Raw genomic sequence first — 114519 nt, forward strand, 5'->3', positions numbered from 1 at the left:
CAGTGTGGCACAGTGCATTCTGTTAGTTTTTTCTGTTTTTCTACCTCATGAGCAAAAGCTAATGCTCTTTTCCTCTGCTGTCTCTGGTCATGACAAACAAATGTCAAAAGTATTTGTGTCTTTCTTTTGCATAGACAGCCTAGTTTTGCGACAAGATCATCTTTCCAGCAGTAAAATACTCCTTTAAAGGTTAAGAATGCAGTTCTTGAAAAAGATTATTTTAGAACTGCAATGAAATACAGACGCTTGAGGTTGGTAACTGGACTGAACTATCAACCAAACGCATCAGTATTTGACAACCTTGGAATGAGACTCAACAATCAACCATCTTTCTCCACAATACTCCACCTATAAAGCTGAAAAATGAATGCACTTGATAATGCACCTCATGTTCTACAGCACCTCAAGTCCTAAGGCATGGCCTGTAGCTGCTAATCATGACACGTAAAGAGATAAATCCGTTCTCTGACTGCAGACAAACAAGCCAGCGTTTAAACTGAAATTTAAATAAACATTTAAGGATCAGAGGGACATATATTCATTATACATCCCTCTTTAACCTCAGCTTAACACAGGTAAGCCTCTGCAGAATATATCCACAACATGAAGAGTGTCAGTAGTCCTGCATAACCAGGCTCCTGCTTTGTGTTTCGGCACAATCGGAGTAAAAAATGAACGAATGTTGGCATGAATAAAGATGATGGTACGACATAATGTGTGAGGCAGATTGTTCATGAAATGATATCGAGGCACACATGATAGGAATTGTAATGTTCCTGTCAAGGCCTAGTCTGCCTTTTAGATTGCATATACTTGTCAGTCCTGTTCTTATTTTGCAAACACCATTTGTGGCTGACAAGCAGACTAGAGGCCACCCATGTTCGTATCAAAAAATATACCCTTGCACATCAAAACCCATCTCTCCTCGGGATAAACCCACACGACTGTCATTCCCACTGGGAGGAATCCTGACGAGGAGCCGCAACACCGACTGGTCGGACATGATAACCCAGCATGTGATCTCACCATTACAGCCATTACAGGGCCACCAACAGAGACACATGTAAACTCATTCTTTGTTTTTTTTTCTCCAAGTTCACACCTTTTCTCTAGTGTGAGGTACAAACACACTGCCACTTTTTACTCTTTACACAGGGTTTATAAATTGTTCCTAACGCCTTTAAATAATTTATTGTTTTATATAAAAAATTTAAGCCATTAATAAGCCATAAGCAGGCTTATTTTCACAGCCTTTTTACCAAAGCAAATTAAAATACTTTCCACAAGGCATAAAAGGCCTTAAGAGAAGACATCAATGCAACACAAGTTGACATAACATGACACATGAATAAGCTGTGAAACAATGCCTTAAATCTGGTGTTAATCCTCCTCATCTTTTCACTTTCTGATCAATAAAGGGTCACATGTTTTACAAGTTTTATGAGCTTTCAGCAGAGGTACAATTATGAATGTTAATAAGTTATTAATTGTTGTTATCAGTCTAGTCTGCAGGCGTAAATGTTAATAAGATGGCAATAAATGGATAGTCTGCAACCCGTTTTCTGGACGCTAATGGTTCTGATAACTTATTTTATCCACTCCTTACTATGAGCAATGAGGTACTACCTGCACATACAAAGTAATGTCTGCAGTTATGTTGACTTCATATGAGTGATTTCAGTGCACTGATCAGGAATTAGCAATGTTTTAATCTGTCAGATGACAGTTGAGAGGCTAGTTTGGTCACTGTCAGTAGCATTTGAGTGTTAAACTCTTACTAAGTAATCTGCAAAAATGTTTTGTTTGTTATTTTTACTTTGAACTTTATCTAACACCAAGCCTTTCTTTCACTGGCTCTAAGGTAAAGTACAGTCTTGTACAACTTACGCTTATCAGTAATATCTGTAGATTTTGCATAATTTATGTCACTTATAACAGCACTCTACTCAGTGCCAGAAACAAGTCCTGCAGCAGCTAACAGAATTTTTTTGATCATGCAGGTTGTTAACATGCCAGCACTTTTGCTAAATTAGCTACCAAATCATCATACCTGTAAAAACTACAGACTTTCACCTACTATACTTGCAACCAATTGCCAGAAGAAATGTTGGCATTTCTACATTTCTGCAAACCATGGATATGTTACATTTGTACATTATAATGTAGGAGATGAAACCAAACCTATCAGCAACACTGTGATTAATGTTTGGTTTGGTTTTGGTGCAAAATGCACTGGGTTATGTTTAGGAAAAGATAATTTTTTCACTTAAAATACTCGCTGAAAAACATCCATGTTTCATGGTTAACAAAACCACTAGAAACGTAGTGAATATTCACTAAAAAAAAAGTTTTTGTTGTGTTTTGGTCTCAGTCAGTCTGCTGCTGTCTACAGCTTGGCAGCCGTTTAGATGCCGCCCCCTCCACCATGTCCTTCTCCTCCCAAGGACAAAGTCAGCTCATATTCTGCATCACCCTTAGAAACTTTGGCATAATATGTATCAAATGTACAAACGTAACATATCTGAAACATACAGTACCAACATTCACCTAATTTAACAACTTTGATTGTCTGATCACGCTTTCTTTTTTCCCCCTCATTGAACGCAATTTTAGTAATGTAGCAGAATTCTAAGATCTCGGAAGTTAGTTTTATGAAAGTACAAAACTATCACAACCAATGCCATGAAGCCATGGAAATAAAACCCAAGTTGTAGCAGACCAAAAATTTCCTCTAAACTTAGTCACTTTCAAGTCAGTGATGTATTACCAAATATCCCAAAATTTCAAACTTTTTATTTTCTTGTAACAGATTTAAGACAGAAATTGCCACAGATTTATAAACCATTAATGAAGCTTTGGTTACAACCGGAGACTCAAAGGTGTCTTGTTAGAAAGTGGTACCCAAAATAACACAAAATATCATTTTTAAATTACATATTTTTAGAAAACTTCACACAAGGCTGCTCTGTTCGCTTTTGTCATTGAACAGATGCCAATACTATGAATGAATGTGCCAAAACATCAATTATGTAAAGGGAGCAGCTCACTCTCTGTATGAAGCATTGTCTTGTGTCTTTCTATCATCATAAGCCAGGCAAATATAACCTTTCCTGTCTGAAGGAGAAACCAATCCACAGCTGACTCGAAAACTTGAAAGAAGAATGGGGCTCCGCTCCAAGATCCCCATACATCCGCTCCTCTGTCCTCATTCTTGCCCTCAATTCCCAAAGCAATCTCAAGTCAGCGGTTCTATTAAAACAATACTGCCTCATGCAAATTGCTACTGTCAAGCCCCCTGGTTTTATTTCTTGTCTTACCACTGCACTCCCTCGCGTTAATGGAGATTGTGCCAGGCAGACTGCGTAGCATCAGGTAGGATCAATGGTATCAATAGAACAATCTGACAATGATTGCCTGCACTCTTAGGCTAAAAAAGAGCAATATGTGACAGTGAATGGATGAGCACTTCATTGAAAGCTGCTGCCAACAAACCAGGTAATTACAAACAAGGGCAACAAATCTAACCTGCACCTGTACGGCTTCCAGATTGCACAACTTTTTGGTACAGCAACATAATTATCCTAATTGGCAGGTGGCAGCCTGTGCTATTGTTACGTTTCAGTGGCAATGTTAATGATTGCCGTACACAGCATGTTAGCTGCTACTTATCCCCGAACACGGCGCGGAAATCAAGAAAAAAAAAATCCTTCCTCTTAACATAAGATTTATCTTGTCTGTTTCATTAGCAACCATTTAATTAAATACCTGATTTACATGCTGGGCACTTGGGCGCTGCTCAACTTCTCTCCACATACATTAGTCATAAGGTGTTGCAGTGTGAGCAGGGGCACTTGCAGAGTACCCTGCTGAGTTCATTAGGACTGTCGTCTGCTCCGTGGAATATTATTTTTTTTTCTTCAACTCAGACGATTGACTCGGCTGAGGTCGGCACTCTTTTAGTAATGAGGCCATTGCTGTAGGTCTGTGGGTGTATCTCAGTCGGCCATTCGTCCATGGGCGTAATTTATGGGGGGGATGGGTGGGTTGCAACCCACCCAATAATTTAAACCAGCCACCACAACCCCCCCAATATCATATCATAATTATTTAAAATGAATGTTAGGTATTATAAACACGACAATGTGGTCGATTTTCTCAATGGCAGTAAAAGAAAAAAAAGACTGGTCTGCGCCCCCCCTCCCGCGCTGAGATTTGGTTTCGCCCACCACAGACCTGAGTGTCCCTTTAACGTTATGTTTCGGAAGCATTCGCGGTGGTATGAAGAGAGCTGAGGGGAGGCTCGCTCAACTTCGTCGGTCGCTTTGACAAGAAAGTTTAAATAAAAAAGTCTCCAGAGAGTTTGGACAGTCATCTGATTTTACCAGAAAGTTGGCAACACTCATATAGTGGTCTGGAAATCTCACGATCTAGTGTGTTTGAGGCGAGCCGACAGCGGCGTGTTCTTCATACATGTTAAACAAACTCCATAATTTCTCTATACCCGTCGATAACTTCTCCATCTCTCCCTCCCCTCAGGTTAAGAGTCTGGGTGTCATCCTCGACAGTACCCTCTCCTTCGCCTCCCATGTCAATAATATCACTCGGTCTGCCTTCTTCCATCTTCGTAACATCAACCGGCTTCATCCTTCTCTTACTCCTCACTCAACTGCTGTTCTTGTTCACAGTCTGGTCACCTCCCGTTTAGATAATTGCAACTCTCTTCTCTTTGGCCTTCCACATAAAACCCTCCATAAACTACAACTGGTCCAAAACTCAGCTGCCCGTATCATTACACGCACCCCTTTAATCCATCACATCACACCTATTCTACAACAGCTACATTGGCTCCCCATCACATACCGCATCAACTACAAAATACTCCTCCTTACCTTCAAAGCTGTCCACAACCTTGCCCCACCATATCTCTCTGACCTCCTCCACATTGCTACACCGACCCGCACCCTCAGATCTTCTTCCTCCATCCATCTCATCATCCCCCCCGCCCATCTTGTTACCATGGGGAGCAGAGCATTCAGCCACTCTGCTCCCCAGCTCTGGAACTCACTCCCACCTGACCTCCATAACTCAGACTCACTACCACATTTCAAATCCAAACTCAGAATCCATCTGTTTAAACTGGCTTACTCCCTCTGATCACAATTGCATTGTCTAATTTTATATTGTATTTCTATATTTTATTTTGTCTCTTTAATATTGTGTCTGCTTTTATGTTGATGATGTAAGGTGACCTTGAGTGTCAAGAAAGGCGCCTATAAATAAGATGCATTATTATTATTATTTAAATATATAGAGGGGAGGCGGCGAGTTGCTGCGCGGTGTTGTGAAAGCTAACGAGTTTTCTAGGAGAATAAGTTCAAATGGAAAAGTCGATGAGAAAAGAGAAGGCAAATTAAAAAAAATAAAATAAAATATGAGCTAACATGAGGTTCAGTGGCAATGCTGAAATTAACCAGCTGATTAGCAACAACTTTCGTTTCGATTGTGCCGCCTTCCTCTCATTTAAATGAATGATGGTGAGGCGGCGAGGTACCGTGCAGCGGTGTGAAAGCTAACGCATTTTTCAGAAGAAGGAGTTCAAATGGAAAAATCCACGTGAAAAGAGAACGGAAAAAATAATTTTAAAAAACATACAATATATACTATAATAGGATACCATAATAATGCCGAAATTAACCAGGTGATTAGAAACAGTTTCCACTTCCCTTGTGCCGCCTTCCTCTTATTTAAATATATACAGGGGAGGCGGCGAGTTGCCTCGCGGTGTCGTGAAAGCTAACGAATTTCCCCAAAGAACCAGTTTAAATGAGAAAAGAGAAAAATAAAAAAATAAAATATGACCTAACATAACGTGCCGTGGTAATGCCGAAATTGACCAGCTGTAATCTAGTGGTTGTTAAGTCTTGACCACCTTGTCAGTAGCTAAAATAAGCACAGACGGTGTGCTATCGCCCTACATCATTATGTGTAGTTTATTTCATAGCTGCTGGCTGCAGCGCTCTTGCTGGGCCAATTTCAAAAATTTAAGTGTCCTACAAAATTATGGAAAGGACTCTACAGAAAAATGAAATAATTTTGTTTACCTCTCTTTATCCAGCCTGTTTGTTACTGTGTTGCTGCGACAACTCAAATCACACAACTTCAGCATGAGACTTCTCCTTCAGCAAGATGTGGTTAGACACAATAAAAACAGAACAGCTCTAATAAATGTTAAAGACAACGAGTTATTTCTTTGTCAAAGATTTGTAATAATAATCTGAACCTGTCAGTGGCAAAAACAAGCACTTTGAGTCGACGTACATTGAGAGTACGCCATTGCCCTTGTTATCGTTACATGGCAGTCTACTTTGCGGCTGCTACTAGACCAGTTTCAAAAATCTCTGTTCCTTGTCACTTAGACACAAAAAACATGAGAAAATAGGGGCCAGGTTGAAAAAAACACAAGTTTCCCCTGAAACATTTTCAAGATGGGTTTGGTGACGCAGTTAAAGTTCCATTTTGAACCTGAAATTAGTTGCACTCGTTGTATAACAGTCAAACACAGCAGCCAAACACCACTAGCAGGCAAACATTGGCCTCCTTTACATCTACTATATGAGTCAAAGCGAAGCAGGATACAGCTTGGCAACTTCAGTACAAGAAGGAACTTCTGAGCCTCTAAACAAATAAGCTTTCTGTTCCACTGTCAGTCATTATGTTAATTCGCTAATGCAGATTAAAAAGTAATTGTTAACAATGTGTACACAGAATAATCTGCCTTGGCTGACTGCTGTGGAACAGATAAGAATAGGCTGTAGAGATGTCCAGTGTAGGGCATTATATGCTTCATTACACACTTTTGTTCCTGGCGTGTTAATTTAAAAAGATTCAGCAGGAGCAGAACCAACTGTAACCTTATCTCCCCCTTTCATTTTCCTCCACTCAGCCGAATTTCACCTTGTGTACAGTAATGAGGTGTTAATTTAACCTATGGCTTGCTCCTGGAACTTGGAAGATTTGTCATAATTAGAGGCCGACCAGAAACTTTGCACCGAATATTCACAGTAGCTGCATGTTTACAAGCCGAGACGTCAGTAGTCATTTTACAACTCAGGTTCCAAGTTAGTATAAAATAAAACTGAGGGATAAGAACAAAATCTACCCTTTACTTGACGGTGTAATAGTAGTGAGGCCTGACAAAACCCACAAAAAAAAAAACAAAACTGAAAAATAATCCAATGTTGTGGAATTGTGCAACTCTCACTGCTAAAAAATGTAATTTATGATTATTAGTATTATATGCCAATTAAGTTTGTCAAAAGTATTCATGCTTATTCAAAACCATGTTTTGGTTATACTGTAAATTAGTTTCCAATTGGTGGGTTCCAGTCCAAAAGTGGGTTGTAAGTCCATTCTGAATGGACCGCATGTGAAAAAAATCCCAAAACATTTTGTTCTGGATTTCTGGCAAAGGGGTTTTATTTTGTTTATTTAAGTTCTGTTTCCAGCTGTTCAGTGACTATTTTAACATGCTGTACCTTTGCAGTGTTTTTATGTCACTGATAGTAATAATATGCACTTTGTGGTTGCAGGGGTGTATAAGTAACTGCACTTTATTCTTAATTCTTTATACTTAATATGTTTTATTTCAATGTGCACTAGGCCTACATGCTGTTTCCATTTTGTGAAAATCGAATATTTTTCTAACGTGTGGACCTTGAGCTAATGACCAAGGACAAATTCTGGACCCTGTGGTGCAGAAATAAGTCCTAAAACACGAAAAGGAGTTGGTGTTTTAGCACTACCAGTTCCCCTTGTCTTGAATTCAGTGGAGTTTTTAACTGGGTTTTGGTTAGATGCCTGCAATAACGTAACACGAGCTTAAGAGACTTCCAAGTTTTATTTTACCACATAAAGTACGTTAGTAAATACCTCACTTGTGTACTTTGAAGCTTTTATCGGTCTTAAAAGATCTGGTTGCTAACAAGTGGCTCAATAAGTTTACAGGACGTCGTCATGCCGAACACAGCTTATATAGCCTTGTTGTGGCGGCGATGTTAAGTCATGCAATCGTGAGGTAGTTTGTTTTTAGCCTAATAGCTACTTACTTCTGGTGACTGCAAATAAATTCATCGACAATCAAAAAAATGGTGCTCATTTGTGAGGATTATGTTGCTGAACAAAACTTGCAAACCAAAGTTTTGTTTGCAAACAAGCATATTTTCTGTAATAATCCAAAATCTAATCGAAAAATCCCATTGACTTTTTATGCAAGGAACCACAGCAACACTAACTTCTGTGTCTGCCTACAAAAAAACCCTGTCATCTCTGCAGCATTTTGTCCAAAAACTCAAAGAAAGGCAGCAATTCTTCATATTTGACACCAACTAGCCCACAAATGACTAACAGTCCAGTCACACCTACAACCTACAACATCTTCTTCCTCCATTTCGGAGGGCGCTGCTCCTGTAGCAGCTGGCAGCAGCTGTCTGTCTCGTGTGTGCTGTACCTTTATGACGCTCTTCTACAGCTCCACGGTAGATTCAGCCATCACCTTCTCTATTATTACTTGGTTTGGAAGTATCTCTATAGGTGACAAGAAAAGGTTGCAACATATGGTTAAGTAAGATCTTTGGTTAAATATCTGATCTGTTTCATATCATCTGTGAGAGAGTTTTTTTTCTTAAACCTTTTTTTTAGGCTTTTTGTTGATGTAATGTAGCTGACTTTGTCATGGGGAGGTGGTGGGGAAGTTGGATGGCATGTCACTTGGATAGGACACTTGCCAAACTGCAGACCAATGTTCAAGACAAAAAACAACACCTGTTGTGTATTATTGACCCTTTGCAACATTTCCAACAGAATTTGTAGCATCAAACCTGGTGGTTTTAGCAGCAAATTGCGATGTTTCCCAATGAAATTTGTGGCACCGAACTTGATAGTTTTTTACTGGCAGGTCATTTGAGGCACCAAACGTGGGTGTTTCACGTCGAAACGTGATCTTTTCATAACCATAAGTGGCATTTGCACCAAATTCAACAAACAATTCAACATATCTGCTACAAAATACTGTACAAATGCGACGCATCTGTGGTTTGTTAAAACGTTCAATGCCACCATTTTTTCTGTAGACTGGGTTGGCTTTATACCTGGCTGCAAGACATATTTCTCCTCAAGGACAATAAAGTTGACTATCTTTTGGCAACCCTTTTCGGATCTTCCAACAGTATTTTTAGCATCAAACCTGGTGTTTTTAGCAGCACATTGCAATGATATTTGTGGCAACAAACTTAGGTGCTTTTTACCTACAGATGGATGTGTTTCCCAACTACATTTACGGCACCAAACATGGGCGATTTATGTCAAACATGATCTTTTCATAATCATAACCAAGTGTTTTTTGTGCTTTAATCAAACCCAACATAAAGTTTCAACGTGCCTGCTACAAAATATAAAGGTAACACATCTGTGGTTTGCAGAAATATTCAGTGCCAATACTTTTTTTGGCGATTAGCTTGGCTTTTTTACCTGGCTGCAAGAAAAATTTCTCCTCAAGGACAATAAAGTTGACTCTCTGGCTCTCAAATATCAGCACTGAAAAAACATCTTGCTGATGTTTAACAACATGAATTTGTTGTTTTCATTTCAACAGAATCCGCAAAAATGTAACCAATTATGCTTTTGATGGACTAATCCATTAGTCTGTTATTTCTGCTTGACCTTGATAGTGTTTTAACGGCATGACTAAAACCAAGTGAGATCATTTTACATGTAAACCAATAAAATGAAGGAGAGTGAGTTTTCTTTTTACTCTAAACATTAAGACATACGGTATGAAAGCATCTTCATCTTCCTCACCCAGTCACTGATTCTATATGTACCATATGTCACTGAAAAGCTTGTAAACATCACACCTACTCAACATGTGATACCTTTGGTATCCCCGTCTGTTCTCTTACACATGTCAAGCTACATCAAAAAAAAAAAAAAAAAAAGGTAGAAAACTGGAGGCTGTTGAGTTTGTTCAATAATTAGACATCTGCTTCTCAAACGTGCCACATTAAAGTACAGAAACAACACAGCAGGAAAATGATATGAGAAATATTTCTTATTTAGGTGGACAGCCAGTGAGATGAGTGATGGAATACGGCTTACAGCAGGAGTATAACAACAAAACAGACAACCGAGGTTACCATGGCATTCTTCCTTGGGTTGTCTCTACATTGTGTGGAGGAAGAAAAACATCCATAAAGCTTTTACACTGTGTACAATGAGCTCTTTAAGATACAATTAGGACACTATGTTTTATTCTCATTATGTGCAAGGTACAACTTTATGGCAGAAATTACAATATAAACACAGCATGTGCGCTTCGTAGTTGAAATAATCAGGGTTTACAGATACTGTCAGGCATATCCACCTCCAGAATCAGGCTGTTCATCTCAGTTTCAGGGCAGTGGGGTAAAAGGTCGACTGCCTTCTCGCACAATTTACAACATCTTCCTCTTCTCAAACTCCTACAGAGATGGACAAGAGAGGGAAAGAAGGAAGACACCACGTGAAATGAAGTGAGATAGAAGTGAATGATTTATTCATGCAAAATTCACAGTCTCTGTTTTGATCATGTGTATCAGATCTGCCATTGAGGCGGGGGAGAAACAGAGGCGGCTGGAGCTCTGGAAAGCCTGTTGTTCTGTTTTTTTTTTTTTTTTCCTGGAGAGTGCAAATCGCTGTCAGTAAGTTCCAGTTGTCAGCATTAAAACAGCTCACTTCCTGTGATTGATTGAGGCTGCACATCTGCAAAAAAAAAACCCTGATTTATGCGAGGTTACAGTGGCTATGTTTATCGGCACGGTCCGACCATGTGACTACAAATGAGAAAGCATTATGTTAGCCATTAAAAAGGATGTAGCTATTTACATATTCAATTTGGGGAATATCACACAAACCGCAGGGTGATAGAATATGTCGTTCCCCAAGAATTTTCCATTCCACAGGGGGAAAGTAACTTAATGCAAATGTCATTTATCAGGTCTGCAGAACACACAAGCACTCATGCACATGTTGGCCCATTCCTCTGCGGCTTGTGGATACCTGAAGGTCTACTGCCACCTAGAGGAGGAAATATTTTCATGTTTCTGGCTTGCTCGAGAGGCAACCTTGGCCTCTTTAACCTTAACTTTCTGGGAAGGACGAAACGAATGAGGAGGAATTTTGGGTGGAGGGGAGATTTTTGCTTTACAGATGAGGCGGCGTAAAAGAGGGAGTGGCACAGGGCTTTTTTAATTAAAGCTGTCGAGGAAATAAGAGGACAAAAAAAAGGAGTAATGGGATGGAAAGAGTGACGAGACAGAGGGAGGAGGAGGGTGTGTGTGACATAAGCAGACAGATGCTAAGCTGGTCCGAGGTAACAGACAGTAACTCAAGGGTACACGACAGGAATCACAGCACCAAGGTAAACGCAGAGCTGTTTGTGACAGAGAGGGGTAAAAAAAAAAACTTTTTGTCTAAGACTGACTCAGATGCCTGACAAGTCGAGTCAAGAGGAAGAGCGGTGGAAGTGAAATGAGGAAAGTAGAGGTTGCCACTCAAAAGGGACAGGTGAAAATATGTCTGGATAGAAACTGAGGAGAGCGAGGAAAAAACATGACGTGAAAGAAAAGTCAGACATTTACAAGCTGGCAGTGACAACAGCTTTAACACACCTGGGGCCAGATGTATGAGGGGCGCAGGCATCATAAATACACTCAGCCTTCACCTCTTTGAATTTATTGCACAAACAAAATCTTGAGATTAAATGCATTCGGCTCCTGTTTGCCTGCACACATCTCAACACATGTGCACACACGCTTCACTGTGAATATTGAGCAGGGTGGGATAATGCTATCTGCTGGTGCGATTAGGAGTTTCAAATATTTTGTAAACAAGTAAAAGGTCATAATTATTCTACCTCGCATATGAATTAAGTCCTTCTCAGATAAACTCGAGTTTTCAGATATCTTGTCCTTGCACCAGTGGCACTGAAAATTCCTTTGGTTATCAGTGCAAGTTCAGCATATGATATTTTTTCTCAACACAGTATTTGTCATTTTCATTGTTAAAGGCCCTGAAATCACATTTTCACGATCGATATCTTATGTCCTACATAAGTCAAATTTCTTTGCCGAAGTTAAATAGTTTTGGTTGTTTCACTTGAGAGATTTTTGTATTTGTGTTTTTGTCCTGGCTTCTCTCACTATTATAAGTGGGCAAGGTTTTAACAAGGTTCGTATAGACAAATCAAATTCAAGGACTTTCAAGTACCCTTTCAAGCACTTACTTTTATTTTAAAGGATGAAATTGTTTTCTTCACAACCATGTGTTGCAAGAGAATTGTGCAATTTGGTAAATGGAGCAAACATGCCACCAGGACCTGAAATTAGCCTATCCTTAATTCACTGGTTAAATTATGCAGGCATGTGGGTGGTGGAGGACAAAAAGCAGAAAAAGAGCTCCCTGTACCCAACAAACTCAAAAAATCTATTTAAGATCAACTATTAGCAGTCACACACACAGGTGCTTATTTCCTGTCAAATTACAGCAAAAAAAAAAAACCCCGGTGTGATTGTTCACTGGCGAATAAAACATCCTGGTGCCAAACATTAACTGTTTTTTACTGTTGTTTTGTGATCGGTGCTTGGAGCTGATACGGCATTTACGGCATTAGGAACTAATTACAAACGCAGTCGTTCTTGGCTTCTGTATTTAAAACATGTCTAATACCTTTCATGAAATGATTTTTCATTGTCTTCTCTTCTTTTATATTTAAGTACTTTTTTAAAAAACAAGTTAAACAAATGTCTGTTTTTCAAGGTATTCCAGGACTTAAATTTCAGAATGTCAAATTCAAGTGCTTCAAGCAGTTTAAGCGCCCTGTATGAACACTGCCTTAATTGAGTCAGTTTTAAAATAGATTTTCGAATTCTTTTATTGGCATTGAAATCACCCAGCACCTGAATACCTGTCGGACATACTCCTGACTTACGCTCCTCTGAGATCGCCATGGTCCCCTGACGCTGGCCTTTTGACTGTTTCCTGCCTGGGTGCGTACAAAGTACTATGGAGAGGCAGCATTTCGTGTGTATGGGTCTTGCCTCTGTCTGCCAGAAGAGCTGAGGGCATCACAATCAGAGTATACCTTCAAAAGGAAGCTTAAAACCTACCATTTTTGTCTTAATCTTGATTGAATTTTATTCTTTCAAAAATGTATGTTAATTTTCAATCGGCCCCCTATAATTCCAATATGAACTTCTCATAATATTGCTTTTCACCCACTGTATTACTGTTTATCATTGTATTTACTGTTATGTTGTATTTGAATTGCTGTGTTAAGAACCATTGTAATTTTGCATGATAGGCACTATATAAATGAAACTAAAGTTGAGTTGAAAAACATTTGTAAAGCTAGAAGAGAAAATGTGCAAAAGAAGAAATTTTGCATTGGCAGAGCTTATTGAAAATACAATGTTTCAGTTGTGGATTTTCATCAGACATCAAATTCGCACAATGAAACGACAATTTCATTATAATAGAAACATAGGCTGCAATAACCGATCAAAATGAGAGCTAAACCACAAACACCTGAGATTAATAACAGATAAAAGAAAACTCAAAATGAGAAACAACACAGTATATTTAAATATGCATAAAATAAGCAAACTTGTTATATTTGGTAAGATTATGTTTAACCTATTGAGCTCTGGCAGAAACAATTTGTAATTGTTTGCTAGCGTAGGTTGTTCTGTCACCGTTGTGTCAGTTTTCAGCTTTCCCTGTTTGAATGAGGAATACAGACCACTGCCGCCTGCTGAGTTATCTACTAACAGGCAGGCGCAGACTGACGTGCTAGTTGGCCATCAGCTGTGCTTTTTGCGTTGTGTTCAACTTTTGGGCCAAGACACAGGTGACATGAGGCAACTTTGGGCCTTTAACGTTATAAAGATATTTCTGGTTTACATATGAAACATAATCTGGTTTGACTGTTCTCACCCGAACACCTCGTTCTTGTCCTGGCACTTTACTCGTTAAAAAGTACTTATTTTGCATTTCCCTATGCCCAAAGTCCAGATGGAAACATATTTATAAAAACTTTGCACTTGCACTTTAATCTTTGTGCCTGTCTACCAGGTGTGCATTAGAAAGATTAAGGAAAAAAAAAACACGATCCGAGGTACAATTATTATTTTGTCAAAAGGCTAGAAGTGGAAATGCTAGAAATTAAACAAGGCAGTGATGGAAGCACAGGAAAGCTGCATCCTGTTTACGCTATTATAGGGTTGACAGAGTGCATGTAATTATTATTATGATCAATAGTGTGCGAGTGTGCTGATGCCATTTTGACAACAAAAACATCTTCAGCAGGGGTTTGTTCAATAGGATGACATACTTCTCAGGGGTAAGAGTCTTTTGAGTTTTCTGAAAACTCATCAAAATGTAACATCCGTCTTTTGGATTCTAAATGCATCAAACAGCCACTTGAAACACCAAAAGAAAATATGATGCGTGTATCCACTTCAGCAGATACAAGTTTCCACCACTTGTGTCTCAAGAAGTTGAGTGACAGCAGACATGCTCTCTGCCGCCCCGAGCAGCCGAGACCGCGGGGAGTCGTCATTGTTTCTGCCCACACCTGAAGCAATTATGCCTACTTGCTTCTATAACTTCGATTACCGCAGTCAATGAGATTAACAGAGATGTATGAACACAATGTGCGGCAAAATGAGCAACCACAACGCACGTTTTTCATCATTACACACAATGATTATGAATTAAACTTTGGGGGGAAAAAAAGCGTGTGTAAATCTATATCGGTGTGCAGTAGTGCCGGCAGTGGTAATGAAGGCATAAGATGATGAATGGGTGTAATACATGCTTTCACTTTTTATACATCTTGTTAACAAAGCTTCCCCAGAGATAAATTGAAATAAAAAGGCAGCGGTGCCAAGTCAGCCACTGTCAACACACGTTTATTAATTTCTGCCCTTCTTTACGGCATATTAAAAGTTCAATCTTAAACCCTGCGACTCTCAGAAAAAAAAATTAATTCTTCTTCCCTGTAAACTCTTTCACATTTGTAACTGCTCAGGGATGAAAGATGGTGCTTCAAAAAGACAAGAATAACAAGATACTTTGCTCTGAAGCCAAAAGAGAAGTATTATTACTGCATTATTACCATCGGATTATATTATGACAGCTCTGAGTAGGTCCCTTTTTCATCTGTATAATGGTAACGTAACATGAATACATTTTCTTTATAATAATTTGCATCAATTTCAGCAGTTCTGAGGAAAACAACAAAAGTTATATCAGGCTATTTGTAGGAATCTTTAACAATTTTCGGGCCAAGGACCCCTTCGCTGAAAGAGAGACGGAGCAGGGATCTCCAACTACATAAACATACACTGAATATGTATAAATTGCATCGCATATTAAAAAAGCCAGATGGAGAATGTCAGGCAGGATCATATCAGCCTCAGGCTGCAGTCCTGACCTGTATCTGCTTTTCAGGTAGGTGAGGGAGGAAAGCCCCACGGACACAAAGATGAGTTGTATCAAAAGGCAAAATATATTAGTATTATATCAATGTATATTTTCAGACATATTTTGATTTTTAAAATGAACAGAAAACAATAAAAAAATAATTTATCAAACAAGCATGTGGTGCCCAAACCTACAGTAACTCTGAGGACCCCCCTCAGGGACTCCCAGGGACTATAAGCGAGTGATAACTGTAACCAATCTTTTTTCTTTTTCTTTATGAACGTTATCTCTGGATTAATTTAATCGCTTACAGGGCACTGAGTGAACTCTACCTGGTAGCGCTGTGCGTACACCAAAGCGTTGTTTCTCTGAGGCCAGTGATATTTTTCTTATTCTTTGCAATGTGAGCAATATTTTTGTACACAATGCTGCAAACGCCAAACAGTGTGATGAGGCGCTGAGAGTTGGCCTTTTGGCATTTTTTTTTCTGGTCGCCAAGTTGATAAAATGCTGCACTGTTACGTTCTACCCAACCGCCAAATCAAAGCAAAGGAAGGGCGGATCAACCCCCACATCTTACATGTACAAAAGCTGATCATTAACAGTGAAGGAGAAATGAAGACTGCTGGCCAGTAAGAACAGCAGGTCCACACTTTCTCTGTACGAGCTGCAGCCCTTCCTTTATCGAGAGCAAGTAATCTACTTTTTGCCATCATTTTTACTTGTGCAACTATTCAGTATCATAGCAACCAGACACAACCACAGCATCATAGCTGAAAAAATGTGCTTTCTTGCGCTCCCTGATTGGTGTTTTTCAGAGAGGTGCCTGGCGTTTTCGGCCGATTAAAACAACACTTCCACGAACACATAGCCTTATGAAAATAACACCAACAATAAGACCTATTAGAATTTGGTGACCAAACGGTGTGAGCCCTATGAAATAGAAATATTCAACTATGATTCTGAGTTCAAGTGCAGTATCACTATTCATGATTTCTATTCTTTTGGCCTCCGTATACAGCAAAACCCGGCTGGAACAACAGACTCACCTTGAAAATAGTGCTGCCCAGCTGGGCAGGCGACATGCTGACAACAACTCCTGCTGACTGGAGGGCTGCAATCTTCTCTTTGGCTCCGCCCTTTCCACCAGCGATGATGGCGCCGGCGTGGCCCATCCTACGGCCGGGAGGAGCAGTTAGCCCCGCGATGAAGGACACCACGGGCTTTGAATTAGCACCCTGTACATAGGAGAGGGGAAGAAGAAAAAATATGAGCTTAAAATTGAGTTTTAAAAAAAGAGAGAATATGTCAAAGGGAAAGTGGGAGGATGTGAGTGCAATCGGCAGGGCAACAAAATGGCTGAGGAGGAAGGAAGGTAGCAGAGCAAGAGAGAGGGGTGTGTGTGAAAACAGAGAGAATTAGCTTTCTGCACCTGCATTTTATTCATTCATTAGAAATTAAACACCCCATGTCCTCCGATTACAGAGCCCCCGTGATAACAGGCTTGTCTAAGCAGCCATCTCTGTCTCAGCCTGCATTATTAAAACAAAGGGTCAATCAAGCCATTTAATTGCATGGGTTGGTGTATGACCAGATAGGGTCTCAGGCTCCTGCCATTTCATATCATCTCATTTCTGAGATGGTAATTAGTCATGCAGGCACTGATTAGCTCAGCGCCTGTCTATGCTGCTTGCTCACTGATGGATGTTACATTCAACTGTTAAGATCATTTCCAAGGTGAAGAGAGCTAATATTTCATCTTCAGCAATAACATCATAAGCAACGGGGACGGAGTGTGTGTGTGTGTGTGTGTGTGTGTGTGTGTGCAGCTAATATTTCATACTTAGGAATAACAACATAATTGTAGAGGATGGCTTTGTGCGCGCGCACACACACACACACACACACACACACACACACACACACACACACACACACACACACACACACACACACACACACACACACACACACACACACACACACACACACACACACACACACACACACACACACACACACACGGTCCTGTGCTTTCAACGGAGGCTCATCTGGCAGACTGCTTTCAGAGAGCAAACGTGGCGTGTTCGACAGCCAAAGCAATACAGCGAGGTCCTTCAAAGACACCCACTTCCACTGCAGTTTCAGCTCCAAAATTTCAGACCTTACACTGGCAGGGACGAGACGGCAATCGCTAATATGAACTGGAGATGACTTTAAATAATTGAGACTAGCAGGACGTACTGTGCGTCAGCCAGGGAACTGTTGAGGACCTTGGATGGAAATGTGCCGCAGCTAATGAGACATTAACACTTGCACATTTAAGGGGGAAATGAAGAGAGAAGGAATATCACTTTAAAAGCACTCTAAATATGTTACAAGCATCTGTTCTGTGCGTTGAAAAGTGTAAGCACAAAACAAATTAGCAGCGAAACCCCACTCGGTATTCAAAAGTCGAATCACGTTCTGAATAAACAAACCACCCTCGTGTGAATCAAGTCCTAAATCTACCTCAAACGAAAGGGGTTTAATTACTCTATTAATCCCTGCCTCCCTTGATACTAAGTACTAACAATGCATACAGGGAGGGGAGTTATGCTATCATTCACTTTGCCCATCTTTTGTCTTCCACTGTTTGCGGTTCAGATATATTACCTTAATTATGAGAGCAATAGGGTGGTTCCCCCACCTCTGTGTGCCAACATGACGGGAGGAGGGCTTTGTTTTATAATAACAAAACAGCATTGCTCCTAGGTGAGGAATTGTATTCAAGCTTAAAAAAGCCAAACGGAAATAATTACATGCTGCTGTAAACATGACAGGTAGGCATGAATGAAACTGGCACATGGAGCTAACCAACACTTTTCTAAACCTTCCTCCAGACTGCAACCTGCGCTCCTTCTCAGTGTTGTTTTCACAGAATTACAAGGGGTTTAGCTAAGCTCAGTGGAGACAGGCTGGGCTAAAAATCAAGAGGCTGAAATAGAGAAAAATTCAGTAAACCCCCACGGTGGCTTAGGTGCCAAATACTCCGACCTACTTGATATGCATGAAGCACATTGTAATATGGTTATTCTGTGTAAAACCTATTTCTGACTTCAGAAAGCCTGTGCAACTCTGGCGATGATAGGCAGACCTTTGATACAGGTGACTTTTAAGACCATATTATGTTGGCAGGTATCGCAGACACTGATGAAGACTGAACCCTGAAATATGCCCTGCATCATAAAATCTGACAGCAGAGTCTGGTGGGAAGTATGGGGTTGTTTTCTTGATTTTTACAGAATTAAGGCGTCGGCAGATAAACAGTCTGCAGTGACTCAACTGAGCACTGACGGATACAGAAATCAATATTCCTTCACCTTTTGGTATAATGCGTCATTCTCAAATAGGAGCTCAATACATTTAATGTTGTGTGACACAAATCAATCATGACACTGGACCTTCAATTTCACAGAGCAATCTGAACTTAATGTGCCCAGTGTGGAGGATTTTGTCAAGTTAATGTGAAATGCAGGGTCTTAAAAAACAACTATTTTTCATTTAACTTCTTACTATCAGTGATGGCATCCTGTTGTACATGAACACAATTTGTCTGTCAAAGTGTTGTGTATTTCACATGAGGCATTTCTGTCTTTCAGAGCTCTTCACTCCGGTTTGAAGTCGGCGGGGTTTCAGTTAGAAAAAAGTGAGGTCAAGTACTTTTGAGGACTCATCAGGATTCATGACATAGCCTGATGACCAGATTTAAATTGAATTTGTCTAGCACACAAAAAACATTTTGGTTTTTGCACTTATCCTGAAAAAAAAAACATATTCCTACTATTCCGCTTCCATGGCTAATAAATATCGATATTCCACTGATATTACTATTTACATGCAGTCGCGTATACTCCGATTAACATGCCCTAATATGACGTTTATGTCACTGTTCCATATGGACAGAGCTAAGACGCCAGATGAAGAAGGATTATGTTGAAGTTTTCGATCTTGCCCACAAAGCTCTGATTGGTCTGTTGTTCAGCTGACCAGCGAAAACAGCCTTCAACAGACACAACACCAGACCCATTCAAAAATCACTTGACAAATGAGAGGTCTTCAGAGGTCTGACACCAGTTATTTGCTGCTGATGAAGCAAATAAGATGCTTTTTTGAAAGTTAAACTCTATAAATGACATTTAAGATTGTTTGTTACATTCCCCTATAAGTGAAAGTCTGATGAGCTTCAGGCTCTGTTGGCCTCAAGTCTAGCTCCTCTTCCCCTCTCTAGTGCCACTGAATCTGGGGACCTGCACCCAGTCAGTCCGACTGGGGTATAAAAAGGCTGAGGAGCTGCTCTTCTAGTCCTTGTGCTGCCTGTCCTGTACATGTATTGGTGTGCTATCCTGTCAGAATTCAAACCATAGCTCTTCTTTTGTAGCCTCGTCAAATTGAGGTAGCAATACTGTTGTTTTTACTTGCTCTACGTGCTCTTACCTGTTTTCATCTTAACCTTTAAGTTTATTGCCAGGAAGCCCTGTATAGGGAGAGCTGCCAATTTTATTACAACCTTTTCCTTTTTCCCTGTGTTGTCAAGGAGTTAGGTTTAGGACTGTAGCTTTTTGTTTTTGGATAGCTTAGTCAGCTTACTTAGGGCCAGTTTGTTACTTTGGCTGGGGCTCTTCCTGATGCTTTCTGCGTGCTTCTGGCAATATAGGTTAAGATACACCACTTGACTCTTCATTTTCCTCAGTTGGATTTATGTTAGTCCCCTCTACCCTAGACCAACTTGAAGTCGTCACCTGATTTAATAAGGCAACAAAGACAGACTTCAGGGGCTTAAAACACCCAATCACATCATTCTTCAGCAATGTGTATATCAATAATGCAATACAAGGTGATGATATTGATTTAAACTACTTACGATTCAGAAATTTATCTTTCCCCATTCATCCTTTAAAAGCAGAGTAAAGTGCTCCATCATGCATGAGTATGCAACATGTTGAAAGATTTCTCTAGCCCATTCAAAGCAATAAATTCAAGTCAAAGGTAACATGCAGTTTATACAACAGATCAATGTGGCATCTCATAAAGAAGCTCCTGAATTGCTAAATATTCTCAACCATCAGAGAGTAGAAAAATCTATCATCAACCTCAGGTCTTCACTTTTTTGTAGTAGTTATTTATTCTGTCTGAGCTCACCTGCTGCTTCTTTCCAGCAACACTCTGCTTCACATTAATAAAAAAAATCACATACTGGAGCTGCCCTCTGTTAGTGTATTGGCACACAAATTTAAATGTATTTAAATCAAGTAAAGTTTGGGCCAAAGAAAAAAAGTGTCTCCAGCCTTTTTTTTGCTCTTCTCTTCTCTATTAAGGTCCAAGTGAACCATTTTATGTACCATGTTGTACACAGTTGACTTTCAACAGAAGATCTGCAGCTTACTCCCACGCTCCGCTGGGCTTTTTCATGCACGTGTTTCATTTGAACTGTCCCTCGCTGTCAACAGTCTGGGTGAGTGGGTGAGGGGTGTTTGTACTTTATTTGTTGAGAGAGAGAAGTTATTCTCCTGAGACGCCAGCGGGAGATTTGCATGCATTAGAGAAGCCGAGGGCAAATCAAATCCATTTCTCAGCTCAAGAGCACCCAAAGAGCGCGCACATGCACAGAAACAAACACGTGCACGCTGACAAAATTAAGAGATTAAAAGTCATCTGCAGGGAGCAAAATTCCAAGTACAGGCCTGCTGAAGTTCAAAATGACAATTACAAGTTCGCAGCCACTTGGCTACATAAGCCAATAATCAGCATACTGCTCTTTATTATATGTAGGCATTGGAAAGGTTTACTGCTCGTCAACATGGCAGATTTCTGAAACATGCCCTGTGAATCATACCTTCATCCCATCTGTCACTCTTTATCTTTATCACACGGACACAGAGAAGTAAGAGAGACAGCCTGAGGCTGTGATCAAAGAGAAAGGACACTTTGTTCCAGACATAATGATGATTTCCACTGTTCACTACAGCTGATGGATTCCAAAGGGCATGACTAAGAGTTAATTCAGGGAGGATAAGTTTTACATGAACAGATAAGATCTGCAAAGGTGAAGCCCTGTATTAGAGGATGGTACAAGGAGAGTGAGGTAAAATAATAGGTGTACAGTGTGTGATTTTCTTACAGAGTTGTGCTGTTTAAGGTACTCGGCTGCATTCTCCTCAGCATTGCCTCCGATTTCTCCAATAAGGATGATGCCCTCTGTCTTGGGATCCTGCAGGAACACCTCCAGACAATCTATGAAGTTTGTACCGTTGAATGGATCCCCGCCAATACCTTACAGGAGACAAAGCAAACAGTTCTTGTATACTGAAGACTCTGGGTGGATAATTCATGTGAATATTTGAGCATCACATGGCTGTTCAGACAGAGAGTGGAATAAGAAGCAGGTGGAACCGAGCTTTCTGTCAATACAGTCTGATAAAAAGCACTTTGTTCACAGGTCTTCACTGGGGCTGCCAGAATTTGCACTGCCTGAGATGGTTCATGTGAGCACAGTAAATGTTTCTTGTTAGGTTTAGCATGATGAGACATCTTTTGCAACATACATTACAGGGATAGTTTGGTTTTTTTGATTTGGGGCTGTGTGAGGTGTTTATCCAAAGTAAGTGTATTACATACAGTAGATGTCAGTTTGCACGACCTCAGTTTGGAGAAGCAGGCTGGATTACTGACTAAGAAGCTAAGCAATGTACTGCTATTTAAGGGTGACTGCAGCAAAACTGTTTTTAGCTACCTAAAAAAAAAGTCATCACACCTATGTACAGAGTATACACTTTAGGCTATGTTTAGAATACCCTGACTACTTTACATTGTCATTACCTTCAGTTCTCATTGGAAAATCTGTTCAGTCTGTTAACTGGATCTCTTGTCTATCAAATCCAGACAGCATTGAGTAAAACAGTGATTTAACATCACTAAATACAGGAGCTGCTGGTGTACCGCTGCCTCAATGGTTAAGTTAGTTTGTATTATTATGTAACTTTGTTGTTTTTGGTTTGACTCACCAAAATAACAGAATTACACAAACTAACTATCTTGTCAAGGCAGTGGTAGAAGAGCAAACTAAAATGACCTAAATTTTGTTAATAGAGTCTGGTTGCTGTGACAAAAACATAGATGGGGAAATTAAGCTTCCCCATCCAAAAGGGCTGCATTATGGAAATGTGAAGTAATGGCAATAATCTAATATAGTGCGCACTTAAACTGTTTTTTTTTTGAGACCTTGTTTAGGTGACTAAAAATGCTATGCTGCCTCTGTCAAAAGCAGTATACTGCTTAGCTTTAGTGACTGCACATCTGCCTGCTTCTCCAAACTAAGGGCGTGCAGACCGACATCTAATGTATGTATGTTACAAAGTTGTATGTTATACACTGGCTATGGATAAGTACCTCATCCAACCAAAATCTAAAAGATCCAAGCTATGCCTTTAAGTGACTTCAAGAAGAATTCTATTTAATTAATGTATTATCATTACTTTTAACATATTTTGCTACTGAGAGATGTATTTTCTTTGCTAAAGCACTCTAAACATCTTCAATAATAACCGAAGGAAAATATGTGTCTTTTAAGCTGCTAAATGCTCCCGTTGTTCATCAGCTAGCTGCTAATGGTGTGCATCTTGTGTTCGATGTGGAGCAGGTAGTGTGCAGTGAGCTTTAAGAGCTTTTTCATTTTATACCAGCTGCCTGCTGTGTATGGAAACAAAAGCGGCAAAGAAAACAGAGACACAAAATGACACAAAATGACCTCAATGTGACAAAAAGACTACTACAAAAGGGACACAAAGCCACAAAAAGATGCATTACAACTACAAAGAAATGCAAAACAAGGACACAAAAAGAGGCTACACACCTATAGAGCGTGTCTTGATTCTATGTGGGAGAGGTGAGGGGCCCTTTTGCATTTCTGTTCGCAGGGGCCTATTGTTTGATAATCTGCCCCTCATCCAAACTGTGCTGAGGGGAACTGCAGAGTGGGGTGATCATTCTCTGTAGGTTTGTCACTACAGGTGACCCCTTTGTTAATATAAAACTATAGCTATTTTAAATTGGGTGTCTAACGGAGCAACGTGCAGAAAGTGTAGATGAACAAAACTTTTTCTTTAAAATAATCGGAGCAGCATTTTTCAATTTTACTTCAAAGTCACTTTAAAAGTTTGTTTAATTTTTTATCAGTCCCCGTCCACCTTTACCTCTCATTGTAGTTTAATGACACCTTTCTTTTCATATCCTCAGAACATGACTCACTAAGCTCTTCCAAATCACAAGGGTCCAATAATCATTTGCAAAAATAATTTCCACAAAAAAATGATACAAGGATCTATAAAAGCTTGGACAAACCTCCCCAAGATAAATCCTCACAGACAAAGCGTCACCCAGATTTATATTCTGACCATTAAAAAACCTGGCAACACCAAGAAAAATGAATACTAATCAAAGAGAAGCACATTACCAGCAACAAGGATGACAGAGATGTTAAATATTGTATTAACTGTAATTTGCTGTAGCCCCTAGGTCACACTCAGACTTAAGGAGTCACAAGCAGAACTACCAATAAACCTCTTTAATGAACTCTGCAATATTTAATACTGTTGCAGCACTGGCTTTATGAAGTCTGGCTAGAGGACACTCCATAATTAAAATGTCTAAATAATAATGAAGCCAAGTTGTTTTTCAGTTAATTTCAGTGTCCACAAGCTTTTAATCAAAGATCTTCTGGTGGTAGAGAAGCTGGCCAAAGGAATCTGTTTTTGTAAAAAAGTCAATCTTTATATTCACAGTGTTGCCAGGAAGTAATATGTGTGCTGGGTATAATGGTATTAATGGTATCATTACAGTACGTCTAGATGATTTGATGGAATTAAATGCCTGATTGTCCCAGTATGGACAGCTGCATCAACAGCAGACATGAAATGAGCATTTAAATAATCATTTCTCTAAGAATGCAGCGTTTCCTACACGGCTGAAATATACTTATGGTGGTAGCCGGCAGAAAAGGCCAGCACAAAATGGTCCACTAAATATGGCAAACAAAAATACATGTGACCGTTCACACATTTATTTGATTTATTGAATATTTCTATTAATTTCAGAAATATCACATAATGCTCTTTTCCTGGCACATGTAGAGTTGATCTTTATCATGATTTTGTCTCTATCTGTCTCATTTTGTGTGTGTGTATAAAATATGTTAAATATGTTAAATAATTAGAATAATATTTCTTTTTAAAAATGTAATAATTAAAAAAACACAATAACTAGAAGCAGTAATACTAGGGTCCTCCGAGGTATTGCAGGGAGTTTTTTTCCCAGAGATTACAATATGTTTTAAAATAAATATTAACATAAAACCAATACAATATCAGCAAAGATACGTAGATCTGCCAATGTGTGTAAAAAAAAGAAAAAACAAAAAAATTTAATTTACTTTTCATAACATTTGATAGGCTGTTACCTACGAATCCTTGTCAAATTAATCCATGATGTATAAATATATGAATCTGCCAATAATTATTTGTATAGCTTAGTGCTGTATGCACTATTTAGAGTTATATTTATCCATAGCACTGTAGGCTGCTCTACACTTTATTGTACGCCCACTTTAATATGCAAATCATTTTTATATATGTAGCAGGGGGTCCCTGCTCCATCTCTCTTTCAGTTAAGAGGTCCTTGGCCTGAAAAACATTGAAGACCTGTTTACTAAGCTACGATATTTCTTATAAAAACAGAGGATGGGAAAATTTTGAAATTCCATCATATGGGCGGATAAGAAATTTGAGGCTCTGAGATTGCAAGTAAGTGTTGTGTGACCAACTCTGTTTCCCTTATGTGTTTTCCATGACCTATATCTGAACCAACCACGGCAGAGAGCTCTACCAGAATGATGATTTTAACTGGTTGTAAACACTTTTTGACAGGGAAACAGGCTTTGACAACACCGGTGCTTCAGGGCGCTACTGCCACAGCAACATTAAAGGAACAAACAGCAAACAGGTGTGGAAGGAGAAGAGTGAAAGGGAGAAACGTGTCGCAAAATATAGCCCCAGAAAAGTCTGTGTGTGGGAATTGGGTTGCAATGGTATGAGATTTTCATGGTTTAATAATTGTCTCATGGTAAAGAATTGTTATTATTATCAGTAACGATGACGAAGAAGGGGTCTTTTTGGTTGAACTAACGTTTTATTGTTATGATTGAAAACTGAAACCATTCTTTAATGTGTAGACAGTCTTTTGCTGTTTTTTGTCTCTTTCTTTTTTATGTTTATGTTTATGTTTACATTACCAGTCAATTGCCTAATCTTCACACCACGATATACCTTAAAACCAGTATACCTCTGCAACCCTGTGTGGTAAACACTGGAATGACAATGAGTAGCAACACAAGATTGATGAGTGAACTAATTAAGATAATTAGAAAATGGAAACGCTGTTCTTTATAAAATCCCAGTCTCAGGTTGGGCTATAAACTGCGTGTGTTGCAAATCAACTGGGAAATTAGTAAATAACAGAAACAAGGTGGTGAATTCAAATAGGGAGGAAAAGTAAAGTAAAAACAGGATGATAAGAGGATGGAAATTTCCACAACTGAACTTGTGAACTGCAGTAATTACTGTATTACCTGCAATTTATACAGAGCCTGGTATGCAACGACTCAGTTTTAAAAGATCGAGCTGCTTCAGGAAATCAATCTTCTCAAAAGAGATCATGAATTGAAAGACAAGAAGCAGCTAAAAAGCATGTATGAAATCAATGCTCTATGAATGCCTTTGCTTCTTGAGGATATTCATGGAATACTTTACAGCGAGGTCTATCAGTTTTGTACCTCTTTGTCTCATGTGATAATGTGATATAGAACCACAGGAGATGAAACGCACTTTAAGATTTTCAGGACAAAGAGATTTGAAAGTAGGCAGACAAAGCTTCCACTTGTGTCTGAGCCACTCGATCATCCGTTCAATCTCAATGGTGCCCTTCAAAGATGGCAGCAACTTCAATGCTCAGATCTGACAGGAATATTTTTTGCAATGATCAGAAAGTTGTTAAGTGCTTTTTCAATACGAAGTGTCTGAACCATTCACTGGAACGCATCAGTGGCTGATGGGTTTTAGTGCAAGGTGAAATTTAGCTCATTTACATTCGCTTTTTCTATGAACAACAGCCATTTACGACAGCCATTTTTTAGTACATTTGTGCTGTATGTAGAGTCCAAAATTAATAATTTTTCGACTCACCACCAAAAATAACAGTAGCAAGCTTCAGACCAAGTTTATTTCTACCAGCCAAAACATGTGTATTGAGTATGACTTTAATTACTTAAAAATGCTGCTGTAAAACAACTTGGAAATGATCACAGAGGTACTTGGGGAATCTGCCAATGTAAAAATTATTAAGATATTGTCATGATTTTAGCATGTTATTATGAAAAATGCTGTAGCTAAAAAAAAAAAAGAGATTTATATATGTGTTTTAACAAAGAAAACAACATACACAGTTTTTTACTATGTGACAGTTTTGGTACAAACATTTACCTGCCAGTGTGGCAAATAACCTTCAGAGATTTACTCGCAAAACAGAGAATCTACCTCATTTGGCACTTAGTTGGTTTTGGTTTTGGACCGGAGCTGTACGATATGAGGAAAATATGCGATGTGTGGCAACATGGTTGAATATCGTGATAATGGTATTACTTGCAATAAATAAACAGACATTAAAGTACTCAGTCCATACAGTCCAACATATGTTCATTAAAAAAACTGAATACTGAAAGCAACAAAAAAGGCAACAATAAAAAAAGAATAGTTACAATTTATAGTGCAAATTTTCTTCTGATACTCCAAACTACATACAAAAAGTCCCTGAGTGCAATATTTCAGTCTTTTATCGCTCAAGCTGACACTGCACTGATGATAAAAAAGAACAATGTATTGTGAAGCCCTATTGATCATTGTCTCTTCTCATGTCTTATAACTCAGGTCTTCAGTCTTACCAACATTCTCAATCAGGCTAGTATTAAATATGAGGACGTAATGTTGACTGTTGGTGTAAAGTGACCATCCCGTCTTCAAGCCAAATGTTACACATACTTAAAAAATAAAATCTCCCGTTAGTCTCTGATCAATTTCCTCAGCATTCTCTTCCAACACTCATAAAGTGATACACTGTATTGGGATTCATTTGTTCTTTAGTCTCAGCTAATTGCTTGTTTTAATATCGTCTGGATATAAAATTAAGAGCCGTGTTAAGAGTGTGAGCTAGATTTTAATTCAATATCACAGATCATTGGTCACCTACCAACACAGAGTGACTGGCCCAGGCCGACTTGTGTAGTTTGGTGCACAGCTTCGTATGTCAGGGTACCCGATCTAGACACAATGCCTGGGAAAAAAAAAAAAGGTAATTTTTTCGTGAAATCCCGGCTGAAAAACTGCTCCAATCAAGGGTGATAAAATAATATATAATGCAGCTGTCATCTTCTGTCCAACACTGACTGAATTGTTTCATCATGACAGTAAAAAGAGAAGAAATGGCAGCTCTGTAACAGCTGTTCTCTGTATGCTTTGGGAATGATGGCAGTCAATTTACTATAAAAACAGACTTCCTGTAAAGGTTCACTGGTCAACAGCAGCAAACACTGTTTATCAAGCTGTCAACAACAAAAGCTCAATCTAGGATTTAAGTACAGTGTTTAATGTTTGATTACGGAAAAAAAGGTGTTAGTATGACTTTTTTTCCTTTTTTGTTCCAATTACACTTCTGACATTTAAATATTGCACCTCCCTCAGGATTTCTGTTCATAGATACAAACATTTAAACTGATATTCAGCAAATATTCTTAAAATAATAATCTGCCCACAAAATGTCAACCTGTATATCAGTTACTCAATGCATGTTTCCTTGAATTTGCGAAGGAAACTTTTTTCTCACATAACTTCAGGGTGAAAGGAGAATCTAAAGGTGAACTGAAATAAATGTGGACCAAGATTAACAACAGCAAAACTTTATCAAAACACCTTCATATAAACTCTCGCACAACCTGTACAGTCGGCTATAATCCAAGTCGCACTTAGTCTCACACATGCATTTTCACTAAATCCTTAATATATAAAACTGAGATGAGTCAAGCGCTTTATACTCTCTTCAAAGCCAGACTCAAGAACCAAGGATTTTTTTTCGGTGGCAAAATGCAATGTGTTTGGCAAGAACTAAACATATAAGGAGTTTTTAAACGAATGTTATGATTAAGTTTTACCATTTTTAAATGTGAGCCCTGATTACTGTAATTTCTCTTTCGGATTCTTTGTTCACCGTGGAGCACGCAAGGAAAAAACAAAACTGTTTTCTTCACAAATTTAAGGTATCACACGGTGAGTAATTGATATACAAATGATTATTATGTGGGTGAAGTATTCCTTCAAATAAAATAACCCTTAGCACTTAAACAACTTATATTGCAATGTATTAACTAAATGCTCAAAGATCCAAACAAATCATTTAAACTGTTTGATTTTTAAAAAATTCATGTACAAATCAGATAATCTCACCAATTCTTCCTTTCTTGTGAATATGGCCTGGCATGATCCCAATCTTGCACTCTCCAGGCTGCAGAAAAGATAAATTTACAAATTTAATCACATTTAAAAAACATTTACATTGACATACACAGATATCAGTACGTTTTTTTAACTTTACTCCTTCTACTCTATATCACTGAAAATGCTGTATTACCAGTTCCCCAACTTTCAACTTAATTTTTTTCTTTACTCTAGAAAAGCTTTTCTCTGTGGAACACATTCATTAAATATTAAGCTTTTTTCCTACGCCATAAGCTCACTTTAACTAAACCAGAACAAATTCAATGAATATTCACTGCACAAATTCTCAGGAGTGAGGATAGCTACTTTAAGTTTACTTTGTCAAAATGCAAATTTTTACTTTGAAATCAATCAAAAAACTGGAATATTCAACCCAAATAACTGATATTACTTATTACTACCAAAAACACAAACAAAAATAAAACACAACAATAGTATAAGTAGTATAAGTGTGCTCCTTTAAAGTTGCCTTGCATTCAATGTTTAAAAACTAACAGAATATTAATGCATTAAATATGAATTATTACTGGATCCTTGAGAGGGAGACTGTTCTTTCAGCGCTCTGAGCCAAAAATAAATAAATAAAGCACATGCATTAGTATACTCTGTGTGTATGTGTGTGTGTGTGTGTCCTTACATTGATGACTCCTGGGCAGTTGGGGCCAATGAGGCGGGTGGCGCTCTGGCGCAGCAGCTTATGTTTGACTCTCACCATGTCCTGCTGTGGGATGCCCTCAGTGATGCACACCACCAAGGGGATCTCGGCGTCAATGGCCTCAATGATGGCAGCCGCCGCGAATGGTGGAGGCACATAAATCACAGTGGCGTCTGCCCCTGTGCCCTCCTTAGCCTGAGGCAAGGAATAAAGGTAATGGTGGAACACTAAAACTGAAAAGTTATGAAATAGTGCCACCTAATGTTTCTCTAAAATGCATCTATAAAACCTTCACAGGATATTGTCAGCAAATCTGTTAGATCCATATCACTGATTTCAGCTTCAATATATGTATGATATATTTTAAAAAAGGGACAACTAAGAAGGATAAAGAGTCATACATACCTCCTTGACTGAATTGAAGACAGGCAGGCCGAGGTGTGTCTTACCACCCTTTCCGGGGGAAACACCTCCAACTAACTGGGAGCCATAGTCGAGAGACTGCTGACTGTGAAACGTTCCCTGCAAGGAAAGAGGAGACAGTGTGTATACGAGTGTGTAATGAAGTGAGGTACAGCCACTTTCTGTAGCGTCAACCTTGAGATATCATTACAGACAGAGAGGAAGGTGGAAATATGCTGCCATCCAGGATTAATCACCTGTGCCGCTGAGTAAAAGGATGGATACAGGAGTGAGGCAGGGCTCTTCTAAGGGATTCAGCGACTGGTAAATATATTCGATGAGAGGAAATCGAAATGTTCTTGACAGATAAATAATGATGTAAGCTTAGTTTAATCTCCTCGTGGAATATTTGAAAAACAAATCAAAAGTGTCTCTGGATATTCTCCAACACTGACTCTAAAATATCTCCCAAGACAGATAGTTTACAAAAATACTTCACATACTGTCACTGTATAGGAAACCTGTCATGGCCACCAGAGCTGAAAGATTTCATTCCTGACATTCATGAGGTCCATTCATTCACTTCAACCCAAACAGACACACAATTCATAACTTTACATTTAAGACGTTTTTCTCGATTTTATCTAATCCACAAAAGATCCCCATAGAAAACATGCACAACTTATATTGCCATAATTAAACTGACATTAATAAAACAAATTCGAACATACATCTAATGCTGTACTTTTGAGGAGATATAGACCTTAAAACTGTGATGTGGTCGGAATCACAAATGAATCAACTACACAGCCTGACCATTACTGGATTACAATTTAAACTCGTGACAACACATTGAGTAGGGTCCTGATGGGTATGCAAATTGGTAGTAGTATTTGGTTTTGTTCAAAAATGCCAAATTGTAATTTTATGGCTTATTGTTGTTTTGAAAGCCATTAAACAAATGGCTAATGTAAACTAGCACTTTGGGCCAAACAGGGTTGTGGTACTATGACACTTAAAGGAATGACTTGAAAATGGGCTTTTGGGACAATTTTTTACCTCTATAATTGAAACCTGAAATCATTTCTTTAAATTAAAATGACTCAAATTAATATAATACTTTTTTTTCATAACCATGTACATGTTATGATAACTGTCACTTTTCATAACATTATGATTTTGATCAAGCTATATTGTAAATACACACAAATGAAACATCAATAAATGACATAAAATGAAAGAATACTGTTATTTTGTTGCCTCTTTTTCTCATGATAAATATTGTTAAACTGAGGAAACTATTCTCTTTCCTGCTATGTGACCCCGGAGGGGCTCAGTAAGATGCTTTTAAGCTTATTTTATACTAATAATAATAAAAAACACAAATATTTTGGCAATTCTGTTTTGCAATTTCTTGTAACTTCTAGCTTTGTATTTAACTTTATAGTGGAGTGTACTATGTTAACCTCTTTTATCTAACAAACACACCAGAGGGCAAATGAGTACCAACTCAGGCTATGCAGCCAATCTTTTTTTAAAACCCAAAGAAAACAAATCTGTCAGGCATATGGGGAAATAATATATTATTTAAAAAACAGATACAAAATATTTCAAATATTTTCATTTTAATGGAGAAGTGCAGCCATAAAAAACCCAAAAACAACAACATAAGACTCTAAGTTGAGCAAGAAATTGCATTATTGACCATATAAATTTGCAAAGTTTCTTCAAAATGTAACTTAAGGTTTGAATATTTAACATTAAGCTTCACTGACAAGCTGATAAAGAATATAACGGGGGTGAAATAAGATGAGTTTTCCACCTTTAAAACTACTTTAGGGGAAAAAGGTGGGAATTGGATGTTATGAGGTTAATATGCATAGGTGAAGAGAGGACACTGTTACTGGTAATCTCTGCCAACTGTTATTACTTGGCGTCGATCGGGTTCTGTGTTTGGTACAAATATCACCATCAGGCCTCATTTGAAAAGAAAACAAACAAGATAAAGCAGCAATTATACTAAAGGGAGTACATCACATTTTAGGAGGTAAAATCTTGTGACTGAATCTCAGTTGTGCTTTCCAAGAAAATTAGTGCATCAAGGCGGTGTAAATTGATTTTCTGCTGAACAAATCCCAGAAGTCGTAGTCTGTTAATTATTACTGAAGATGCAGAAACAATGTAGATAAAGAGGCAAAGGGTCATAACCACAAGTGCAAATAAATGACCTTCATACAGAAATTACAACCAGCCTATTAAGGGGAATTAGAAGCTATGAATCAGCATTTTCCCCCAAATTGGAAAATATTCCTTCACCTTCTGCTAACTTTGCTGTTTTTGCCAGTCATTATTATCGCAAATGTTGGGACAATAAATTTGAAAAATCACTTGCTTATCAAGCCAGAAAGACACGACAATGTGCACTCAATAGCACTTGCTTCATTTCTCATCCCTTTCTAATTACCCGGAGTGTTCACTGGAACTATATTTAACAACCTTTTATTATGTTGAAGAGAAAATGGGAGATGAAAAATGGAATGTGTGTAAGGACATAGGGAGGATATAAATCTGTAAAGTCCACATTTCTGGCTTGTTGAACACACTTGCCAAGATTTTTTTATTCCTCTTGACTCAACACAGTTCAAAGTGAATCATCTGAGCTTTTTCATGCTCTTGAAAAATAACTGGAAGGATCAACAATCTGCCAAATATGTTACTGAAACAATGACTAAGGGTGGTAACGGGGGAAAAAAATAATGTCAAAGTAAAATTCAATTTCCAAAGAAAAAAAAACAAGCTGAAACAAAAACAGTAAAAAATTTGTAAAAGAAACTACTCTCTCAACAATTATACTATACAACAGTGAAATACACTGAGTATCAACTGATGCAAGGACATCTTTCAGCATGGATAATGCTTCAAATTTCAAGAAAGTGAAAGAAAAAAAAATTCTGCTCTTCAAAACTCTTTAAATTGTAGGGCAATGCAGGAATTGCCCTTTCAGTTCCCTCATCTGAACGTAAATGGGTTTTTGAATGAACTGAATGAAAAGCGTAAGATATTTCCATGTTTTGCTCTATCGCAGGGAACGCATCAGTATTCCCTACTCACTTTTTAAGATGATGTTGAAAAAAGTTTGTATCTTTCACGTTTGTTTGCTACAAAGCTCAGTTGCTGCAATAATCCCAAATTGCATGAGCGATTGGTTGAAAGAGTCTAAGACGAAGATGAATCCTGAGTTGGTCAACAACAACAACTAAAAAACCCTGCAGCACTCTGTAGTTGATATTTATGTAATAATTGCAGTGTTATTCTATTTTTCTCTATTGCCATTCTACTAATGGTACTTATGGTATGAATAAAATCCATCACAAGTTTGTATGCCATAAGAGGGACAAAAAGTCCCACAGCAATTTGTTTCAGCTGTAAAAGAGTCCTGCCTGAGTTACACAGGTATTGACCAGGACATTTTGTTGCTATTCCTGATGCAGCAGATAAGTTAACCTTTTCTTAATTGAGAGTCTAATAATAAAGGGTTCTGTATGTTGTACCAATTTGAAAGACTGAGACAAATGTATGACTGTCGCATATATTAATAAAATAACTTTGACTTGAATGTCTTAAATTATAGAATTTAGTAAATGTGACGGGTACACCACAGTGGAAACTAACTATAAAGATATTAAGTGGTGACAGAAGTTATAAACTTTTATGATCTCTTCTCTCTGGTGATCTTAGTCAAACAGAATGGCTTTGACACAAAGAATAAGGTATTATGTGTTACTGTGTGTGTGTCTAGTAAGGAAAATCTGGGATTTCACAACAAAATTACAGTAACTCAATGTGATGTGGAGTAATAATAAAAAGTTGTGTTGTCAGTACAGACCTGCTTCCCTGTGAAACCTTGGCAGATGACCTTCGTGTTCTTGCTGATGTAGAGGTTTTGTCTTGTTCCTGTATAACAGTGTCTGACTGCGCTCTGCTGCACTGAATGGAGAAAGAGAAAGGAGTCTTTCTTAGCTGTGTTCTTAACATGCATATGAAACTTTTTTTGCATTAAAAAAATGTGGAAATGAAAAAGATTTCATTTAAAAATGGTGTGGAGGTGAGGAAAACTTCACAAAATCCATTTTTTCCAACAACAAAGCCTCCTTCTTTTCACTGAGAAAAAAAGAGTTACAATAACAAGTGTCTATTTACTTTTCTTCTGAGACTTTAAACTCAGAAATGTTTTGGCAATGATCTCTTTGCTCCTGCAATCACCTTTTATTGTTGCTGAGCAACAATTTCAGCCTTTATTCAAACCTGACAGAGGACTTTTACTGCACCTTAGTTTTCCAAGATGTGCTATGAATATTTTCATAATTAGAAATGGTTGCTTATGCTATGAAGTTTTTATGACATCAACTGAAGGAAATGTAGGATAATGCTGTCAATTTCAGGACTATGTTACCAGCACATCTCGTATACTATACTTTTATACTATAAGCTAAAATTGCATGTTAACTACAAGCATTTTAAACTATATTTTGGAAGTGGAATAACAGTGCTTCACTACACTTAATACAATTGATATTACATCAAATGATTTCATGCAGTTGTAGGGACAAAGCTCACAGACAGTTATCATCCAGCTCTGCAATATTTACATTATTTTAGCTCAACGTTTTGTCTTTCCAGCTCGCACATTTACTGCATGGTTCAGTTTAGTCCCACAGCTCTTATCATCTCTGTTTCCAGCAGCTACAGACAGTTGTTTTCAAATCTCAGGTTTGCACACACTGCAGTGAGGAGCGATTCAGGTCAAAGTGCAAGTGAAGAGGCTCTGTCAAGTTTTATTCTACTGTGAGGCAACTCATAAGACAAAGACCAAAGTTGCTCTTTAACAAAGTTACCCTGCATGTAAAAGTAGCAACATGTACACAATCAATACCAAACAATACACACCTTCACCTGGAGGTACTGCAGAAATAGTTAATATAGTTAGACAGATGTCTCAACTGAGCATTCAGTAGGGTTTCATAGGTGTTAAATCATAGCTGTTTCTCTATATGTCTTGAATTCTGTTTCTTTGCATATATGTTTTAATGTTTACATTCAAGTAAATACAGAAATCCTCCTAATATTCTCCTTTTAAACTCATGTTAGTACACAAATATATTAAGTTTAAAAACAAACAAATTAAAGTTTTATAGCATGGTGTACAAAGCTTTAATCACCATGTTAATTGCTTAAGTAAAAAAAAAATATATGTGTGTGTGTATGAACAAGATGACTGGATGAACTACTGTGAATCAACAAAAAGTAATGACATTTTTGAAAATAAATTAATGGTTTATGGAATTTATTAAGCAACAAGGTTACACATTTGCTGGCTGCTGCTGCTCAGATATCATCCAGAGTGCTGGGAAATTGAGGTGGCTTTTTATCACTAATTTCTGAAAACTGAGAAAATAACTTTTAATTGCAACCTTGGACTTCTTAAAGAAGACTTAATTCAGATTTTAATCAATAAACATAATAAATGACAGTGTGACCTCCATGCGCGCTACACTACAACTGACTGTGTCTCTTCAGTGGACTAGTGTGACAAACAGATGATCTGAAAGCTTAACCTAATTAATTCCATTTATCAGGTTAACAGGTTTCCCTCATAGGTTCAACACTGCACGAATGAGCATCATCAACCAAAAGATGCCTGCTTAACAAAATAAAAGATAAAGAAAGGCAAAAACAAACAACAAACAAAACACCTTAATAACTGACAGTGATCTCTGTGTGGGTTTGAGGCTTGTGTCTCGATTTTGCTCTCAAATATTTGACAGTTTTGCACATTTGAGTTTTACTGTGGGGAATAAAAACAGACTTTTGTGACTAGGTTAACCTTAATTAGCATTATTGACCCTCATTGAACTTTGGTTTGCTGTCAGAAACAACTTATCAATGACCCTGAGCAAAGTTCAGCTGCTCAGTGTCTCAGTGTCCTTGCAATGTGACAGCTACAAAACTACGGATATGTTTAAATCATTAAGCAAACTGAAGTCTTGCCAGTGAATTGTTTAAATAAATTGAAGTGTCAGATATGTAAAAATATTCAGAGGTGTAACACTGAGCGTGTAGACTGCAGACACACTGAATCGGACAGCTAATTTAGCTGCCTCCAATCACTGCTGGGTGACAAATAACATCAGCTGTTGTAAAAAGAACAATCTCATAACAGAAAGGAGACACTACATTGAGTCGAGAGGACATGCAAGGTCAAAGATCGATACTTGCTCTGGCCCGAGAGCAGGCAGGCAGGCAGGCAGGGGGTTAAAGTTAGAGTTCATCTTGGCGTTAGCGAAAAGCTGGCTAGTTAGCAGGTTGGCTAACTGTCAGTGAACTACAACAACATAAACGGCTAATGTGGCTAACTAGCCTGGGAGCTAACGGACAGCCAAACAAGGGGAGCTTAGAGCCTGCCAAGCTTAGCTAATGCACAGCAAAGAGCCTACGAGTGAACTTCTGTTGCAGAAACATTGCTGTCAAACACTTCAGGTGTTTCAAACAGGAATTTACTAAAAAATACTTACAAAGCAGCCTGGCAAACAACCTGCTGTGAGACATGTTCGGTCATTCACCAATGACACCGGAGGCTGAGGACCCGACACACGGATCTTAGCTGACTACATATATCCCCGTCAAATATTGTTGTTTAAACCAGCTTGAAAACATTTTCCATTTCTACTATAGAGTTCAGGATTTTCCTACTTATTTAAAATCATCCGCCGGTAGTTTCATTTATGAGCTGTGAATATAGTGCTTAAAACAGATACTGACATGAAAGAAGTTACAGGCAAAATAGTAGGCTGCTTAGATTCGCAATGTTTTCTGGGTAGAGTAGTTCTCTTCAGAGCTCTTGATAGAAGCCTTATCAGCCACCAGCACTGGAGGGCGCATCAACCAAATGGATAATTTTAGTCACCTTGGTTGCCCTTGGCTAAAAATTAAAAGTTTGTTTACTACATTTTCCAGTTTTCCCACACACTTAAAAAACTGCCCTGCTGAGTGAGTTTCTGTTTATTTTAAGATTATTTTGGGGGGGGGGGGGGCTGTGGAATTAATTACACCGAGATACCGTTGGTGGGTTCAAACAATAATCTAACTAGGTCATAGTTGTCATAAACTACATTTACACACACACACACACACACACACACACACATCCGTATATATATATATATATATATATATATATATATATACCTCATCTTGCTATTCAGTATTATAATAAATATCTTCCTGCAAATGTAATCATTTTTTCTCTATTTCAAGCAGTCATCAACTACATTTGTCCAAGCGCCAAAATTATTTATCTATCCTATCTATCTAAATTATCTATCTATCTATCTATCTATCTATCTATATATATATATATATATATATGTATGTATGTATATATATATATATGTGTGTGTGTGTGTGTGTGTGTGTGTGTGTGTGTGTGTGTGTGTGTGTATGTGTGTGTGTGTATATATATGTGTGTGTGTGTATATATATGTATATGTATATATGTATATATATATGTCTTTGTGATCTGTTTCACATAAAATAAAGCAACACATATATACAAATTAAAATTTAGCCAAACATCAAAACCACTACAAACACTGTAAATCACACCACCCAGTATAAAAAGTGGCCACACATGCCCTTTATTAAATATTTTTGCTCAAAATGAAGGTACAACATCTTTTACATTTCTGAACTTGTCAAAAATCCACCTCAGTGATCAAGGTTTATTTCTATTTTATTTTTTATTTATTGAAAAAAGTGATGACAGGAGCCACCAAGTTTTCAATAGGAAAATATACATTTGTGCCTCAGAGATATAATGAAACATTATACAAAGCTTATTGGATCCAATATGAAAAATTAGCTCCTTGAGTGTACAGTATGCGGGCGACATTAACAGTAGAGTCACTTCCTACATTGTCTCCTCTTGTGAGCAAGTTATGACTTGTGACGATTTTGACTTTTACAAGAGAACAGGATTGTCTAGAGTTTGCCAGGAATACAGCTGGTCATGTATGTTGTAGACTATCTAAAATGAAGTTACAATTATTATGTAGGAGTCACTGTAATCAGTGTATTTACTGTAAATGGGACCGAAAGGACCATTATTAGGTACTGGGGTTTTGCATTAGTAACTTGATTTTGATTTCGTTGCTCTCACCACAGGGAAATATTGTATTTTTTATTTTGCTAAATGAACTAACAGCGACTTATATGAACTACTTCTAGAAAACAATGCATTGCTGTATCATACAAGGCCTATATGGACCACCTACAACATTATATATATTACATGGTTAGGTATGTAGACCTCTCATTAACAGAGATTTCATACAGTGAAATGCACCAAGCTACATTGCTCCAACTAAAATTTCTTCAGTAAATTGACAGTAAAGATATGACATGTGACCTTGACTTTTAATAAGAGTCTTTTTCTATTCCTGTAAATCTGTGAAGAATCTCACAAGCTTGCTACACCATTTGTTAGAATTTAGTTTTTTTTATTTCGCTGAGGTCAAAAAAATTCATAGTTTCCCAGGTCCTGGTCCTTGAGCTAAGAGCTTGGCTGGTTACCAGCTTGTCATCTCCGCTCATCTGCCACCTATTTCCCAGAGTCTGGATAGTGGGTTTATGCTGATTTTCTGCTTTGCTGTCATTGGATTTCTAGTGTTTTTCAAAGATACAATTGTTGCTTTGCAGACTTTCTCATAGCACCCACCAATAACCAGCTTGCACAATTACATCTAATTAACATACCCATATATGAAGTCAAGTTTCTACAGAAAGCTATTTTAAGAAAATGAATTTTGAGTCTCAAACCATAACTGTAACAAGGTGCAGTGTACAAAAGTAACCTGAGGGCATTTTCTCTCATAAACTATTTGTCTGTGGTGAATCAGTGCCTAATAAACTACCCATATGCACACACATATATATGTGTGTGTGTGTGTGTGAGTAAAACTGTTTTTTAAATAAGTCAGAGGATAAGTGCACAGTGAGGACCTGAACACAAGCTAGAAAAAAGAAGCCTAAGCTAGCAAATGCTCCAAATTAATCCAAGTCTTTAGTTTTGCAAAAACTTCCTGCAGTTACTGTACAGTTCTTCTGCACTATTATTGCATGTCATATAACATAAAATATCAGTATGAGTTAAAAAAAAACCCAAACAAACAAAAAAACTTGCAGTGTGTTATACTTCTGAAGTATAACCTATGACTATTATTGACTATTATTGTCAAACTGTGACCAAAAGACTGTAGAAAGGTGATCTTGAAAAGTTAATATTTGAAGAACCAAAGTTTCATGGTTGATTGGATCAAAGTATCAGCTAAAAGAGGGTTGTGTAAAAAAAGTAATTATATATAAATGATATATAGATTATAACATTATACATACGTCTTATTTTGTCAATACACTTTATTAAAACGTGTTTATATTTATTCAAACTGTTATTTATTTTAAGCCTTATTATGTTTTTTGTTTTTTTTTTTAAATTGTATGTTTATTTGGAATGAACAAACAAGTACAGCATTACATTGTTTAGAAAAACTGAAACAAGTGGCATTCCAGTTTTTTTGTTTTAGACCAGAATAAAAAGAGACATCCATCGTCCAGGCATCAAAGTTCAGAGAAGGATAAACTCAAATTGTGGATCAGGTGTCAGTCCCCTCCAGAATCCACTCTCCTCATATTAATGTGATGCGGTAACATAAATAAGTGCACTGAGGTAGCACAGGTGGAGACAGTTTTCACTTAAAGCCTGGATTTACTAAAAGCCCAGGACAGATAGAGTCCATAAGGCAGGATAAGCACAAGTTCGCTTGTAGAAGGTTCTGGCATGGTTTTAAGCGAGCAAGAACAGTTAGTATAACATGTTAATATAACATAACAATGTACAAAAAACATGGGGGGGTATTCCTGCCTCTGCTGCCACATAATTAGTCGACAATAGCCAGTCACAAAAATAAAATAGGTAAGTTACAGAGCAATATTACCAGTGGGGTCAAATAAAGTCTGCTCTTATGGGGGTTATGAATGAGATCCAGTTTTTCCAGATTTCTTATTACGTTTTTAAACGTTGAGGTTTACGAGGAGCACCTGAAGTACACAGAAACCACCAATTCAAGCTGTCCAATCAGGAGCCACCAACTCCTCCGACGCTGATTGGTCACGCACTTCAGCGTCACAGGTTTGTCGCTAAGTGTATTCACGAAACACATCAACGCATTTTCTCCTCCGGCTGTCTCCTGTATTTTCACGGTGAGAGTTTACGATCGGCGACAAGCTGCGCTCAGAAATGAACGCAATGACATAAACGAGCCCCAGGAACTACCCGAGTCAAACACCAAACCTGACACTTTGAGCGATCCAACATGGTTTTAGAGGCGATTTCAAGGATAATTAAAGTCCAGCTTCCAGCCTATCTCAAGAGGCTCCCACTTCCGGAGACGATCGGTGGATTTGCGAGGTTAACAGGTAAATTTAACTGCAGCGGTGTTGAACTTCTGACAGTCAAGTGAAGATGACTTCTCTCTTCATCGATGACACTTTGCGGCTCAGAGCTCTTTACTTTAGCTAACCTGCAAACGAAAAGTCAGTCATTGTCCTGCTGTAGCTTTGAGTGTCCGACAAAACATGTTATGTCCTCAGGTGCATCTTAGTTCTCCAAAAAACTCTTTATCGTAGTTTTATGATTATTTTGTTTATCAACACAAACTCTGTAATTCCCTAAATCATAAACCATGCTCTCTACTGTTATGTTTGCTCGTGTTTTGAGTGTTGATACAGCTTTGACCATGAAGTGCATGAGTTGCAGCCTGTCCTCTGCTGTGTAAACTGATATCCTGATAATCCCAACAACTGGAAATGTGATGCTGTGTTCGCCTCTAACCCAACATGTAACCAGCTTAAACCACCAAGTGATGCTGCTTGATCTGAGACTACATACTGTCTCATAAAACGGATCACTTTCACAACCTCTTCAGGTCTATGACCCCATTTAACGTCCCCAAATTCCCATGACCCCTGCAAATTGAGAAAATGTGTAATCATATCAGCTAAAGCAGAGCATCAACAATGGTATTAATGAATAGTTTAAGTCATTTTGCAAGCACAAAAAAAAACAAACCAAATATTTAATGGTTCCAGCCGTTTTAATGCATTTGCTGCTTTTTATTTCATTTCTTTGGGTTTTTGATTTATGGTCAGACAAAACATGGTATGTCTCCTTCTGTGTGGGCTGTTTTCTGGTGTTGCACAGAGGTCGCATATCACCCCAATCCTTTCTTCATTGGTTACCAGTTAACTTAAGGATTGATTTTAAAATTATTTTTAATAACTTTTAACTTTTTGCCCCCCAGTTATATAGCTGAGCTGACTGACTTTGCTCGATGTTGTGACCCTCTCTGGACTTTTTCCCTCTCTGCGCAGTCTTTTTCTTAGTTCTTAAAATAATTTTTAACGATTGCAACTATTTTCTATTTATTTTAATGCATTTTGCAACTGTGTTTAGAAAAGTGCTATGCAATCTTTTTTCTATGTACTTTATTTGTATTACAAATAGAGTAATTATGATTTTTATTGTGAGAAAATATAGCCTATAATTAAGCAAAGCAGGACAAGCTTCTTTCAGTAGCTATAGGAAAGATTATTTCAGGAATTATTTTTAATACATTAAACAAATTTCATGGCATCAGTCTCTGGGCATGCATGATCCAAAGCAGAGGATGGATATCTGCATCAATACTGACATTTTTGAGTGCATCATCCACCTGAAACAACACAAGAAACAAAATAATACATGTAATATGTATAAAATGTCCAATTAAAATGTGAAAGTCAAGCAGAAAAACAAAACACAACATATTAAATTGCGTTCCATCTTTGTTCAGTTTGGTTTACATTGGGATTATTGCTAATGTGTTTCTTTAGAAGTCCTTTAATATTTGCCTTATTGGATGATTAAATGATCATTTTTACTTTTTCCACATTGTGATGCTCAGTCTGTTTACAGATCTGCATACAGCATCAATTCTTGGTTTTTGTTACACTAGATAATCCCTTATCGACTGGTAGTGCGACTATGTTGATCTCACATAATATATTTATGAGTGCAGACAATTTGGTTATTGTATGCTTTAACAAATGAGAACATTTGATTACATGCCAACCTATTCTCTGCTTTGAGCCATGAAAGACTGGCATGCGTTCTCTCTGTACACTACCGTCACCTAAAAGACAGGACAGTGAAAGCCTTGCAGCCTTTTTTCTGAGCTATGTGGAGCTTAGACAGATGTTTTTTGGCTGCACCAGACCAGACTACTAAGAAGTAATCAGTATAAAATTAAATGTGTCTGCTATCATTTACCTTCCAATGTCTACACTGCAAGTTACAGGCCAGCAGATTTTAAATTTGGGGAAAAGAGAGCTCTTGTAATGGATCCATCCTAGTTGCTGGCAGATTTTCTGAGATGAGGGTATCACAGTCAGTATTTGAAGAGAAAAATTGCAGATTGTTGCATCAGAAATCTCCTTGGACTGCTTTTGAAACTTTAGTCTCGATGAATTTCAACTGGCATCTCCTGCACCTGATAAACTGAGAACACAATTAATTCCTTTTTAATATTTGCAACAACAAGACTCAACACTGAAATACACTAAACTGTCTTTACAGCTTCTAGCTCAGAAGGTGCAGTGTAAATGAAGGAGAGCGAGCTAAGAACAGCAGTGGTTTGGAAAGGCAAAGTGAAAGTCCAACCTGAAGCAGACAGACAACTTCCACTTGACCTTTCAGCCAACACAGACTGCTGGAAAGTGTCAAATTTAACCTAAAAATAGCCCTAAAAGAAGAAAAAATCTGAGTCAGCCCTGCATGACAGAAATGCTTATGTGACAATTGACAAGTTAAAACCATTTGCCACTAAACACAAAACTATGGACAAAACACAATGGATGAATATTTTAATGATTGTGCTAATTACTTCTAATTGCTAGGACTGGTGAAAGTCTTGCCGTAATTGGTTTTTAAGTTAAGACGTCGCCTGAAGTTTAAACCCGTTTCTTAAGTTGTTTTTTTTATCATAAATTAGCAAATTAGTCAGTCAGTGCAGATTATAAGATGAAAGATTTATTAAACGCTCCTACGTGTGAAATATAATTCTTTAAAGAGATTAAGGATTAGCAATGTCCCATTAGGCATCGAAATCCTTTTAGTAGAAGTATTTTAATTGCCATAAGAGTATTATAAGAACTTCCAGGAGCCGGGGAAGAGCTCATAGCAAAATTATATAACTGTGGTTAATCCTCACTGTCTGTCCTCTCCATGTATGTTGGACTGTACGATGGGTTTTCCCAAAGAGCTTTTCTGAGCTCAGTGTGACTTCCCCCTGAAATACAGACAAGAGGTGAGCGAGTCCTCCAGCAGCTGGTCCAGCAGATACAGTCTGTTACTTCACCAGCATGAGGAGGAGAATAAAAGTAAATGTAGAAGTTATACTCACTTTAATACTTTTTTCCTGAAACGGAATTGCAGATTACGTAAATACTGTAACTTCAAGGGATATTTTGCCAATTTTCAACCAGCTCTGTATCAAATCAATGTGGCTAGTATGTGTAAATGAACGATGGTAAACTTCCCTCTGTCTTACCAACGCCCCGATCTCCCTCCTCATCTCTCAGCTTAAATCTTAAATGCGTCACCCAGCAGATTTGTGTTTGCTCTAGGACTGTTTCTGGAACTACATGTCTGCATTTGTATACGCCCTCCACCACAGACACAAAGAAAACAGAGGTGGGTCAGATCAAACAGTAAATCTTTGGCAGTGCTGATGAAACATAACCAAGATTCTGTGACTGTATTGCCTATTTCTCACCTAAAATGTGTTCAGAAACATATTTTAGTGCACTGTTTGGCTATAATTTGAGAGTTTTGGGAACCATACTGTTAACTGTATCTAGATCAAAATTGGTTTGGCAGCTTTGAAAGCTTCAAGCCTTATCCCCTCATATGCCAAATGCAGTTTTAACCTAACACTGTTTCCAGTTTACACTCGTTACACAAGGTATGCAGTTTAAATAATTATTAGGGATGGGAATCGAGAACTGGTTCCAGTTTATAAACGGTTCCAAATTGTCCAACCCATTCAAATTGTATGCCTCCAAGCTTATTGATTCCTTTTATCAATGCTGGCATGCTTTTCTAAAAGTTTGCACTGCAAAACAATGACGCCAAACTCAGGTCTTAAAGTGCATTGAAGGAAGACAGTTCAAAGTTTGACGTCCTGTCACACAGTAAGATAACAGCAGTGCAGCTTGTAATATCTGTAAAATAATCATTTTAAGTGAAGGTGGAAAAACCAGCAGTATGCTAAAACAACTTTTTATGTCACATGGGCTTAAAATACATATATTTACATACATATATTATATCAATATATTTTATCAATTCCCTCCCCAAATAGTTTTTCTCCTCTGCTTGCCTATGTTTGTAGTGTCTGAGTGGCTCCGGTTGCTGCCTCTCCTGGGTATCCTGGCTCTGCTGGGCTATCTGACTATTCGCCCATTCCTGCCTAAGAAGAAGAAGCAGAGAGACAGCCTGATCAACCTGAAAATCCAGAAGGAGAACCCGAAAGTGGTGAACGAGATAGACATCGAGGACCTGAATAGCGCAAATGTGTGTTACTGTCGCTGCTGGCGCTCCAAAACTGTAAGTTGTACATCTTCTACATGCACGAGATACACGCTTTTAGTGACTATTAACTGACAGTTATTTCTATTTCTGACATAGACTGAGAAATAAATACAGCTGGCTTACTTACATCACATTTTATGTATGTATTTTTTAAAGTTCAGGATAAGGAGGTCAGTGTTCCTGTATCTTGCCGATCAGCTAATATCAAGTTGTTTCCTGTTCTAGTTTCCTGTTTGTGACAAGTCACACTTAAAGCACAATGAGCTAACTGGAGACAACGTGGGACCGCTCATACTCAAAAAGAAGATACTATAATCGGCCACTGATGGGAGTTTTTCTCTCACCTCCCCAGTCTTTAGTTTTCATTTCTTAACTTTTTGTTCTTTGTCTGTTTTTTTCACTTAAGTCTTGGTCTTGCCTGGGTGTCATGTTTATGTTGCTCTGAAATGTGGAGTCTTTATTTGAAGTGGTCCTTAAAAAACCTGAAAATGCAAAATTCCAGTCTGATTGTGTGAAAACTGTAGTTAAGGTTCCTTAACGTTAATTTGCAGTTAGGACGCTTTTTCTTTAATAGACTTTGGATCATTGTTTACTTTTGTTGGATAACAAAGTAGCCTTTTCATGTGACTGTAAATTCAATTTTAGTCATGTCTCAGTCTTTTGGGAGTCAGTTACGGATCATTGGGACCACTTTGAGGAGAAAACTTGAAACATAACTGCAGTGACTTTATGATGACGTCTACTTATCTGAACCCATCAGATTAAAGGTTTTTTTTCCAGTTAAATGATTGTTTAAATGAAATACTTAGTACTAGTCCAACCCTTAATCAACATTTTGTACTGTACTGCCTTTATTTTGGACGATTCTCTGGTATGATTTAACAGCCAGCCTTCTGCCTGTGTGCCAAATATCAACATGCTGTTCACTCTTCGAGGATGTGATGTATTCTCTTATAAGTTATTGTGTAAGCTACTTATTATTCTTCAGATGTGTTTTGTTCATAGCCACTAATCATTTAAGTTTTACATTTTTTTATCTAACTCTGTTACCTAATGACATCACAAACCACTGCACAGTAAAGTAATATGTAGTTATACACAACTTTAACCTCACAGCTGTGTTGAGGTTTCGGAAAGTAACTTCTGTCGAATTTTCCTCTGTCCATTTTTTTTAGCTTCTGTATTGTCATAATGGCTGTATATAGTTGACCCCCTGCTGGAATATTTCTTCTTCATTCTTTAGCAATATTTTATACATAAACGGCATGTATTGCCAGATCCGTACTTCCACGACGATACCCATGAATGAATGAGTTTGTGAGAGTTTGTAAAATAATGGCTTGATTTTTTTTTTGTTTAATCTGTGAAATGTATAAAGGAATAGTCAGATTGTTAAATTCAACGGTTTTTGGCAAACAGAATTGCAGCTTCATTCCCGTCAAACACTTCACGCCACCTTGAGTTGAAATAATTTAAGATGAATGAGGTAACTGGGTACTTGGCTTTTTAATTGTCTGCTACTCAATTGTTCAAGTGGATCTTATTTTCAAGGTCATATTCCTACAAAAGTGCATTACGTTTGGCACTTCTGTCAATACAGCTTCAAAAAGAGAAAAAAAAAAGACACCGATAGCATCTAATGTCCTCATGCTCATGTATTTTGCAAATTAATAGCAACAGAAACAGGACTGAGTCAGTTGCTAGTGGCTTGGGGTGGGAAAGTGGTATTTGTTGTCTTTTTGAGTCTCTTCCTGATTAGTATGTCATTTCATTTGAGTGGCAGTTTGAGCGTGAAGGCTAACGGGGCTTGTGACACTTTGGGCCCCTGACCCTGTGTCCGGTGTTCCTGTCCACTAATCCATCCCTAATTAGCACTAAATAACTACAGTTCAGGCTAATGGGATTGTCATTAGTTTTTTCAGGTATTTGGCCATGAACTCAAAATTTAAATTTTGACCTCATGGTAATAGAATTTGTCTTGTAAGAAACATAAATGTCTGCAGCAAATTTCACAGCAATCTTTTCAACAGTTGTTGAGCCCTTTCAAACTTAACGGAAAAATGTAATCTTCAACCAGAAGATTCATTCCCGGGGCACCGCTGGACCAATCGACACACCAACGCTGTCATCCCAAGAGCCACGTTGCTCCAATGGATGAACATCAAACAGATCAGAAACCTAAACTTAAAAACACAGGGACTTTAATTTAGCATGTAATAAAATAGTAGTAAATCAACTTGTACAAATATGTTGCATAGAAATAAATGAATTGCCTGATATGAGACAGAATTGTCACAGAATGAACGGATTAAGAGGTATGGACCCAGGCAAATAATTTAAGCTATTATCCTATCACTAATTCAAAACAAGTACTTAAAATACATTCAGAATGCCAGAGAAGAACAGTTCTTTGTATGTTTTTATCATTTATTTTATAAAGAATATTTGGTGAAAAACTAATTCTCAATATTTTATTTAATTATAAATAGCTGCTAAAAATACACAATAAGGAAATGTAAATAATTCAAAATCAAATTATATAAGTTACACTGCATACTTCTGTAATAAAAAAATTGTCACAATGTGAAAAATCGACTTTCCCTTACAATCAATCAAAGATTGGGTTTGCATGAATGAATTGATTATGGACATGATTACTGCTGAGCATTTGTGACACTGAAAGCTTACAGAGACTTTAAGTGACGATGGGAGTTTCAGCAGCATAATATATAAACCAGAGGAAAGTGTGGATTATTTTCAGGTTACTAAGCAAAACCTTCTCATCACCAAGTCACAGCTATTACACATTTTTTCAAACACACGCAAAAAATACACATACATATACAGTAGCTGCATAAATCCCATACTGAATACAAAACACCTAAAAACTCAAATGTGTGGTCTAATTTAAAACAATAAAATATTGCTACTGACAGTGCATTCAATTATGTAACCTTCAAAGGAAACAGCCTCTACTACAATACAGTAGTACCACTTGTTTAAGTCCAAATACACCAAACAATTACCCGATATGCCGTCACATAAATGGGCAAATAATGGATTCAATGAATATGACGGGCAGAAAAACATCCACCTTAAACTGTAAACCATAATTATGCCTCACACTAATAAAGCTGATGAAAAGATAATTCTGGACCAGAAACAGGACCACCTTTTGTACGCTGTCATACAGCATGAAAGAGCAGCCATGGGTATGTGGGTCATTACTTTGGAGCCTGAGACCTGGAAACCACCAGAGACTATAAATACAGAGTGATTCATGTGTTCCTGCAGCATGGCAAACATCAGGAGCTGACGGCAGTGAGAGAGACAAACAGAGCCACTCGGTGGCTAAAGCAAATTAGCTCAAATGTTCAAGTTGTGAAAGCACCTTTAAATTGCTTTAAATGTCCTCGCTTACTGAATGAAGACAGGTGATGTCAGAGCGTGCTCTCATAGGTGACGGGAGTTTCAGAGTCATCGTCGCCTGCTGCTGCAGTGCCTGGGAGAGATGGACGAGACAGGAGGGAGAATAAGTCAATAGAAAATCCTCAGTAAAATTCAGATTACATGAGAGTCACAGGGTTACTGCAGCATAAAGAGAGACATTTCAGACTATTTAAGATGTTTTAAGCAACTTTAAGACCAGTTTTCTAACAACTATTATTGAAGAATTTTGACAGAGTGTTTATTGTAATATTAAACACATGTTTTTTGGCAAGTGAAAAAAATATTTTATCTTTGTCAAATTTTGGGAAAAAAAACCCCAAAACAACTCCTTTTAGAGTGGAGCACATGGAAGCCCATGAACATATTATCATAAAAGTATCCATTTGGTTTACCAACAGAAGTGGGAAAAATCTGGCATTTCTGGCCAGTTTTCTTGACAATTTTGTGTTTCTCACTCTGATGCAGTGAGAAAAAAGCAATGCCAGATGTTGGAATGTTTTTTTCTGCAAAGCCAGAGAGAAACAATTCATTAAACATATTACTTCACAAGTGTGAGCATTTTTAAGACATCTGAAAGATTAATTTAGGTCATTTACATAAAATCTAAGGCCTTATTTGAACATTGATAAATTCAATGTTCAATGCCTTTTTTGAGGATTGGCCCTGTTGTCAGATTCTGTAGTAAACAACAAAACAAAAGCATACAAGTATGAGTTGCTCATCTGCACTGTGGTTAATCCAGTGTAGATTTGAACTCTAAAAAAACAATGCCACTGTTGTCTGGATGTAAAAGACATGAGGGCATGAATGACAAGGTAAACAAAGGAAACCTACAACTATGCAAATCCATGTCTGAGTGGACACATCTATCGAAAAGGTGAAGAAGGGACAAGCTTTACAGGAAAGTTTATTCACTACTCAAACACAACTACGAAGCCGGGTTCCTCGGGGGATTTCAGCTGAGATGAACTTTAGAACTTTACATACCCAAGAAAAAGGCTGATAAAGTGGGTTTGACTCGCTCACCACAAGCAGAGCTCTTTGGTTTCTGTAGCAGGTAAGGTCCAGCGAGCCCTATTAAAAGAGCTCCTACAGGAGCTGTGAGAAGGATGGCCAGCACGGCCACGGTCAACACATCCATGCCGTACTTCTGCAACTGCTCGTCCTTCCTTGTCCTGGCCATGTCTAAAGCTGTGGAGCCTATGGCTGCCTGATGTACAAAAAGACAAGTGTTTTTTCTTTACTCACTCACAAATGACATTCACCATCACACTGAGAGGACACTTGAAGTTAGGAAAAACATGATGGGTTCCCACACATTTTCATGGACAAAATTTCAAATCTTTTTCACGAATTTTCAAGCCCCCATGATAATTTTGTTTTTCAAATGTATCAAATTCAAACATAATTTCAGCTAGCAGGCACACATGAAGGGAGAAACGGGACGTGAAAAGAAAACATAATAAACGTACATGATGGTTAACAAAATGTCATATTGATGCACATTAGAGCTACGTTACATCGACAGCTAGAGAAAATGAAATTTCTATTATGTTACATAATCTGGAAGGTTATCCATTCCTGTAACACTTCCATTACACATAACAAAATTCCATGACTTTTCCAAAACTTTCAATGATTTCTAACCCTTTGAAACTGATTTATTCTTGTACCATGTTCAGACACCTTTCAAGTATTTCAAGTGCTCAGCAAAATGGTTTGATCTCTTTTGAAAACATGGGAAAAAGGCAATGAGCAACTTAGCAAGGAATAAATAGATTAAATAAAATTATACTTATCATAATTATATATTCAATCATTTATATTTATATATTCAAGATTATATTACCATATTGCTTCTTTTTAAAAGTGTTTTTTTAAGCCATTTCCTTGTTTGTTTAGTGTTTTTTACATTCTTTTTTTCAGGTAATTTTCTCGTAATTTTAACTAATTTGTTGCAAATTTTGGGTTAAATCCTTCTAATTAATTTCTCATTGCATTTTTCCCATTTTTGAAAGAAATCAGTCCAGTTTGCTCAGGTTTCTATTCAATGACTTTTTCAAAACTTTAAATAATTTTTTACTAATTCCATGATTTTTCCACTTTTCCAGGTTGTTCATGACAGTGGGAACCCTGAACATGTGTGGTATTTTAATAGCGAAACATTTGCAGACACATGCTACGAAAAAGATTCACTGGAAAAACTCAGACAGATGACTGTACCACTGACAAATATTTCAGTGCTGACATACCTGCACTGTGGCTTTGGGCATCCATGCGAGGGCTATGAACAATTTTTCCCTGAGGTTGAAGCCCGCCCACAACACACAGACGTAGGTGAACAGGACTCGAACCAGCAGGGCAATGAGCAGAGAGGCTATACCCAAACCTGGATAGGAAATTAAGCAAGTCATACCGATGTGTTACAAATGTAAATTCGGAAAACAAACAGGGCATTTAAAAAATAACATGCAGACACATACAGCAGATTATCTCTTAGTTTTTGGTCTTTCATTAAACATTATTGCAACATGTGCTGCTGTTAATACTGTCTCTGCACAGAACCTTTGTTTTATCTCTTTACCTCCATAAGTCTATGGATAGTTGCTGCTCAACGTGCACAAAAAGACACTGCAGGTTCTTTATTATCGTAAACCCATCGGTGTGGAAGATCGCAGTGAGATGCGCCTTGTCTAGACCGTCGGGAGCGTGCCAAACACATTTTTGATCATTTTGTGGCCAGGTGGGTACAATAAAGTCTGTGACAATTCAGGGTTTGTCACATTCTCCCCCCTTTTAATCACAGATTTCTCCTCGTCATGACGCACTGACAGTTTGGAAATCCTGCTGAGAGTTTTCCTCTGTCGACACTTATTTTTGTCTGGGATGCAATTTTTTTTTTAAAGTTTAGTTTTGAATCCAAACAATCTCTATCATTTCACGTTGCTCATCACAGCCACACATCTACCTCTATTATAAGTAAAAATGTGGAGCTCCAGGGGACATTTTTGCAAACCTTGTTTGGAAAAAGATGACTCATGCATTCATTACAGCAGCTAACCGTCATCAAGGATGAAGATACCTGGGCTGTGTTCAGTCCCGATAAAACATAGCAAAACATTAATTTAAACAGAAACGGTGGTGTGTTGAACATCCTGTTTTGTTATGTAGGTGCACTGCCTATAAATGCTGTGGGGTTTATTCAGCTTAAATCAGAGGGGATTTACTAGCATGGGAAAAGTTATATCTTCGCTATCTAAATAAGTATGGAGTAAAAAGTAAAAACAAAAAAATCTATGTACGAGATCTACCAGAAACTGGTTTATATTAGTGACGTTGCTGATTGGGTACACCTCTGACACACCCACCAAATGTGAGAAAACAAACCTCAAAGCTGGTTTCTCACCATTTTTAGTTTCACGTCATTCAACCTGGAAACCGTAGCAAAATGGTGCACACCATTTTAAGAGTGAACATGCCCCAGGTGAAAGGCTGGCAGGTGTGGATGGTTTAGAGCGAGTTATAAGCAGTGAGGCGTTTTAAGAGATTCTTTTAATTATTTTTTGTGTCGTTTTAAGAACTGCTTTCCTAACGTTAGTCTCCAACATGCCTGTTGATATGCAAAAAGAATTGTGTAGAATAATTCATCGAAAGACACATTTTCTGTGCACATAAGCTTGAGGAGATCTGCAGTTATTTTACAACAGTCCGACGCTGGCTGCACAAATGTAACCACCAGATCTGCTGTATGTAATTGTGGCTCGACAGTGACAGCATCACTCCGGTTAGAGACAGCAGATGGAACAGATACCTGCTGCCTTCAGACGGCTGTGAAGACCATCACCAGTATTAAGTAGTTGTACGAGGAAGCATCAGAGAACATAAGTGTTGATTACATGTTGAACACTTCCAAGCTCCTGCGAGCAATTATGGCAATAACTGTGGAAAACTGCACCATTGTGACATATGAGAGTTCGATCCAGCCATGACTCTACTCCATAACATATTTTTAAAAATGCCTTGTCCTGCTTATCAACTTGAATAATCTACTGGGGGTAACGAGATGCATTTAATTTATTCAGTCTGACCAGAAGGAGGGATAACACGTATTCCCACTGGAGATTAAAAATGAATGACCACGGGGGGGATGTCAACAGCGAAGAGGGAAAAATCCCCCCTGGCAAACTGCCCCCAGGAAGTTGCACTATATTGGCTATACTGCTTTAAAAAGACAATTATTATATCACCATTACTTCCTCTTAACAGCTGTGGGAAAGGAGGGGCACAATGGTGGTGAAAAACAGAAAAACACACAGGCTGGTGGTTATATAATGCTCTACTTACTGTAACTGGGCTATGTGGGGTGCATTTACTCGTGCACCTATATCATCACATTTCCTCTTACACCTCAGAGTCATTTTACTGTACAAAATACAAGGAAATAAAATGGCTGTGGAGGAGAATTACATTGACATATATTTAAATAATTTTTCAAGGAAATGTAGTGCTAGTTATGCTAATTGCGTTTCCATTACAGCTCTTTACAGCTACAGCTATTACAGATATTTTTGCAATTTGTTTTTCATATAAGGTTACTTGGGAGAAATATCTTATCTCTTTCCAATCTCCAAAATGGGAACTTCTATGCTTTTTAAGACCTTTTAAGATATTTTTTAATCAAATTTAAGACTGCAGGTTAGTATAAAGGTAAGTATGTGTGGCCCCGTGAAAAGGGAAGGTTTTATGTAGTAATATAGTCATTAGAGTGAGTTGGTTTAATGTACAATATTAGATTCAGTTGTATGTGTAAAGATTTGCAACATCAGAAATGTGGACTTTCCTGCAGAAAACCTCGACTCATTATGATAAAAATAGATTTAAAGATGAATAGTTAAAGTTAGATAACATGTCTGTGCCAATTAAGACAAAGACTGACTTTTATGGCAGAATATTAATAAAATGTCTTAATTTTAAAATGTTCTAAAGACTTGCAGACACCCTGTGGAAGTACAGTGTATGAAAACTAAAACAGACTCAGGTTTTAGTGTTTACTGTACATAGACAGATAAAAATCTCTCAGGACTTCTTTTCTTCGCTATGGAAATATATTTACATCCCCACAGCAACATTTGAATGTCTCACAGTGATGACAGCCACCTCATTGTGTTATTTTGTGTGTGCATGTGAGCGTTTTCGTCTCACCAACTGTGAGTCCCTCCAACTCAGAGATTCGAATTTCTGCTCCTATCAGTCCAAAGAGTAGAGGCTGAAACACGTCCCATGCCCACCCCACCACTTCCTCCACACGTGCCTTAAGACAAAGGGAGCACACAGAAATGTTAAGTAAAATTATCTTTGAGATGCAGAAGTCTAGACTAGAAATAACTAACTGTACAAGCCATTACATTGATAAATAACATACTTAAAAAATGTACTGTAACAAAAAAAACTTCACACATCTATTTCCAAACAAGTGTGTAGGAGAGGGGCAAGCAGAACATGATTACCGCACACTGTCTAACTTGCAAACCTTGCAAAGTTAGACAGTGTGCAGGAGTTTTTATCCAAGTTCTGAAAATAATATTGTGAAATATATTTCTCTGACAAGTAAACCTCATTAAAATTATAACTGATAACTGAGAGTAGAGAGCTGCTGTACGTACAACATGGCATGCACATGTTGTTACCTTTTCCGACCCCCAGCCAAGGCCGGCCAGAAATGCCAACACCAGGGTGCAGAGGCCTCCGGAGCCAGGAAACCCGGCCACACCGCTGCCGAACACAGCAAAGACAGACAGGCCCAGCACCAGAAAGGATCGCTTCATTACTATGTGTTTCTAGGTGAAAAAGACAGCCATTAATTAAATACAGAATATCATGAAATCTACAAGTACAAAATGCTCAATATAACAGTAGTTGGTGGGTCATGAAATTTAATATATACAGTGTTCACACACATTTTAATGAAGAAAATTTTAAAACTTTTCCATGACTTTTCAGGACTCAATATAAAATCTAATGACCATTCACATTGTATAACACCAGCAGAATTGTATAGCGCACTACAAATATTAATTTTTACTAATGCATTGTGCTGCCATGCCAACAAAACTGATCAGTATCAGTTAATATCGTAAAAAAGTTCCTTGTTATAGCAACATATTTTTCATGTTTTAACAAGATACAAATTTATCTCGCTATAACAACAAACTTTCCTTGTTACAAACAAGACATTATCTATCTTCTTATAATGTGATAAGTTTGTATGAAGTAATAACATGAAAATATCTTGTTAAAACATGAAAAAGATCTTGTTATAATGCGATTCTTTTCAAGTTATTTCCTGATACTGACCAGTTTTTATTTCTGGCATGGCAGTGAGATGCTTCTGTAAATTATTGTATAAATATAAGGTTTTCCATGACAGTAAGAACCCTGTATAAAGAGGTGGTTAAACTCGAAATGTAGTCTACTTGTGTCTAACCAACACTGATTCAAACAGGAAAATCTTGACAGGCTATTAAAAAACATGGGTGAAGTTGAGAAAGTGCAGTGATTTCTGTTATGTAAGAAAACCCATGACCCCAAGAAACATTTCATCTATTATATCCATGAATACTTTCCCACTTAGATGAATCCAAAGAGCTCTCATCAAAACTCCTGAGCAGCCATCATTTCAAGTGGACACTTCACTGACTTTTTACACAAGCCTCTGTTGGCTCTTCTCGAGTTGTTCTCACACTCAGGCTGAGGTGTCAATTGGTGTAAAGATGACTATGCAATAGTAAAACTAGCTAATATTGTGGAAACAAATGCAGCATGCATACCTGGTCTACACTAGGGAAGTACTGAATGAGGAAGCCAAGAAGAAGCCCAGCAACCATCCCACCGCACACCTCCAGTACCCCTCTCAGGAGGTTGTACCAAGTGGAGCCTAAAGAGAAAATATATAATTATTAGAGGACAACAAACTGAATCAATTGTCTGAAATTACAGTCCTAAAATGTGTTTTAAATGCAGTTAATCATAGCCCTACTGAGGCTCTACATTACCAGGATTCCTACAGCTTAAACCAAGTTAATTTGAAACACTTTAAATTATATTTTAATGCCACTGAAAATTAAATTTAGGAACAATTTTAAAATAACCAAAACTGAAGAAAAAAAATGAAAAAAAAAAAAAAAACTGAAGAAAAATAAATGTATTTTTAATCTTACCCAAATATTTAATTCAATATAAAACATGAAAAAACATTTTTTTGTTTGAGTTAAAAAGTTAGGTGATTTAAAACTTTCTAGAATGGAACGTGGGGAAAAAAAATGAAATTATGGCTTGATCATTTTTCATTGGATTGGGTGTTGTAATGCATATGCATATATGCCTGATGTTAAATTTGGTGAATTATTGAAAAAAAAAAGATATTACCAATTATTTTCAGATTTTACAATGCAACGTCAGAAAAAAAGGTTCATGTCCTACTTCCCATGTCTGAGCATTTTAAAGAGTTTAGAAAGACTGATTTAAGACATTTTAATACAATTTAAGGCATTATTTGTAGATGGATTTAATGCCTTTCAAAACTTTTTAAGGATCTGTGGGAACCCTGATTGTGGTAAACTTGAATCATGAAACATAAAATGCACTGTTAACTGGCACAAAAAAATAAACAGCACACTCACACCCTCTGCTGAGCTCCTTACAAACTACAGCTAAAACTGACTATTTCATATGCTTCTCAGTGTTGACCTTCTCTGCAGTACACTGAACTCGCTGCCACTCCCCTGGAGATAAGGTGGTGTTGCATTTCAACAAAAAGACCATTCAAGTCTTATTTACCTTCACCTCTACACGCACGCAAACACACACATCCACGGGTTACCTGTGGCGAAGGCCATGCCCAAGCATGTGGTGAACCCTGTGATGGCAAGAATGTCGTCAAAGCTGCCTGCAGCCATCAGCAGGGTGGGGATGCCTTGCTCCACGCCATAGCCGTCCTTCTGCAGCAGCAGCATGGAGGGAACCACCACTGCTGGAGACACAGCGCCCAGCACGAAGCTACGATGTAGAGGACAAGGATCATTAAAACTAACAAAAAAAAATAGCCTTGGGAAACCTTTAGAAAGCATAACCAGTCTTCAAATATACATGGAGATGTGTAAAACAGAGATGTGTAAAAGGGATGTTACCAATTATTATGAGAATTATTTTGAGATTTCACAATGCAATGCTAGAAAAAAAAATCATTCTTCCCATGTCTAAGCATTTTTTCACGACTTTTGAAAGACTGTCCGTCATTTTAAAGTAATTTTAAATACCAATTAGGGCCGAATTTTAAATTATAGAATTAAATGCTTTTCAAGAATTTTTAAAGGATCTGAGGGTACCCTGTAATCATTAAAGTTCTGCAACAATCTTAAGAAATTAACATAAAACTACAGCAATCTTATTTTTTGTTTCTGAAATGACACAAGCCTCAAAATTTACATTTGAGTTAGGCAGAGCAAAAATATCTGCATAAAAAGCCATTCATCTATGATCCATCTTACTGTTCATCGTCAATCAATATGTCTGATTGCCCAAACCTATTAGACATCAGACAACAAGTAGGCCTAGGTTGATAAGTGGTCAGAACGTGATGCAGTGAGTCTAGGGGTTTGTGTTTTCTGCTCTGTGCTTCATGGGAACATGTTCCTTGTACTGTAGATACAGTGTGTTTGCACAATACCAGTCAATCAATACAATACAATATCAGTCTAACTTTGTCTTGACATTCTGTATCTGTCTCAAAGGAGTAAAGTGCTTCTGCAGCACAGAGAGTATGTTGTGAATTGAAAATTTCTGTTTGGAAAACATAATAAATATTGCACAAAAAGGAGACCCTGTGATGCAGAAATCAGTCTGCATCTGAACTATGCCGATTACGGGTTTAATTATAACTTGTCCCCTTGTTTCTCTGCCAAAGAGTGCTTGAAGACTGCCTGTTTTTCTTTGATTAGTTTATTCATCTTTAAGAGCCCTTAACGTTTCCTGGTTGCTTGAATATACTACTTATGAAACTGACTGCCTCTTCATTTGTTTTCATATGAAATATGTCATTTAAAATTGAGGCGGTATCCAGTTGTCCTTGTGGTTACAGCTCATACCGTCCCTGTTTCCATACCTTCGGGGCACCTTTGTCATATGTCAGCTCTCTCTTTCTCCCTACACCTCTGTCTGTATCCTCACTGTTGGACCATTCGGTAACAATAAAAAAGATTAGATTAGATTTATTAGAGGAGTTGTGTCTGTCTGTCCTTGGTGTACAATAATGGTAATATACAGCTTGTTATTAAACAGAAAATGAAAAGTGAAGACGAAGTGGGATAGTGAGTAGTGTTATATTTACCCGAGGATGAAGCCCCACACCCAGGGCAAGCCCATGAGGAAGTGAGACACCAGAGCCGTGGTGCAGGCTTCGATAATGCACGGCCCACATGCCACACGTACGCACACGGCTTTCAGTTTCTTCAGAGCCTGACGACAAAGACACATACATCACTCCAGAGTTTGTAACAGTAGTTAATTAACTTTTAGCAGAGAGGATTAACAAATGTAGTGATGCGTAGTAGAACCGAATGAGTCGTGGATTAATTGACTAAAAGGTCTGAAAACTGACACAGAAAATGACTTCATAACACTGCTGGTTACATCTTGTCCAAGGCTCTGAGTTTTTTTTTCTTGCATTATATGACTATTATACGTCCAGATACAAAGCTCAGTATGTTGCATACCGTGGGATCCAACCCCAGACCAGCTCTGGCCAGAATGACAGCCAAGGCGATGTTCCTCAGTGACGCCGACCATCTGAAGTCAATATACACCCCGTCTGTTACCACTGGGATGTTTCTCAGCAGGAAACCCATTAGCAGCATACCTGCAACAGAGCAGAGGTTGTCAGGGAGGAAAAGTGATCCTTTAGGACTGTCTCTCACTGAGATGGAGAACAAGGATAAAGACCACCTGTTGCTTTTTGAACTAACAGTGCTCACTTTGGACACCTGAGACACTGAGACTTAACGTACAACTGGGACTGCTGTCTTATAACACTAATAATTCACCTTTCAACTGTGCTAATCTTCTCTTAAAATTCATAAGTCATCTGCTAATTCTTATGTTTAAAACATGCAACATGACTCAGAATATTACATTACAATATTACACCACAGTTTTGAGGACTTTTAAAAGTTATGCTACATATATAGCCCCCCTGACACAGTTTTAAGTTTTTGGAAAGATCAGTGATGAATAAAACAAATTCAATACAGAAAGAGTAAATATTTAAAAAGTTCATGATTAAGGGCAGAGGATTTCGCTCTTAGCCTTCAGACTGGCCAGAATCTTTTCATGTTGTAATCAGAAACAGACTCTAAAATGGTAAACAAAAAACCTCTTGATGAAAAACACAGGAAAGGAAGTTGACATAGATAGATCTTGAGTTTTTGGGTCCAAGTTGTACTTCAGTCTACCTCTTGATGTTATTTGAGAAAAAGGAGTGGCTCAACATTCTTGATTTTTATCTTGTTGGGGATGCAGCTGGTGGCTTATCATTCAAAATTCGTTCCAACAGGAATTCACATTATAAATATATATACTAATCCAATGCCTGTTGCTAAAAAAGATGACATTCATACTTACATTTTCTGATCAGTGCCATGATTTCTTACAAGCCAGTATAAATGACATAAAATAAAACCTTAGACAGCAGTCCATCACCTCAAGTAAACAGGGCTTACTGAACCAGACCCTGACCAGGACACACATTTCTTACATATCATAATTAGGGAAGCATGTGTCTTTTATCCCCAACATTAAAAGTCAGATCACTAATTTGTATTTTCAAGCTAACAGGAACAGAATCCAGCGGACAGCAGCTAATATGATCTTGACTGAGGACAGAACAAATGAGTAACATGGTTGTACAGTTAATCAGGAACCTTTGTCATGTTATAAATGATAAAGGTAAAATGACTCAGTCAGTAGATTCCTTTGTTGTAAGTCACCAACTGAATATGTTTGTAGCTTTAAAATGTGCAATAGTCACTACATTACACTGGACAGGCATATCACCTCTAGATAATTCACAATATAATTTCTGTGCCAACATGAACATTTGCTTAGCCAACTCACGCAAATCAAACGCTTCTCAAAGACATTTGGGTTTAGTTTTTAGATTATTTAGGTGTTTCCATTTTGATTCATAAAACTTTAAAATAAGATCTAAGTCTCCTTTGAAAAGTTATTTAAGACACTTGCTCTATTATTGGGATAAATAAAATTCTTTCTACTGTACACACAGAATACATAATATCCATTTGTGGTTATCTTAAGTCAGCTTTATGTTGTCAATTGCTTTAACAATTGATCAGTAATCAGACGGGCATACAACTGTTAGACCCCTGGAGCAAAACAAAGACAGCTGAATTAAGGTGTGTATAAAAACTCACCACCACTAAAAGCATAACCATTAAATTTTCAGCCTTACCAAGGAGAGGTGGCAATGGCGGTAGTCTGGGCAGACGGATGAGAGCCACCAGTTTGCCCCCGATGAGTGCACAGATGAAGAGGATTGTGATGCCAAACAGGTTTCCTCCTGGAAGACACTCATCCTCTGTGACAGACCAGACCACTCCGAAGAGCACAGCTGCCAGAAGGACTGCAGAGGAACCAAGAGACTGATGTCAGATTGTAGTATCATGGTATATGTCACTATAGTGTTTGTGAGTATTGTCAGTATTCATGATATTTATGTCATCTGTCGTTTTTCATAATCTTACGTGAACAATGGGATTGACATGAAACACATTTACTGTGTAGCAATAATAACTGAATAACTGAAAAATAAATGTGGACAACATGACGGCTTCCCAAAAATGAAGCTAAAAAATCTTGATCGCTCCTTGGTGGCTGGCTGCTATATAGCTGCCTAGCTTGAAGGAAAATGACTGATGGTTTCATGTTTGTAGACATAGTAGAAAATCAAAGCACACGTCAACATTTTTTTCCCAGACTCTGGCTCCAAATGACGTCAACAGCGCAAGATGGCAGCTGTCATATCTGGGATATTTTGGCTTCATTTTGATAGAGTGGGAAGAAGTGGATATGCATTGTCCATCTTTGCGACCAGTCATTTCGTGTTCTTACTTTTAGTAATGAGAGAGGCCAGAAGGCCTCTTGGTGGACATGGGCAAAATCTGTGGAGCAAGGGGCAGCAGACCACTGGAGGGTCTGTGTTGGTGCCAGCATCCGCCACAGGGTTTCGAGGAATAAAATATGTGGTCTCCTCTGTGACATTTGGACTGGAGCAGCGCCGAACCACCACCTGGATCTGGTTCACATTTAGGTGCTGGAGAAGGAAGATCAGAATGAGCACAAGAACCGGTCGATAATCACATTTGAATGGTGGACATAATGCTTTGTTAGATGCCTAAAAATCACATCTTTAAAGGTGTAAAATATAACTTTTTAAAGACCCAAATGATGTTTTAACTTGCTGGATGCAGATTAGCATAGAAAATGTAATATTCTTTGATGCTTTCAAAGATGAGCACTGACAGGATTATTAAACATAGCACATATACTGTATTTATCAATATCCAGGCTTTACACAAGTGCCTGAGCAGTCAACATAAACGGGGTATCTACAGCAACAGACTGACACAAATATGAATTCATTTCTTATGGTAGCTGTCCCTGTTGCCTCTTTAATTGTTTGAACCCTTGAGTATCGTGCCCTATCGGTATTGTTGACACAGAGGTACGTCATACAGCAGACTACAAGATCCTGTTTCTTGGCAAGTAACAGAGTGAAGATATGAACTTGCTGATAACTGCGACTCCCAGAACACCCTCTTTGTCATATTGCTCAGGTGACTACATTGGCAATGCGTTTCAATCTTGCTGGTGGCAGCATTTTAGTTAATTCTCACATTAGAATAATAACAGCAACAAATGAGGAACAATTCATCTCAGGAGAACAACTTACTTTACAAGGTTAGAAAATGGTACGTTAAAACATACAAGTAAAACAATACAGGGACTAAAGTGAAGGCAAGACCAGAGTCACATGGCAGCAACCACATAATTTATATGCATCTTAAAATTTCTAACTTAGTGAATTTACAGTACTGTGCAAAAGTCTCAGGCCACCATAGATTTGTTCTTTTAGCAAAGTTATACAGAGAACATGCACACTGCATTCAAACAACACAAAAGTCAGAACAAAATGTCTTCTTCAGACCGTCAATATTTAGTGTGAAGCATGAAACTGTACAACCATAATAAAAGGTAGCTCAAACAATCAAGCTGAACATGTCTTGAATGCAACCTGGTGTAGATACACCAGAAGGATAGTATTGTAAATCTCTTATTACCTGCCCAAAAGACTTCACAAAGTGCTAGGTGAAAAGGGAGGTCACACTAAATACTTGCCACTTTCACCTGCTGAAGTGGTTTATTCTGAAAAATGTGCGTTTTTAATACTGTACATATTTACTGTATGTTCTGGTTGTATTTTAGTAGAGAGACTACTGAAAAATAAATATGTATGATCATTATAATCTTGCTAAAATAACAAAGTTTAAGGTGGCCTGAGACGTCTGGAAAGCACTGTAAAAAAACCTCACAAAAGCCACGCAGTTTCCCTATCAAGAAATAATATGTAATGTCAGGCTTCTCGACACACATTTCAGTCCTATCAAGGCAGTGAAAACTGACTATAACAATCTGAGTAACAGTGTAATAAAAGCTTAATAGTAAAACACTTTACCTCCACATGGTTCGCTGTAGGCAAAGCAATTCTATCCAACAGTGGGCTGGGTGCTGGACTGGGTGCTGGACTTGGTGCTGGACTATGTGCTGGACTGGGCTCCGGCGTAGCGGGCTTGGTCTGAGTCTCCTCCATGGCAATCGGCTAAAGTATTTCTGGTCCACTCACTTTTCTCTCACAGTACATCAAGCCAAGGGGTGGGGCTGGCCATTGATGGGCAGTTCCTTCACTCCTGCTTCTGTATGTCCAGCTCTGACTGCAGACTCCTATCCACAAAACATAGTTTTATCAGAAGAGAAACAAATGATTGTTTACTCAATAAACAATGGAGACCAGTGGTGTTGGTACAGGTGTGGAAATCTGGCATAGCATGAAATGATAAGGTTAATCTCACACACAAGCCAAACATATGGGCTTTACAATGAAGATCTCCATTTAAAAAAAAGCTTTATTTAGTTTAAAAAATACTGTACTGGGAGTGACCAAAATGTGTTTATGAGGGACAAGAAAACTAAAATCTAATCATGATCAAGGATAGGGTGTCAAAAATAGAGCCTGTGGCCCAAATCCAGCCCGCCAAAAGAACAAGGCCGGCCCACTGGATAACTTTGCACATCTCATGTTGATACACTGATGAAGGCTTAAGCCCCCCTGTCCATCAGAGTGTTTTTTCTCAGCTGAAAATGCCAGCCGCCCGACAGGAAACACCCAGCTGACAGTGTTTGAGAGCACTTTGGGTGCACAGTGTGTTTTCAGTGGAGATGCGTTGGTTGCTATGAGACAGAAAATTCAGGGAGGTTAACATGTGGGCACAAGGAATAGTACATCTGCATAAGGGGAAGGCATGTACGGAGAGAGTATGGACCTGAGGGAGTGGTGATGCCAGCATTACTACACAAATGTGGAAATGCATAGAAAAATGCACACGTAGAAGACAAACTTTAGTTGGAAAAACTGAGACATATCGTTGAACCCCCCTTTAAGGACATCTCAGGTACATGGAGGAACATTTTCTTAGTGTGCCTCCTCAGACTCAACAACAGAGGAAAAACTGGAGGTGTTGTCATTTAAAAACTGGAGGTGTTGTTATTATAGGACATACCAGTTTTTTCCATAGATACTCAACTTGCTTTGAAAAGGGGCCACTTCTGCAAAATAACAGGGACCAGGGGTAAGTTGCAGCACCCCCATTCAAGTTTCTAAGATTTTAGGACATCTCTAGAACCCACATTTGTGGTATTTTAGAACGTTTCAAGGAATTTTGGAAATTTCTCAGATTTGGTGACTTTTCTTGAAATGTAGGGATGTTTCTTGGACTTGAGGACATTTCTAGGATTCTAGGACATCAGTGGCTTAGCTAAGACCTCTGTTAGGGGGTGCGAGGGGATCCTCCACAAGCAGATTTGGCAGACCATAAGTTCAGCATCAAATTTAAGTGAGTGTAACACCCCTGATCTAGGAGGCTAATATGTAACATGACGACTACTGTTTCCTGGTCACTAACAATGGACAAATAATTACTCAACTGTGTGCTCCACTTCATAGCTTTAAGTAAACATGTCATACACAAACGCTGACAAGTCACTAGCTCATTTACAATAAACTACTACAATGTTTTGACAGTTGCTTGTGGCAACAGACGTTGGTTAATCCAATTGCGAACAGACCACACTAATCAATGCTTACAGCTCGACCATATGGCACATCTAGCTAGCTAACGGAGGGGAAGTAGGTTAGAGTTAACTAGCTAGCAACTGTCAACAACATTAAGTTAGCTATCGGACCGGCACCAGCAGACATCTAGAAAGCAAGTAAAGCAAAGAAAGGTCTGTCCCTGTTTCAGTGTGCAGCTGCAGCGGCGGACACACGGAGTGATAGCTGAAGTAATTAGCTGCTAACGTTGATGAGGAGGTAAATCCACGCCTCGCGATAAACTCATTATCGGACAAAAGCATGCTTTCTGAGCAGCGCTAGCCAACGAATGCTACTACCAACATTTCCTCATATTAGCTTATCAAGTTGAAATAATAGACTGTCATTTCACTGGGAACCGTTTGACAAAACGACGTTAGGTTGAGATAGCGTCGGAGAGCTGCATTAGTACTTTCAGCCGTTGCCATTAACGTTAGCTGCAACGTGAACAGCTTTAACGTTAAACCCAACCGTCTTGACTACTGTTAAACGCTATCAGTGCTAAACCGAGCCGGTCACCACCGTTTTTTAGCACAATTCGTCTCTCTAGTCTGACACACGTGGGTTAAATAATCAATATTCAAGAGGGAAATCCTGTCCGATATTGGATTCCTTGCCAGTAGCTGGCTGTGTACTCCTGACCAGCAGCTGTCACTGAACTCGCCACAGGCACAGTAGCCTGCTACAGACACCGCTCCTGGCTCCTCTGACGGGGCTCCTCAGATATCAAATGAAGAAAATGCAGCTCACCTCATACCGTAAACATGACCATTGCGTGAGAAGTTTCAGCGTGCAGAGTTCCTGGCAGCCATGAGGCAGATAGAGCAGCTGGGAATTGGGAATGAGGCGGATTAGTGATGACCAGGCAAGTATGTACCGCGCGCAGGAGTGCGACGTTAGGGGGGAGTTAGGTCAAAGACACAAGCCATTCAAGGGTGTTTGTGAAGACATTTTAATTGATATTAAAACATACTTAATTATAAATCGCATTGATAGATTGCTTTGTAAAATGTTAGGTGTTAATTATAAGGTGATAGCACCTGTACACTGTAACTGTGATAGTCAATTTATTACAGTAAACATATTGACATTACGACATTGCACAGATTTGAGTTGAGAATTATCTGCCACAGAATCAGTAAACATAGCAAAATCAAAAAAGTCAGATTTTGTGTACTTTTTTTTAATAGCAGTCTCCACTCCTTTCTTGCAACAGTTTTCTCAGAGTGACCATCCTCCATCAATGATTTGCTCTGTTCCAGTCACATAGGCAGACTGTGAAAGAGACGAGAAACATCACATCACTGAGAAACAGTTTCACTACTAACCAATCAACAATTATTTTGTCTACATCCATACCTGTGGAATATTAAGTTTAGTTTGACATTAAGCATGCATACACCCAGGGACATAACCAGTATTTTAGATATTCTCTTGTCATAGGTGTAGATTTCAGGGCTGAGGCAGGGGACACAACCCCTTCCATATTTATAACTTGCAATTGTGCCTAAATATAAAAAACATTAAAGTAACAAGAGGACTTTTTTTTGGATAATCAAAGACATTTACACAATAAATTAATGTAAATAATGCACAAATTTGCTGCATTAAAAATCCCCCAAAATGCAGGACATTGAGTGTTAGATGCTCAAAATATTCTGGCAGAGTACCCCCACACACCCAAGTTTTATGTGTGTCCCCCAAGTGTAGAAATGAAACCTTTGCACTTGACAGAGGTCATGAGTAGCATTTCCCTCTCAAAATACTTAAACAGAAAATAGTGATGATAACAATCAATGGACGATCGATTAATCGGTCATTAAGAATTTAATCAAAAATGTAAAATTTAAGTGATTATACAATAGGCTGTGACATGCTGTCAAAGTAATGCAATATGTTGCTTTTAGCTTTGACGAAGGAAAAAAATGCATATGGTACTGTTTGAAATAAGCATTTTTTTTGATTAATCTATTGTTCATTTTACCAATTAATTGATTAAGGAAAGTACTTTCAATTTGCAACCCTAACAGAAACCAAATCTTTCAATAGTACATGGTGAAATTTAAAAAAATGTTCAGTTATATTGTCAGTAAATTTTAATTCACACATCAAGGACCGCATTGACCAGAATACATTTCTGGAGAATTCTTTATTTAACTCTGTAAGTATGTTTTTATTGATATAAAAACCGTTAAGTTGAAGTATACTGAGTCTAAAAAGTACTGAATAATTTTAAATGCCAACTCTAGGCTACAGAGCCCCTTACATTTTTAGAACAAAGTCAAAGTACCTGGACCTCCATGCCTTTAATGTTAGCTATGGGCCTACAAATTCTACCTGACTGTATATATTATCTGTACCACACACTAAACATGGATCACTTATCTGCAAGCACTCACCTCATCCGAGGCCAGGTATACACACAGGTACGCCACCTCTTCAGCTGTGCACATTCTGCCAGTTTTCTGTCGTGCCATGAAATCCTTAAAAGCCTGGGTAGTTAAGGAGAGAAAGAGTTACAGTTGTAACATTCATTATCCTTAATACCTAGGATTTCTTCTTGTGGAAAGTAAGACAAGATGTGCCTGTTAAATGACTCATGTGAGTATTACTGTCAGATTAAGGCTGGAGAAAATGACAGAGTAAATCAAAGCCTAACGTACCTGCTCTGGATCAGGTTGAGCCTGGATCCTACCCCTCAGTGATGGAGTATCAACAGTGCCTGAGAAAATATAACAGAGAAACATTGACTATCTTCTTATACCTTCATTATAACAACAATACTGAATAAAGAAATACAGATACCTTTAGACCAGTTCAATTATTTTGACACATCCAACTGAGTCAAATTAATCTAACATAAATCAAAAAGCACCATTTATGTAATTAAATCAAATAAAATGTATCATTAATAAAATTAACTATACCTCAAAGAATTTACCCAATTTTCTCCGCCGTTCATGTAACATAAACCAAAAAGTACCATTCATGTAATTAAATCAAACAAAACTGATTACAAACAGAATTAACAAGTAGAATTGACCTAATATATTCTGACAAAGTTTATGTACATAACATTAATACATTCTGTGTAGCACTTAAATTACTATCTGACAGAATTAAGTAATCCTTAAGTCTTTCTAATGTATACCAAAAAAAAAATACAATTGATGTAATGAAATACATAAAATTGGTTATAAGTGAAATTAACTATAGATCATAAAATTTACCACATTTACTATTGCAAATTCTTTATAATTACTGTTGATAAATTCTGTATAATTAAAGTATGCCGATCAACATGTTTGAAATACTCAAAATTTCATAACAGTAATAACATAAACTTTGTTAATTAGGTAAATTCTTTAGTAATGCTATAGTAAAATATATTCTCATAGTCTAGTCATCTCATTAAAAAAATGAATAAATTGTACTTTTTTGGTTTATGTTAGAAATACTTGACTCAATTGGAGGAAGATTTTATATGTCACTGAATATTTTTTTTATTGTAGATATGATGGGGTTAGATTCAGATCTGTTGAATGAATGATGGCAGTTATTTAGACTTTCATAGGGGACAAAATCAAGGCTTGTATATCTTTGAAATACACAATGTCCTCAAATAAAAGATTATTTTTCTAGAACATCAGTTCAACTGGTTGTCAAGGATATCTACAATATATTATCTATTAAAATACTGAGCCTCAGTAATACTCGAAGAGGAATCAGCAGGTTTTGTTGTGCATGTTGATCTAAACTTACCAGGACAAACACAATTACAGCGAATGCCTTGCTCAATGAAATCGGCAGCTATAGATTTAGTGAGCCCAATCACTGCAGCCTTGGAGGTGCTGTAGACACACCGGTTCACAACACCTGTGTGGAGGAAACACATAAACACACACGCAGAGCAATTACCTGAGCTAAGAGGATTACAGTGAGCATGGTCATACTTGAGCGACTTAATGTCCCTTTAATTTTACTTAATAGTGAAAAGATCTGTGGAAGTTCATTTACCTTTTATGCTTGATGCAACAGATGCCATGTTTATAATGTTCCCTGACTTCTTTGCCAACATCTTGGGGGACAAAAAAAATAGGAAGGTGGCATGTTAACAGAATATAATTGGCAAATTACAGAGTGAAATCATGCAATGGTCATTTTTATGTAACAAATAAATTTACAGTGTACTACAATCCAAGCTAAAATTCCCCTTTGAGACAGTTTGGTTAGTTTGCAGCTAAAGCTGGATTAGTGATTGGTCAGTCGCCGCCCATCATGGCACAGGCTCAGAGTAATACAGCTAATCCCAGCGGACAAAGGATGAGAACAAAAGAAAAGCATATGTCACTCAATTTACAGCAGTTGAGAAAATTATAGCCTCTCAACAACAGGAGGAACTGCTTTAAGTATTTGGTAAAGTGGGCAAAGGTCACCTTGGGCAGGAAAGCCTTGCACATGAGGTACATGCTCCGGACGTTCACGTTCATTGTGAAGTCCCAGTCGGCCTCTTCACAGTTCAAGATGGAGCCGTGGTGCACAAACCTGTGTACAGTAGAGGACATGCAAACACAGAAATGACAAAGGACAGTACTACATGTAATCATCCATACACATGGCTTTACTAAGAGGTAATATACCTCATATTTCAATCAGAATCAAAATAGAAGAGCGTAAGAGGTCGATAAAAGATGTAAAGTTCATACAAAAATTTAAAAATGCATATCTTTCCTGTTACCTTTAGTGCTATTTAACAGTCTACTTTGTTTTGGTGTGAGATAACGGCCGTCGAGACGTCTGGCTTCTTTTGACTATAATAAAACTCAAGTTTGGTTGAAAGAAAATAGTCCCTACATAAAACTGCTCACAGTGGGGTCTGTGAATTAGGGTGAGTAACTAGGGCATGATTTCTCAAACCAAAACACTCTTGGTTGATAAATAGCACTGCTGGTAGAGGGAAAATATTTATTTTTGATTTTGGATTGAACTGTTTCTTTAAACTAAAAATAAATGCTAAATTCTTCGTTAACCCCCTCAACATTTTACCGAGCCCTAAAAGGTGTCAATTTAGAGACCTTTGTTAAGGAGATTGACAAAAGGTCAAGTAGAGGTTAAACCTTAACGTATAGGGATTTGGAAATGAAGTTAAGCAAGGGATGGATAAACATGCTTAATGTGAAGACAGCATACTGGAAAAACAAGTGAAACATTTATGTATTATGCATGTCGAAAGATATGGCTGGATATATTCCATGAGTTTGTTATCGTCAAGAAATCCCCTGGCAAACCCACTCACTGTCTCACTGTCAACACCTCATCCGTATACTACTGAGAGTGTAAATCTGTGCAAAATATGAAGCATAGTTTTAAGCAAAAAAGTCAGGCAGATTCTAAAACATCCAAGCACTGTAGTTCTTCAGCAGATTTTACTCAAACAGGAGTAAATAGTGCATTTGCTGTGGACTATTTTTAGCCATGGAGTTTGTGTGCTAATTAATACTTACGGCGCCATGATGGTGCATGTGGGAATTGACTCAAAATAAATTACACTGTCTATTTTAATGGGTGATGAAGGAACATGTCACCCAGAACTGCAGTTCAACAACAGATTATCATTAGATTTATAGGGCCATAAATCCTACAGATTGGACTTTTAATGCTCTAGGTAGAGTTTATCAATAATACCACTCTACTACAAGGTAAAGAGGGCAAACGTACCCAGCAACGTTGAACAGCACATCCACATGATCATGTTCTTTGGCCAGAGCTTCAACTTGGTCCCTCTTAGTCACATCCACGATCTTGGTCTTGATCCCTGTTATTGAAGAGAGAAGAAGAGGTTTGGCTTATTAATAACACTCTCTGAATTAGAAAACAATTAAGATCGAATTGCCTCACTGTGTCTAAGTATTTAACATTTTATTGCAGGATATACTAGTTTTAGACAACACATTTGTTCAATTACAAACATTCACACTTGGCTGCTTCCTGTGCCACCTCTATCATTTCCTGCTGGCCACTCAGCAGCTCTACAGAAAGCAGTTAGAGATGAAGTGATTGTAAATGACCTGAAAGGAGGTGTGGAGTGAGCCGAGAGTGTTGATCAGTGTTTATTCAAACCTGGTATAGCTGGGGCAATTTTGTGCAAGAGGTCTTCTTCCTGAATTCATTGCTGACTGCTTACAAACCCGGCACATTAAATATTGTGATTCTGTGTTTAACAATAAAATCAGCTAAATTCAAAACAAATAAAAAGGTTGGTAACAAGGACATAACATTTAAGACACTGTGAAAATCAATAAAAAAAGCAATAGTTAATGTCATAGCACACTGTACATTATGATTTATAATGTTATATGATGGGGACAGCATGGTTTAGTAGTGATTAGTCTACTGTCCCCTGAATGTTGATAACTAAAACAGTATATACATCAGTGAGCTGTAATTCATACAACAAAAATGAAATAAAATGTAACTATTAAAAAAGTTACATTTTCACTTTTAATGATGCTGTCATAAGAAAATTCCATATCTGCTGAACTGAATCATGCAAAAAATGATTTTTAATAACATTTTAGAGCTGAAAGGAATAGTTTATTAATTTAATTTAAAGGTAGATTGACAGGAATGGTGCTGTACAAATGAAGTTTATTATTATTATGATTATGTATCAAATGTATCTTATTAAAAGCTTCAAAGTTACAGAGGTTACTGCATAACTAAGTTGTGGAAAAAAAACTGACAAAAAGCCGAAAAAAATGCCGAAGCTATCCTGGCCACATCACAGTAGTTACCCAGCAGATGGCGGCCTCACACCAACAGAAGTGAATCTCACCTGGAATCCCATCCAGCTCTTTCAGCTTCTCTCCGTTGATGTCTGTTGCTGTGACTTGAGCTCCCTCCTTTGCAAATGCCTATAGGAAAAACTTCAGTCAGTACCAAGTGGTTTCATAATGCCTGCTCCTATCATTGCACAACCTAGTTGGATGTTGGATCTTCACTTATGATGCGCAGTATGCAGCACTAGTTTATTTTTAAGGGATAGTTTGGATTCTTTGAAATAGGGTTGTACACTATACTGAGAGTATTTTCACCACCTAACCTCAGATCAGACAGCCTGCTCCAACAGGGAAAACGTTAATGTCTTCAGTTCCACATCTATGTTCTCGTCAATGCCACCAGACTCCACTGAGAAAAAGTCATTTTGGCAAGCTGAACACAGGAGCTGCTGATCTACCGCTAACTCCATCAGTTAGTGAGTTTGTGTTATTGTGCTATTGTCCTTTGGTGATTCTAAACTACCTTTGAGACACCCATATCAAACAATAACACAAAAAACCAACTGACAGAGGAAGTGGTAGACCAGCAGCCCATGTGTTCAGTGATGTTAAATCAGTTTTTTTTTCTAAACTCTGGCTTTAAAGAAAGAAATGTGACAACTTAATTTGCTTGCTGGAAATTGCTGTCTAACTGCAAGGTAAAGCAGTGAAAAAGTTCTTAATATATTGTGCATTTACATTGATACTGATTTTTTTTCGATTGGACTTTTTTCTGTGGCTAAAATATGTTTTACTGCTGACCCCATCCACAGCAGTGCATTGCTTAGCTTCTATGTCAGACACCAACCTGCTTCTCCAAAACTGGGGGCGTGCCAGCTGACATCTACTGTTTGTAATACACTGATGATGGATAAATAACTCAAACAACCCCACCTCAAAAGATCTAAACTATCCCTTTAATAAACAAGGCCATTCAAGGCAGGTTATCCTTGTATTACATATGCTCTGATACCTACAATCTTAGATCAAGTCATTGTCTACACTTAAAGGAGCCACCTATGTGGACTGTGGATGATATAAGGAATATGTATTTTTACTTGAAATGACCTTCCAGCTGGATTCAATCAAGACCCTCTTATCTCTAACCAGTTATAAATAAACTTTAATAAAAGTCTTTACCACAAACTGCTCTTGCTACAAGGCATAACAATTTCAGCATGTCGTCATGCCTTTTTGTCTGTATGTATTTTACATTATCTGTATACCTTCATCTTCTTTTGATGCATGGACAGTAGTTTTTATATTCTGTACTGTTTATGATGTATTTTGTATGTTATTGTATGTATGTAACAGATGCATTCTCAGGTTAGTTTGCTGCCTTCTTGGCCAGGCCTCCACTGAGATTATATCTCACTTGGTTTCAATCTGTTTACATGAAGGTTTAAACAAAATAATCATGGTAAAAAAAAACCTTGCAGCCAAGAGTTCCCTTTTAGAAAAAGTTAGAATACTTTGTCGGATCCCATGATCCAAAAAGTATGTTTTAATTCTAAAATGAACTGAAATCTGTTTTGTTCCAAAGGTTGGAAACAGTGATAGGCAAAAAAGCTCTTCTATAAAAAGGCTGCCTGAGTGCACACAGTCACTTCCTCTGACTTCAGACAATAATTCAGGGCATAGTACTGACACTAAGAGTTCATCATCACCTATCTATAGACAAAATGGTCGAAATTCAAACCTGAATCTTTCAACCATCACTTTAAATCTATTCCATCTCCGGTCAGCTAATGGCTGATGGAGTGACCGCATCATTAAACACAGAGCAGACCGCATCAGCTTAATACACCTTTTTAAGTCTAAATGGAAAAAGCTCAATCGATCCCTTACACCATATGTAACTTAATACCATGTGATTGGAACCTAATGACCTGAGACATGAATAGATCTCTCTGTATTTGAATATCTGCAAACTACACAAAAAACAAACCCCTGTAATACAGAGGATTGTGCTGCCCTGAACCCGTGTGAACATCATTTTTAGAACCACTTTTACAGCTCAGTTATTTACACATGCATGTAAACTGATGGCTACTACAGAAAGTGTATTCTTCAAGTACGGTGGAAGAAGTTGTTTCAGTTACATTATGTATTGACTAAATCCTCTATATTTCTTAATGAAATTATGCTTTTTACCCTGTTTAGAATATAAAAAGGGGTAAAACTAATACTTAAATAGGTGTATAGCAGCACACAGCAAAGTAATTTGGAAAAAAAGTGTTTTGGATCACCTATATTGTTGTAGTGCTGCACTTTTACACTTTAAAATGGATTTAGAGAAGATATGAAATACGACAAGATGTCAGCAACATTCAAATCTTCAATTTGTGTGACACAAAAACTTGTTGAAATATGTAATGAAGTCAAAATAAACACTGCCTGGACACCACAAGCTATTCAATAAACAATTTTTCATCTGTGATTTGGTAAGAAATGCATCAGTGAGAAGTTCTTATTTAAGCTCATTACTATTGCTGCAGCACGTCCAATCCCCTGCGCGGCGGCTGACAACACAATCACTTTCCCGTCGAGGCGGCCCATAGTGTGCCTTTCACTGCTGCTGTGAACAAAACAAACAAACGAAAAAAGGGTATTGTACAATAACAACAGGTTCATTTTGATGATAAAGCCTCTCCTTCTTATATTAAATATCTCCCATTGAGCATTCATTAGATATTCAAAAATGTGTTTATGAGAGATCATTTAAACTGAAAGTTTGCCGTAATGAATGATAAATACTCAATACAGCAAATTTATGTAAAATAACCAGTTTACTGTTGTAATGTCTGTGTATCTGTTCTGTTGTATTTGACTTACAGCTTCAAAGAAAAACTGTATCACATGAGCACATGTATTACTAAGCATTACAAAATCAATACAATGTCAAATTGTTGACCCCCTCACCATCCTCCCTGGCGAAAAATAACTGGGGGCCGACATTACTGTCTTTAGAGGCCCTGACACACCAAGCAGACTGTCAGCCGTCAATCAATGTTGGGCCACTGGTGAGTGTCTGTGTCCCTTGTCTTTGCAGTGTGTCACATAAAGTTGGCCCTCCTTGGCCTGGTCGGCCTTTTTTTAGCCAATCTAGCATGCTGAATCAGTGTTTTGATTTTCCGTTCAGTTCAGTGCATGAGAAGAGAAATGGAAGTGGAGAAAGTAAACAAAGGGCTAAACAGAAGAGGGAGTGAGATAAAAACAAACTTAATCTATCAAGTGCCCCAGGGATGATGTTTTTCTGTAGGCTAATGCGGAAGCTAATGTTGCCCTGGTTCATCAAAAAATGGGATTTTTCTATTGGATTTTGGATCACTGCAGAAAATAAGCTCTGCAACAATTTTTGATAGATACACATTTTATTCAGCACGATAATCTTCACAAATGAACACCACTTTCAGGATGTTTGAAGCCTAAATGCAAGTGCCAGGAGTAAAAAGCTAATGTTAGGCTGTAAACAAACTACATTACGGTCACATCGCCCTTGCTACAGGGCTGCAAAGCCGCGTTTGGCATTGCTCGATGTGGTGATGCGCTGTAGTCTCATTTAGCCACTTGCTAGTAACTGCCTTAAGACACCTTAAAGCCTTAGCATTTGTGAGTGGGGTATTTCATGATGTATTTTAGTCGTAAAAAAAATTTGAAAGTCTCTTCAGCTTGTGTCAACCCCAGACCTTTTCCAGGCATCAGTGGCCCCGTCTGGCCACCCTGGGGCCGACACTGAACTTACAGCAGAGATTACATGGTATAAGTATCACATCTTACATCTGAATTCATCAGGCAGCAGTGTTAATTACTGTGCACTTTACAGTGCTCTGTAACGGATAGTTACAAAGTCCCTTGGCCATAAATATTCATGTCAGTTTTATGACAAGCTCACTCACAATTACATGTAGCTGACAGTGACAGGCCTCGTGAGAAAATAATATTACAGAATATCTTGCCATAATAAACATTAGAGAATACAGTACAAAACTGTGCAGCCAGACCTTTTATGGCTGAAAGAGTTTTTTGACAGTGGTTGCATGCAACTTTCAATTTCCAACATTCCCCTGATTCTAACCTTCAACAAGTTACGGTAAACAAACATTCGCACTAATTACCATCAGAAGTGAACCAGAGGTGCACCGTCTCAAAGGTTGGCCTTGGTGAAGCTACAGCATAGTCACAGGGGAAACTACCTCAAGATTTCAAAGAAACAAATCCAAAGTTGTTTTGTTTTCATCAGTGCCATCACCAAACCAACAGTGGCGTGTGTGTATGTGTGTTAGCCTGTCCTTTTTGCAGTTTGTCTGGCAGTGTTTGCTCTCCTCAGCACTCACCAGCTGTCATTTGAAAGAAGTTAGTGAGAGATAGCTAGCTGTTTCACCCAGTGAGTCGTGATTTCACACACTCATTGCAGTTTTTTCCAGGTCTGCCTTTACTTTTCTCACTTAGCGAGGAAAAGATGGAGGGCTTACAACACCAGCAAAACTTTTCAATGCCACATGCCTTCTTTCTTCACACTTATTCTCAATTTGTATTCCTGGAATTGCATTTAATCTGACACACAGTGCTGTGATGTGTTTTGCCACATTTTGTTCAGTTCCCCTGCAATGTTCTTTTGAACAAAAATAGACTATATTATAGTTATTATAGCCTCTCAAGCAGGTGCAGACACATGCAGTGTGTTCAAATGCTGCTATGAACAGAAGATGTGAGGAAACAGTTGTCAGCTTTTGTCCACTTTATATGTATTTTTAAGTTGTACTGGTGTTTTAAACTAGATTCAGATTTATTTTCTCTGGACAACAAATGGGGATGGAGAGTATGAACACAGACCAAGATAGCAATACAAAGGTAAACAACCAGAATAGATCATTACCACAAACTGAGACATTCATAGAGGGGCAGAACATTACTCAGAAAAATGTCCTTGGTTCAACTGTCTGCAATAATGACAGACCGTGGAAAGGTGACTTGCAAAGTATTTTAGCCGCATTTCTTCATATTTTCGAAAATGTTCGAGTTTCTACATTCAAACAAAATGTAATAATCGGGTGTACGCCAATTAATTCCAACTAGTGCCTATTAAATAGCTAAAATAATCTGTACTGGGGTCAATGCATTAATGTAAATATGCCATTTTAAGCAATATTTATTTGTTAAGTCAAGCTTTCAGTCCAAATGAAAGCTTTATTGGTGCAAATATGAATTACAGCTGCAGTGTAATATTCCCAATATTGATAGCCTTAATATGTAATGTGATTCAAAAGCAAATATTTAGCAATTCAATAACCCTAAACTTCATTTTGAAATCACAACATACATATCTACTGATGCAACATGTGCTCCACGAAGTTCGTTTGAAACAGTGCAGGTGTAAGTGCACCCCCTTAGATATAACGGAAACAACCTATTTTGGCAAATTGGCACTACAAAAAGCATGCTTAATTAGACATTGCAGTTAATATTTTCTAATGTACCAACTGAAGTACAAAGAGCCATCACTGGATTAATGTGATGTTGAAGAAAAGTTTAAAACGTGATAATTCTCGGGCAAATTCTGTTATAAGGAGCGTCTTTCCCCCCTGTGGTGTTTATGCGAATTCAGGGATGTATGAACAACTGTGTTTAGCCATTGGTTTCAATATGAAGCTCAGAATAAGGGTGCAATCTTTTCAAGGGCGAGTCAATAGCAAATGTCAACTTACTTAATCGCAATAATATTTTAAGTTGGTTTAATGTTGATGAGGTGCACACGTGTTGCAGTGTCTTTCCTCTACTGCTGCACAAGACTGCACAATTCAAATGATCCTGAATGACATTTTCCTCGGACGCCTGCGGTGATTTCTTTGATTCAGATCGTTGCATAACACGTTTCTGCAACGTGCCTCACCAACTCTACACTTCACTTCTGCAGCAAAGAGGGAAAAAGCAACAGGTCGCTGAGCAAACTGTGTCAAACTTCACCGTGGAATTCGTGCAGCTACTATTCATAGACTGCAAAGTCAAACACAAACCTAAAAAACTTAATTTAGAAACTCACCCTCAGTTCAGGTCCGTGCCGGAACGTCTGAACGTCCAAGATCAGAAGGAGAAACTTATGTGACCCTCTGCTTGTAAAGCTATTGGCTGAAGACCCGGAAGTGTTCATGACAAAACTTTGTAATGTGAGACAAGATGAAATTGAGAGCAAGAGAGTTCAGCGTCCTTAATGTGAGAGCAGGTTTAGTTAAATATTAATGTTTTTTTCTGCGACTTTTTCTGAGACTTTTCTGTACTTTTCTGTATTGGATCATGTATTAAAAGCTGTTTTCTGAGGCACCTGTTTGCAGTAAATTAATTACAAAATAATTGTAACTGTAGGCTAATCAGTAATGGTTACTGAAAAAATATGGAATTAAATGTTGGTGATTACTCTTTTTTTCAGTAAAAAGTTAATGTGTGGAATATTACATTCATCCTGTTTCTTTGCATCTTTCAGCCATGCATGATCACCTTCTTTTGTCATAGCCGATTTCCAGACAAATATTAGCTTTATTGCCCAGTTTCAAACAATTTTAAAGAGGTAATTAAAAATAATAAAATGCAATGAGCACCTCTCATTACTTTGAGCAAGTAATTACTATAGTTAGCCTGTACAGTTCTTGTTTCATTTTTAACAGGGTAATCTTTAACCCTCCCAACACTGACACCTCACAGCCTTACATTTGTGTGTGTAATCAGCTAATAAAGCATGCAGGCGTTGGAAATTTACCTTTGAGAACTACTAAACATTTTTCAATGACCCAGTTTTATCATTGCTGAGAGTTAATATTTTGCAAAAATAATATTTTAACTGAGGTAGGCTATATAGCCTAAATGGCTGCATGTGTAAAATAAAAAATATATCCTTCTTTTTTAGGAATATTAGCTTTTTTAATCAAAGCTAAGGCTTTCGTTGCTTTTCATGATTCAGTGTGTGTTCTAATCTCAGTGCCAAATATTTTCCATTGCTGTCCTTCAAGTACACCGTGTTCAGTAAACCATTACCTGGGAGCTCAGTAGCTCGAGACTGAATACAAAAGCAGTCTGCCATCACTTTTTTCAATCATTCATTTCTCACTATAGACCTAACCACTTAATACTAATACTAATACATAAAAAAAAGAGAGAGAGAGCGAGAGAGAGAGCGAGAGAGCGAGAGAGAGAGAGAGAGAATAAAAGTAGAAGTATGCAGTACATCATGTAAGGGATGTTTGAACATTTCAACTGTATTAATTTCATGTGTTTCTTAATAGATTTCAAAAAGTCTGCACTCAAGCAACAAGAAACAATGTGACACAGACCCTTTATGATGTTTCTGTTAGCTTGTTAAAAATTAATAATAATGTAAAAAATGTCTCTACAGCATTTGTCATCTCTTTTGTCCTATTTCCTGTTGTTTTGTAGCCCCAGGGAGGGCCAGCCAACACTTTCCCCATTCAAAGCCCTTGCAAGCTATGCACGTATGTTTGGAGCCCAGAGGTTTTCTGCTTTCTGAGGAGCGATCCAATAAGGTCTCCCAGGCACACTGAAAATCTCATGCATTTCTTCAAAACAAATGATACATTCAGGCCTCAAATAACCACTGCAAATGACCAAGTAGGACCCTACACTAAAATTATAGTGCAGAAAGTAACTGATAACGCCCATTTAATGGGATAATCCAATTCAAAGCCTGTGGGTTTTTTTTTTTTGACACTCGATCTGCTGACTTACAATAAAAATGTGATAATGTTCTTTATAGTTTGTATTTTTGTACGATGACTGCAAATGTTTTTCTTTTTCTTTATATAATTTTGGGGAACTCCACCAGTTTTACACAGGGTCGGTTTACATGTCAGGATGAGTGGTACTCATTCAGACTGCTGGTTTAGACCAGTTAAAATTGTATGATATCATCAAGGTTATTTCAGCTAGAACCCATGAAGATTAGGTCGAGCCAAATACTCAGATGAAATGAGAATCCAGTACAAATACTGAAATTCATCTGAGTAAAATCTAGTGTCGTGTATAAAGTAAAAACTTCTGGTTTAGTGTCACCCCCTTAAGGAATAAACTTTGTTCATTCGAGTACAGAAACAAATGCAAATGATTTGGTTGATTGAACAGATACAGAATAAAATGTACTTGCTAATCTCTCATGAAGACAGAAACTCTGTGTTACAAACTGAGGATGTGGAGATTACAAAACATGGACATTTACAAGACCTGGATTGTAAAAAAAATTCACTCAAGGTTCACTTACTGTCTTTTATTCTAGAGCTTTAAGTTACCACTGTCTTCAAACTCCATCCTCTGATAAAGCAAGTAGACCTTGAGTTGATTTGTTTTTTGCCAGACTTTTTCCAAGATTGAGCTGTCATGCTCATGTTATTGTTGTATTATGGGATATGCAGGGTGGGGAAGGACTGATGGTCGGGGCTAAAATAAGCTCTGCCTCTGGTGCTTTTTAATATTCTTTTTCATAGTCTGTCGTGTGAGATATCTCTGGAAGCTTGATACTAAAACACCCTCAGGGGTTATCATGGTTTGAGCGGATAGACTGCAGATTCATAACAGAAAGCCTGTGCACAAACGGGTGATGTGAAGTTTGAAGGATGTGGGTTTTTACTCTAATGAATAATACTTTGGGTTTCATTATGGACACTTGGGACTGAAAGTCAGCATATCTCTGCTTTTGTTCATTCTTTGTGTCTCTAATGAAATGCAAAACTAAATCACTGCAGTATACGAATCAATGCATTTGTACAGAATCTACATCAGAAGTGACTTGTAGCGAACCTTTAACAACCTATTGATTGAGTTGGAGGAGAAAATTAAAGTGTTTCGCCCCACCAGGCTCAATTTACCTTTAATCCAAAACAATCTGTTAACACATTTTACAGGATTTATTTACTTGTTTCAACCAAATTAGTCAATCCATGTAGAGCCATTATTGTACATAAACAGTTTAAACTATGGTCTCTGTCTCTGGAGAGATCTTCAGTTTATGCTTCAACAATGGATCGAAGACTATTTGGTATCCACTTGTGCCTGAGAATAAAAATGAGGACAAGTGATTCTATACAGCATACAGGGAGAGTGATGGATAGATTGGACTTGTAGGTGTAACTATATCAGCATTATGCATATGTAATATGTCACAGTTTATAAGGTATCTGTATGAATATTGGTCTAAAAATTACACACAAAAGCAGCTATAAATAGCATCTGTAACATGAACAGTGGCCCCTATTAATATGGACAATTTTTGTGTTTTTTTTCTTGGTTTTGGCTATGATTTTTGTTTTACTGTTATTCCTTTTTCTTCTATTTTATTTTCAACTTCACTTTCAACTTTTTATTATTATAAACGTTTTGTTGTACATATGTTTTGTATTTCTAATGCTCTTTTCATTGACTGTAAATGGTGATGTTTGGGAAGTAATATCACCATTAAGATGTACTTGGTAGTGTTAAATAAGGACATAAAAGCACCAAAGTATGGGCAAAAGTCAGTCAGTCAGTCATTTTCTGTAACCACTTGTCCTCGTAAGGGTCGCCGGGGCGCTGGAGCCAATCCCAGCTGTCATCGGGCGGAAGGCAGGGTACTCCCTGGACAGGTCGCCAGACCATCGCAGGGCCGACACATATAGACAGACAACCATACATGCTCACAGTCACACCTAAGGGCAATTTAGAGTCACCAATCAACCTGAGCTGCATGTCTTTGGACTGTGGGAGGAAGCCGGAGACCCCGGAGGGAACCCACGCAGACACGGGGAGAACATGCAAACTCCATGGGCAAAAGTTAAAAAAAAAAAGAAAGAAAAAAGCAGCTATAAGAGTTATTACCTGTTGGTACTTCAATAGTTAAAATTACAGCTAACAAACAGGATTTCTTTTACTCTGACAGCAATTTGCCACATGTGAAAGTCTGACATCCTGCTTTAATTTATGTTTCATTATTACAATTACTGTTTAGTTGTACATATTTGAATACTTCTAGTGCTCTTTTCATTGACTGTAAATGGTCACATTTGGGAAGTAATATCATGATTGAAGATGCACTTAGTAGGCTTGAATAAGGGCATGAAAGACCAAACGTATGAGTAAAAGTTTAAGGATGACATCCTGCTGTTACTGTCATTTCCTATAGATGGTGCCGGCTGTCACAAGCAGAACAAGTCTGACCAAACAGTTCCTTCATGTGTTGATACAAACAGTTTCACAAAGTTCTGAATATCTAAAGACAGTATAGGAAGTAACCAACTCAAATGTGTATGTAGAGGAGGGTATGATATTTACAGTATATTTAACTATACAGACCCAGCGTTGACAAGTCTTAAATGTAAAGACTCATTGTGTTGCTCATAATTCTATTTTCTTTTTCTTTGCTCTTTTTGTTTTACACTTTTATCACAATGCAGTTTTGTTTTAAGGTTTTGGCAACAAAAACACAACTGCTGTTCTGTGGTAAATAGGTTTTGATTTGAAGGAGTTATCATTAGGCCTGGTAGGAGTTTCACTGGCATCAGACTATTCAAAACAGTCAATTCCCGTCACAACACAGTGACAGCAAAAATGGAAAGAGTCCAGACTGGCTTCTGCCAAATATAGTCTTTCTCTAAAAGATGCAGATATACTTCACACTCAATACATACCACTGTAAATATGCTCAGAGGGAGATTTTCAAAATTTATGATTCTGGAGATGATGCTTAAAGGTCAGCGAGTAGGATTTAGAGGACTATATTCTAGGGATGCACAATATTAGATTTTTGCCAGTATCCAATATGTAGATATATAACAACTCATTTGGCCATTAACTGATACCATTAATGATATATCCACTTCTTTTTCACGCCTAATTTAGTGATCATCAAACCTCTTCTGTAGTGGAATTAACATCATATCATGCATATGCTTATCGCAATGTCTCACCAGCAGATGGAGACATAAAATACAATGCTTTTCAATGTATATAATATTTATTCATTGGGCAAAATAAGAAACATACTTCAACTTAGGGCTGATGTTTTGTACATGTTCACTTTAAAAAAAGTATACACACACACACACACACACACACACACACACACACACACACACACACATACCTATAAAAGCTCAATACAGACAAACCAAACAGTTTCAGTTGGTTGTAATGTAGTAGTGGGTGTCCATTATTTTATTGGTTGTCTGTAAGTAGTTTTAATTAACAAGCACAGTGCGTAGAGGCTGAAATGAACATTTAATTAACATGGTCAGACACAAAAGCTTATTCATGTTGATCAATATTTGAGTCATATTGTCTACAAGCAAATTCAGCCCAAGTACATAAACATGAATGAAGCAGATTTTGTGAGCAAACCTCCAGCGACTAGGAAATTATTATGACTAGCAGGAAAAACAGAAGGGACATCACGGAAATGTATCCCTCATGTGTCACTCATACAATGAAATGTTCCTGTAATTAATTACACATATTGATAAAGTCACTTCAGAAGAGGACCTCATTGTCTTTCAGTGATGACTAAAATGCCCAAGAGGAAATCTTATTAAGACAAAAAGAAGATACCTTTTATAAGCAGAGTTAATAATTGTCTTTGGTAATTTACCTTTTTCTATGTTACAAATAAGATAATGCTTTTGTTCTGATTTCTGACTGTAAGAAGGCTGTTATAATGCAGGAAATAGATTTGTCCTGAGGAAAAATAATAGGACGAACCATTTACTGCAGTATCTTATCTTTGATTGCAGATTCATGATCAGAGTATATGGACACTACACCATTTCAATATGCTGGATTTAATCATGGTTTGACCTCTGGCAGGCGTTGCTACAGTATTACTGCTCAGGTCAGGCCCCTGAAGAATAGAAAACATTAACATTTTATCACACATGAGGAGGCTATTACCAGCACTGACATGAAGTACATAAATAGACTCCAGTACAACCAAGGGGTCTTTCTTGAAGGAACACGGATGATTTTCTTCTTTCTAAATCACAATTTGCTATTTAAACTGACACGTTGATTACAAAGTCCCACTGAGGAAAACATCGCTTCTTTCTCTAGTGAAGTGTAATTAGTCTTTTGACAATATGACTTTCAGCAAAGCCAATCTGAAATGTTTTTCATAAATCATCTTGAAAAAGAAGAGTAGCATCAGCATTCCAACAGGAAAACAGACATAATGCGTCGGGCTTTCATAGTCGTTTGTCAGAGAAATACTTTATGAAACAGAAACAAAATTTAAAACAAGGACTGAGGCTTGGGCTTTGAGCCAGATGAGGATGTATAATGTTTGGTTCATTTTCCTGCATCTGCAATGACCTTAAATACAGTTGTAGAATTTTAATAAATCCCTAATGCATGGGCTCTTATCTGCTGTCAGACATGATTATGAAAAGATCACCTGGGCTTCTGAAATTGAATCTCTCAGTTATTCAGTTAGTTTCACACATAAATGAGCATTAGTAATGTAGGACCTGCATGAATTTTTCTGGAATTTCACACCATCAGACTTGTGTCCCTCTGCACAGTCTTGTCTTTGTTATTTGTTATGTTTACCTCAAACACAACAAGCTTGAGAACAACACCTGACATAATCAGCTGAAAAAACTGATAACATGTCAGCTAACAGTTTCCTGTTTAACAATCAAGCAGACCAGGAGAAACTTTATAGCCACATGGAGCAATGTTTCTGGTGACCAGATTAATGAATTCAATATTCACTTCCCTTTTTCATTTCCACCATATCCTAGCCACTTAACCCTTTGAAACCTGGAATGACATTACTTTCTTTGTGCTGCTTTCAGACACATTTTCTATCTAAACCTTTGAACTTGAGGAAAATGCTTTGATTTCTTTCATAAGCATGGGAAAAGACTATGAGCAACATGGTAATAACATTATTTCATAAACTGCATGACATGAGTAGATTTAGAAAATAATTTCTAAAAAGCTACAGAAAATGTCATACTCATATTTAATTTTATGTTTTAAAATTGTTATAATTGTTAAGCACTTCTGTACAAGTCATTTCTATTTATTATTATGCTTAGAATTATGTTTTAACTTAATTTAATAATTATTATTACTAGACTGATACTATTTCAAGGTGATTTTCTTGTTCCTTTTACTAAATTTGTCTGGTCTTATTTTGTTGCTGATTGCCTTCTTCCCATGTTTTTTAAAGGAAATCAAGCCAATTTTCTCAGGTTACAAACGGTTAATGCTCTTCTCACCATGTACAGCAGCTAGTCAATAACTTTCCACATGAGCCGTTTGGAGCTGGGCAGGTAGTGTGCAGTGTGTGGGTTTTTATATTCTCTTTTTACTGAAAATAGATGCTTGCTGTGGCACTAAATTACAATAATGACAGCAGTGAGAGTGAACTGAAACAGCAAAGGTGTGGGCCGAGCTGCAGTAAACCGCAGAGTCAGGGTCAGAGTCATTGATGGCAACAGAGAAAATTCACTTGCAAGGACGTGCCCCTTGCAGGTGCATTTTCTCTGTTGCCACCAAGTCAGCATTATGCATTACCTGCTTGCAAAACAAACCGCCATTCAAAATCTTTTATCCCTTTGGCAGTCAGACTACTAAATTCCCTGTGAGTGCTATACACCTACACTGTTTTCTTACCCCTTTACCTAAGCTCCTGGTGCACTTGCCTAATTGTATATTGTTAAAGCTCCTATGTGTGTTCCTTGTGTGAGTTTGTTTTGTAGTTTGTTGACATGCTGCTCTAAACTAGTGGGATTAATAATCAGTTGTGAGTTTAATATGCTGTTGTGTTATGCAAGCACACTGCCTTTCAGTATAGTATGGTATAGCTTTATTAGTATGGGAAACATATATTTACATTGCCAAAGAAAGGTAGGTAAAGGTAGGTAAAGATCTACTTAAAGCTCCCAGCAACTTGTGCAACATTTCATTCTAACAGAGCTGTCAAATCACCATTACAAATAATAAGACACAAACACATCCATCACTGATGATTGTGATCTGCATGATTGGCAGTCAATCTACTCTCAGGTTGGGACAATCAGAGCAGAGCTGAAGATCCTGTCTGATACTCACACATGCTATACATATTTTATATTTGCAATTTTTATTTTGTGCAATTTGATGATTAATGGAAACCTGCACAATAACACAAACAACTATGATCAGTTTCTGCTAAAAAGCTTAATGTCTAGAAAACAAAATAATCTTACCTCATATAACAAGTTTGTTTTGATCTCATGCCCTCTTGACTTCATTTGGTTGTTTTCTTTCCTCACTTCTGCTTCTCTTATCGTGCACTGAGCTGAACTGCCAATTAGAGGGATTACATGCACAGATGGAGTCCATTGTCTCAGACACAGTTTTTCATGCTTAATTGACAAAAGAAGGGACAAGGGCTGCCCACTGCAAACAGTGCTGGAAACAGTACAAGATGTAACAAGATAACAATTGATAATTCCCTTTACATGGGCTGATAGCGCTTAAAACAGGTGTCATATATGACTCAAATTGCTGTTGCTGTTTCTCTTAGGCCTCCTGCATAGACCTGATGCACAATTTGATATACTATGTCAGCCCTCAAGTATCATAGTTGTTGAGTGTGGTGTCACAACTCTGCCAAAAATATGTATTGCACCAAGGGTGGTAACTATTTTGTCTCATCTCATTACTGGACTAACGTACATTAATGCTGTCGATATATGCAAGAATGATCATTTTGTAGTAAATACTGACATACATATCTACATACTCGAGGTTTTATTATGTCTGTTTTAGTCAGTTTCACTTACAGTATATAGACCTGAGACTTTCTATTTTAGATTAGTTCAACTGTCAAAAGGTTTTTAGAGAGGACAGATTATGTAAGAGGCAACATGGCTGATGGCTCACTGTCTTGTCAAGGGACCCAGCAAGCGGCCTTGGACAGGAAAGTGATGCTGATTGCTATATATTTGCTGGAAAATCCCATCAACACGTTCCAATTTGCCAGAGTTGGATTCTATCATTGCAGGAATATGACAACTCTGAGTAAAGACTGATTGTTTCTATTTCTCCTGTTACTGAAAACTGCCAGTCAAACATCACATAGCCACTGTTTACACTGGGCTTATTTCAAGCAGTGCCTGACCATTTGGAACGTGAGAAATGTGGATTTTGATTCCAGCTTTGAAAATGTCACTCAGCCAGAGCAGAAATACTGTACGTCAACAACTTTGATAAACAAACGTCATATCTGTTGTTCTGGGCCTTCATTTCTTTATTTTCCTCAGACTGCTATCTGAAAAGCTATCTCATAAGCAACACTGGTATCTGATCCAAGGCTGTGATAACAGATAGGACGTTTAGAGGCAGTGACAGCTGGAGGTCAGTGAGACGAGCCCCTGACTATATGAATCCTGTGAATAGTTTGTTGGAATAAAAAACACTTTCTCATCTCAAGACGTTGCATTTTGCAGCTTTATAAGTGGACCTCTGTGTCTACATATTACACTCTAGGTGTCCTTCTGCTGTTTACACTCTGGGATGCTGGTACTGTGATGTCAACAAATGCACATGGTGGGATGATGCAGGATGTGGTGTCTGTGTGAATGATATTAGACGGATTGTGATAACCAGGCAGACAGTTAACTGACTGTTTGCCTATGAGAGAGACTTTGGCGATGGCCGCAACAGAAAGTTTGCTGATCTAGCTGGGAGTCGGGACAGTCCATGATGAGATGCCTGGCTGATAAAAGATTGCATGCTGGTATCGTTTGACTGGAGATGTTTCAGTACTACTGGATTATTTTGGGAAGTACCTCACTTTGAAACCTGGAGAGACATCACTTCCTGTCATGCTTTCAAACTGATGCAAATTTCTTTCAAAACATGAGAAAAGGACAATAAGCAGCTTGGTAGGAAATGTTCAACAAACTGCAAGAAAATAGTAGATTTAGACATTTATTTTTTGAAAACTAGGAACAATGACTAGGGAAAAACTATATTGATCATAATCACAATTATATGTTTCAAATTATTATTATACATTTTAAGCATTTTTTCCAGTTTTTGTTTGTTTGTTTTTGACTTCCTTTTTTGTCAGGAAATTTTCTTGTACTTTTCATTAATTTCTTGCTAATTTTGGGTCTTTTTGTCTTTAAAGGTATTGAGTACTCCTCTTAACAGCAGATCTAAAGATCCTCAATTAATATATCTTTTGTTTAATCTTCACAAATATAAAAACTACAATTTGTGGATTTATGGGAAGTTAGGTGCTGTAAAATAACCTCTCTTACAATATGCTGGGGTATTGATCAAAGAAAATTTCCTTCCCCATTTATTTCTGTTGGGGACAGAGCTGGATGGATCTGTTGCCAGTTGCTAACTGACCCTGCCTTGTTAGTTTTACAGATCGACTGCGTGCCGCTGAGCTTCACTGAGTTACTGTTTGACTTGTGGAATGCTGTTATAGTTCGCTAACCACATTCACTCCTGCAGTTTTGCTGACAGCCATGCGCACACTCATGCTCATGTCCTTTCTCCTCAGCACTTGAGTAAAATGATAAAAATGTTCAGGTTGACTGTGTTCTCTGACTGCAGCCCTACTTGAGTGACGAACATTACAAGGCAGCTGTGTTGTAGTCAGTACACAGATGGAGAGTTAATTTTAGGACGATTGCTTCCCGTCGAAATATGAGGCTTGGCATGTGGTACTCATAAAGTGAGAATTTTCAATTAGAACAAATAATTATAGATCAAGCATGTTTTTCACATGTTCCAATGATGGTTCTTATTTCGAATAAGCGACAGCCCTCCTTAACAGACTGCTGTCGCTATGACGCTGTCAGGCACAGACATGCTGGGTTGAATTATAAACTGCTGATTTTAACACAGTGACATGAGACCATCTCATCTAGCTCTCAGCAAGAAATCAAATAAATGTATTTCCCTAAATATCAAACTATTCTTTAGTGTCTTACTGGCACGTTGGAAAATATGTATCTGGGAAAGAACTGGAAAAAATATACCCTCATCCTTGCAGCAGTTCCAACAGCTCTTTAAAAAAATTTCAAATGCAACATTTTTGATTTTGCTTTGATTTTTCACAGATTACAAATACAGAAACTACAAATCTAAGATTTTGTTATGCATACAATTGATAATTTTCTCTCAAATTTTGGTCACAAATTAAATTGTTAATTTGTACTTTAACATGTACTTTAACATCTACATTGTTAAAGTACATGTCAGTGAACGCTTCTTGTTTTCCAAGATAATCCAACCACCTGGCTGGTGTGGCATATACAGATGGATAGTCACAATAAAAGTCCGCTCTAACATGTGCAGTTTCATGACACAACAAAATGCCACAGATGTCACAAGTTTTTAGGTAGTGCGCCGTTGGCATGTTGGCTGCTGGCCACTGGAATGTCGACCAAAGCTGTTGGTCGTAAACTGAATGTTCACGTCATCCACTTAAGAATAAATTCCTGATAAACCTGTTGCATGAATGCAAAATGATGTCATAACCTATTGTGACCTGTAGGACAATCACAGCCTCATGAGACTTTATGATCAAAAACTAGAGACCTTGGGCATTCAGAGGATGGATGGCTTTCCTGATAAAGTCCATCTTTGCCTGAATAAGTAGAGATACTTGTTCTTTTTTTGGCCCACCGCGATGCACTAAAAAGGTGGTAAAAATGTTTCTCTTTGGGGAAAGAATGACAAAAACCAATCAAGTGTTCTGATTTCATTGAAAAATGCATGTAATTGTTTCTAAAGGAGACATTTTTGTGATCAATTAATTAACCATAAAAGCCTGACATTTTAAGTATGATACAAAATAATTTCCATACCTGTAAATATTTCTTACATTTTATCAAAAAGGACCATAACACAAAAAAATGTGATATTTCTACTGAGTCCATAAAAAACTTAAACCTATATAAAATGGGAGCAAAAACAAAAGTGTTGCATTAACACTTTTTATTCAGTGTAATTAATAACCAATGTACAATACAATTGTTCCAACTTTCCTCTGTGAATCGTTTGGCTGCCTTGATCTCTTTCCATAACATTTCCCTCTGGGCTTTGAGGCCAAAATAGTCGAGGTAGCTCCAGGTTTGACACTTGATGACTTCTGTGTCATTTAACAATAACATTTGTGTTTGACTCACTCTAGCTTGACACATTTAGATCTGAGTGAGTGCGGAAAACAGTTTTGCCCCACTCTTATAGAGACATATACACTCCCACAAAAACAAAAAAAAAAAAAAAAAAGAAATGGAAAACTTCCAAAATAGCTTGGCAGATCTTTTTTCAGTTTATCCTCTACACAGGCAGATAACTTCTCTTCTTTCTCTGAAGACCTCTGTGAAAAAAATCAATCTGCTATACTCAGACATCTATTCATCACACTGATTTCAATCACTTAGATACCTGTTGTGATTTATGTTGCCACGCTTAGCTCTAAATGTGAGAAATCAGAAAAGGATCCTGGGCTTCATCGAGTGATGTATCACGCAGTGCAAAAAAAAAAAGAAGAACAAACTCTACTTTGTATTTTCTAATAAAAAAATAAAACAAAAACAATTTTTGCCAGTGGAAATGATGTTAATGCTTTCAGAGATGCATAAACTAAACACAAAGAGCACAACAGTTATTGTGATAAACTGCCTAGCTTTTTAAACCACTAGTTATCAGTACTTCCAAATGAATATGAATGATATTTTTTCTTGTTATAAATTTGTGGCACACAGACTTCACCAAGGCACCAGAAAAAACAATTCATAATCTGCCAAAGAACGTAGACCAAAACACTCAATCAATTTTCCAAAAGGGGAACAAATGACGATGAAGACTTGAAAACAAATGGGCAGATTTGAATGCAGTAGATCAGTGATACTCAACTTACGACCCGCATGCCAAATCTGGCCCCAGATAGAGTGATGAGCGGCCCCTGAACCATTTTCTAATTCACAATTAAAACAAACACTGGGAAATGTTTGTTTACTTATTCTTCTTTATATTGAAATTCTATTTATATATTCTAGTGATATCATATGTCTATTAATAAAAAAGCCCATTGAAGAGGATATTTTTACTTGAATAATTTATGTTAATTTTGCTGTTGATACTGCTGCTTTTACTTAAGTGTAATCTTAAATGTTAGATCAAAAAGACAAAAGTGCTTCCACAGGTTAAAGGACTAAATGTTAGATTTTTTCAGACAGCAGAGATTAAAACATTAAAAAAAGAAAAGAATCAGAGGAGAGCACTGGTGAACATGATCAATGTGTAAGAAATCATGCTACAATAATGTCATTATCTATTATTGTAAATTTGTGATTTAGTGCTATGAAAATAAAAAATGGACTGAACTTAAAAGTGACCATGTTTAAGACTTTGCTCCAAAAGTCCAGCTGGCTTCACTACAAAATAATAAAAAAAGTTCCCAGGTGGAGAGCGACCCTTAATCTCTCCAAGAGAATGAAAAGAGGATTTAACATCAGTGCAGTCTGGCCTACTTGAACATTCACAGGAGAAGCACATGATTTATCCTGCGTATTGAAATGAACAAAGAATGCAGTAAAAAAAAAAAAGTCACATAAAATTCAGGCAATAAAAGATGAAATATTGCTGAATAATGGATGATACAAAAAGTAAGAATATAGCTGTGGCATAAAGTTGCTAATGTATACTTAAAAATTACTGAATTACTTTTATATTTGCTACTGAATAACACCCTTAGATCTTTTAAGATTCAGACTGTCCAGACAGCAAGATCATAAGAATTTGAGGTGTTAAAGTCACCATTTTTAAAAATAAATAAATAAATAATGTATTTTTTATTGTTTTTGCAAAAGGTCTTAGCTTGTTCCTGTAATTATGGTAGATTGTTTGGCAGTGATGAAACAATACATTTTTTCTCTTTTTTTGGTACTAACCTTCTTCACCAATACTAATGCAGAAGCTAAAATGAAGGGCTTTGTGGGACAGAAGGCAGGTCTGACCTCATAAATAACTTATAGATAAAATATGCATTGTAATTTTTAATCTTTCAGACATTTTAGTTTTGTTTGTGGTTCAAAACAGCATTTGTTTCTGTTTGACATGATGCCAGTGGAATCAGAATCTGAGCAAGGAGAGGATTTTATTTAATGTTTCTTATAGACCTTCACCCAAAACAACACTGGGGTCCCCACCCAAACCCCCACCCCTCTGGCTACAGCCTCAAAGGCCCCAGTCATTTTAACATCCCTGAATGAAAAAGGATGATGAGGCATAATATTAATAAATCTTAATTAGCAGCTTTAATATAATAATACAATATAAAAATTGATAAATAACCATTTACAAGTTGTTCTTCTTATATATTATATAAATATTTCAGGTAGTATCAGAGCTGAGTTCACCAACTGGACGTACGACTGCACACAATGCACTTTAAACCTGCTGCTGCCATTTATTTATTGATATGTGAGACTTACTTGGTATTATCATTACTATTATTATTTATGCTTAGAGGCATTTTTCAGTTTTACCTAATCATTATTTGTGGTTTTACCTTATTTTTATCTTGTCTCAATGTTTTATTGTAGCTTTTATTTAACATTTTATTATTTTTGTAGACAGCTGTCAGCCCGAGAGGAACCAAACATAATTTTGATGAACCCTGGATCTACTGGATGGAGGATGAGAGGATTGTGCAGGAATACCTGAGGTGGCTTGCGGTTGTTGACTTCATGGACGTGGAGTTTCTTCATCTCCTGTTGGGTGCGCTGGATGGGATGGATGATGATGGTGACAATGTTGCGGGTTCTAAAGTTACTGCTGTGGTTTTAGGCAGTCAATGTAATGAACCTGGGAATTTGAGTCTGGATCAGAAATAAAAGAAAAAAAGAAAATGAAAATTTTGACATTCAACGTTAACATTCTGTTACTGGTTCAGGTACTGTTTAACACTAATATTAAGGATATTGTAGGAGCCATTTGACCTGATTTGGTTAATTTGTTATTTCTCTATATATTACCATCTGGTGGACATTTTTAAACTGCTTTATTAATTAATAGATCAATGCCTCATGTCACATGTAAAATATCTTTAACCTGGTGTCTTTGTGGAGGAGATAAGTTATGTCACTACAACATGAATGTTAATAAATGCAGCAATAACAACAAAATATCACAACAACACAAACATCCTGGCAATAGACACAACAGTGCTCACTAAATTCAAACATGACTTGAGAGAACGAATCTCGTTATATTGGGCAAACAAACTGAGCATGTTGTTTTAACAGCAGCAGGAAGTTGGCTGTAACCTCCTGATGATTGACTTTGGCCAGTTATCTCTTTTGGTATGTGTGCAGTACCACTAAAATACTGCTGCATTGCAGCTTAAAAACACAGAGACAAATTTTACAAAATAAAACCATGTCATGCCGTTGGCATCACAAAAAACGAACACATAGTTGAGGCTGTCTGCATTCTCCACAATTTCACATCCATATATTAAATGTTCCAGTCTGTGGAGCTTTACACAGCACTGGGAAAAAAGGAGCCGTCACGAATGGTGAATTCAGGCAACAGAGGGAGAAGGACATGAATGCAGTTTAATACACACGCGCGCGCACACACACACGGCAAGCATGTAGGATGAAGGGAAATTTGCACCCTCCCTCTCACCCAATGTCAGCTATGCTCCAGCGCCCTGCAACCCTACACAAATAAGTGGTTACAGATAATGGATGGATGATATAAGAAATCAAATAAAATTGAAATCTTAAGTCCTATTATTAGTCATTTTAAATGTATGTGTGCAACTCTGCCCTGGTCAGTGCATGATTGATCTGGACTAAGTAGCAACCTCAGAGGCTGAAAAATGAAGCCAAATGCAGAAGTGCCAAAAACAGCAGTTCATCGATCATCGAATGTGAGGCATTACTACAGTTTATGAGTCAGATCCACCCCTCGCTCCTCAAGAGCTCCACCCTCTCGTCCAAATATGGTCACTTCTGGCCAAAAAGAAAAAAAGAAACAAGATGGCTATGACCTAAATGCCAAACCTGAGGCTTAAAAACGGCATATCTTCACCTGCACACACCTGCGGTGTGTTTGCATGCTTGAGACAGAGAGAGAAATAAAAGCTGTATTGGCAAACAGCTTTGAGTGACATTAATTCTGTTTTTTAGGTCAGCAAAACATCACTCATTTCACATTTGAGCAGTTTCTGAGCTCCACACAATTCCATTATGAAACTGCAGTAAATGTCATTCACAAAGCCCATTTATCACTGAGGTTTTGTGTTGATTCCTTGCTGAGAAGTCCATTGCTTATGAATAGCCTTTGATGTTGCAAAATAATTGCAGTTTCTTCATTAAACATTCCTGTCACTACTGACAGAAAGCTTCTCCTCAGTGGCACAAACTAATGCTATAGGCATGTCTGCATTACTTCAAGTCTAACTTGCTAATGAATGAATGTGACAATCACACTTTAAAGGCAGCACCCTGGGAGGAGCAGCGGTCCATATTTGGAAACCTTCCTGCAGAGAGATGACTAACCATTGTCTTCGGTTCGTGGAACATATAGATGAAAAGAGTGAAACAGAAAGTTGAGAGGTGGCATTTCTTCGAGTTGATTCCAAGGCCAACAACACAACTAGCACCAGTTTCATTAAAGAAAAGCATGTCTCACTATTCAAATACTTATATCTCACATAGCTACTCAAAAATATCCATATCATGTTTTATTATGAAATAATGGCAATTGACCTTTAAATATGTCAAGTCAAGTCAAGTCAGTTTTATTTATAAAGCCCATTATCACCAATCAAAATTAGCCTCAGAGGGCTTTACAGCATATCACATCTCTCTGTCCTTGGACCCTCGCAGTGGAGAAGTATTTAATAAAATAATAAATCCCATGAAGTTATACTGTATATTCTTTGAAGACAGTAACTGTATTCACAATATCGCCAGCTTTAAACTATAACTATTTTGTATTCTAATGATGTAACTTTATAGTTTGTTTTCTACACCCTAGACCTGATCCTGGCACGTGTAGGCAGAACTCTACTTTTTTGCTCGGTATAACAGACACTGATTTAACTAATTTATTACTGCAACTGACTTCTGTTTACCACTGATTGGAAATCCACATAAAATATGGAAATTCTTCTCTTTAGGTTTGCTGAGTGTTCAGTGATGTTCATCAGCCTCTCAAGTAAAACTGGTCTGCCCACTACCTGATCAGAATTTGATAAATTGATTTAATGTCCCTGCATGGATATGAGTTCTTTAAACATATGTGCAAAACTTTTTATTCATATTATGAATCTATGATTTAATGGCAGATACAATTAGAGTATACTGAACATGCTGACTCATTAGAATAATATCTTCATATCAAAACATAAAGGAAAATAAAAAGAGCTGTGAGCTGTGTTGCTGGCACTTTGGCAGTAGTCAGATATTGACTCAGTTTTGAAATCTGTGTTGGGTTTGATAAAAAACTGTGGTGAGTAAAAAGAAATAGAACAAAATCCCCACAGCACTGCAAACACAGCTACAGCTGTGTTACACGCTCCCCTTTTTAAATGCCTTTGTATTTGTGGATATACTTTCGAAGAAAGTGGCATAAAAAAAGCTGGTGGAAACAATGTGGTACAAGTGACTACAGCCTCATTCTCACTCCACAAAAAACCTGCTGATGTCCTCTAACACCTGGCTTTTTAATGCATTGGAAATTTTACAAGTGGCAAGTCAAATGTCTGCAGTAGACACGGCTATTCATTGCCTGCAGCTCCGGCATTAATGGGAACACAACTCCCGGTGAACGCACTAATTTAAAGCTCCTTAACCGGTGAGATGCAATGATGCTTTGTCACTAATTACCATCTGTCTCCTCCCAAGCAACACAAAAACATTATTCAAAGTTTGTTTGCTCTGAGTTTGAAAGAGAGACTGCGTAAGTAAGAGATAAATAAAGAAGAATAACCACTGAAAATTTTCAAAGACCTCTGTTCCTGCTGCTGTCTACTGTTTACCTGTTCCCCAGCCTGTCTGTGACGTCACACGGACACACCGACAAAACAACCCACACAGGCACACAAACTGACAGAAAGGCAGACTCGTCTGTTGCAGCTCTGTGTTCACAGGCAATGGGAACGCAGTCTGTCATCTATATTTGGCAGCTTAACCTGTGTTTGAAAAACTTGTGTGGATGCGTTAATTTTGGTGTGAAAAGGATATAGCGTGCAAGCTGTCATGCGTCAACCGTCTGACTCATCCACTCAGAAGCACTGGATAGATCAATAGGAAACATAGATGTGACTTTGGTCTCCATGCCAGCAGTTGCAATTATACCTGAAAGATTTTCTGAATGATGACTGTGGAGCCAGTGACATCAACAGCTTAAGAAACATGTGAAATATGCCCCTCAACACTCAACAGCATTTCCTGGCTTTATACTTGAGTACCGGCACAATGATTGCTTTTGAAAGCATGTCTGCTCATTAATCTGTCATTTGAATCCTGAATCGATGGCAAAGAGAGGTGTCTGAGACATGATAAAAATGTTGGAGACAAATCGCTGTTTACTGTCAGGCCTCCAGTAGTGATGAATCCTGCGGTCAGGTGAAGAGTGTGGTAGAGAGTGGGCATCATTTCTCTTATTGTACTCTAAAAGGTGCCCATTTTGAACGGTGTGCTGTAGACATATGGGTGCACACTTTTCTTAGTTTTTGCAGTTTCATTCCTCTCAAGGAGAAAAATACTTGTGATGGTGATCTTGTAAAACAATCATTAAAGAAGTTCGCAATGGATTTTTGCTTTATGGCACTCGGCCAAAATGTCATTCAAAATGCATTTACCTGGCTTCTGGCAGCGAGTGCTGTAGACGTTTGCAGCCAAAAAACTTTAAAGCAGAAGCAGCATAAATGCAAAGAAGTTTAAAGAGCATGTAATGAAATTGGTCTCAGAATTGTTCAGTTAAGAGAACAAGAATGAATTTTTAAGGAAGCGCAGCTCTGTAAAACTGTGGAAACTGAAGCCTTGATACCAATCAATTCCAATGCAGTGTTGTTGCCATCAGAAGCTGTACACATACAGTATTATCAAGATTGATACATGAAGTATGTAAGAGCATGCAGATACCCTGAAAAATGCATTTGTGTATGTCATCCCTCTCCCAAATAATGTGGAGAAAATTATATAACCAAGTGCTGATATCATAAAATGAACAATTGCAGCTTAAAGAGATTTATTTTTTCATTTCTTTCCAGCAAGTCACATTAACTACAAACATTAATAATACATTAAAAACATAAAAATTAATGTGGAGTACACCTTGCTCCAGAGGAGCCTTACTGAGTTTGTGCTCTTCATGCATTTATACAACATAACGAGGTCAGGGGCATTCTTGAAAGGCTTTGGGATGAAACAGTGTCCCAGTTAACATAACCTAAAGTGGTCTTAACTGTGATCTGTTATCTTAGGTGAGAAGATCCCCATCAGTCAAGACACACCGAAACACTCCCAACTCATAAACTATCAATGCTCAGTCCATTACCCCTATACATCAAAATATAATGCCTTAGGGATCCCTTCAGCATGAGTTTTCAGCCTGTTCTCATTCCAAACTCGTGAAATACCGCCGCTTTGACTGTGCTTTTGGCATAAGATGGTGAAGCCAAAAGCCACATTTCATGTCTGCATAAAATGCAGCAGCACAGCATCAGTTGAGAAGATTGCCAGACAGAACTGGTCAGGGTGTTAATATACACCAGTGGATGGCCAGACAGCATCTGCCACATCTGCATGATATGCACACAGGTGGCGTCACCTCAGAATGCGGCCTGGCAAAACCTGTCACGTCCGCATGAGTTACAACGCCATTAAAGCAACATTCATCCCATTTATTCATCCCAACACATCACCATCACCCTATCACATGGTGCCACTCTGTCAGTGACCTTCCGTGTCTAGTTATGACGTTCTGGGTATCCTTCTGAGTCAGCTGTTTGCGCTCCAGGATGCTGTTATGGTGATGTCAACAAATGCACATGGTGGGATGAAACAGGACAATCCTTATGTTTATGTAATGGTGCAGACTGTCACAATGGTTGGGATTAGGCAACAAAGTCACCTACAGTTAGACAAAATTCATAAATGTCATAATTCTGTAAAATAAATTTATGTAATTATAATCATTAGAAGTATAATTTTCCATTGCTGTTTTTCTTTTTTTTTCCCCCTAAACATTTCCCCTTTTCACCTGACTTTTTCAAAAATTATTTTCTAAATGTTTGTTATTTTTTATGCAATTTGTGGAACATTTCTTTCCAAGTTACTCTTTATTGGCCATGTTTTTTTTTTTTTTTAATAAATCAAATCAATTTGCTTTGGATTCAAAGGTTAAAATACTTAATAAAAGGCATCTGAATGCAGGACAAGAAAACTGATTTTGATTGAGGTTTCATAATGAATGTATTTGCATAGCTGCTAAAGAATCACAATGACTGTTACTGCAAAATGTGCAGACAATTCACTGGTTTTCTCGGGATAGATTAAAACTATTTACTGAAAGAGTCAACAGTAAACAAGACAGAGTATGAACCTAGGGTGTTCTGCGTAAAAGTCCTTGCACTTTTTATGCTCACCATTTCCCCCAAACACCCACCTCTGATTTCTCTGCAGTACAAGAACATAAAACTTTGGGAAAAATGATTCTGCAGAACATAATCCAGGAAGCAATATACGTTACATCCAAAATGTAATAGAGAAAACAATTTAGCTGTATACAACATATGTTTTTGGGGACTGGTTTGACAACACGCATCCACTCCCAGACATTAGAAACCCTCCCATACACATTCCATACAGCATCCTCAGCTTATTGATAACCAACTCATGGATCCGTATTCTCACTCGTATTCCACTTCTCCAGCACTTTCGGGATTCACAGAGAAAATTAAAGAGCTGGCATTAAATTAACCACCAGCCCAGTTCCCTCTACATTTCATTTTAAACACTCCATGTACCTCACTCAGCCCAACAATTCATCTCGACAACTCACCACTGCTCTTTGCCTCCTCATCCTCCCCCAGTTCCCCCAGCCCCGCTATATATAGTCTACCTCCTCTCCAACCTTTCATCCATTATGCTGTGCACGACCTGCACCACGAGCCCTGCTAATAATGAAGATGACAGAGAGAAAGAGCAGCTCTCTTTTGCTCGGGCAGGCGAGACTGATGAGGTCAACAAGGCCAAGAAAAGTTCCCCTCATGCTGGCAGCTACTTGCTTTCTAACTGACATTTGGTCAGAGCTAAACAATTGAGAAGCTAGAGAATCGTCGGATGTTATGTATGAACTTCGACTCTAACCGCACACATAAAATTTAGAATAAGGAAAGTAATAGAGGCGCCTCTCTTTCTATTCATTGAAAAGATGCAGATTCTCATCTATTATCATCAAAATCTGAATATTGTGCTGATTTCACCTGTGACATGGCAAACCTTCAATCACTTAGATTGATTTTGACTCTTCAATCATCGTTGATAAATTTCATACAGATTGTTAAACTTTGACACTCTGTGCTGCATTCTGAATACTGTTTGACTGACTCAACATATGACACCTTAAAGGACTCCCTGAGGATTTAATGTGTTTAAATGTCTTAATATCTCTGTGATTAAAGTGATTGCTGTCTCGTCTTTTCTTGTGTTTGTGAGGACAGCGAGGACACCAGTCAAGCAGATATTTTCTCCCTCACTGTGGTCTCTGTCAGTAACCTTGTAATTAATGTCAATTCCAAAATCAAAAGAATGGTTCATGATGCTGTTCGTCCAAAAAGGACTCAAACAATTTCTGCAAAAAAAAAAAAAAAAAATGCTTATAATATTGTATTATTCTGCTTTAGTAATATTAATTGGCAGCAGACATTTCTGTCTTTAGGCTGTACCGGGCTGAGTTTTAAAGCTACAGTGATGATACTGGTGTCAGATGAAACTACAAGACCCGAAGAATCCAGTGGTACCAATGATACATTCTGTTCTGCTAAGTTCTCAGGAAAGTTGGTAAACAATGCTCCAAAGTTAGGCTTAATTTTGGCGATGGAGAAACGATGAAAGTGGGCTCTGTGCCCAAAACTGTTAAAAACTGCAAAATAATGGAATTGAAAGCATGTGATTCAAAATGCATTTAATTGCAATTAACTTCTGAAATTCTGAGAATAATCATAATTTAAAAAATGTGTTGTTTGACAGCTCTACTTCCACATGTAAACACCATATTGGTTAAAATTCCCTATAATAAAAAATGTCTGAGAGCCAAGCACAAAACTCTGTGTACTTTATGACATTAGCAGGACTTTACATCTACATTTTCAGGTATGAGAAGTGAAAGACAAGTTTCAGATACATCAAAGTCTGTGATGATTTCTTTCTAAACACATTATACATGCCACAAATACTTGCTGAAATCATTTGAAAAGAGAATACAGTACTGCATTGTGGAGTAAAACCATTTAAGTTATTCTTTTTTTAATTTTGTGTCCAGTGTTATTTGGGTGCCTGAAATCATGGCTCGCTGATGCACTGGAGCCACCATAAAACCTCTCCCACTATATATAAACTAACCTTAGAGCTTGTAGCCTCAGTGTTGTCTGGTTCATCCCCTGTGTGAGTGATGTCTTGTGCTAAAGAGTTAGCTGCTGAACTAAAGTCTTTTACTTTACAGAGGCTCGGTCTTTGTGTCAGCTCCTTTAGCGGACACACCTCCAGTGTTTCAGAGCGGAGAGTGCTGCCCATTTGTTTAGGATTCGTTAAACTTGTTGGCTTATTTAATCATTCAAGTTTAGCTAGATGGTTAATAACACATTTTTAAAATGTGTTGCAAACTCATGATACATATTTTTTTCTTGTTTTACCTGGACTTTAACAGAAATATTAATGCAGTATGTACTTTTATCGTGACTTCTGATGAACTGGAAATCACGGGTATAGTATCCCTTGTCTCCTCTCCACCAAGGTGTATCATGACTTTGGCTCAAATCCTCCACATTAAAAGACAAGATACATCAATTGTCTTTGCCCTCTGGAGGGATTTTCTAATCTGATTCGTATCAGCGGGACAACATCATTTGTTTGTGCCTTCCCAACAAATCACTGTTGAAGTTCTTCCTGGGAGGAAAGTCTCCTCTGGCTCCTTCTCACATGACAAATTTCAGAAGATTAGTCAAACTGTCAGTGCCTCAGTACCACTCCAGGGCTGACTTAAAATGAGTCTGTGACCCCAGTCTCAATCTACTGCATGTTTAATTTGCAAGGCATCAGTCGCACTGCAGAGAGTAAACAGTTCTCCTCGATCAGATTGTTTTCCAAGATAACTGCCGTCAATTGTCCTTAAACTGCAATTTAGAAGCTAAGTAAGTAGCCATTGCAGGCCCATTTCAAACCAACCAGATCCCAATCATCAAAAAAACCCCCCCAAAAAAACAGTTTAACAAGAGCTCAACAACTTCTAACTTATTTGCTTTTAACAGCTGCTTTCCAGGTGGTCCAGACTTTTCCCCTCCCAATCACTAAACAAGTCTACAAATCAGACTTGTGCCCCAAATTTACCTCCAGCTGAGCAGGAGTGAGAAAGTAATAACTGCTTTAAGAAGCAAACAAAAATGAAATAAATATTATCAATTTAAACAAACAACATCGGCAATCTTGTTTCTCTCGTTTTTTTGTGCTCCACTGATCTGGTTTTAATCATACTTTTTAGTTTTTTGACGCACCATCAGGAACGGATCATATTACACCATTTACCTCTGACCATCTCTCAGGCTGCTATGACAGAACATGTTTGACTATGTCTTGTCCAGTAGGCAATTTGCTGTGAGCCATTACCCCCCCCCCACACACACACACGCACAATTTTCAAGGGACCAAGTGTCCCTGAAGTAAATGTCCTTCAGTTTCTTTCCTCACAGCAGTGCGTGCTGTTTGAGATAAACACTTTCCCTACTTTGTTTTTCTGAATTAGCACAGTTGGGTATTCAACACAGGAGCTCCTTCAACTCGCAGCCCTGAGGCTTGAGGTAATGTATGACTTTGTAATAGGATATAACAGAAATACTTTGAATTACAGCTATGTGAGATTGTCATCCGAATTTGATCCAGAATCTAAAGTAAATAAATGTAAGTAAACTGTACTTCTCACCTAATACTGTAAATGTGGCAGGTAGTATTACTAAATGCTGTTAGCTGCACATGTAATGAAATGACATAATGACTCATCGAAATGCACTGTAGGAGTCAAGTCAAGTTGCCATCTAAATTCAACTTCTTGAGGACTTTCCAGGAAATTGCCAAAAGAAAATGAATGCCCAATTCTATCCACTACTATAAATAGCTGGGGGCAGTCGGGTGCAATCAAACCGTTGCAAAGGAAGAGTGCAAAGCAATGTCTTTTTCAATAAAAAGAGCAAACGGCAAAAACAATATGGAATATGGAAAACAAAATCGAAATATTGCATTTATGTTCATGTCACGTATTAATCTGAAGAGGGTTACAATGTTTTCATCTCTTTAGTGGACTTGAAGCTTGAGTGGTCCATAAAGCTTTTCCCATTGCTTAAAGGAGTAGTATGTAAGAATTAGGGGATTTAGTAGCATCTGGTAGTGAGGATTGCAGATTGCAACAAGCCAAAACTTCTAGTTAGAATTCCTCCCTCAGCAGTCATTGTTCAGGAGGTTTTTACTGGGTCTCTTTTTCTCCGAAACATACAGACTCTGTGATTTAAACTGGTAAAAACACTGAATAAAGCAGTTTCATGTTACAAGTCAGAGATTCTTCTATGCTCTTGGGCACATCGCAGATGGGCTGCATGCTAATATTCTCATCAGACATTCAAGAGGTTTTTACTTGGAATGGAATTATCCGCAAAACAAAGCAAACGGAATAAATGGAAACGGTAATTAAAAGCAATAAAACACAAAAATAAAGCCGTTTTATGATTTTTTTAAAAAAAAAAGTGCGACAGTGTTTTTCCTAATGCCCTCACCACAATCCATAACTATGGTGGCTGACACAAAAGCACAAATGGCGCTTTCCAGAGCCGATATTTGGTTTGTCCATTCTGGGATACTGTAGAAACATGGCGGTGTAACACGGCAGACTCTGGATGAGGACCCACTCCAAATGAAGGTGTAAATGGCAAATGCTAATGTCATGAAAACACAACAAATCAATTATATGAATATCGGTTCTGGTTTTATTTTCATGAGGGAACAGTGCACTTTGTTCCCACACAGACTACAACACTGATTGATTTTAAAACGTAAATTTACATGCAGTATATATGCATATGCTGGATTTTCACAACTTAATTTTCTTGCAGTTTTCACAAATGAAAGTAGGAAATATAATAAAGGAGACAGCTGGCACAATTATTACCGTGGCTGCTGTTCCTCACCTTGATCTGATGGCACTGGGGTCATACTTGTTTTGTGTTGGAGGTGTTACGGAAATGCCTCTACTGAAGGTCCAAGCTTGTTAAACTGTCATCATGTATTTTACATAAAAGTGAGTCAGGTGCTTATCCAGACATGTGAACAATATGTTAAATAGCCATCATAATGAGGTGCATGTCTGAAAGGGGAAAAAGTCAAAAGTCATTTCTTTCTAATCCTATACGGAAACAATCCAACAAAAAAAAAATAAATAAAAGGAACATGACAAACAGCTTTCTACTCTGGGTCCTATGCATCAGGTCCAATCATCACAAGCACACCAAACAAAGACGTCGCTGCTTCAGCAGTCATGGTTCACCTCCTTTGGACAGCTTAGTTGGTAAATGCCAACAAGATAAACTCACAGGTTGGTATTGCTTGTATTTAATCAAACATGCTGGCATCTCATTAATTTGCACAAGGAAACGTCAGATAACAATATATATCACTATGGCAACTATGATAACATTAATAAAGTATTCACTGCTTTATTTGCATAACCCCCCCCCCCCCCACACACACACACACACAACACACACACACACACAAACACACCCCACCCCACCACAACCTCTCCCACATAAGAGCAAGACACACAGACCTCACAGCTGTTAGGCCTTACGGTAATCCTTTTAAGGTCCTATGATCTAAGACACAAACCCATGTCATTTAGCCATTTTTAAAGCAACGTGACCACAACAACCCAACATGAGGGCTTGTTGTAATGCTGTGGCAAGATTCAAAGGGTCGTTGGAGCAACTGAGTATCACAGAGTGTGTCAGGGATTAGCTGCCTGCTGTATATGTCATTGTACAAATGAAAAATAATATCTCGGTAAGTCCTGAGCTTTGGGCGAGACCAGAAAAGATGACCTTTGGTCCTGTCACCCGAATTACACTTACAGAAGAAAATACTCTTGGAGAATTGCAGCTAAAGGATGATTTTAACCCTCTGAAATCTGAGCAAACTGACTTGGTTTCTTTCAAAAACATGACTGAATGCAATGAGCAACTTGAAAAGAAATTTCCCCAAATTTAACAAAAATTTGAAGTACATTATCTGAAAATTAGCAAATTAGTAAATGAAATAAAAAAAGAAAAGAAAAAAGAAGAAGGAAGTGACCTAAACAAAACCAAAACAGCTTAAACATTATAATAATTCTGAAAAATAATGATATATAAATATATTGGTATGATATTTATAGATATAGCTTTGGACATTTTTCCTTAGCTTTTTAAAAAATTGTTTTCCACATCTACTAATTTTGTGCAATTTCTGAGACTTTTTTTTTGCAAAGGTGCTCTTTGCCTTTTTTCCCATGTTTTTGAAAGAAATCAGACTTACTTGGGGTTAAAAGTATTAAATCCTTGAAAAAGGCTTCCAAATGCAGCACAGGAAAAGCGATGTCAAACTGGGGTTCAAAAAGTTAAATTGATAATTGTCTTTGCTGTAGCAAGTGAGACTTAAAGCAGGCAACCACGGATTTTCCAGCTGCAGTGACTACTGTTATGCACTAATTATAGTTAATAATTGTTATTATGTCAATTAACGAAGGAACAAAAATAACCTGTTATTTATGTTGTCTGAATATTCTATCTTTGTGCATTATCACTGCTTATACTTGGTCCCAAATGGTTTAAATTAAAAAGAAATATCACTATGTTTAATTTGAAAAAAAGGAGTGGGTTGTGTGTTAAAATTAGTGTCAAGTCTTTGTTTATATAAACACTTTAAGTGATCGCCTCACATCAATTTCAGACCAGTACCTTGTGTCGACAGCTGGTGAACCGAGCTGTCTGAATCAGTTAAACTTCTAAGCACATCATGTCACTGTTTTGTGCTCATCAATGAAAAAAGTTTCTGAATCGAGACCTCAGGGAGTCAGAGCTGTGAAGTCGTTCATTAACAGTAACCTTGGCTGCAGAGCTGTCCACAGTGTAGTAGTAAGCCATTAGAAAATGAATGAAATGCAAATGTTGTCTTTTTTTCTGTCAAATGTGAGCCCGTCTTTGATGTGTCTCCATGTACCAAATGTGAGATTTGAGAGGTGTCATGATGGCGCATAAAGTCAATGAAAATTCTGATCTGAACAAATTAATGTGCTCCAAGCAAATTTTAGGCAGACAAATACTTGTGGGTTGAAAAGGCTTCAAACTGAGATTAATATTTATAGAAGGCTTTTCGACTTGTCCTCAGAAACCTGCAGGGACAGGAGGGAAGAGAAGACGGGCGTGGAAGACAGAAACTCAAACCCAAGTTCCTTGTTACATTTTAATAGTCGTCTGAGCTGTCACAAAAAGGCACAGTCGCACAGTCGGTGCTTACATTACCAGCCAGCTGCAGTGGCTGTACAGTCAGTGCATTGGCTGTATTAGTGAGCTAGTGAGTGAATAATCCTGCTGTTAAATTTGCATGAGTCATTACTGAAACGTGGCAAGAACCCATTTTGTGTTTAATGTAAATGCATCATCATAAGTCAGTTGTTCTGGGTAGCTTTACTCACTGTATTCATGTCAGGCAGGTGGGTGGAGGCAGCAGGGGAAAGATCCACGTGCAGATTGTCCAGGCAGACAGGAACACATTCATTGAAAAAGTGAAGATGCAAAGCTTATTATTCAGGTGTAGCTACAGGTGACTGGAAAATAAGACACGAAGCAAAAATGACAAGCAAGCAACTGACTGGAGAGAAAAGGGGCTGGTACCTGAAAGGGTGATTGGGAAATGAGATCCAGGTGAGCAGGAGGATTTGGGAATCAGGTGACCAGGATGAGGAAAGTCTGAGGGCATCTAGTGGATAGGTGGAATTAAAGTTATAGTATAAATAATTAGTATAAATTATAATAGAAATGCATGGTCTTGGGGAAGTGGGACTGTGGCTGAGTGAAGGAGCAAAGAGGCAGAATTGTAAAAAAATAAACACAACTGAGGTACTGAGATAAAAGTGGGAACTTAAATAATGTAAATAGAGGTTTGTCTGTTTGAAAATTAAGCCTACAAAGTCTGGAGTAAAACAGTAATAAAAATGAAGTTATTGGTTCCTGATAAACTCCCCACAAAATTAAACTGAATGCAATAAAAGTGCAAGTCACTAACCACATATCAAATTAAAAACTGAAAGTGCAAACTAGCATTTCCAAGCTTTATTACGGTTGCTGCCCCCATCACCATTCAAACCTGACAGTATTGGTTTGATTTTGTTTTCAAAAGTATTGGGGTAGGGGAAATCAGTGACTTGACATGAAACTTTCCGAAAATTCCCAAAACTAAAAGGTGACAAGAAAATTACCTGAGCTAAAATCTTAAAAAGAAGATGGAGAAAATAATGGGAATATGATCAAATAACTAAGGAAAAATATAAAGAACATTATAATTAGTTTAGTGTATTCAAAATAAGGTTACACATATTAAGCATATTATATTATATACATTTTTTTATTTTATTTTAGCACCTTTTTTTTTTGGTTATTTTTGCTATTTTTTAGGTCATTTCTTGGTAAATTTTCTCACTGCCTTCTTTCCATGTTTTTGAAAGAAATCAGGTTTACAAAGGGTTAAGATGTATTTTTGTGCTGGAGAAAGTCATGCCACCCGTCGTCAAACGCAGCACCTTTGCGCTGCCATCGACACCAGCATCCAACAAAATCATCATGGGCTATGTTTAGGCTTTTGTTGACGCATATCTTTGTCTCCATCACCTCTGCTGCAGATATGTTCTGTCTTTATGGTTCAGGTCAATGTTGCTGCCGGCTCAAAGATGAACAGATAAATTGGTTTGCTTTTTTTTTTCCTATCCAACTGGTCCTCTGTAGCGTGCAGACTGGGCCTCTTCCTGCAGTTTCTCTGCTTCATGTTTATCACACTGTACCTCCCGCAGTTCAGCCCTGATGCTGCTCAGGAGAAGCCTCTTTCTCATCATTTGCTATATCTCTTGTACTCCACATGGTATGTATGTTTCCAGAAAGGGCTTATTATCAGCTGGAAGCTGCCCCCCCTTTGCGACTTAAGCATTTTGTGTGTTACTCTGTTATCGTCACACATATTTTTCCTTGACAATCCTTCCTGTTATCCAGAGGCTGATTTTGTCCCAGGAGGTGTTTTCATGATGTCATAGTCTTTTTCTTGAATGATACATTTTTAACCGAGGCAAAACCAATGTTTAGGTTCAGTATTTCAACAGAGGCTCTGCATGACAGAATTTAAAATTCAAATGATATAATTAATTAAAACATCCAAAATGTTATTTCAACTTTTTATTTAATTTTGAAAACATGATTGATCATTTGTTGAATTTAGCATGACTTGTGTGGTATTTGCTTTTAGTTTTTTAAAATATAATTATTATTTATTTTTATAATTACAATGTCTATTATATAAACATCATAAAAATAAATATATTTAAGTAAAAGTAAATTAGTAAGTAAATTAATATGTAGGCAATGAAATAAATAAAAATAATGTAAATAAATCTAAATAAATCAGCATCCATTGAAATAAAAAAATAATTTCAGTCTGGCAACTATATCAGAAACTCAACAAAAAATAACCAACTAATTTTTTTTTTTTTTAATTTAACTTTAAAAGCTTGGCATATGTACTCCCCCCTCTTCCTCTTTCATTTTCAGCTTGCTTTCTGACTGATCAGACCAGCTGTGTCTCTGCTCAGCAATTCATCACAATTGCTGATCCCATCCCCAGGGGTTGGTAAGTGTCATCCTTATGCAAATACGTCATTAAATAAAAAAAAGAAGGACTTCACAGGAGAGAAAAACAGTCAATAGATATTGAATCATCTATTTAATGAACATAATTATGATCTATCCTCGATACAACCTTGTTTCTTTCGACAATCATATAACACGAGCAGTAATTACCAGAATACGTTAAATCATTTAATTGCACACTCTGAAAGTTCACTTTAATGATATGAATTAAAGCTTAATTAGTTACAGCAACAACAAACCCCCGTGGTTATCTAACCATGCAGATTGTGATATCTATGTCAGATTGTGTCAGTGAGCATCATGTCTGGAAGACAGACAGCATTTAAATAATTCTCCTCTTCAGTGATCAGTCTCCTCATTGGGAAGGGCTGGCTCTGCACTCACTCACTGAAACCAGAAATGAGACAATTTTCTAAAACAGATGCATCAAGCGCTTTTTGAATAAGAATTCAGTGTCTTGGTGGTTGATTACTTTGGCATGTCACTGCTCCGCAACTCAAGATGCCTCCATATTCACAGCTATTTCTATGTAAGGTTACAAAAATGTAAACAAATATTAAGAGATTAGACTCTTTTTTTTCGGTCATTGTGGTTTTGAGAAAGACTCCCATGTCATAGAAATAAGTGTCATACAGTAAAGTATCCTTCTCAGACTCAAGCTTTTGTTTGGCTACAATGGGTTTATTTTCAGAAGTAACCCGTGTGTAATAAAGTTTAACCCTTTGAAAGAAGAAGAGGGCAATAAATAACTTCACGTTACAAGGAATGGCGCAAAATTAACAATAAATTAGTAAAGTGTTTAAAAAAAAACAAACAACACAATACATACTATATATGTGTGTGTGTGTGTGTGTGTGTGTGTGTGTGTGTGTGTGTCTGTGTGTGTGTGTATATATATATTTCTCTGTAATTTTAAATATAGAATAATAGCTTTCTGGACATCCCAATGTCCACAAACAAGTTATTTAACAGCATGATAGAAGAAGGTAGAAGGTAGATTTATTAATCATTTTTAAAACAATATAATATCTACACATGTAAATGTTAATACCTATACAGTCTGACAACAATGTTATTGCAACAGTATGTGTTTTCTGCATGTAACTCACGAAATCTGTAGTTTTATATCTAGCTTGGTTTCTTTTTGGTCTTCCTTCCTTGAAATTACTTCTTTGTAAGCACCTCGAATGATCTGGAATCACCACAGTTTGATGCTCCATGTTTATAATGCAAGACTTAACTCACACTGAAGTCTTTATTTGACATTACTACATTCAGTTCAAGTGTTCAGGGGCTATAACTCACAAACAGCTTCCTTAAGTACCCTTTTCCAAACAGTGTTTTGCAGACAGACACAGTTTCAACTTTTCATAGCTTGCTTTTCATCTTGCTCTTTTTATCACACATACAGACTCTTAAAATTCCCTGTTGATAGCCTTTCTTGCAGCAGACATTGTGGCTTGTCAAAGCACAGCTGTAACTGTGCGCATTACTGTGGCCCAGGAACTGGAACACCAAAATGGAATGGAGCCATTATTTATGTTATTAATTACACCACTGTTTGACAAGTCAAAATGTGTGTTGTTCTACTGAGAAAGATCTATTATGTCCAGACACTCAAACAACACTCACATGTGTTGTCTTATCCGCAGAGTTTGGTTTTACTTGGAAAATCCAGAAACTGTAAACATCCTAGGCTGAACACACGCATTTTTCAAGGTAACCTTCACCCGTTGTATGCAGACAGTGCTAGACCTGCTCATAGCATCACTCATAAAAAATAGGGACCCTGTGCTTTGTTATAAAGTCTGGGTTGGAGGTCATGGCTCTGTGCTTGAGACTGGCTCACTCACATGCAGCCTGGTATCACTCTGCTGCAGCTTTTTCGGGCTTCACTGGACCGGCTCAGTCTCTGTGGGGAGCTCAGAATCAATATGTCTCCAGAGCATGTTTGGGGTTTTCCTACTATCTCAATACGTCTCTTTCACTACAGGCTTTTTAACTTGTCAAGGCAGGAAAGGCACTGGTATTACTGATAATGATGAGTCTGTCCCAGTAAACAGTTACAGGGAGCCAGCAATTTCCATACCAAAACTGGATCAGCTACATGGAATTCAGCCATCGCTAATTTTACTCTTCACTATGTGCTTTTCCTCCTGTGTCATGTAAACATATTTTCCATGAAACCCAGCCTAGACTCACTCCCAGGGCGTCAAAATACACCAGCCCTCAGTGGCACTGTTTAGCATCTGTGTGATGCATGGGGTTGTTGGGTTCAACAAACACCCAGGAGACCAGTGTTTGAGACCAACAAACACAAGTTTGTGCCAGTCAACTTAGGTGTTTTTTTAGCAGCATATGCAGTCTTCTCCTAACCATAACAAAGTAGTTTTGTTGCTTAAACTAAACCGCCAACCCCTCATACAAGTTACCTCACATACGTCACAGCAACCATCATTTTTTCCCAGCCCATTCTCATTCTGAAGTTTTCAAATATCGCTGCTTTTGTAGTGATATCAGTGTCAGATCCCAACACCAAAAGATACCTTTTGTGGCTGTTTGATACACCTCCGGGCAGCATTAGCGTGGCATGAGAACGCAGCTGAACAGAACTGTTCACGGTGCTACGATACACCGACGGCTGTGTGGCTGGACAGGTTGAGAACGCAGCCAGACGGTACCTGTTGCAATCGCGTGATATGCTGCTGGACGGCGTCATGTTCAAATGCTGTGGGTAATGACATAATATAAGGAGCTCAAAGGTCCCTATAGGTTGGGTGGGGGAGGCAGTGGATGGATCCAACAAACCCTAGACTTTTATTTATTTTTTTTGTTTTGTTTTGTGTTTTAAAAAAATCCCTGTGTGTGTCTGGTGTACAGCACTTTGTAAAGTTGGTTTTGAAAAGTGCTATATAAATAAACTTTATTATTGTTATATTATTATGTGGCAGTCTGGTGGTCGCTTCCTATCTGAATTTGAAGTTTTTTTCTACATAATGCCACCATGTGCTTTTGTTGACATCACAGTAGTGGCATCCTGGGACATCATCAACCCCCCCCCCCCCAAAACCATAAATAAGTAGTTATGGTGCCTAAACCCAACTTTATATTGTATAGTATACTGTATATAGTATACTACTGTACCATACCATAGAAAGCATCATTTCAGTACCGCCCAACAGAAACACATGACAAGTATGAGATCACAATGACAAATTTGAAAAATAGACCAAATGGCCTCACCCCCCAAGGCAGCGGTGAATGGTCCTATAGGCAACATAAGCCTTGCTGAATGTGCTCGGTCCAACACTGCCCCGAGGTGTGTTTCCTGTCAACTTAATGAAGAGGGCCTTGATTAGTCTTGACCTTGAATTTCAGTTAATGATGACTGAGTTTGTTAAACCTTTTAAAAATCCCTGAAGTAGGCTTCCTTTAGGTAAAACTGGACATTGTCCTAAGAACATGTCTGAAGTCACTTTCAGTGAAACAAAAGATAAATTTAATGTTTATTGAGATCCACATTAAAGTATAAAAGTTTATTTAAAAGAAAAAATGACTCGTCAGAGTGAGCTTTTGACTTAAGTTAGTGTGATATTCACTGTACAACAATTTCATGTGTCATACTTTCACAATATGGTGAGCATCTTATATGTTTTTAACTTTTATTTAACCAGGCAACCATGACCATACCACAACTTTCTCCCAGTGTTGGCTAAGCACACTAAAACGTAATGGTTATGGGATTTAAGTTCGATCCACCAGGCTCAAGTCTGGACGGGAAAGTGCATTTGGTTGTGTGTGTTTGTGTGTGTGTGCGTGTGTGTGTGTGCATTTTTGCGTGTATCTGTCTGTTCACAGCCAATCTCGCAGACGACTGGACCATTAAGCTTCACATTTTGTGCGAACATTTATTACTGTGTGCTTAAGAATCTGTTGTAGTTGCGGAGTTTCACATTTTTGAAAAACCTGTTTTATTAACTGCTTTCTATCATCACAGACTGCTGACCCCTCTCTCCCCAACGGTCTGGTAGGGGCTGCAAGTAAAACAGAAATCATTTTGGCTAAAAACTGCCATCCATATAAAAGTCTGGAGTCTCCAGTTTTTGTGATTTCTGCTGTCATGTTGGCTATAGAGAGCCAGAGGGGATAATAAATTGTCCTGTCTCAGAGACTGATAAGCTTCTCTCAGCTGTGGTGTGTCAGAATACTGTTTTCCATATGCGTGCACACCTGAGGCTTCTTAACACACGCCAACTTGAGTTGACAAGCATTCAGAAGCCTCACAGTACAGCTCTGATGATGCACATCAGCTCTCCAGAAAAACATCAGTTTCATCAGATTATATCCCCCGGTGGTACCTTCATAACTTTCTTTATCATCCAGAGAAAGTCTGATAACTGATCTGCTACATTTCAGGGTCCACAATAAAATTTATTTAATGTGAACCAAGAGCAAAAAATGAAGCTTTCACATATGCAGAAATGAACAAACTAATTAGAGTCTCTTGTGAATTATGCTGCGATGTACAATATAATTGGCACTGCATATTAATGCAGGATGAACTCTGGCTATTAATTCACAAAACATAATGAAATGGAAAGGGAAGAGTTTTGTGGAGGCTATTTCTATGGATATTAGTACTTTGGTATGACATTGATATGTTGAAACTGTCACACAGAATCTCAGAAACAGTATTTCAGAACTAACCACCTGTCAATGTTCAGAGTGACATAATCCATAAACCAATTACATGTCAGATTTCACACCAAAGAGCTCATCAAAGTGGTGTAAGTGAGGAGGAGAAATGTCAAATTCATGTTCAATCATCAAACATTTTCTCTGATTTACTGCACACCAGCTGACAGGTTGATTCTGTATGAACTCAGACAATTATCCTCTCACGTTTCCCAAGTAACAAGCAGGAGTTTAACTCTTTGTAACCTGAATTGACATCACTTCAGGTACCTTTCACATTTAAACCCCCAAACCCTGAGCACATTGGTGCAATGTCTGTCAAAAACATGGTGAAAACGCAAGGGGCAACTTGATAAGAGATGTTCCCCAAACTGCAAAAAAATTAGTAGATTTAGAAAAATAAAATAAAAAAAAAAGCTAGGAGAAAAATGTCTGGGGAAAAAAATCTATATTTTTAATTGTTATATTTACTTAAAGTTCTGTCAGCCTTGTTTTTTTGTCTTTTTTTTAAAAACTTTTTTTCATTCTTTCTAAACTCATTTTCAGATAATTTTCTTTGTTTTTTTTTTTTTTTTTTTTTTACCAATTTCTTGTACTTTTTTTTAAGGTTGTTTCTTCTTCCTCAGTGGCTTCTTCCCATGTGTTTGACAGGCGTTAAGCAATTTGGTGAGGTTTCAAAGGGTTAAGTTGAAGCTCAGTGATGAGCTGTACTTCTAATACTGTTTCATGAGTCACAAAATACATATAATAACTACAAAGTTTGAAATAACAGTTTTTATCAGAGAAAATGAACCTCTGCCACATTCAAATTTCCGTGAAATTAGTTAATTCAAAATCAGGTCTTTTTCATGATATGCAAATTAAATTTTCATTTTAAAACCAGTATGGAGAATTCAGTAAATGACTTTGATCTATTTTGCATATGGAAGATGGCAGCAGGATAAGCCCTTCTTATTCTGAGAGGAATGTAATCAACAGACAAAAATCTTTGATATCAAAGATGTTGCAGCACATTTTGTCTCCGCACATTAGGAGACTTGAAAAGACCCTTTAGTACTGGTAATGAATCCTTTTAAAATTTGATTGCAATGGGTTTCTTACCAGTGGCAGACACTGGGGTATGTAAATGGTTACAAATGTGTGTGGGGAGAGATTCTGAAATAAGAGTTTCCTCACATCAACTGTTGGTGGTCTTACTGAAAAGACACAAGAAAAACAGCCCTGTCGCCAAAATACTATGTTGGCTCTCAGCAAACCAGGAATATGTGACATTTGCACATTTCATATCAAAGTGTCTGAAATTACTTTGTCACCAGGAGGTGGTGGGATGGTGGATAATGCGTCGCCTAGGTGAGAGGCCTGCCAAGCTGCAGACCACTGTTTGAGACCAACATGCAAGAAAACCAGCTGTATCTTAGTGAGTCATGACTGAGTTTCAGTGGCTTTTCAGACATCACATGTTGGTGTTTTGTAGCAACTGCTCAGCAGGGATAGCGGCATGAAAAGTGATCGTTTTGCAACAAGACGTCGCTGAAAAAAACCCAAGACATGACCATTAAGTGCTGAAAGTTGAAAAGACCTATGTTTTTTTTTTTCCTGGAACATAATTTGAAATATATGATTACAATCATAATGAAAATAGTTTTATGGACAGGTTTATTTTTTTTATTTCCCCCATAAACTTTTTTAAAATTTCACCCATTCTACCTTCTAAAAAAATCTGGTCTTTTTCTTGTCACCTTTTACAAATTTCTTGCAGTTCATGGGACATTTCTTGTTGTCTTCAAGTTGCGTGGTGCTTTTCCTCCATGTTTTTTTAAAAAAATGGACCAATTTGCTCAGATTTCAAACGATTAAACTGTGCAATATCAATATTTTCTACATACTATGTGACTCAAAGCATTTGGTCTGTCTACTTATTTTTTACTTGCTTTTTTCACTGTTCATTTGTTTATGTTTTGCTTTCTGTTTTTACTTCTTATTTTGCACTGTCCACTTTGCTGCTGTTAGACTGCAAAATCCCTGCTGTGGGACTAATGAAGCATTGTCTTTTTTATCATTAGAATGGATCCATTCAGTGTTATGTTAATATAGCGAACAGTGGCGACTATGATAAATGTGTTTTTGTTGGAGAAGTGCAGAAGCAGTAAATGATTTTAACTACCAGACATTAAAGTGTGTACATTAGAAGCAGCCATGCCAGGGGAATTGACAGCTTTATGGTACCTTTCTTTTGCTCCGCGGTGGTGGGTAAGAGGCTGTTCTAAAAACGACTGACCTGCCAAACGGTCTGACACAGACCGGCTGACTGGCAATCCTCCACGTGCAGAAGACGTGGATTGGTGTGTAACAATTGCCTTATTTAGAGGTGCAAATCGGTGCTTCTTCTCAGAGTCAAATAGCACTTCCTCTTTAAAGCAGGACCTGGTGTCAAAAAAATGTGCATGAATTTTTTTAACTCAACGGTCTCTAGATTCAGTATTCACTGGGCCCTCAACAGAGGAAATCAACTGACCTCAGATAAAAAATCCTTCAAAAATCCTTTAATACTTCTAACATGTCACTTTTTATATGCAATTAACGGTTCTGTTTTATATTCCTATATATTAAGTTACATTTTTGTTCTCTATACACGTATTTGTATACTATATATTCAAATGCAACATATAAAACCTTTGTCACAAATGCATCGTCACAGACCAGACTGCACTATAAAGCAGTGTCGAAAAGCAGAGACAAGCTTCTGCATACCTATTGCCTGATTTAGCAGCGTTCACCACTGTAGAGTAAAATAATAGTTTAATACAACCTTGATGAATAATTGAACAACCTTAGGCTTTATGTGCATTAGAAATTAATATTCAAGCTCCACATTCTGACATCTGCTATT

General features: G+C 37.7%; 4 protein-coding genes across 7 annotated transcripts; 1 reads left to right on the plus strand and 3 right to left on the minus strand.

Annotated features, from left to right (window-relative positions):
- Nucleotides 1–10087: 10087 nt before the first annotated feature.
- suclg1 (succinate-CoA ligase GDP/ADP-forming subunit alph) lies at nt 10088–36855 on the minus strand. Its single transcript, XM_042485845.1, has 9 exons — nt 36780–36855; nt 34094–34194; nt 30211–30327; nt 29788–30000; nt 29100–29157; nt 27850–27933; nt 21677–21828; nt 16566–16754; nt 10088–10514 (listed from the first exon to the last, which is right to left on the minus strand). The coding sequence occupies exons 1-9, from the start codon at nt 36811–36813 to the stop codon at nt 10488–10490; spliced, it is 975 nt and encodes a 324-aa protein (XP_042341779.1). The 5' UTR covers nt 36814–36855; the 3' UTR covers nt 10088–10487.
- Nucleotides 36856–40522: 3667 nt separating this feature from the next.
- On the plus strand, nt 40523–46256 carry cisd2 (CDGSH iron sulfur domain 2). The gene is made up of 3 exons (XM_042485468.1): nt 40523–40737; nt 44751–44965; nt 45176–46256. The coding sequence occupies exons 1-3, from the start codon at nt 40635–40637 to the stop codon at nt 45263–45265; spliced, it is 408 nt and encodes a 135-aa protein (XP_042341402.1). The 5' UTR covers nt 40523–40634; the 3' UTR covers nt 45266–46256.
- Nucleotides 46257–47054: 798 nt separating this feature from the next.
- si:dkey-162b23.4 (sodium/hydrogen exchanger 9B2) lies at nt 47055–64759 on the minus strand. Of its 2 annotated transcripts, none has more exons than XM_042485467.1 (13): nt 64647–64759; nt 62205–62470; nt 60581–60782; nt 59922–60092; nt 58171–58313; nt 57786–57913; nt 56280–56455; nt 55228–55334; nt 54088–54237; nt 53603–53711; nt 50653–50789; nt 49427–49610; nt 47055–48452 (listed from the first exon to the last, which is right to left on the minus strand). In XM_042485467.1, exons 2-13 carry the CDS (start codon nt 62337–62339, stop codon nt 48391–48393), a joined length of 1704 nt encoding a protein of 567 aa, XP_042341401.1. In that variant the 5' UTR covers nt 62340–62470; nt 64647–64759; the 3' UTR covers nt 47055–48390. The 2 variants fall into 2 exon arrangements, with proteins under 2 accessions (XP_042341401.1, XP_042341400.1); XM_042485466.1 differs by having other exon boundaries at nt 49388–49610.
- Nucleotides 64760–64837: 78 nt separating this feature from the next.
- Nucleotides 64838–76816, minus strand: bdh2 (3-hydroxybutyrate dehydrogenase, type 2). Of its 3 annotated transcripts, none has more exons than XM_042485741.1 (10): nt 76758–76816; nt 73202–73292; nt 70732–70810; nt 69615–69711; nt 68333–68441; nt 67914–67974; nt 67659–67772; nt 66560–66618; nt 66296–66388; nt 64838–65171 (listed from the first exon to the last, which is right to left on the minus strand). In XM_042485741.1, exons 2-10 carry the CDS (start codon nt 73271–73273, stop codon nt 65118–65120), a joined length of 738 nt encoding a protein of 245 aa, XP_042341675.1. In that variant the 5' UTR covers nt 73274–73292; nt 76758–76816; the 3' UTR covers nt 64838–65117. The 3 variants fall into 3 exon arrangements, with proteins under 3 accessions (XP_042341675.1, XP_042341673.1, XP_042341672.1); XM_042485739.1 differs by having other exon boundaries at nt 73202–73289; nt 76758–76789; XM_042485738.1 differs by lacking the exon at nt 76758–76816 and adding an exon at nt 76423–76497.
- Between the last annotated feature and the right edge of the window lie 37703 nt (nt 76817–114519).

Source organism: Plectropomus leopardus, chromosome 4 (assembly GCF_008729295.1).
Source record: "Plectropomus leopardus isolate mb chromosome 4, YSFRI_Pleo_2.0, whole genome shotgun sequence".
NCBI classification, from domain to species: domain Eukaryota; kingdom Metazoa; phylum Chordata; class Actinopteri; order Perciformes; family Serranidae; genus Plectropomus; species Plectropomus leopardus.

Excerpts from the sequence above, each read along its gene's own strand:
- suclg1 (XM_042485845.1), bottom strand. The coding sequence starts at position 36,813 with ATGTCTCACAGCAGGTTGTTTGCCAGGCTGCTTT. Across the intron at positions 30,328-34,093 it reads AAGGTTTCACAGGGAAGCAG|GGAACGTTTCACAGTCAGCA; the intron begins GTCTGTACTGAC and ends CTTTCCTTGCAG. Across the intron at positions 21,829-27,849 it reads GGGCCAGTCACTCTGTGTTG|GTATTGGCGGGGATCCATTC; the intron begins GTAGGTGACCAA and ends GTCTCCTGTAAG.
- cisd2 (XM_042485468.1), top strand. The coding sequence starts at position 40,635 with ATGGTTTTAGAGGCGATTTCAAGGATAATTAAAGTCCAGCTTCCAGCC. Across the intron at positions 40,738-44,750 it reads TGGATTTGCGAGGTTAACAG|TGTCTGAGTGGCTCCGGTTG; the intron begins GTAAATTTAACT and ends CTATGTTTGTAG. Across the intron at positions 44,966-45,175 it reads GCTGCTGGCGCTCCAAAACT|TTTCCTGTTTGTGACAAGTC; the intron begins GTAAGTTGTACA and ends TTCCTGTTCTAG.
- si:dkey-162b23.4 (XM_042485466.1), bottom strand. The coding sequence starts at position 62,339 with ATGGAGGAGACTCAGACCAAGCCCGCTACGCCGGAGCCCAGTCCAGCA. Across the intron at positions 60,093-60,580 it reads GGCCTCTCTCATTACTAAAA|TCCTTCTGGCAGCTGTGCTC; the intron begins GTAAGAACACGA and ends GTTCCTCTGCAG. Across the intron at positions 48,453-49,387 it reads TTTATCAGCCTTTTTCTTGG|GCACTGCAGCAGCAGGCGAC; the intron begins GTATGTAAAGTT and ends CATCTCTCCCAG.
- bdh2 (XM_042485741.1), bottom strand. The coding sequence starts at position 73,273 with ATGGGCCGCCTCGACGGGAAAGTGATTGTGTTGTCAGCCGCCGCGCAG. Across the intron at positions 68,442-69,614 it reads GTGCTGTTCAACGTTGCTGG|GTTTGTGCACCACGGCTCCA; the intron begins GTACGTTTGCCC and ends TACTGTACACAG. Across the intron at positions 65,172-66,295 it reads TATACCTGGCCTCGGATGAG|TCTGCCTATGTGACTGGAAC; the intron begins GTGAGTGCTTGC and ends TCTCTTTCACAG.